General features: G+C 44.1%; 2 protein-coding genes and 1 long non-coding RNA gene across 3 annotated transcripts; 2 read left to right on the forward strand and 1 right to left on the reverse strand.

Moving 5' to 3' along the window:
* Window positions 1-30986: 30986 nt before the first annotated feature.
* On the forward strand, window positions 30987-41577 carry LOC142384577 (spexin prohormone 2-like). The gene is made up of 5 exons (XM_075470877.1): window positions 30987-31202; window positions 37662-37736; window positions 37818-37863; window positions 40307-40381; window positions 41293-41577. The coding sequence occupies exons 1-5, from the start codon at window positions 31200-31202 to the stop codon at window positions 41382-41384; spliced, it is 291 nt and encodes a 96-aa protein (XP_075326992.1). The 5' UTR covers window positions 30987-31199; the 3' UTR covers window positions 41385-41577.
* A 10734-nt stretch (window positions 41578-52311) lies between these two features.
* On the reverse strand, window positions 52312-101796 carry pard6a (par-6 family cell polarity regulator alpha). Its single transcript, XM_075469242.1, has 6 exons — window positions 101385-101796; window positions 82066-82288; window positions 58982-59271; window positions 57137-57262; window positions 53794-53993; window positions 52312-53012 (listed from the first exon to the last, which is right to left on the reverse strand). The coding sequence occupies exons 1-6, from the start codon at window positions 101451-101453 to the stop codon at window positions 52715-52717; spliced, it is 1206 nt and encodes a 401-aa protein (XP_075325357.1). The 5' UTR covers window positions 101454-101796; the 3' UTR covers window positions 52312-52714.
* A 21540-nt stretch (window positions 101797-123336) lies between these two features.
* Window positions 123337-124058, forward strand: LOC142384578 (uncharacterized). Its single transcript, XR_012770071.1, has 3 exons — window positions 123337-123428; window positions 123539-123657; window positions 123765-124058. It is a non-coding gene; the product is annotated as an uncharacterized LOC142384578 (long non-coding RNA).
* The last annotated feature ends 20121 nt before the right edge of the window (window positions 124059-144179 follow it).

Below are 144179 nucleotides of genomic sequence, written 5' to 3' on the forward strand. Positions count from 1 at the left end.
CTGTCTTCACCCATAAAAGTAGCATTTATAGAACATTTTGTCCACTGAAAACAAGTGAGTGTATCACCTGTTAGATAGATATATAGATACTTTGTTGATCCCAAGATGGGAAATTACAGGAAGCTGTAATCTGTAAATTAGAATCTGGCGCATATCCCTAGATTGTTGTGAGAGAGGCTAAGTACAAACTTCCACAGGTAAACTTCCTGCTGTGGAATCAACAAGATGGGAACATCTGCAACATGACTGACAGGTTTTTGAAAAGCCTCAGAACTACCCTTGGCTGGTGGAGGTAGGAAAACGAGATACTGATGTAGAACACATTAACCACTGCAACTTGTTTTGTGAAACTGCTGTCTTCTACTACATGTTTGTAACACTTGGAACAACCCCACTTATTGACTGTTTTAATAAAAATTCACCTAATAACCACGTATTAAGTCTTCAAATTTTTTTATTTGACTTGTGGATAACTTATTTGACCTAATTCCAGCGTGGATGCTGTAGAACAGCGGTCTTCAACGTTTTTCAGGCCAGGGACCCCCAAACTGATGGAGAGTTGGAGCAGGGACCCCCCTACTATTTATATGGCATACAATTGTGTTTTATATTTAACGGGGCCTAGTGCCGTGTATAAACATAGGTCCTCTGTTATTGTACATTCAATACTAAGCTATTCAAATAATACACAGGTTAATATATTCATGTTTTTATTTTAAACATGTGCAAGGTACAGGGTGGCCGTGCCACTGCCATTTATAAACATCTTGCATACAACACTGAGCTATTCAAATAATCCACAGATTTTAACTTTAAACATGCATGTAGATGGGACAATGAATCCTCAAACCATCTGTGGATGGCACATGTTTGCACACAATTTGTGAGAAAAAACTGAAAAAAAATTTTTTTTTTTAAATGTTAAAAATCGTGTAATGAACCAAAGATTTCGCGACCCCCCTGCAGTACCTCCGCGGACCCCCTGTTGAAGACCTCTGCTGTAGAATGTAGATGAAAACAGAATGCAATGATGTACAAATCTAGTAAACCATCATTGTAACGCTTCTTGCCACAGAGCAAAGAGCATGATAAAAATGGTATATGACAAGGCTCCATCCTGGAAGTCTGATTAATCAACCACAGTACAAGAACATTTGAACCTGATTCATGAAGAATATTATTCATTTGGGAAGTCCTCAAAGAATTCAAGCTGTCGGAAAAGGCAGATTAAATGACACAAAGTACTAACTGGGATGTTTTCCATAATTCTTTTCCTCTACTTGAGCTGAAAAAAAAGAATTACCAAAAATTACAGCCAGTTCACTTATTACTTTAAGTATCAAACCCAGAATGTTTGCTCCTGAATAAAATAGTTTGTGTCGTATCTGTGACTAAGTGAACGTCCTCCAAGTGGTGTTTCCGTTATTTTTTACAGCCCCAGTTCCAAAAAAGCTCCGAATAAAATTTAGAACGCGATCATCTACAAATCTCAAAAACATTTCTTTTCACAATAGAACATAACCTTGTAGCACCCAAGCATATGAATAATCACTGAAAAAAAATCATTTTGGCTCTTCTTGCATCTTTTTGGGTGGGAATAAACCAATATTTTTGGAATTTTTGGAATTGGGCTATTTTTGATCATTTTAGGCAATGTTGCATATTTGCAACTGTGGGCTTTCCTGATTAATTTTGTAATAATACAGTTTGGAGACCTGAGCTCCCATTACCGCTGTGAAAGGTGGACAAAGCAGACCACACCAAACGAGACCAGAACGAACTAGAACAGACCTCCGCAAAGCAGAGTGTAATTCACTGAGCCAAGAAAATGATGCTGTGACAACTGTCGGCACATAAAATGTAATGTAAAAAAATATTACACATGAATGTAAATAATGTATGTAAATTTAAAAAATCAAATTATGTAATGTAAATAAAAATATAATGTAAATAAATAAAAAGCTTGTTGCATATCTGCAACTGTGGGTGCTACAAGATTAAAGATATATTAAATGTTGGAAGTGAGACATTTTACTATTTCATGAAAAATATTAACTCATCTTGATGACAATGGCAGCAACAGGTCTGAAAAAAGTTGGATGTGAGCATGATGTGCACCTGCCACGGTCTTTTCTGGCTCCTTTAAAATGAACTGAGGCAAAGTGGAAAAATGTTCCTTTTGGAAACCATGAACACCACTCCTCCAAAGATGAAAGAGGAGAGGGACCATCCGGGCTAACATAAGCACTCAGTTTAATAGCCCGAATCTCTGAGGTGGTGTATTAGTGCCAATGGAACTGGAAACCTGCACATCTGGAAAGGCTCCATCAATGCTCCATCCAGACGTCTTCTTCAGGAAAGGCCTTGCATATGTCAGCAGGACACAGTGAAACCACACCCTGCATCTGTTCCAGCAGCACGGCTCAGAGTAGAAGAGTCCGGCTGCTGGACTGAGCTGCTGCAGTCCAGACCTTTCACCACCTGAAAACACTTAAGAAGAGCCAGGAATCCTCCATCAGACAGGAATGGGACAACATTCTTCTGCCAAGGTCCAGCAGCTGGTCTTCTCAGTTCCAGATGTTGTTAAAAGAAGAGGGGATGCTGCACAGAGGTAGCCTGGGAATTCCCATGCTGCTTTGCGCTCGATTTCATTCTCACTGCAAAGTCAGCCTAGAAACCACCGCTTATTTTTGCCAGAGTTTGGGAACCAATCACAGAATGGTGGGGGGGGGGGGCAGCAAGACGATGGCGACGTCTATGCGTGACACCGAAGCTTGTAGAGTGTTAATCCAACATGACAGCGGACACAACGTTACCGTTCAATGCAGCCTTAAAGGGCGGATTATAGTTCTGCGTCTATCGTCTTGACGTGTTGCTTTGCTCTGGTCGCGAACCACTTTTCATGTTATGGTTCTGCAACCTCGGTCTGGAATTTCTCGGGACGCACAGCAGTTTCCCCTCGCAAGAATTTCGGTGGGCGGTGACGAGAACTTCGGCGGCGGCGGCGGATGTATTTATCTGTCAAAAAAAAAAAAAGTGTATGCAAGATATGGATCTGGAGTTGCTCGACATCGAAGAAGAACAGCTTCTTTTATTGGAGTTGGCGAAAATGCAAAGGAGGAAGCCACACAGACAACCGGAAAGGCACACCGAGGACCAATCACAGCCGCTTTTGTCTGCGCACTTCCGTTGGTGGTCTGCGTGCGTCTGTCGCGTAGTCAGGATTTTTCTGAGGTGCACGACAACGCGCGCAGAGCCTCTGCGTGGGGGAGTGGTCAAGATTTTGACGCTCGCAGAGGCTCTGCGTCCGAGCGTCAGAGGCTTTGCGCCTGAAGCATAAATCAGCCTTAAAGCCCCGAAGTTCTCGTCACCGCCCACCGAAATTCTCGCGAGGGGAAACTGCTGTGCGTCCCGAGAAATTCCAGACCGAGGTTGCAGAACCATAACATGAAAAGTGGTTCGCGACCAGAGCAAAGCAACAGACAGGGCTGACTTAGTTTGTGGGTCGAGGAGGTTTTGGAGCAGATGCAGAGACACCTGGAAGTTAATCACTTTGCACAGACTGAGGGCAAAAGTTCTGAGGATCGATTCGCAGGAGGCGTGGAGAGAGCGAGAGGATCATTCTCGGATAACGAGAGCAGCTTGGCTCAGTGTGAGAATAACCAGAGGACGGTAAAATCGAAAGTACAGTGAATGTAAAGTGGACATGGCGGCAGACTCAGATGGGGGTTTAGGGTATGAAGATTTGGAGGATGAGGATTCAAGGATGTCTTGGGAAAAAGTTAGTCGCGTGAGGAAAGTCAGAGATAGCAGTGAAAATGACTCAGATGAGTCCGAATCTGCTGTTGCTAAAAAGATTAGGCCAAATAGAGAGCATCCTGGAAGATCCCAGGAAACAACTGAAGAAGTGTGGAAGGTAGTTATAGTGTTTGAACAAGAGGGAGGACCAGATCTACATCCAATGCACATCACAAAGGCAATTGAGAAGGAAATAGGGAAGATAAATCATGCTAGGTTCATGGGGAATGGTAGGCTTTTGATTTTTGCCAATTCAGAGGAACAAAGAAATAACATTTTGAAGAAAAAAAACACTTAACAAACTTAAGATAAAGTCACACATTCCAGGAGCAGCAGCTAGAGCAAGAGGGGTAATAACAGGGATTCCAACTTCAGTATCCATGGAAGAGATAAAAGAGAATCTGACAAAATGTGCAATAATTGATGCTAAACGTCTGATGAAAGGGAAGGAAAAAACTGAAAGCATGTCCATATTGCTATATTTCCAGAAAGACATGCCGATTAAAGTGCAAATGGGCTACATGTCCTACATTGTTCGAGAGTGCATTCCACCTCCTTTAAGATGCTTTAGATGCCAACGATTTGGGCATGTAGCAGGTCAATGCAGAGGAAAACTAAGGTGTGCTAAATGTGGTGGAGAACATGAATATGGCAAATGTGGGAAGGATGATGTTTTAAAATGTTGCAACTGTGGAGGTCAACATAGTGCTGCATATGGTGGTTGTGAGAAACAAAGGGAGGCTAAGGAAGTACAGAAAATCAAGGTCACACACAAGGTATCTTATGCTGATGCTATAAAGAAAATTGCGAAAGATAAGAAATATCTATCTGATCCCCTCCCTGCCACACCAGAACAAACTATATGGAGTCAATATGATAACATGCTGAGAACAAGAGTGGCGAAGCAGGTCCCTTTAAAGGAGAATCTTCAACATACCAACAGGTATAGTCCTACTCCAGTAGTCTGTGAATGCAAAGCAAAAATATCAAAGGAAACATTACTAGTGAAGAAAAGTGAATTCATTGCATTCATTTGCACAGTGATGAACAGAACTCTGCAATTTACTAAGAAAAGCGACAGGATTAAGTCAATAGTAGATATTGCCAATGAGTTTCTGGGATCTAGTATTAAAGCGGATGAGATTCATGAAATGATAAACCGGAAATATGAAAAGTCTCAAAATAATTGAACGATTTATGGTGCTTTTTATTCTCCAGTGGAATGCAAGAAGCTTAATAGCTAATGGCCAAGAATTTAAAAGGTATATTCAGAATATAAAAGAGAAACCTGAAATAATTTGTGTTCAAGAGACCTGGTTGAAACCACACTTAGATTTGATCATAAAAGGATACAATGGTGTCAGATTTGATAGAGGAAAGGATAGAGGAGGAGGATGTATGACATTCATTAAAGAAGGGATTCCATTCAGGCGAGTTGACATAGGTAATGAACATGAGTGCATAGTAACAGAAATATTTAATGGGACCAAGAAAGCATATAATATTATTAATTATTACAATCCATGTAAAGCCTTATCAATTGACATTCTAAAGGGTATTGTAAAGAAAACTCATAAAGAAATTTGGTGTGGAGACTTCAATGCTCACAATAGCCTATGGGGTAGCAAGCATACCGATTTGAATGGTACGGTGGTTGATGAAATGATCAATGATAGAGTGTTAGTTTGTTTAAATAATGGGTCTGGAACTAGAATCAATGTGCATAAGAATGAGACTTCTTGTATCGATCTAACTTTAGTTGATAGAAGATTAGCCAGTAGATGTGAGTGGGAAATTGACCAAAAGACAAACATTGGATGTGATCATTTCCCAATTTGGTGTAAAATTGATATGGTATTTAAGATTCAACCTTACTACATACATCATAAATGGGTTTTCAGAAAAGCTAAATGGGAGGAATTTCAGGAAACCTGTGAAAACATGATAAACCAGATGCCAGAACTAGACCAAAATATTAATGACATGAATAACACTGTAAGTTCTATTATCTATTCTGCAGCAAGACAAAGCATTCCAATTAGGGAGGGTAAAAAGAATCAAACAAATGTTCCTTGGTGGGATGATGAGTGTACTAAAGTGGTTAAGGATCGAAATAAAGCTTTCAAGAGACTGTGCAAAACATTAACTATGGATACCCTTTTAGATTATCAAAGGAAAAGGGCCATAGCTAGGAAAACTATTAAAGAGGCAAAAAGAGAATCTTGGAGACATTTTTGCACAACGATAGGAAGGGAAACCACACTGACTCAAGTATGGATGATGATTAAAAAGATGACAGGAAGATACAAGCCTTCACAAATCCCAGTTTTAATTGAAGGAGGAAGTCAATCCATATCAGACATAGATAAAGCCAATTTATTAGGTAAAACATTTGCAGACATTCATAAAGGTAGTCACTTAGAAGAGCGATTTAAGATAAGGAAAGAAGAAATCTTAGAAATTAATAAGGACATTCTGGAGGCTAGGGAAACAGATGCGTCTATACTGGACAATGATTTTAGTATATCAGAATTAAAAATGGCTTTAAATAACACTGCATATTCTGCCCCAGGAAATGATTATCTATGCTATGCTATGTTCAAGCATTTACCTGAGGAAGTTCTAGGAATCATTCTCAAACTGGTTAACAAAGTTTGGGACAAGGGCAAATTGCCAAACGCATGGAAGAGCTCAACAATCCTCCCATTTCCTAAACCTGGAAAAGATGCAAGTAACCCAAGTAGCTATAGACCTATAGCTCTTACCTCACATTTAGGGAAACTGATGGAAAAAATGATTGTCGCGTTTGAGTTATTATTTAGAATATAAATGCCCACTCCATAAGTATCAAACTGGTTTTAGGAAACAGAAATCAACAACTGATGCACTAGTTAAACTAACTAATGAAATTGAAAAAACTTTAGTTATGAAAGAGGTTATGGTAGCTGCATTTCTAGATATTGAGAAAGCTTATGATACTATGTGGAGGGAAGGTTTGCTAATCAAATTGAGAAAAATAGGTATCAAAGGAAGAATGTATAACTACATACTGGACTTTCTGTCCCAGCGTACCTTGAGGGTTAGAGTAGGAGAAGCAATATCAAAGGAATTCATAGTGGAAAATGGAATACCCCAAGGAAGTGTAATCAGCCCAATTTTATTTAACATAATGATTAATGATATCTTTGAAAAACTGGGAGAGATGAATGAAGGGTTACTATATGCGGATGATGCTGTCATTTGGAGAAGGGGGCGTAATATTTCATATATTACAGGTAAAATTCAGAAGGATATAAACACTCTAGAGCAATGGAGAGTGGATTGGGGTTTTAAATTCTCTGTTCAAAAATCACAAATTGTATATTTTACAAGAAAGAAAGTTTCAGGAAATCATAAAGTAATACTATACAAGCAACCACTTGAAAGAGGAGAGACATTTAAATACTTAGGGATATGGTTTCATAGTAAAATTACATGGAAACATCACATTGAGTATATAGAAACTAAATGCAAAAAGGTGTTAAATGTAATGAGGATGGTCTCTGGTCTTAGTTGGGGAGCAGATAGACAATCTATGTTGAATATTTACAAATCCCTGATAAGATCTACTATTGACTATGGCTGTATAGTATATAGTTCAGCTTGTAAAACATCCCTCCTAAAACTGGACAGAATACAATTTAAGGCCCTGAGAATGGCTTTTGGAGCTATGAAAACAACTCCTACAAGTGCGCTGCTGGTGGAAGCAGAGGAAACCCCACTCAGTTTAAGATTTAAAAAACTTTCCTTAACATATTGGGTTAGACTGCAGGGAAGTGTTAACAATCCAGCAACAACAGTGCTTCATGATTGCTGGGAGTATCTCAAGAAAACAAAGGGATTTGGATGGGACATTGATGATACTGCAGGTCAGTATGGACTAAAAGATCTAACGTTCAGCCCTGCATTAGCTATGAGCAGTGTTCCGCCATGGATTCTTCCTGCTCCTGAAACAAATATAAATCTACTTGAGGAAAAGAAAGATCATCCAGATCAGCAAAGCTTTGCAATAGTATGTAAAAACTATCTGAGTTCTTCATATCATGGGTACATACACATTTACACAGATGGATCAAAAGATATACAAAATGGACACTGTGGCATAGGAATATATATACAAGAATTCAACCAAACATATGGATACAGATTGAGTAATTTATTATCAATATACTCAGTTGAAATGACAGGAATAATAACTGCTTTGAGGTGGATTGAGGAAGTTAAACCCCTTAAGTCAGTCATATGCACTGATTCAATGGCAGTCTTACAAAGCCTTGTGTCAGGAAATTCAATAAGAGAAGACCTGGTTATAGAAATGAGACATCTGTTAGCACACCTTAGAAACCTTGGAATTGTAGTCCAGTTATGTTGGGTTCCAGCACATATTGGGATTAAAGGTAACGGAGTAGCTGACAAAATAGCCAAAAAATCTCTTAAACAAGATCACATAGCTATCCATATTCCATTGGGGAAAGGGGAAGCTAAAATAATAATTAAAGAGAAGACTACGGAAAGATGGCAGGAAGAATGGGATGCTGATACCAATGGAAGACAATATTTTAAAGTTCAGAGTCATGTTGGGGGGAAAAGGGTTACAGCAGTGGGTGTGAACAGAAGAGAAGAGGTAGTGTATACTAGACTGAGACTAGGGCACACAGGCCTTAATGCAACAATACAAATAATAGGGAAAAGTGATGGCCTTTGTGATGACTGTAAGGTTAAAGAAGATGTAGATCATGTTTTATTTCATTGTACAAAGTATAATGATTGCAGAAAGGAATGGTTTGAAAAAGAAGAAGAATCAGGAATCCATAACACACTGGAGGAACAAGGAATGCAGAGAAATAGAATTAAGGCTCTTATCCATTACCTAAAGATAACAGATTTAATTAAAATAATTTAATATACGTTTTGGTTTGTTTGTTTATTTGATTTGATTCTGTTTTTTTGCTTTAGTTATTTATTTTAGTTATTATTTATCTACACTTCATTATGAAAAAGTGATATAGTCTGGCCAGTTCCTTTACACACTCCTGTACAGTAAGTGGCGGTATACACACTAAATGCTGTAACCCGCCAATAAACAGAAGAAGAAGCAAAGCAACATGTCAAGACGATAGACGCAGAACTATAATCCGCCCTTTAGAAAGTGTTTCGGAGTAGATTCAACCTGGGGTCATTTGAACAGTGACATCCAGCAAGTAGCCCACCCGAAGTTTTTTCGATATTGGCTGAACATCAGCTGAGTTACTGAGTTATCCCGAATAGCTTAGTACAAGCGCTAACGGACCCTGGCAGTATCTCCAAAATTACCACACTAAAATCACATGCCATAACACCAAACTTCTACAGTAGTACAAATATGGTCTGTACTCACAAAACGATGCATTTGGAAGTTTGTACATAGTCCAGGAGTTTATTATTAACACAAGCCTGATAGCTTTTCTGCTGCTAAAGCTGCGTCGACGTCACTTCTGGGAGCTGGGAGCTTCAAAGTAAGATGAGGGTTGATCTACTACTGTAGACAACAAAGCAAGGCTGCTCAATTTCTCCATTATTGAAATAAATTTACAACATAAAAATTCATGTAGAATATAGCATATAGGCCTACTTTGTTGTAAATTTAAGTAGCTTAGAGCGCAAGTTTACTTTTATTTTACTTTTTTTTCTTCTTTCTCGTCGAATTTCTGTCGTCATCTGGTATAAGTGATACAATTGGCTATGAATCGCACGCAAAGCAACATGGGAAGAACCTGACGTCATTTGATAGACATTCGTAGCGCCCAGAGCTATAGAGTAATACTCTTTAATAATAATAATAATAGTAATGATCTTTTTACACCACTCTGGTAGCGCCCAATAAACGGCTCTAGGCATTCGTAAACCACGCCTCAAATACGAGAAAATGCACACCTAGTTCCCAGACCACCATCTCATCGAGATGTGGACGCGTCAGCCAGGCTAGCACAGAGGGAAACATGACCTCAGTCCAATCTTTTTGATGCCATCTATATCGAAATGAGTCAATATTTTTCATGAAATGGTCAAATGTTTGTATGTATTTTTTATGTTTTATTTTCAGTTAGTTTCAGTTTCAGAATATGGGTTTATGGGAGCTATCAATGATAAAATGCAGTTTTATTTTTATTTTATTTCTTTACATTTAGCAAAGCATCCTAACCTTTTTGAATTGGTTTTGTAAATCTGTTTGCAGCAGAGTAACCGGGCTGCCAGTCTGAGCCAATGGCTGCTCAGAGGGCCCTTCACTGACCACAGACAATCCATTCATTCCTACGCATGTTTCAATTCAGTTTATTTATATAGCACCCAATTACAGCAAAGGTCATCTCAAGGCACTTAAATGATAAAGTCCAATTCAAGCCAATTGGAGTTCAATTCATTGTAATTATAATTATTTATAAAATAATCCAATTCATTCATATAGAGCCAGTTCACAAACAATTTCCTAGCTAAGGAAACCAACAGATTGCACTGAAACTTGTCTTCAGTCCAATCTCCCGGCCTGAGCGTGCCTGAGGCGACTGTGGAGAGAAACGACTCCCTTTGAACAGGAAGAAACCTCTGGCAGAACCAGAACCAGGAAGGGTGGCCATCCGCCTCGACCAGCTGGGGTTTGAGAGGACAGAAAAGAGGGGACAACAAACACTGTAACACCATTCAAAGGATACCTGTTGGAACAGGGAAACACGAGTTAATGACCACAATAATGTCACATATACATAAAGAGAGTAAAGTGAGGAAAGGTGTGACAGATGAGGCCCCCCAGCAGTCTGGGCCTATAGCAGCTTAACTATGGGATGTTTCAGGCTCACCTGAGTTATCCCTAACTATAAGCTTTATCAGAAAGGAAAGTTTTAAGCCTGGTCTTAAAAGTGGAAAGGGTGTCTCAGGCACGGCGTTATGGGTGGGCCTGATGGGCCTAGGCCCGCCCACTTTTCAACTGGCCCACCCAAAACTTTTCTTCCAAAAAATAATTTTTTTTTAATGTTGTGAATAATTATTAAAAATCGACAAATAATGTAATAATTTGTGCGAAAATAGTCTAAATGTTTTTTTGTTTTGTTTTGTTTTAATATTAAAAAGCTGGTCACATTGATGTTTCTGCGCAAGTTCAGAAGACAGTTAGGCTAAGTTTGGGATCGTAGCTTGTTGGTTGGCTGTAATACTAGGCTAGCTCCAAGTGTGAGAATAATTTCCATTTTAGAACAATGTCGCAGCAGTCATTGTTTAGATACCTTAAACGTACACGGACTGTATCGGAGTCATCACTGCAACCAGGAGATGAGGGAGAGCTGAGATCCACAACACCTGCGAGCACATCTTCCTCTGTGCCACCCCAGGATGCTAATGTGGCTAGTGCGACCAGCGCTGGTGCTAGTGCCTCTGCTCCTGCTGCCTCCTCGCGAGTGGATGATGATAGCACTGTGGATCTGTCTTCTGTGGATGAGCCAGCAACTCAACCAGTGCTTAAGTATCCGGTCACAGTGATAGGTGACAAAGCAAGGAGTTTCTCCACAAACTGGTATAGCAGATACAATTTTCTCGAGTACAGCATTAGGAAGGATGCAGTCTTCTGTAAGATGTGCCGGCACTTTGGTGAGCGGGGCAGGGAGGAGAAGTTTAGCCAGACTGGATACCGCGACTGGAAGCACCTCAATCACGCTTGTTTCAAGCACCAAAATAGCAAATCGCACAAGTTTGCACTGGATAAGTTGAACAATTACAGGCTATCAATGTCTGAGCGTGGCTCTGTCATCCATCAACTCAACAACACAGATGGCAGACAGGGTGAAATCATAGAAAGGAATCGCCAGCACATCAAAGTCATCCTGGACGTTCTCATCACTTGTGCCAAACAAGAAGTACCCCTGCGTGGCAACCGGGAGAATGATGAGGTAAAGAACGCAGGTAATTTCCTGGAATTTTATAGACTTGTCTGCAGACATGACAAAGCAATTCAAGAGCGACTAGATGCGATCCCTAGCAATGCAAAGATGCTCAGTCACGAAATCCAGAATGACCTGTTGGATGCTTCGTGCACTCTCCTCTTGCGACGGATTAAACGTGAACTGCATGAGGGATCTTTCTATGCTATTTTAGCAGACGAGTGTAAGGATGTATCTAAAAAGCAGCTGGTGGCCGTTTGCTTACGGTATGTACACATGGGGACTGTGCGAGAACGCGCTGTTGGCCTGGTAGCCACAGACAACATGACTGCTGATGCGATAGCACAGAAAATATTGGAAGTTGTCGCACCTTTTGAACTAGATCCTAGCCTTTGCGTTGGTTTTGGGTTTGATGGTGCATCGGTAATGTCTGGGCATAAGGGGGGTGTCCAAGCCATCCTTAGGGGCACGTTTCAAAACGCCGTCTACGTGCACTGTCACTCCCATAGGTTAAACCTCGTCCTGTCATCTGTGGCCCGGACATCGCTGGATGCCTCAACCTTTTTCGACTCTCTCAACACCTTGCACACCTTCATGTGCGGCAGCGAACGTCATGCCCGCTTCCTCAACGCGCAAAGAGAGATGCGGCCCGATCAGAGGTCACTGGAATTGGAGCGAGGGTGTGACACTAGGTGGGATTCAAGATCTGCTGCAGTGACAAAAGTTTTCATTTTGTATGACGTTATCGTGGAGGTTCTGGCACAGTACGCAGAAGAGGGGGGGCAGAGTGAGATTGAGGCACAGTCACTCCTTCAGCAGATCAGAACAAAAAAGTTCATATTCCTCCTTGTATTTTTCAAACAGTTGTTCAGTAAATCAGACTTCACGTCTAAAAGCCTCCAGTCTATCTCCACATCAGTGACAGACACGGTTGATTTGATCGAGAACCTCAAACAAGAACTGACAGACATTCGCTCCGGTGACTGTGCGTTCTTACAGATGCTGGAAACAACAAATAAGATGATGGAGGATCATGGTGTCGAGAATTGGGATGTACCCAGTTTGCCGTCCCGCTCAAGAAAGCTCCCAGGCCGATTTGAGGGAAGTTTTGTCACATGCACGTTGGGGAAATCTACAAGGGTGAGGAGTGACAGTGACCTGCGCAACATTTCCAACGCGCTAATAGACTGCCAACTTAATGAACTGAACACTCGATTCCACAGTGACACTTATGGCCTCATGGCATCTGCGGCAATCCTGAGGTCCCCTGGCCTTGATACAAATGACACCACCTTGGCCACTATAGCGAACTCTCTCAATGATGCTGCGAAGCGCTTCCACATAACGATATCAGAGTCGGAGCTCGCAGTGTTTGTGCAACTCATAGAGAGGAAGAAAAAAAGGGGAGAACTTCTCAAAAGTCTTCTTGAAGTGATGGACATATGTAATGAGGACGTTTTTCCGAATATTCATGCTTTCTTAAAAGCTCTGATAACACTACCAATGACATCCTGTACAGTTGAACGCGTCTTTTCCAGTATCAACCGGATTAAAACGCCAAATAGGAGCACCATGCTTACTTCTCGCCTTATGTCCCTCTGTCTGTTGACATTTGAGAGAGAGCTTACGGTAACTCTCGACTTCGATGAAATCATTGACATTTTCAAGAGCAAGCCCCGTCGACTGCTCCTGTAGGCTAATTTCGGAGCCTAATTGAATGAATGGATAAGCCTATTCTGCGCTGTCTTCTTCCCATGACTATTTTCATGTTTGGCAATATTCTAATCTTGCCTGTTGGTGCAAAAATATGATTGTCATTTGAAGAGATCTTTTCCAAAACGCTATAAAGCCATTTTTGAAAACATAAAAAAAGTAATTTTATTTAGTTGTGTATTTCCGGTAATATCAATCTAAAAATATATATATTTATGAAAATGCAAGGGGGATATAGCGTTTTGGAAAAGAGCTTTTCATTTTGTCTACCCAGTTCGTTTTTAGCCTGATAAGTTAGCCATAGTGGCTTCTGAAATGCTTCTTGTTTTTGCAATGCAGCAAAGCAAACTTTTATAATGTTGTGCTTGATCCAATATGCGTTTTTGGCTGTTATCTTCCGATGAGCGTGAATTAGCGGTCGCTATTGTTGGCCTAGTTATTATTTCGTAGTAGCCTATAGATACATTTTAATGTATCTTCTCTCTGTAAGCCAAAATCAGAAATGAATGTTGTATAAAATCTTCTTTTGTTCTTTTGGAGCATGTTGTGACGGATGACGTTGGCCAAGTTCTCTGTGCCCGATGGTTTGAACTGTCGGGCAGTGTTGATATATAAGCCTTTTGTTAATTTAAAAGAATTAAACACAGTTGTGAAATATTCAGCCTCATGTTATACGAGCAGAACTTAAATATGTTTTAGGGAAATATTCCTGACCATTTTTACTATAGGCCTCAGGTCTGAGATGCGCTAAAGCCATGTTAGGTGTGTAATGGAGATTCCAAAGCGCTCTTTTTGCTCAGAACCAAGGAGAGCGATCGCGGATCCGCACCGACACTTTTCACAATGCATCAAAATATTTAAAGAGCAAGCTATTAAAATATCTCTTATTATCTATCAAAGATAATATGACAATATATTTGCCAGTCAATTTTTATTAGGTTAAACAGTGATTTGATTTTTTATTATTATTATTTAAGGCCCACCCACAATTGGTCTGGCCCATCTAAAACTGAAATCCTGGCGCCGTGCCTGGGGTGTCTGCTTCCCGGACATTTACTGGCAGCTTATTCCACAATAGAGGGGCCTGATAACTGAAGGCTCTGCCTCCCATTCTACTTTTAGAAACTCTGGGAACCTCAAGTAAACCTGCAGTTTGGGAACGAAGTGCTCTGTTAGGAAAATATCTTACAATGAGATCCTTAAGATATGATGGAGCTCGGTCATTAAGAGCTTTATATGTGAGGAGAAGAATCTTAAATTCTATTCTGAATTTAACAGGGAGCCAATGAAGAGAAGCTAAAACTGGAGAAATATGATCTCTGCTGTTAGTTCTCATCAGAACTCTGGCTGCAGCATTTTGGATCAGCTGAAGGCTTTTCAGAGAATATGTGGGACAGCCCAATAATAAAGAATTACAGTAGTCCAATCTTGAAGTAACAAATGCATGGAGCAGTTTTTCTGCATCACTCTGAGACAAGATGTTCCTGATTTTAACAATATTACGAAGATGAAAGAAGGCAGTCCTAGAAACCTGTTTTATATGTGAGTCAAATGATAAGTTCTGGTCAAAAGTAACTCCAAGGTTCCTCACTGTAGAACTAGAAGCCAAGAAAATACCATCTGTATTCCACGAAAGTAGCTAGGGAAAGCCAGGCTGTATCAGGAAAGCGTCGCTTGAACTAACACCACCTCCCAATTAAGCCTCAAGTCGTTCCACGAAGCCAGCTCAGCTGCATCTCAGTGAGGCTAATCCAGCGAGGCTTCCATAGCCTAGCTTAGTGCGAGTGCACGAGGAACGTAAGAAGCCCTGACGAGTGGATGGTGGAAAAACGGAGATCTCTGTGAAAATGAGAGCGAGACAAGACCTGTTATTTTTTCGGCAGCTGAACAAATAATGCTGATGGAGCTGTATGAGGATTTTAAAAGTGTCATCACCAGAAATGGTATTACAGCTGCGATCAATAAAGCGAAGAAACGGCATGACTAGCAACTGCTGACAGACTAAATGCGTAAGTTATGAAAGTTTCATACTATTGTCAATTGTTAGACATTTATTTTACTGTCCTCATGTATTTATGCTCTCCTCTTTGTGTTATAATGTGTTTACATAAAGCATGCTGCATTGTCTCTGTATGAGATGTACTGCACACATATACTGGCCCTGCTCAGTTTATTAATAACCCAATAATCGACACGCATCATCATACTTTGTGACTATATTGTCCTGTGTGTGACCCACATATTATTTTTCACTGTTACATCTCAACAGGATCAATCTTAACAGCCAAAAGCGTACCTGGCAGCAAGTGAAGGTAAAGTACAGGAAAATATTTCAGAGTGGTAAGTAGCCTTTGAAGAAATGTGTTTGTCCAATAAAGAGAGCAGCAAACTAGATATGGAATACAAGAAACTGAAAATAAAAAAAATCAAGCTAGAGATTATGAAATTGGAGATGGATGTTAGTATAAATTCAGATAAAGGAGAAGGTCATAGGTTGAACTGTATTTAATTCTGTTTTCTCTCCACAGCTTGAGAAACATGTAATAATAATTAAACAATTCAACACAACTTGAACTCAAACTTGTCATTATTGTACGGTTCATGCAACGTGTTAGAAATGTGTTTTTTACATTTATATTCACAGTGGGGTGCCATGACCTAAACGTGTGGAAAGTTATAAATCATCTCTGTCCATTTAGCCTTCTTACACTTGCTCTGACTTAAACTGCTACTGTGTCAATGCTAAATTATGAAAAGAAGTTCTAACTCAAAGGTCACAACAATAAGGATCAAAGGAAATATGTGTCCCTGTGTAGGTCCCTCTCCGCCCTTGTTCCTTGATCAGGATATGGCGTGAGGAGGTACGGCCAGCATGCATAGCCTCTGTCCCCAAGCAGGACACCATTGAACTCTCCTGCAGAATAAGAGAAATGTTGGATGGATATACATGTGTTAAGACTTTAGGCAATTTGATGCAATATGTGCCTTATATGGCTATTTATAATAAAGTATGACGAGCACTTTAAATTCCTTAAGATGACCTCTACACCTGACCTCTCATTAGATTACCAAAATTCTGCCTATGCTACACCTTACTTCAAAAGTACACTCCTTCAGGTCAGTAAAATTCTTGCGCCTTGTGCAAACCTCTGTGCCAGTGAGGATGCTCGGAACATCCTAGAATCATGAACTGATCCCGGCCATTTAGCCTCAATGTTGGAAATGAAATGAGCTCCATCACAGATCATCTGTATGCACGGAGGATAGGAGTCAATGATGAGCTTTCACAGGGCATAAATGTAACATTGCTCAGCATTACTCAAAGGGGTTGATGTGGTATTTTTCAAAATGAGAAATCCAGTTCAGAGTCTATGGACAATTATCCCCAAGTGTACCTGTACATTTAGGATATGGAAAAATGTTTGGTTTACATAGTGAGCCTCCACGGGTCCAGCAGGAGCCTGGATGCGTACATGGGTACAGTGTAGTGCACCGATAACATTAGGGAAGCCTGAGGGAGATGATGAACTTAATGCAAATACTTCAGCCAGTAGGTTGTTTTACATTATCGGCTACTGTAAATGTGGAGCAGCAGCCTGAAAGGACAGAGGTCAAAATTCTTCTGTACACATGCCATCCACAATCTTGTAACTCAAAACCCATCCGTTCAAGTGTGCTTACCTCCATTGATTGCTCCGTTCTGTGTATTTTTAATATGGTATTGTAGTGCTCTCAACACTGACGGCATAATTCACTTTCTTATATGTGTTCTGTTATCTGTTATGTTGTTGGTTCATCGTCTTTAATGTTATGATGCATTTAATAGTTGCGGTCTCTTTAAGAGATCCGGTGACGTTTCATGATAACAGCTGTTCTGTTGATGCGCGAGCTGTCAGTTGGAACTGTCAGTTTTTGTCAGTTGGAACTGTCAGTTTTTGTCAGTTAATAAACGCGACTCACAGAGTCTTAATGTGAGAAGTTTTCGGCTCATCTTTTCGCCTAAAGGCAACTTCCACAGTATGATGTTTTAATTCCTGTGTTTTATCTAATATCTTGTTTGTACAGTCCTTGACTGTTTCGAAAGGAGCTTTCAATAATTTGTATTATTAACATTATTACCTGTCCCCCATTTTTCTGAGTCTGGTCCTACGTGGGTGTAATCGGATGTTTGTTAGGAGTCTGTTCCAGCCGGTCGGCCGGGAGCAGGCTAGTTACCATGGTTACTCAGCGGGCATTCAAATAAGCCACGTTCGTGGAACGGAACTCTCTCTAAGTTTAGCCAGAAGTAGCGAGAAAAGCCAGGCTTTCCGCTAAACCAGCTTCGCGGAACACCCCCCTAATCTGGAGTAACTACGGTATATAGCTAGACGGTTTCTCCCTGAAGCGCTCAGGTCCAAATATAACGACTTCAGTTTGTCTGTCAGTCTGCAGGTGAATCGGCTTTTGTTTGTCCTCGGTCATATTTGACGCATCACTGTCAAATTTCAGTAACGGCGAGTGGTAAAGTCAAAGAACAACTCATTATTACGGCGATAATAATAAAAAAAAAAAAACAACAACACAATGCTGGGGACTTTTTTTGTTGATCAACTATTGTTTCCTCTAACGTATCTGGGGGATTTGATCTACCTATAATTTAAATACTGTTCAACTAAATATTAATACACAACATGAACTTGTGACATAAACACACTTAGTCACGGCGCTTCATTTCGTTTTTTTATTTGCGTTTTTTGTCTTTCCAAATGATCGATTTTAAAGCTCCGTCTCGGTAATCGTAATTTACGAGTACCTGCGAAGGCACCACAACCCTTAAACGCCATTACCGGTTCGGTCACAGAGAGGAGAAGAGTTTCTCTAACGGCTCAACATGGGCCAAGTGTTCCAGAAAGAATTGTGTAACAACTCCCTCAAGTTCGAAAAAGAACTGGAACGACTCCGTGACAAGGTTTGTTACCGTTGGCGCCAAGTCAAACTGTGTCAGCAGGTTAGCAGTTAGCTAACTTAGCTAACTGCTCAGATACCTGAAGGTTTTCCCACAATCCTCGGCATTGCAACGTCGGATATGGTTCGTTAATAACCTGATTCCTTCCTCATGCCCGTGCACTGGGACACTCACAGTGGTCAAATTAGTTGACCAAGTCGAGCTTTAACCGTGTTGACTGTTATCACAGTCAGTTGACTGAAGCTAAATTCAAGATGAATTTTTATATAAGAATTTTTAAAAACACAGACTGAGTTTAAAACATTTAGCAGAAAAGTGAAACACTGGCTGAAGGAAAACCAAGGCTGTAATCATGATGCTACACAATAGATACACATACACACACATGCACACTCAACACATATAGTTCACACACATTATATTGTTTTTCTTTTGACCAAGATTTCAATGATATAGTATGCATGTTTTAAGATAACATGTAATTGAATATTTCTATGTTGTATTTGATTTATATGATGTTTAATTAGAATAGGAAGCCTGATCAGGGACTGGGGTTGCAAATTAGCCATCTGGCTATAAACCTTTTTATGTATTCACATCTGCAAGTTTTGTCATGGCCTTTGCCATGTCATGTTTGTAATAATGTGCACTGCATTGTCCCTGCCAAATAAACTACAAATAAAAAAAAAATATATATATATATACAGTATATATAATGTGGCAGCCCGTGGCAGCCAAGCTAACTTGGTCCTGCCGATTTTAGGTCTGGGAGGATGAGATTTCTCCAACTTTCCAAGGAGGAAATCTGACTGGGGTTGATGTTTGCCGCTTGAAACTCATAAATTTTAACTTCTTAGTACAAATTAAATACACCATGTGTCAGTTTTCAAAAAGTGACAAATAGATATTACCTAATCTACAAACGGCGATTTTATTGTAATTATTCCGCAAACGGCGATACATGAAGTATTTATCTCTGTATAAGAGTTTGTTATTTTTCATGGAACTGAGGGGTGGATTGAATCATTTTGATTATTTTATTTGTTCCTCTTTATATTCTTTTATGTGTTTTAAATGCTTCTTCCACTCCTCGCTGTAATGCTTTTATTTTATGTAAAGCACTTTGAATTGTTTCGTACATGAAATGTGCTATACAAATAAACTTGACTGGATAGATTTTGCTAACTTTTGCAGTTGTTTTCAACAGTATTCCAAAGCACAGCACTATGATGGGTGGAAAGAGGTGGACATCAACAGCATACGACCGGACAGTAAGTCAGCTAGTTACATCGGTGAGAAAAAAGAAACATTAACAGTCATGCTCATGTATGTATATATAAATGTACAATTTGAATTTCACCCACGGGAGATGAATAAAGTATATTTCTAGGGATGCACCGATACCGATACTGGTATCGGGTATTGGGCCGATACTATTCTAACATACTCGTACTCAGACCCGGCGGCAGAGACAAGCTATTGGATGGGAATTTAAATGAGTAGGGGGGGCCCCCTAGGGGGGGGTCTGGGGGTCCTCCCCCAGAAAATTTGGTATTTCTTAGATGCAATTTCCTGCATTTTAACCGAATTGTGGGCCCCGTTTCAGCCCAATAAGGAACTGTCCTTTTGTTACTAAATACGTGACGATTCCATTATTTCAAGGGACGGTTGGCAACTCGTTTAGGCAGCCCAGGCAAACACATCACGCTTCCTTTAAAGTAGGCATTCGGAGACATCTCAAATAGCCTGCACAGTTTCATCCACTCTGTATAATCATCGGTGCATAAATTGAATGCAAGCCCAGATCACGTTTGCCCCTTTCTAGTCGCCATTAATACTAATACACACAACGAGCAAACAGGAGCGCAACAACAACAGCAACGCCCACGCACGGCCACAGTGAATTCAGACTGGCGTTGAGCCGACATCAGAACGAATTTGAACATGTAGTTCAGGGTCGGACTGGGAAAAAAAAAAATCGGCCCTGGCTATTTTCCCACGGGACCAGCCCCCCCTCAGTATTAATTAGTATCTCCAATCTAATTAAATAAAAATAAAAAACGAGCACAGACCGCTCAGTCAATGGCATGTACCCATAGAAAAAATACACACACATCACACAACCTGACTATCGACTGCTAACAACCATGATCAGTAACCTACACAAACCCAGACACATAATGGCTCGGCGGCCAGCAATAAACCAATGAAGTGAATCAATCCTGTGAAAGAATGAAAACAAGTGAATGAAACCTGCACTCACCCATTATGAAGTTAACTCTGCCAGCCCCATAATCTTGCCCCTGCTCAGCCAACTCGGCGGCTAGCATTAGCAACGAGGCTGCTAGGCTTGCTAAATCGGTAAGCATTAGGCTACTGAAGAAAGCTAGTCTTTTTAGCTACGTTATATTATCATCTTTCTTCTTGGCTATAACCTTTGTTTACGGCCACTGGCCCTAACCTGACGCGCTAGCTGTCAAATCACCGGAAGTTTTCACCGGAAGTACTGGCGCACACACAAAAGCTCTCTCCAGACATATCTTTCTTTCATTCCGCCCAGATGAAATTTAATGCCACTCTTCGAAAAACGGTGAAATTTAAGACATTTTAAGACCTTAAAAAATGTATTTTTTATTTAAGACTTTTAGATTGTGTCCCCTCATGCACTGCAGTGTTTGAGGCAATCTCCGGTCAAATGTCAAAGTAAACCCAGGGGGGGCACACCGGCGTGGATGGGGGGGCAATGCCCGCGAGTGCCCCCCCGTGGCGCCGGCGCTGCTCGTACTCGTACTCGTTAAAGTTAACCGATACCATGAAGACCGCCATCAGAGGATGTCCAAGTCCTGGTGTGCAATATACAACTACACAAAAATATTTTTATTTTATTTACTATATTAGTACTTTGTATGTACTCATTTCATAATACAGAGGAAAACTCTATTCCTAAAAAAATTATTTGAAAAAAAATTATCCTCAGAGAACCCCATATTTCGCTGTTAGCGCAGTTGCGCAGGTGGAAATTATGAGACTGTGACACATCAGAGGCTGAAGGACAACATTAAAACAGAGAAAGAGCGCTTTCTTGTGCGGAGCAAACCACCAACCACCAGTGCAGAGACTGCCGACAACCCACCACCGAAAGAAAAGAGAAAAAAAAAAACTGTCAGTAGACAGTATCATGAAAGTTACCCGTCTTATGGCTTCAGTTGGACCGGGGATAATAATAATAATAATATATTTCATTTATAAAGCACTTTACATCAATTTAAGAGTGCTACATTTTAAAACTAGGAAAAAAAAAGACAGTCGTGGACAAGTTTTTCGGAATCAGGGAGAGTGAGTATGGGGCAGAGTTTGGCAATGTTTCTGAGGTGGAAGAAGGAGGTTTCGCCAAGTTGTTTGATGTGAGCCTCAAAGGTCAGGTGAGGGTCCATCCTAACACCGAGATTAGTGACTGAGGGTGAAAAGTGTATGTCGTGGCTGGAGAAGGTGATGCTGGTGATAGTGGATGACCGGATCTGGTGCGGATTGCCAACAAGAATGGCTTCTGTTATTGAGCTATTTAGTTGCAGGAAGTTTGCCGTCATCCACGCCATGATCTCCTCCAGGCAGGTGGAAACTGTGGATAGGGCTGCAGAGGGGGTTGGGTTTGTTTTAATGTCGATTTGAGTGTCATCAGCGTAGCAGTGGAAAGATATTCCATGTCGGCTGATGACACGACCAAGGGGGAGCATGTACAGTGTGAAGAGGGTGGGGCCAAGGACAGAGCCTTGAGGGACACCATAGGTAACGGAGTGCATGTCTGAATTTGCACCTCCCAGGGATACATATTCTGTTCTGTCAGTGAGATATGATGTGAACCAAGCCAGGGTATTGTCAGAAAGTCCGATGGAGGAGTGGAGGCGGTGTAGAAGGATGTGGTGATCGATGGTGTCGAAAGCTGCGGTGAGGTCAAGAAGGATGAGAAGTGATGGAGAGCCAGCGTCAGCGGTCAGTAGCAGGTCATTGGTAACCCTGACCAGAGCGGTTTCTGTACTGTGGCCAGAGCGGAAACCAGACTGGAACTTCTCATATAAGCTGTTAGTGGTGAGGTGGTTGTGAAGTTGAGCAGAAACTACCTTTTCCAACACCTTTGATAGGAAAGGTAGGTTGGAGATGGGGCGGTAGTTGACATGTGTTTCTGGGTCCAGGCTGGGCTTTTTGAGTAGTGGCTTGATGACAGCAGTTTTCAGGGACATGGGAACATGGCTGGACCGGAGTGACTGATTGATGATTTTGGTGATCATGGGACTTATTGCAGAGGAGTAACTTTTAATAAGTACTGAGGGATGTAAACAATCCTCAGCCCGAGTGCGTCCTGTCGGGAGAAGTTAGCTAATGGTAACTTAACTGCTAGTTAGCTAATTATTCTGCATCGGACTACCCAAGCATCTCCCACCACGCGATTGAGCACCTTCTTCCTTTCCTCACTACCTGCCTGTGTGAGTTGGCATTCTCTGCTCTGGTTCACATGAAGAACAACAGGAGGTGCGAGTGGCCCTCTGCTCAGTGTCACCGAGGATTTAAAAAAACTGCGCGCCCCGACAGGCACATGTATCTCACTAATTTGTAAGTAGGCAAAATATTTACAATAGCACATGTTTCACTGATTGCTGAAATGTTACATTGATACATTGTAGTTTAGGACCATGGGCAGTGCAGCTTCCTTGCATTGACAGTTCTCTGTGCTGAATTTCTGCGTTCTGAGTTTCCTTTGCCTCGTTTTTAATTTTGTGCCCTGTCTGGTTTAAATGAATGTGTTGCTGCTTTGATGAAGCCTAATTTGATAAAGATTCAAATTAATTTTTTAAATATTTCGTTAACAAATATTTCATGAGTAATAGTTGTCTTGTCACATTGTATTTGGCATTAGTAAATAATAATGCACAATTACAGATATTTTACATGATATGAGTGATAACACGTGTTATAAGGGCTATTTGGCACAATAGGTGTGCCTTGAGATTTTTACTTGTCCTTTGGTGTGCCTTGGGCACAAAAAGTTTGGGAACCACTGGGCTAGTGAGACCGAAACCTGCCTTCCAATTCATTGCATTTTCTTGTGGTAGAAGTATCGGCATCGGTACTTGGTATCGGCAAGTACTCAGATCCAAGTATCGGTATCGTATCGGTTTGAAAAAAAAGTGGTATCGGTGCATCCCTAGTATTTTATATTCTATTCTATATTGGACAGAGACCTTGTTTCAGAGAATGCTGAATAAAAACAAGGAACAGCATTAGCTAAAACTTAAAGTTGCCATTCTTGTTCCTGTATTTATTTTCTCCGATGCTACCTACCGGTAAGTTAGCGTAACTGTCTGCCAACCAGCTGATATAACAAGGAATGTGTGTGTATACTTAGTCTATTCTTTGTCTGCTGTTATAGCTCAGAAATGTAATTAGACTCATCTGTAGGCCAATCAGTCACCACTGTTTTTGTTTTAGCTGAATGCCACTGACATGTTGACAGATTTGACTGAAAATAACTGTTGTCTTGTCTAATTTAGTGTCTTTTGTCTTTTTTGTCACGATGAAGCACTTGAACGCTACGTGAGACTGTCCAGAAAACAGCTGGAACAGATAGAGTCAGAGGTTTGTGTTTCTTTCCACATCATCTGTATGGAGGACTAAAATCCAGAAACAAACGCAAAATGTATAAATGGTTAGATTTCTGAATTGTATTTCCCAATAAATGCAACCACAATACAATGAGGGGGAAAAACTACAAAAGTTAATGTGTAGAGTGTGAAAAAATGAACATTTCAACTTTAATTTTCAACCGTATCAATTTAACTTAAAGGGGAAGTTTTTTTTTTTTTTAAACCTGGACCTTATTTCTGGCATAAAATACGTTCAACGGGAGAGAACAGGGCAGAGACAATACAGCCTCTAAATAAGACATTACCTGTCTTTATTTCACTAATACTTTAAGATGAATGAATGAAAGAACTAGGGGTGGGCGAAAAAATCCATTAATGTACATATCGCGATTTTTTTTTTTTTTTTATGGGATGATTTTAAAAATCGTTTTTTCTGCCCTGAATCGATTATATTACGTCATATCTGTGTCCAGAAAAACTTCATCAATTCATTACATTAAAGCAATACTATGTAACATTTCTACCTTAAAATAACAGCTTGAAAAAAATTGTGCAGCTAGAATGAGTTTTAATATTACGATTGGCCTGTCTCCTATGCCCTTCGGGGGTCTGAGTTGGAATAACTGCGCTACGTAACTTTGCTGGAGCGGCCCGGGAGCTAAGCGGAAGTACTTCGACTTGCTTTCTGGCACACCTACCGCAAAAACAAATAGACCCCTCTCACGCTCCCAGGTACATTTGATCACTCTTACCTTCTCGGTCGACATAGCTTGCACCTTCTGACTGCTCGGCGGTTCGTCAACAAACGTGAAAGCGAAAGGGTGTTGTATTTACGACAGTGTAACCGTACATTACCTCTAAGCCTGTAGGGGGAGCTCCATAATGGGCTTTTTGAGAAGTTACATTGTATTGCTTTAAGCTAGCCCACATTTGTGCTGTGTGGACATTTCAATTCATTTTGTAACTGTAAACTTTAAAAAAAACTCTTTTTGTCTAAGTTGAAATAAATGTCAGCTGCTGGACTGACTGACACAGACTGATGTGCGTTGTCTATGGGAACAACATTCATTCTAGAAGTGTACGATTCAACTTGTTTGTTTTTTAAGGAGGAAGAAAATTGCAATTACTGATTATATCAAATCGCAATACTTGTTGAAATCGCAATTATCAAGAATCGTGATACAAATCGAATCGGCACCTTAGAATCGTGACCAAAGCATATCGTCCCACCCCTAGAAAGAACGCGTAATATTGCACCGTTAGTTCAGAGCTGCTGTGTTGTTGTTATACGAGGCTACCGGGGGGCTTAAGGGAGCTTTCTACACGTGCGTCTAGTGGGACGACATCATCGATGCGCGCCGCTGCAGCACAGCTCATTCACTCCAGTAAGGACGTCCATCGTACATAAAGTAGTTGTCCACGTCCTCAAAGTCTGATAAATATCCTGCCATGTTGCACAAAATTAGCAGTGGCAAACTCTGTGTGAAGTTAGCCGACCGTCACAGAGCACGGAGTGAATGAGCTGTGCTGCATCGGCGTGTCGATGCCGTCATCCCACTAGACGCACGTGTAGAAAGCTTCCTTACCCTCCGATAGCCCCTGGATAACAACAACACGGCAGCTCTGAGCTAACAGTGCAATAGTACGCGTTCATTCATTAATTCGTCTTAAAGTATTGGTGAAATAAAGAAAGATAATGCCTTATTTAGAGGCTGTATTGTCTCTGCCCTGTACTCTCCCGTTGAACGATTTTATGCCAGAAATAAGGTTCAGGTTTAAAAAAACTTCCCCTTTTAATGATGATTCCTCTAATTCATTTTCCATTTAATTGTAATATTTAGGTTATTGCACACTGAAAGAGATTCATACAGGAAAGTAAAATTGAGATTTAGAAAGATACTTGGAAATGAATGGGCTCGGGAAGATAAATGGTGTTAGATAATGCGTTTTTTTCTGATTATGGCAGTTTCAGTCCTCTGCAGTCATATACACAAATTGAATTAAAGAGTAAATAGACATATATAGTGCTTTTGTAGTCTAGTTGATTGCTCAAAGCGCTTTTACACTATAAGCCACATTCGCAGTCATACAGCACTTCTTAGTTAGTGTGCGCAGTGCTTTCTCTCTGTCAGCTAAATGTACCTGTATTTATAAAACAAGTGTGTACTGAATATCTGGTAGTTTAAATGAAAGATGGTTCATTCTCAATAGTTGGACTTCACCTCTAAAGAAGGTGGAGCTGACGGGTCCTCTGGCCCCTCCAGCCAGTTTGCACTGGAAGGAAAAGGTGAGAGCACAGAGGCAGTGGATCATTTTGTTGAGTACCACATGGCAGGATGGGTTTTCGCCAATAAACTTTCCATTTATTTTCTTCATTTGCATCCTAAAGAGATGACTAAAAGTGATGTGACTCAGCTGACTGAGAGCTCATTGGTTCAGAGGGGGGGGGGCGTCTCTGACAGAGAGCTCCAGCCAGAGGACCAAGGTGAGGAAGAGCAAATGTCTCTGCACATCCACGACATGGTTGGTCAAACAGAGAGAGCTTTGCATCGCCGGTGCGTCTCTTCAGCTGACAGTTTAGTGCTGAGGGAGTACCGCAGAGGGCGACGGCAGTCCAAAAGAAGCAACCTAAACAACACCTTCGATATCAGACTGAGACACACCAAAAGCAACCCACAAGAGGTGACCAGTAAGGAGCTACTCAAGACCATCTTTGGAAACACCATAAAAAGGAAGCTCACGAGGCCTAAAAGCAGCTGTGGTTGGGCCGTGCAGACGGGGGCCGGTCTACACAACGGGCCGGCGCGGCACTCAGCACGGACCGCTTGCTGCTCCACAGATCCACCAAAAAGCCCTGCTGTCAAAAAGAAGCCTGATATCTTTGTGTCCCCTGGGAAGAAGACTCGTGTCAAAGCAAGAGTGACGACCAGCCTCAGATCACCTCGTGGACTCTCCAGAAGCTCCAAAGGTCATCCTGTAGACAGCGCTTCCAGGGAGCCAGTGAGACCTCAGTCACTGCCCCCGGCTCTGCCTCCGGCTCCACTGAGGCTTGCTGTGCGCCTCCGGAGGCTTTGCCCTGAAGACCATCAACCCTCCCCGCCGCTGAGGGCAGCAGACTGTCATCACAAGCTCATCACTCCAGGTTTGGGTTGCCCCATTCACAAAGCACAGTGTTCTACAGAACTCATGCAGCTCAGATCTGGCAGTGCACTGATCACTGCTGCTGAAATGATTCTGTTTTATTGAACAGGAGGTTCACTCCAGATTTAACCCATTTAGGCCAGGAAAGCATTGCCGCATTTCTACCTTTAAAGCCGGGAAAGCGTACACGTCTTTTTTCCTGTAAGGGTTGTTTTGCACCAATTTTCTTTTATACTTTATTTTCTTACATTTCTCCATACTTGGCCTACCTGGGGTTGAAAGTCTCGATAAATGCACAGCGTTTTAGCGGGCATATACCGGCTTTTGGCGAGTGTGACTCATATTTTGAGCGACAAAAAATATATATACATATATATATGTTAGATCGATTCTTTAATTGGAAGCTCAAGAACAAGCCGGAGTAATCTCAAGTTAAATGAAGTCTTTATTTCTGGCAACAAATGAAGTATCTCAGCGCTGGACTCGGTATGACAGAACTCTCGCAGGAAATCCATCAGACAGAAATATTTTAATATTTCAAGATCACAATAATCTTCCAATTTAGAACTACAATAAAAAAAAAAAGAAAGAAAAAAAAGAACACAAATAAAATACACTTCAATTGGATACTTTTTAAATTTATTTTCCCAAGCCACGTGGAGCTGCAGCATCAGGATGAAAGACTCCGAAGCTGCGGCCTGCCGACCCCTGATGTAGCAGAAAGGTGTGATTCTTACAAACTCAGTGTACCGAGTATATAACGTAAACTCACTTTGAAGTAGTGCAGCAGGTCTCTGCAGGTGAGTTTTACTCCTCCAATTTCTTTTTCCACCAGATTTTCAGGTGACAGAAGTGCTGGGATGAGCTTAACCAGCACCTTCTTGAACTCCACATCGATATCTTAGACAACGCACATCAGAAAATGTCACCGCTTAAACAAGGTTTTTAATGCTTCAACAAATGCTGCTGGAAGCCTGTTTGAAATCAGCATTAGGCTGCTATGCCAGGTTTCTTAGTGACAGCAGTCTGCAAGTGTTTTGGGCAGATTATGTGGAATAACAGCCATGTTTTCTACATACAGGAAAAAAGATGTGTATGCTTTCCCCTGTTTAAAGGTAGAAATGCGGCAATGCTTTCCCGGCCTAAATGGGTTAAATGGCCAGTGGCTGCTCCCCCAGGTATGTGAGATGAATTGCTGTGCATTGCCTTGTGTGCCTTTCATCTCTCCTGGCTGTTTGGGATGAGTACAACTGTATAAGTTTAAAAACTAAGCATTGTCTTTGAAAAGGAAGATTTTTTGGATCAAATTGTTTCTTTATGAGGACGCAGGGTCTCAGTAGGATGATCTTTACTTGCCAGGCAGCATATTGGTATTCTCTAAATCACCTGCTTTTCTTCTTCTTGAACAGAAGTTGGTGATGAACGGATCTCATCAGCCACGAGCCCACAACTTTTCAACATGTTCCAGTGAAGAAAAGCATTTTCAGTTAATGTCCCAGTTTTTTAGCATTATGCATCATTAAGAGAAGTGCCCTAAAATGTCTACAATGTGCACCAGAAGCATGTTCATTGGGTTCCTGCTTGTTGCTCCATGTGTGGTATCATCTTAGAGTTTGTGCTGTAATGCATCATTGTGAAAGTTAATGTAACATCCTGTTTATTTCTAAAAAAAAAAAAAGCTTTCTCTGAGAACTGCAGTTTCTTCCAAAGCATTGAGAGGATATGTTCTCACTGTATTCAGATTATTACAGTAGGTGTTCCTTCTTTAATTTCATGTTTAAAAGTGGAAATAAGCACATGCTCAGAGAAAACAGCGTGATGGTTACTTCACAGTAAATATGTCAAATAAAAGTTATTTCACTTTTTTTCCTGACATGGCAAATTCTATATCATGCTCCTGTTTCCAAATACTGGGACTGCATGTGATAGATCCGTTTATGTTGCAACACAACAGAATGCTGTCTGCGTGCTCAGAAAGGTGTTATCATCATCCAGAAGGAGCTGAAAGTAAAATCCTTTGACAAACTTTTCCAACGTTCAAGTATTGCACAGAGAGGTGTGGCTGAAATCTTTAGTGAGCAGTACAGATGGATCGGGTGGTGCTTTTGTAGCTTAGCAACAATTTAGCTGATGATGTCCGACGGTGTTGGCAGGTCACAAACGGAGCTCACAGCCAACTGCTCGATGTTTGCTGTCACCATTCCGACGGAAAGTTGGGTCGCATTGCCTTCTTAACATACTGCTGTGTCCTCGATTGGGATGCAAGGTTGTCCATTCTGCCAGTTATCTCACATTACCATGATGATCAAGTGAAGAAAAGTTTTAAACTCGCTCTTCTTACTCGCTCTTGTGCTTGTGCTCTGCATCCATCTCTTTTCCAACTCCTCTGGATTTGATTGGGCTCTGAAAAGCTCAGTGACTCATCACACTATTTTCCTGTTGCCGTGGTTATACATCATAACACTTGTTAAAAAAAGTGTCTGCAGAGAAATGTTTTTTTTTTTTTTTTAAACAGCATTTTTCTTAACAGAAAAAAAGCTCATTTGAAAATCCCAGGAAGACACAGTATGACCCAAGTCACCACAACAATGAATAACTATTCAGCTGTGTAAGTTGTTGCTGTTTGAATGGTAACCAGACTGTGCAAGCCACTGGCATGGAAATGATGCAGACCCCATGCTGCATAATGCCCCCACCCCCCAATTACGCTAATTTCAGAAAAAATAGATACAACAGCAGGGGTCTGTTAGCTCAATGTTTTTAATAAGAAAGAAATGAATGATGTTTTTCAAATCGTATGAAGTCAACACGAACAAGTTGTAATCTGTTTTAATTACTGAGATGCCTCTCACACAAATGTTCATCAGTGAGAGCCAGAGGCTTCGTCCAGTTGCCAGCAGGGATCCAGCAGGGATCCAGCAGGGATCCAGAGGGATCCAGCAGGATCCAGCAGGGATCCAGCAGGGATCCAGCAGATCCAGCAGTGATTCAGCAGGGATCCAGCAGATCCAGCAGTGATTCAGCAGGGATCCAGCAGGGATCCAGCAGGGATCCAGCAGGATTCAGCAGGGATTCAGCAGATCCAGCAGGGATCCAGCAGGGATCCAGCAGGGATTCAGCAGGGATTCAGCTGTGATCCAGCAGGGATCCAGCAGGGATTCAGCTGTGATCCAGCAGGGATCCAGCAGGGATTCAGCAGGGATTCAGCTGTGATCCAGCAGGGATCCAGCAGGGATCCAGCTGTGATCCAGCAGGGATCCAGCAGGGATTCAGCAGGGATTCAGCTGTGATCCAGCAGGGATCCAGCTGTGATCCAGCAGGGATCCAGCAGACCCACCAGGGATTCAGCAGGGATTCAGCTGTGATCCAGCAGGGATCCAGCAGGGATTCAGCAGGGATTCAGCAGGGATTCAGCTGTGATCCAGCAGGGATCCAGCTGTGATCCAGCAGGGATCCAGCTGTGATCCAGCAGGGATCCAGCAGGGATCCAGCAGTGATCCAGCAGGGATCCAGTTGTTCTACTTTGGAGGAGCACAACTTTCTACACTTTTGGTCGGACTAACCAGTTTCCAAAAGTCTGCTTTTGACAGGACCAGCACAATAATTAGTATATCTGTACTATTTTGCATTTGTACTGTGACTTTTGTGCATTTGACTCGATCTGAACAGACACTATATTGTGATACACAATTTAGAATTGGCTGCTTTTGCCCACATCACCATGAAATCTAGCATTGGCTTAGTGGGAGAACCTCCCACACACTTACACGCCACTCGTAGGTCTCAAACAACAGAGGCACACTATTGATGTGCAGATTATGGTGATGACGTGGGCCTGTTTTTGTGCTGTTTTTTAGCTTCTCAGGAGTAAACAGGAGTCTTGCCTGGCCTCATGGGGCGCAGGATCGAACTTGTTACTGCTTCCTCCGCTCCTTACAGGAGATATAAGCAGCCTGGAACATTGGCCTGCACCTCACACATGCTGTGACTGGACCACCTGTTCTTGCTGCAGCAGTTATGGTAAGAGGACTCACTACGTTTTCATATACAGTCTAATGTGTTACTTTTAAAGCGTATCATTGAAGATAGGTTCTTTTTTATAAAAGCAATGTCCATAAAGCTCTGTAAATATCGACATTTGAAATGCTTTTGGCTACATTTATTTGTAGGTCTTGTAAAAGTGATCAGTGCACTGCAAAGAAAGATTTGACTTGTCTTTTGTACTTCTTAGTAATTAACATTAAAACTGGTGTTACTTGTAATACACTGTATTTGACTTGTTTTGTGCTTGTACATTATTACTTTTTGCTACTGTCATTTTTCAAAGCATTTGATTATTAATCTACTATGTTTGCTATTGTTTTGCCATTTTGATCAATTATATTGAGGAAATGTTCTAAGGAACTGTCCAAAAAAACAGCCCAAAGTTATTTCCAGTGATGAAAAAAAGCAGTGGAATTAGAGAAGCTGTGACAGCCACCTCTTATTTCCACTTTATTAATGCTCGCTGAAATTCAGAGCATGATAGCACCGCACAAAATCCACTGGAAGATGAAACCAGTAAACAAATGTTTTATTTTGAAATGTATCTCATGTGAGGCAGGATGTTGAATAAAACATAGATAATGAATAATAGTTATGATAGAAGCAGTTTAATTAATCATCATCACCACCCTGAAAAGACAGTCCATGCTTATAATTTACTGTTGGACTAAGATGTTTTGACATACCTTACCTACAGTTACATACATGGAGTTGGACACAGTAAAATAAATAATGTTATCTGTCCAAACACTAGTTCTTGGTGTTCAAGCAGTAAATGTGTAGGAGCCCTTTTGCTTTTGTTCCTCATATTGGGATTAGTATTCCTTTTCTTTTCTAAAGTGCTTCCAAACACAAATCTAATGGCATGGTCTCGTTGTACCTCCACCTACTTGAACTCCTATAAATGTAACTGCGTCCATACTGTAGGTGATTCTACAATAATGCTGTTTACATGTTTGCAGTTCTGTCTGAAATGACTGGCCTGGACGCATCCCGTTAATCCCTGTGTTCATTTGCATTCATTCTCCATTGATCTTAAAAAAAAACCAAAAAAACAGTTTTAGTCAGCATTGAATTGAACTAAATTGAATAGATCTGAATAATAACCTAATATTTAATCGCAAAGCGACAATAAATAGCTGCAGTAAATGATTATTTAGGAAATAAAAAAGATAAGATCATTACAGAGTTATTAATTAGTTATTGCTGTGGCCAGTAATGACCTCCTTTACTAGACCTTGATGAAATTGAAGAAGCCTCTGACTGAACACACTGATTTTAGTCATGTTTTGTAGAGGATGTGCAGTTTGTCCATTGTGCAGCTTTGCAGCATTCTTCTTTTAACAATCAGCTCCAGGAGCTCCAGAGCAGCACAGAGCCAGCCTTCTGTATCAGATTGTTCACTTTCTTTGAGTCTCTGGCTCTGATGCTGCTGCCCCAACAGATGCTGCAAAGCAGACTGAACTCTCCATAACAACACTAGACTGGCAGCTGGGATAGGCTCCGGCCCCCCCACGACCCTGAATTGGATTAAGCAGGTATAGAAAATGGATGGATGGATTACGTACGTGCTGTAATTATGTTATGGGTAGGCTATCTACAGCACTAGATTTCTTTGAGAATGCAATTGGCAGTGCTGAGTTTGGGGTTGTTGAGATCTGCATCGTGATTCTTAAAGCCAGAATGTAAATACAGTTCTAAGTCAAAGCAGATCAATCATGATATAGGAAACACAATTTGACCCTCAAGTGTCTTTATGTCAACACAAGGAGGGGATTACTCCGCAATGCAGATTTGTGGGTTTGCATCCCCTGTTTAATGGGTCAAACGTGGGAAAGTCTCACTTACAAGTCAAAACGGCAAACTGATTGGATTTTTAAAAACGACCTGACAAGTTAAAAAGTACCCAAAACTTTTACGAGGTATTTGTAAAAAAAAATGCTATTATCACTGTTTGTCTTGTAACAATTTAAAAGATGGGAGTCATGGTACTAATTCTCTTTAAAACAGCAGGTCAATATGTAGAATACCTGTTTTTGATTTGGCAGTTCGAACATGTTCACAGCTGGACTTGTTACCTTGATATACAATTAAAAACACACAGCTGGGGGGAGCAGGTGAAATGTCTACCCCAGCTGCCCCTCACGCTAGCATTCCTTAGGCTTGAAGAATCCTCTACCATATGTCACACGTGCACAAACAAAACGTACGCAGTGATGATAAATACCTTTATTTCTGTTTATCATAAAACAGTTTATTTTCACAAAGACCACTAGGAAATATGTTAATAGTTTAGGAAAAGATAAACTTTGCTCTCTTTTAGAGGGAACAATATTATCACACACACCCCATCAAGCGCTGGATTTCCTGCACAGCAGTGGTGGGGCCACCTATCACAGGTCACAGGCAATCTGAACATTTTCAAAGCATTATATGCATTTCCTCCTTAGCCTTGTAGCACCCAAGCATATGAATAATCATTGAAAAAAATCATTTTGGCTCTTCTTGCATCTTTTTGGGTGGGAATAAACCAATATTTTTGGATTTTTTGGAATTGGGCTATTTTTGATCATTTTAGGCAATGTTGCATATTTGCAACTGTGGGCTTTCCTGATTAATTTAGTTCACAAAACCAAGTCATTCTCTGCAGATCGTTTGGCAAAAAAGGTATAGTGAAAGTTCACCAGTAACTGCTGCTACCACAATAAAATGTATATAATAGACCTTTATTGAACATTCTTAATACAAAGTGCGGAACGCAACCATCATAAATTTTCCATTCAACAACAAATCACACAGATCACAGATCTTTGTTGTGACAAAGTGAAGCACATATAAAATGCAAAAAAAATTAATGTAAATAAAAAATGTGCACATGAAGCTAGTAAAAAAATGCAAAAAAACAATCATAATAATACAATTTGGAGACCTGACCTCCCATTACCGCTGTGAAAGGTGGACAAAGCAGACCACACTAAACGAGACCAGAACGAACTAGAACAGACCACCGCAAAGCAGAGTGTACATAAAATGTAATGTAAAAAAATATTACACACGAATGTATGTAATGTATGTAAATTAAAAAAATTAAATAATGTAATGTAAATACAAATATAATGTAAATAAATAAAAATCTTGTTGCATATCTGCAACTGTGGGTGCTACAAGGATAAACACAGCAATGTCTTTTTTCACAGCTTTATTCAAAAAACAAACGGTCGACAGTGCTAAAAGCTGTTGTGCCGTGGAGAAGACATCCAGTGATATGGGATTTGTTGGGGTTTGTTCTTGTGCCCATAGAATGTACTCGTCGGTATGGCAGCAACTTTTGGAAAGACAGATCTTCTGTTTCATTGGACATATTACCCGCTTTTTACACATTTTACTGTCACCATATTGGCAAAGCATACAAAAGCCAATAAAGTGTATTTCTCTGTTTCTATATAAACAAACTCAGTCAGTGTATTCATACCAATTAGGAGTAAATACTGGCCTCCCCATGAGCTGTCACCTTACCGTGGTGGGGGGGTTTGCGTGCCCCAATGAGTCTGGGAGCTATGTTGTCTGGGGCTTTAAGCCCCTGGTAGGGTCACCCATGGCAAACAGATCCTAGATGAGGGACCAGACAAAGAACAGCTCATAAAAACCCCTATGATGATAAAGAAGATTGGACACCGTGTTCCTACGTCCGGACGCGGGTCACCGGGGCCTCCCCCTGGAGCCAGGCCCAGGGGTGGGGCCCGCCGGCGAGCGCCTGGTGGCCGGGTCTGTGCCCGTGGGGCTCGGTCGGGCACAGCCCGAAGAAACGACACGGGTCCCCCTTCCGACAGGCTCACCAACCGTGGGAAGGGCCATGGGGGTCGGGTGCAGTGTGAGCTGGGCGGCAGCCGAAGGCAGGGACCTTGGCGGTCTGATCCTCGGCTACTGAAGCTGGCTCTTGGGACGTGGAACTCAATTCAATTCAATTCATTTTTATTTATATAGCGCCAAATACAACAAATGTCATCTCAAGGCACTTAGATAGTAAGTCCAATTCAAGCCAATTGGAATTCAATTAATTAATAATAATCATAATTCATAAAATAATCCAATTCGTTCATATAGAGCCAATTCAAAAACAATTTCCTAGCTAAGAAAACCAACAGATTGCACTGAAAACTTTTTGTTTTTCGGTCCAATCTCCCGGCCTGAGCGTGCCTGAGGCGACTGTGGAGACAAACGACTCCCTTTTAACAGGAAGAAACCTCTGGCAGAACCAGACTCAGGAAGGGTGGCCATCCGCCTCGACCAGCTGGGGTTTGAGAAGACAGAAAGGGGGGGAGGGCCGCAGCGGCGGCGGCACTGTAACACCATTCAAAGGATATCTACACCATTCAAAGGATATAGGAAAGGAACATCACCTCTCTGCTGGGGAAGGAGCCTGAGCTGGTGTGCGAGGCTGAGCGGTTCCGGCTAGATATAGTCGGACTCACCTCGACGCATGGCTTGGGCTCCAGAACCAGCCTCCTCGAGAGGGGTTGGACTCTCTTCCACTCTGGAGTTGCCCGCGGTGAGAGACGTAGAGCAGGTGTGGGCATACTTATTGCCCCCCGGCTGTGCGCCTGTACATTGGGGTTCACCCCGGTAGACGAGAGGGTAGCCTCCCTCCGCCTTAGGGTGGGGGGACTGGTCCTGACTGTTGTTTGTGCTTATGCACCGAACGGCACTTCAGGGAATACTTCGAGGGCCTCCTCAATCCTACCGACACGCCTTCCGATGAGGAAGCAGAGTTGGGGAGCTCGGACGTGGGGCCTCCCATTTCTGGGGCTGAGGTTGCCGAGGTGGTTAAAAAACTCCTCGGTGGCAAGGCCCCGGGGGTGGATGAGGTCCGTCCTGAGTTCCTCAAGGCTCTGGATGTTGTAGGGCTGTCTTGGTTGACACGCCTCTGCAGCATCGCGTGGACATCGGGGGCAGTGCCTCTGGACTGGCAGACCGGGGTGGTGGTCCCCCTCTTTAAAAAGGGGGACCGGAGGGTGTGTTCCAACTATAGGGGGATCACACTCCTCAGTCTCCCTGGTAAGGTCTATTCGGGGGTACTGGAGAGGAGGATCCGCCGGATAGTCGAATCTTGGATTCAGGAGGTGCAGTGTGGTTTTCGTCCTGGCCGTGGAACAGTGGACCAGCTCTATACCCTCCGCAGGATCCTGGAGGGAGCATGGGAGTTCGCCCAACCGGTCTACATGTGTTTTGTGGACTTGGAGAAGGCGTTCGACCGTGTCCCTCGGGGACTCTTGTGGGGGGTGCTCCGGGAGTATGGAGTGCCGGACTCCTTGATATGGGCTGTTCGGTCTCTGTATGACCGGTGTCAGAGTTTGGTCCGCATTGCCGGCAGTAAGTCGGACATGTTTCCTGTGAGGGTTGGACTCCGTCAGGGCTGCCATTTGTCACCGATTCTGTTCATAATTTTTATGGACAGAATTTCTAGGCGCAGCTAGGGCGTTGAGGGGGTCCGTTTTGGCGACCTCAGAATCGGGTCTCTGCTTTTTGCGGACGATGTGGTTCTGTTGGCGTCGTCGGGCCGTGACCTTCAGCTCTCACTGGAGCGGTTCGCAGCCGAGTGTGAAGCGGCTGGGATGAGAATCAGTATCTCCAAATCTGAGACCATGGTCCTCGGCCGGAAAAGGGTGGAATGCTCTCTCCGGGTCGGGAACGAGATCCTTCCCCAAGTGGAGGAGTTCAAGTATCTCGGGGTCTTGTTCACGAGTGAGGGACGAATGGAGCAGGAGATTGACAGACGGATCGGTGCGGCGTCTGCAGTGATGCGGGCTCTTCACCGGCCCGTCGTGGTGAAGAAGGAGCTGAGCCAGAAGGCGAAGCTCTCGATTTACCGGTCAATCTATGTTCCTACCCTCACCTATGGTCACGAGCTGTGGGTAGTGACCGAAAGAACGAGATCGCGAATACAAGCGGCCGAAATGAGTTTCCTCCGCAGGGTGTCTGGGCTCTCCCTTAGAGATAGGGTGAGAAGCTCGGTCATCCGGGAGGGGCTCGGAGTAGAACCGCTGCTCCTCCGCATCGAGAGGAGTCAGATGAGGTGGCTCGGGCATCTGGTTAGGATGCCTCCTGGACGCCTCCCTGGTGAGGTGTTCCGGGCCCGTCCCACTGGGAGGAGACCCCGGGGAAGACCCAGGACACGTTGGAGAGACTATGTTTCTCGGCTGGCCTGGGAACGCCTCGGGGTCCCCCCAGAAGAGCTGGAGGAAGTGGCCGGGGACAGGGACGTCTGGGTCTCTCTGCTCAGGCTGCTGCCCCCGCGACCCGATCCCCGGACAAGCGGCAGATAATGGATGGATGGATGGATACTGGCAGGATATATTTTCAACAACTAATTGAATGCATCTTTGATAAGGTACGTGTGCTCAATAAGTGATCTTTCTTTCTTTTTTACCGTTTCAGAAGACAAAAGCTGCAGTTATCTGGACATGGAGTTTAGTCCTTTCCCTGTTTGCAGAGTCCTGCCATGCGCAGAAGGTACGACTCCAGCTCCCAACATGTTCCACTAGTTTTCTGCAGCTCTCACCAGCAAGCTGATGTTTGTCTGTTTTCCCTCAGAATGTCCACTGGGGCCCTCAGTCCATGATGTACTTAAAAGGAAAGTGTGAGTTTCAACACAAAGCAGACTCTTTGCTTTCACTATGAACCTATACAACCTGGCACACCCAGGCACAAGGTACATAGCTTACAGCTGACTGATACAGGTAAACTACTTTCTGAAGATCATTTTGAGTCCGTGAATAATAAACCAGTTTGTCAGAAACCTGAGATATTAGTCTTCACTGAAGCTGCTGTGATTCATTCAATCTTAACGTATTGCTTTTAGAGGGGCTCATCTTAGTGAGTAAGAATAAATCCCCTAAGTTCCCCCGGACTGAAGAACTTATTTTACTGTCCTGGTTAATATCCTAACTATAATCTGAGGAGCTCTAAAACTAGAGCCCACACTTTTTTGGGCAAACTTTTTCAAACTCCACCAGAGAGGAGCCAGCCTCAGTGTTTTCCCAAGGTACGTGTAGTTTGGGTCCGAGGTCTCTTACGATAGGATGCGAAACAGAGGCTCTTACATTTATCTAGTTTCCAGTTTAAAGGGACAGTTCGCCTCTTTTGACATGAAGCTGTATGACATCCCATATTAGCATGAACATGAACATTGACTTACCCCCTGCTGCGTCCTGTGAGCAGAGTTCCAGCCTCGTTTTGGCGTTGATGAAGGTAGTCCGGCTAGTTGGCTGGGGCTAAAAAAATAAAGCGTCTTGCTTCTCAAAACAATATGCGTTCAAAAGAGTAATACATTTGCATCACAAAATTGTTCTCTAGGAAAAAGTCAGACCTCACATCGCTTGGCACTATTTTTGCCTCCCTTGATATCAATGCGTCCAATGTAAACTGTGCAGACCGAAGTGCAGACCGAGCAGTAAACACCGTAACAGGTGCAGCTATCGGCAGGTGGCTGAACGCATTGATATGAAGGGAGGCAGAAATAGTGCCAAGCGATTTTGAGGTCTGACTTTTTCCTGCACAACGATTTTGTGATGCAAATGTATTACTCTTTTGAACGCATATTTTTTTGAGAAGCAAAACGCTTTATTTTTCTAGCCCCAGCCAACTAGCCGGACATCCTTCGTCAACACCAAAACGAGGCTGGAACTCTGCTCACAGGACGCAGCAGGGGCTAAGTCAAATTTAATAAATGATATTGCTAATATGGGATGTCATACAGCTTCATGTCAAAAGAGGCGAACTGTCCCTTTAACACCAAAATCATATGAGTCATAAATTAGAGCAAAAAGGCTTACTCATCGCAAATTTGAAGGCTCAGTCTTCTTAAACATCTGAAGTCAACAGTGACACAAGCGAACTGAAACCGCTCATGCCAACATGTCTGTAGTTGGATGATGGGAAGTCTCCGCTTTATTCAGCAGCTTCCTTGCCTTTAGACGTTTGTGCTTCCCATTTAGTCGTGGCTGCTCTGCACTGTTCCAGTGTAGGTGATCTGTCACATCGGTGCTGCATAGAAACATCTCCAATGTCTCTGTGACAAGTAGCATTTTGTTAAAAAGTAGGGCTGGGCGAGTTAACTCGTTATTATTTAACGTCGATAGATATTTTATCACGCATTAACACATGTTTTATTATTTATTTTATCTTGTAAAAGTCTGTTGCTCACAGGCTTTTATTTTGTAAAAGTCTGCTGCTGTCTGCTGTGGAACAGGAAAAGAAAGTAATCCACCAAACATGGAGAAGGGTACGAAACTTTTAATCGGCCATTTTCATTTTAAAGTTCTTCCAGACGGCGGAGTCGACAGAACCAAAGTCATCTGTAAACACTGCCAAGTTGAATTGTCTTCTCAGCGTAGTAGTTCCAGTCTAAAATATCACTTAAAGGCAAAACACACAACTGATAGCAGCAAGTCATTCAAGGAAACAGACAGTGGAGCGAGGCTTCTACATAAAAACTACAGAAAGATGCTGATGTTAAAAGTGTGTTTGCACAACAAATGTTATGGCACTTTCATTCATATGGCAGCACATTTAAAATAAAGCTAAATGCTAAAAGCTATACACTACTTTTGGATTCATTTTTGGATTTTGCATACAAATGAGATGAATCGTGATTAATCAGGGAAATCATGCGATTAATTAGATTAAACATTTGAATCGTTAGCCCTATTAAAAAGTGTAATCAATGATGATCACACACGTGGTATCAAAGATGAGTAGAACTGTTTGAAGAAGAATTACAGTTCTCTTGTCTGGTAGGATATTTCACAGCGGGAGGTATCCCGGCTGGTTCTTTCTGTGTGGAGTCTGCATGTTCTCCGGCTTCCTCCCACCGTCCAAAAACATGCACGTTAGGTTCATTGGTGTCTCCTTAGGAGTGAGTGTGAGCATGGCTGTTTGTCTCTGTGTGGCCCTGTGATGGACTGGCAACCCCCCAACCTTCTGGTTATTGGACGACCCACTCTAACCACTGAGCCACGGCCACATCAGCACACACATTAACCAGGAGGACTAAAGCCTGTTTTTCCTGTTCCCGTCTTCAGATGGGAAGAGGTTTGTGGAGGACGACCACAGCGTTCTGAGGCAGGCTCTGCAGAGCTTCTATGCGCTGCTCAGAGGTACAGTAACATTTCATTTGCTGTCACTTTATACAAGGCGAACATATTTATTTCATATCAGGATTGATCAAATCAGTGGCAAACCGAGCCACCTCTCTGCTCTGGTTTTCTCTGGTTGGCCTCTTTTAGCTGATTTGGCTTGGATAGCTCGTGTTCTTCAGTCTCTGCTGTCAGAAGCTGTGTCCGACTCCAGTGAAGATGTTTCTGTAACCTGAAAAAGACAGAGGCTAACAGATCCACTTACCACCTGTTGACCAGGCAAACACAAGTTGAGTCCCATGTGAATTATTGTGTGTCTGCTGCATGTTTAAACAGGCAAACGTAGTGTTTGCCCGACTGCTTTGAGCTCATTTTGGCCTGGAGGGATAGAAGACACAGTTTTAACAGCAGCTGATGTGCTGACACTTTACTCTGAGTACAACTTATGTGCTATGCTAACCGACATGCAGTAATAATGATTCTCCCTGCATATTTAATGCTCAACACAGAGACTTGCACCAGCTGGGACAACCATGGTGTCCCAAATGTTGATACCAGCTTGGCTCAATCAGTCAGTCGGTTTCCTTTCTTGTAAGAAGTGTCCAAAAGCTCCAGCATACGATCCTCTCTCAGAACACACATGCAGCAGAGAAGCTGCGGCTTCAGTTCATGTTGTTGCATGTTAGCGAGGAGACACGAGTTTTTCCAGCTTTTCCATGGAAACTCACGCTCACTTTCCTTTTGAGCCTCGATGTGTGTGAAGCTGTGGAACCTGTATCAGACTTCCACAGGTAAAGATCCCCCAAAGATGATTTTCTTCTCAGTTTCCACTTCTTTGGCTGATTGGTTAATAATATTCACATGATCAGATGAGTATCATGATGTCAGGTTTATGCTTTGCTCTTGACATTAGCCCTTGTGTGTGTTTGCAGGTGTTCAGAGGATGCAGCTGCTAGGCTTGAAAAAACCCAACAATATTGGGAGCTCGGAGAAGGTCGTCGTCCACTATCTCCAGCAGAGATGAGCCAACCTGTTCACTCGTAAGGACAGATCCAAAATAAGATATCCCAGCAGTGGGCCTGAGTGGTGCTGCCATAGCAACATAGCCTCTGCTTTACTCACTGAACTCATCTGTAATTATTGCTATTTTTCTCGCACGAGTTTCATTTTAGTTTGTACATAAAGCAAGAAAAAAGTTCTCTGAATAAATATTGGAAGACAGTCTGAACATCTTTTTTTTTTGTCTCGACTGTCCTGTATTCTGCAATCATTTTAACCATGAGATGGCAGCACAAGACAGTAGAAAACATGCTGGCTGGCCCACATGGTTGCTTAAACAAGGTGCTTAAATGTTCCCAATAAGACATTTTAAGTATGTTGAACTCATTATACAATATATAAGATACATTTTTAATAGGGCCGGCACGGTATATGTATTCGTACCGAACCGTCACGGTACGGGGGTCACGGTTCGGTACGCGCATTTCCACGCAGAATACACACGGTACGGAAGTTTTCTGAACGCGGAACTTTTATTTTGCAAGAGTTTCCTTCAGGACCCATTTAAACACTGCCACATGCAAGCTCTGATTGGTCCGTAGAGATATACGCTTTCGGACAGAGTAGTTACAAGAACGCAGTTATCAGAACTGTCCTACTTGAATTTCGTTCTGATAACTGTCCTTCCCCAGCGGAGCTGTTTCAGTCTGCATTGCACATGAGTTGGGACTGATGCGCCGCGCGCAGCCGTGCGCGTCAGTGACGTGTTAGCCGTTAGCCGTTTAGCGCCACATTCAACACCAAAAGGGAACAAAACAAAACCCGAGAGAAGAAAAAACACCACCAAGAAGCTAATATGGAGAGCTAGGAGGCCACCGTGTTCATGGTCTGCATGATGGTGATATTAATCATGGACAATCACATCAGGCGTCTAATATCGAGACTGGAAGAGCTCACAGAGAGAGTCAGGATCAAGCGCAGGCGATACTTCTTCGTTTCATGAAGGAATAAAGGAGAGCAGCGCGCCGCAGACAAAGGAGACAACGTGTAAGTTTAACTTATTAAACACGCGCCGGTTCTGTCTGTGTGGTATGATGAAACATTTCAGCCGTGATAGCATGACATGGGGCGTAGCTACCGACCACCACACACCTCCGTCAGATGCGTTCTATAGAACCATGAAAAGACCCGACCAATTACGTCTCCCAAATTTTATTACAACAACCCCTGGATACGAATACATGCAGAGCGAAAAAAATTACCGAAGCAATTGGAATTTACATCGCATCTGCTATGCGCCCATATTCCACTGTAGAAGAGGCAGGATTCAGATATCTATTACATGTGCTCGAACCTCGCTACACGCCTCCTTCGGCACTGTACCGAAAATGTACCGAACCGCAGGGTCCGTACCGAGGTACGTACCGAACCGTGAGTTTTTTGTACCGTTCCACCCCTAATTTTTAATGATAAAGCATGAGCTATCAACATGCAAAGAAGCCTTTTGGATATGACAGAGCATGTGTGACTCATTCAGTACGTGACAGAAGACTAAGCCCCTCCATGGGACATATATTATTGACAGAAAGAGGAAGTGGCTGGCAATAAGACAAAAAGCCCGACAAAAGGACAGCAGAACACCTGATCCATAGAGGCAGGGGTCTACCTCAGGAGACAGGACTCAAGTACAGTGAGAGGAACCTCACACATACAGTGAGATTACAAAAACACCATGGATCTTCTTAAAATACATTCTCACAACACTGGTATACCCATGTTTATGTAATAAGTTCTGACCCATCTGCAAAGGTCACACTGGGCAGTTGTGACAGATGTGCCAATCATGATTGACAATAACGAAAGAAAAATGATCATCGAGACCTTTCAGGGCTTTAGGAAGAACTGGAACAAAGCGGAAGGGGCAATCCAAAGACACCTCAGAGGTATTTGTGGAATCCGAGGCTGCAGCAAATCCCTGGTAAACATCCGAGGTCTGTTTAAGAGGAACGCCTGAGAACAGCTGAGATAGTGTGCAGGACTCCCAGGTCTCAGACATCATCCTGGGAAGTAGCACACCACAAAACCCTTCAAGGGTGGGGCCAGCACCCTGTTGACCAAAGAGAAGGCATTCCCCGTGATCATAGACACTAACCGCTTTGTCTCTGTCAGACACTCCCACACAACTGCAACTTTATGAGCCACTCAGACTGCAGAACCCAGACCCTAACCTCCATCCATCGCAATTCAATTCAATTCATTTTTATTTATATAGCGCCAAATACAACAAATGTCATCTCAAGGCACTTAGATAATAAAGTCCAATTCAAGCCAATTGGAATTCAATTAATTGTAATCATAATTATTCATAAAATAACCCAATTTGTTCATATAGAGCCAATTCAAAAACAATTTCCTAGCTAAGGAAACCAACAGATTGCACTGAAACTTTTTTTTTTTTTTTCGGTCCAATCTCCCGTCCTGAGCGTGCCTGAGGCGACTGTGGAGAGAAACGACTCCCTTTGAACAGGAAGAAACCTCTGGCAGAACCAGAACCAGGAAGGGTGGCCATCCGCCTCCACCAGCTGGGGTTTGAGAGGACAGAAAGGAATGTGACTTCCTGTTTCTTTTCTTCTACCCCCTTAGAATCCCTAACTTAAAGTTGTACTTCCTCCAGTTGTATAAACAGCAGCTATTAGCCCCAGTTAAGCAAACAGCAGCAGTGTTTGCTTTAGCGAGCCGTGTAATAGATCTCACTTTTGTTGACGTTGATCACATTTCTGTGAGGTTCCATCACACTGCTGCTGGAATCAGTTCAGATGTTTCCTCCACTTTTCATTGGCAGGAAGGCTGAGAGGACGAGGTGTGAACCTAACCCCACATTCACCTTTAAGGAGGTCGAACGTTGGCTAAGCGCTCAGATAACATCGGTGGCTCGGCTGGAGGAAAGGTCTGCTGCTGGTTAAAAGAGTCGGGCATGACGGAGGAACGGCAGCATCCATGAACATCTCTTTGGGCTGCTTTACCTCTGATGCACGTCTGACTGCAGTCAAACATGATCCAACTTTGCACTGGAATGGAAAAAGAGGCGAGTGCACTTCATCAGTCAAAGAGAAAAGGAATGAGACTTTCACATGGAAAAAAGCGTGTGTTAGGAAGTAAAAAGGAACAGAAGCAAAGGAGAAAGAGGCAGAGAGGAGGGAAGCCCTGTTATCAAAAAAACAAAAAGAAAGAACGTCATTAAATGTCACGGGCAAAGCAGGAATGGGAGGAGGTAGTGCCAGTAAAAGTGATATAATACGACACCGAAGGAAGGAAAAAGAAGAGTGTGAAAGAGTGAACAGTGATGAGGAAAAAGGTGAAATTGCTTTTCAACAATACTTTATTGGAATCACATTGTCATCATGTCTTATATAGGAGCTCAGCTTCCACATCACACCTGTCAAAGCCTTCGACATGCTGCAATGAGATGGTTCAGTGGTGCACTACACATTACAAGACAGGTAGTTAAAAAGGCACTTCCTTCATTTCCTGAAACAATGTAAAGTAAGGAGGTCATTGCATCAGTCCAAACATCTCCGAGGCGACCTGCCATGGCTGGACTCGCTGCAGAGGACCCACACCATGATGAAACATCCTGTTTACACTGAAAACAACTGACAGATGAACGAGCAACGAGCTGAACCGTGTCACCTGTGTGGAGGCTCCTGGTGTTTCCAGTGTGTGTGTGAGCATCCCACATCCCTCCACAAGTTAGAATGTTATCATTTCATTTAAAAGTCAGCCAGCAGAGTCTGGATCAAATCTGAAGATTTTCTGTCCATCAAATGTTAGAGCGCTTAAAGCACGGGGTCTGCAAGCTGGAGCTGATGCCACCTGCCACAGGAGCTGATGCCACAGGAGCTGATGCCACAGGAGCTGATGCCACAGGAGCTAATGCCGCATGCCACAGGAGCAGATGCCACAGGAGCTGATGCCACAGGAGCAGATGCCACAGGAGCTGATGCCACAGGAGCTGATGCCACAGGAGCTGATGCCACATGCCGCAGGAGCTGATGCCACAGGAGCTGAGGCCACATGAGCTGATGCCACATGCCGCAGGAGCTGATGCCACAGGAGCTGATGCCACAGGAGCTGAGGCCACATGAGCTGATGCCACATGAGCTGATGCCACATGCCGCAGGAGCTAATGCCACATGCCACATGAGCTGATGCCACATGCCACAGGAGCTGATGCCACAGGAGCTGAGGCCACATGAGCTGATGCCACATGAGCTGATGCCACATGCCGCAGGAGCTAATGCCACATGCCACATGAGCTGATGCCACATGCCACAGGAGCTGATGCCACAGGAGCTGATGCCACAGGAGCTGATGCCACAGGAGCTGATGCCACATGCCACAGAAGCTGATGCCACATGCCGGAGGAGCTGATGCCGCAGGAGCTGATGCCGCAGGAGCTGATGCCACATGCCACATGAGCTGATGCCACAGGAAATTATGCCACATGCCACAGAAGTTGATGCCACATGCCACAGGAGCTGATGCCGCAGGAGCTGATGCCACAGGAGCTGATGCCACAGGAGCTAATGCCGCATGCCACAGGAGCTGATGCCACAGGAGCTGATGCCACAGGAGCTGATGCCACATGCCACAGGAGCTGATGCCACATGCCGCAGGAGCTGATGCCACATGCCACATGAGCTGATGCCACATGCCACAGGAGCTGATCCCACATGCCACATGAGCTGATGCCACATGCCACATGATCTGATGCCACATGCCGCAGGAGCTGATGCCGCAGGAGCTGATGACACATGCCGCAGGACCTGATGCCACATGCCGCAGGAGCTGATGCCGCAGGAGCTGATGCCACATGAGCTGATGCCACATATCGCAGGAGCTGATGCCACAAGAGCTGATGCCACATGCCACAGGAGCTGATGCCACAGGAGCTGATGCCACAGGAGCTGATGCCACATGCCACAGAAGCTGATGCCACATGCCGGAGGAGCTGATGCCGCAGGAGCTGATGCCACATGCCACATGAGCTGATGCCACAGGAAATTATGCCACATGCCACATGAGCTGATGCCACAGGAGCTAATGCCACATGCCACAGGAGCTGATGCCGCAGGAGCTGATGCCACAGGAGCTGATGCCACAGGAGCTGATGCCACAGGAGCTAATGCCACATGCCACAGGAGCTGATGCCACAGGAGCTGATGCCACAGGAGCTAATGCCACATGCCACAGGAGCTGATGCCGCAGGAGCTGATGCCGCAGGAGCTGATGCCACAGGAGCTGATGCCACAGGAGCTGATGCCACAGGAGCTAATGCCACATGCCACAGGAGCTGATGCCACAGGAGCTGATGCCACAGGAGCTGATGCCACAGGAGCTAATGCCACATGCCACAGGAGCTGATGCCACAGGAGCTGATGCCACAGGAGCTGATGCCACAGGAGCTAATGCCACATGCCACAGGAGCTGATGCCACAGGAGCTGATGCCACATGCCACAGGAGCTGATGCCACATGCCGCAGGAGCTTATGCCGCAGGAGCTGATGCCACATGCCACATGAGCTGATGCCACATGCCACAGGAGCTGATCCCACATGCCACATGAGCTGATGCCGCAGGAGCTGATGCCAAAGGAGCTGATGCCACATGCCGCAGGAGCTTATGCCGCAGGAGCTGATGCCACATGCCACATGAGCTGATGCCACATGCCACAGGAGCTGATCCCACATGCCACATGAGCTGATGCCGCAGGAGCTGATGCCAAAGGAGCTGATGCCACATGCCGCAGGACCTGATGCCACAGGAGCTGATGCCGCAGGAGCTGATGCCGCAGGAGCTGATGCCACAGGAGCAGATGTCACATGAGCTGATGGCACAGGAGCTGATGCCACAGGAGCTGATGCCACAAGAGCTGATGCCACATGAGCTGATGCCACAGGAGCTGATGCCACATATCGCAGGAGCTGATGCCACAGGAGCTGATGTCACATATCGCAGGAGCTGATGCCACATGCCACAGGAGCTGATGCCACAGGAGCTGATGCCACATGCCACAGGAGCTGATACCACATGCCGGAGGAGCTGATGCCGCAGGAGCTGATGTCACAGGAGCTGATGCCACATGCCACAGGAGCTGATGCCGCAGGAGCTGATGCCACATGCCACAGGAGCTGATGCCACATGAGCTGATGCCACAAGAGCTGATTCCACATGAGCTGATGCCACAGGAGCTGATGCCACATATCGCAGGAGCTGATGCCACAGGAGCTGATGCCGCAGGAGCTGATGCCACATGCCACAGGAGCTGATGCCACATGCCACAGGAGCTGATGCCACATGCCACATGAGCTGATGCCACAGAAGCTAATGCCACATGCCACAGGAGCTAATGCCGCAGGAGCTGATGCCACAGGAGCTAATGCCACATGCCACAGGAGCTGATGCCACAGGAGCTAATGCCGCAGGAGCTGATGCCACATGCCACAGGAGCTGATGCCTTATGCCGCAGGAGCTGATGCCACAGGAGCTGATGCCACAGGAGCTGATGCCACATGCCACATGAGCTGATGCCACAGGAGCTAATGCCACATGCCACAGGAGTTGATGCCTTATGCCACAGGAGCTGATGCCACAGGAGCTGATGCCACATGCCACATGAGCTGATGCCACATGCCACATGAGCTGATGCCACAGGAGATGATGCCACATGCCACATGAGCTGATGCCACAGGAGCTAATGCCACATGCCAAAGGAGCTGATGCCGCAGGAGCTGATGCCACAGGAGCTGATGCCACATGCCACAGGAGCTGATGCCTTATGCCGCAGGAGCTGATGCCGCAGGAGCTGATGCCACAGGAGCTGATGCCACAGGAGCTGATGCCACATGCCATATGAGCTGATGCCGCAGGAGCTGATGCCACAGGAGCTGATGCCACATGCCATATGAGCTGATGCCACAGGAGATGATGCTACAGGAGCTAATGCCACATGCCACAGGAGCTGATGCCGCAGGAGCTGATGCCACAGGAGCTGATGCCACATGCCATATGAGCTGATGCCACAGGAGATGATGCCACAGGAGCTAATGCCACATGCCACAGGAGCTGATGCCGCAGGAGCTGATGCCACAGGAGCTGATGCCACATGCCACAGGAGCTGATGCCGCAGGAGCTGATGCCACAGGAGCTGATGCCGCAGGAGCTGATGCCACATGCCACAGGAGCTGATGCCTTATGCCACAGGAGCTGATGCCTTATGCCACAGGAGCTGATACCACAGGAGCTGATACCACAGGAGCTGATGCCTTATGCCGCAGGAGCTGATGCCGCAGGAGCTGATGCCGCAGGAGCTGATGCCACATGCCACAGGAGCTGATGCCACAGGAGCTGATGCCACATGCCACAGGAGCTGATACCACAGGAGCTGATGCCACATGCCGCAGGACCTGATGCCGCAGGACCTGATGCCGCAGGAGCTGATGCCACATGCCACAGGAGCTGATGCCACAGGAGCTGATGCCACATGCCGCAGGACCTGATGCCGCAGGACCTGATGCCGCAGGAGCTGATGCCTTATGCCGCAGGAGCTGATGCCGCAGGAGCTGATGCCGCAGGAGCTGATGCCACATGCCACAGGAGCTGATACCACAGGAGCTGATGCCTTATGCCGCAGGAGCTGATGCCGCAGGAGCTGATGCCGCAGGAGCTGATGCCACATGCCACAGGAGCTGATGCCACAGGAGCTGATGCCACATGCCACAGGAGCTGATACCACAGGAGCTGATGCCACATGCCGCAGGACCTGATGCCGCAGGACCTGATGCCGCAGGAGCTGATGCCACATGCCGCAGGAGCTGATGCCACATGCCGCAGGAGCTGATGCCACATGCCACAGGAGCTGATGCCACAGCCCTCAGAGCTCATGGTGCAAATCTGTCAACACTGCATCACAGTGAGATACACGCGTCCGCCTCTGAGCAAGACTTCCTTCAACCTCATTCTGCTACTAGAATCACATTCATTAAAGACAAAGTGAGCAACCTGCCTTTCACAAATGTAAAAAATAATCTCCATAATTTCATATAGTACAAAATAAAAACTTCTCCCAGATAATGTAAATCTTCATAGTTACATGATTTCACATTTATAATGTATTCATTTCGCATTACAATAAATTATTATTAAGAAAACTTTGTGTTGTGGGAGTTTGATTACCATCAAACTGTGAAAAGATTCCTTTAAGGTACCTTTCGCTGTAAACTAATTTCATGGTTTAGCTCCAACCTGATATCTCAGAATACATTAAATAAGCACAACCTCTATAATATCCCATTACAAGGTGGTCAGTGTGGAACATGTGCCCGCTGACACCTCAGAATCAGTCTTTTTTTTGGATGGTTGCTCTTTTTCACTGAAAGCCTAATGAGTGTTTAGCCTGTGTGTGTGTGTGTGTGTGTGTGTGTGTGTGTGTGTGTGTGTGTGTGTGTGGCTCTGTAAGAATGCTCACCTTTGCTTTGTAACTGACACCTTCCATGTCCGTTTAGTAGTAGGAAATGTTTACAACATTTACCTGGTAACTCCAGCATGTAATGCTGTGGTGAGAAGAAGCTCATATCACGTGCACTGAACTGTAAATCCATCAAACAGCTGACAACCATGAGACGCTTCGTCTAACATGGATGAGTTATCCTTCGAAGGACAGCGAGTTTCTTTTAAAGGTGTCCGCAGATTTCAACAGTAAAACCTATGAAATTAACTTCATCAAGATTTCTGATGGATGTAGAATACCTGTCACAAATTCAGACTGCCACAGAGGGGTTCACTTCTTTTTCCGATGCAATCTCCCACTTGTTGCACTGATGATCACACTCAATGTCACAACACACAAGCAAGACTTCTGCTGACATTTCCTCTGAGTTTGAACCCCGAACATTTTGTTCTGCACGGTTTGTGAATTCACACCAACCTTCAACCCTCCACAGAAACAACATGTCCCTTACTCTTTAAAGATTAATGAAAATCAGTTATTTCTGTAACGTTTGACTGTCTGTCCATCTAATTCCAGCGTGTCAATATTTCACAAGCAGCGTAAACATCCCAGCTGAGTGATAAATGCATTTCAGTCGATCCGAGGTTTTCTCATGCTGAAATGGAGAAGTCGTGCTTAAAACCAGCGAGCTGCAGGCACCAGTGAAGTTAAGTCCATAGAATGCTGAGTGCATGTCCAGTTTGTTCTCAGTAAGGACAGAGTATGTTTTAGGCCACGCACACATGGGTCTGTTCTTTCCTTCTCAGGCGCTTTGGATGCTTTTCCTCTCACACAATCTTGTGGTCTGTTGAAAGTTGTGAACATGGATCTATCCAAACTAAAGTGTGGAGAGGTCGGACAGACGTGGTCAAGCTTGACTTTTTCTCTTGTCCTGGATTTCTTAGTTCTTCTTTTGTGGAACAGTGAAAAACGCCCTGGTGTTATCCCGTTTTTGTGAAACAGTCTTCCGGATACACTCACGCCAAAGTCAACACTGAGCAACGACTGGGACAAACGGAGGCTTCTACGGACACGCAGACCATAGAACTCCTGCTCCTTGTAATAATCAACTGGGATACGTTAACCTTGCTTCTGAGTGGTGGATGTAAACATGACCGCTGTCTTTGAGGCACATTATGATCACCCAAGGCCAAGCTGTGGAGAGCCACTCTTTATATATTTCCAACTGTCCAGCTGTGTCAAACTGTCAATTATTGTGTGATAATTATCCAGTTTGCATTCGCACATGAGTCGGACCTGATAGGGACTGATGTGACGCAATCGTCTGCGACAGCGACGTGTTACTTTAGCGCCACATTCAACTACAAAACAGAACAAAACAAAACCCGGTAAAAGTAAGGAGAGAAGAAAAAAACACCACAAAGAAGCTAACATGGAGAGCGGGGAGGCCACCGTGTTCAAGGTCTGCATGATGGTGATATTAATCATGGACGATCACATCGGGCGTCTAACATGGAGGCTGGAAGAGCTCACAGAGAGTCAGGAGACGCAGGATGGAGCGCAGGCCATACTTCTTGGTTTCATGAAGGAAGGAGAGCAGAGCGCTGCAGACAAAGGAGACCACGTGGAGGTTTAACTTATTAAACATGCCAAGGTTGTGTCCGTGTCGTATGAGGAAACATTTCAGCCTGACAGCATGACAAGGGGCGGAGCTACCGACCAGCAAGGGGCGGAGCTACCAACCACCAAACACCTCCGTCAGATGTGTTCCTATGGAACCCAGAACAGACCCAGCTGAGGAGAAGGAGCTGAAATGGTTCCAGGAACTGAGGGCCATGGTCCCGAGTTCCTGTATGTGCGAATGCAGGAAAAAACGGCCCTGTGGATTAAAAGGTTATTAGAACTGCCAAAGGATCCTACAGTGGGAATGCGCCTAATAAAAGCATGGAATGTGGATATTTGTGGGGATAGTCTGAAAGCTGTGAAGCAGCTGTGCTCTGGAGCTGCAGGGCTATACTGAGCTGGGACAGATACTGTCGGAATAAAGTGAATTCACTCACACAGAAAGCAGTCGGATTTCCATTCCATTCACATTTATCCTTATCTTACACACTGGAGCTGTAAGCTAAGTAGCTGAGAGTTAAAGCATATTATCTAATATTACTTGGTTACTTTCATATGCTGTTGTTAAAATAATCAAAGTGGTGACAGAAGTAGTTGTGTGACTGTTTTCAGCTCAGAGTCTGACCATGTGCTCTGTGAAAACACCTTATGGACAGAGAGCAGCACCAACATGGCGTCTCTGTGTGGCCCTGTGATGGACAGGTGACCTGTCCAGCATGCACCTGCCCCTCTCATCCAATGACAGCTGGGATGGGATAGGACCCCCCCCCCCCAATTGGATTAAGCAGATATAAAAAAATGGATGAATAGATGGAATCTACTGATTGTTCACTGTCTAGCTTTATTTAGCATGTCATATGCAGTTAATAGTGACATCATTGACTGGTCCAGCACTTACAAGATTTGCTTAATCCTGTTACCCTCAATGAGGCCAAACTAACCAGCTCATTGGGGGGCTTAAATAATATCTATCGGTAACCAGAATAAAAACCACATAATTACTTTTTGCACATACACCTGATGATGAAGCTTTATACATTACCCCAGCCACATGTTGCTGTCATACAAAAAGCCAAACACCCACCAAGGCTGGCAAGAGATAAGAAACTACAGGAAGTAGCGTCATGGCGTCCGTGTGCTCCAGGAAGTCTGTTATCTGACAGGAGCGTTCAATAGTCCTCAGCGGTATCACGTAGGAGTCTTTGTTGCCATGGTTACGCGGGTCACAGTGTTATCGTGTTGCCATCCTCTCTCATGTTCTCTTGGCTGCTACTGGCTGCATGGGTGGGGTTCCCGTTGTGGGCGGACAGCGCGGAGCTGTGACCCAGAGACGCTCCCATGCTGCTGGGCATGGAGACGCTCTGTGGGAGGGGCCTCCCTCTGAAGGCCGCGTCTCTGTCCGCGTTGGCGTTGCCGCTGTGAGTCAGCGGATGGGAGCTGTAGAGCATCAGGGAGTCATTCTCCAGAATGAGGTCGCCGTCGTCCTCTTCGTCGTCGCTGTCGCCCTCGGCGATGCTGCTGCTGCGGTCACACAAACAGAGACACACACGTCACAATGCTGAGCAGCTTTCTCTTTCCCAGCTTTGTCCACCTGCTCTCAGTCCGGACTGTCAGCGTTAACCTGTGGCTGCGGTCTGCTCCCCACCACCTCCTCAGCGGCTGAATGCTCGCTGTGCTGTGCACGAGCCTTCTTACTGCCAGCAGAAGAAGCTCTGACACTTTAGCCCAACTGTGGAGCAGCGAAGCGCTCCTTTTCACGCCGTCATTTAACCCAAACAAACCAAGTCTTGAACTAAAGTTGCAGATATCCAAAGAATGCATCAGCGTGTTTGTTTGGCTTTGAGCTCATTTCCAGAATGCACAACTCTTTCTTTTTCTCCTCTGAAGACGTGCCAGGATACCTGAGCTTTTAGCCAGCAGTGAGGCTAATCCAGCAAAGACAGGGGAAGAAATAAAGCTGCCACAATGATTTCAGCTTAAAGAAACCATTCACCACCTTCCTCAACACTCATCTAAGCTCCTCCTCTTCCTGCTGTTGCTCTACTCTCATCATGATCCAGCATCAGAGGGTCCCAAGGCCGCCCGTCACAAACACCACGGAAAGCAGCTCTCCTTGCTTTCAGGGGCAGTTGTGTGGACCAGCTGTGCCCCAGTTCAGACATCAACGTGTGAAACAGAAGCAACACTGGTCCAGTGTGTGTGCCCAACGTACAGGACTGAACAACACTGTGTGCTGATGGCTGACGAGAAAAGACGAAGGAAAGCGCTTCAGAAATTGAGTCCGTTTCAGTCGGGGTCCTACCTGGCAGTGATGGGGTTGCTCTGGGAGGCCGGGCTTGGCGAGTCATGTGACAGAGCAGAACCGGTGGATCCAGCTGAGCCCACAGAACCAGAGTTGCCCATTGAGGTCTTGCTGCTGCGATGCACAACATTGTTGCGCTGGTTAGCCGGTTTCACTGTGACGATGAGGTTGTGACTGTTGGCCACCATCATGTCGGTCACCTGAAAGCACAGAAAGGAGAGAACACCTGAAGGGTTTACAGACTGAATCACAGCAATCTCTCCAGGATGCTCCGGAAGGTGGAAATAAGCCAGAATGCAATTTATTTCAACTGGAAATAAAAACAACAACACATTCTCCTTTTGACAGTTGATGCTGGACAGAGAGCAACAAAAGACGGTGATGCCCAAACAGCAGAAGGAACAGCATCACTGCGGCTCGGCTCAGTGACAGTGTCGGGTACTCAGAGTCTTTCACAGGCAGAAAGGACAGCAATGGTTTTTAAAGTAAAGTAAGACTGGCAGATCAGCTGCTATCCATCACATCATTAATGATGTGGGAAATATTTCTAAAATAGAATCCAGACTCATTACACAGGGATGAAAACCAGCCTTGGACCCTGAGGCGAGCGGCATTAAAACCAGACACGGCCCTGTGGTGATCAAGGCTGGCACTGAGGGCCATCTGACTTGTTCTCAGCATCTGTGGTGGTGTGGAGGTGCATCTGTGCACATGTTGTGGGTGGAAAGGCTCCATCAATTCTAAGAACGCAGTTCTAAGAACAGTCCTCCTCGAATTCCATTCTATGAACTGTCCTTCCCCAGGGGAACGGTTTCATTTTGCATTCGCACATGAGTCGGACCTGATAGGGACTGATGTGACACAACCGTCTGCGACAGCGACGTGTTACTTTAGCGCCACATTCAACAACAAAACAAAACAAAACCCGGTAAAAGTAAGGAGAGAAGAAAAAAACACCACAAAGAAGCTAAGATGGAGAGCGGGGAGGCCACCGTGTTCATGGTCTGCATGATGGTGATATTAATCATGGATGATCACATCGGGCGTCTAACATGGAGGCTGGAAGAGCTCACAGAGAGAGTCAGGAGACGCAGGATGGAGCGCAGGCCATACTTCTTGGTTTCATGAAGGAAGGAGAGCAGAGCGCCGCAGACAAAGGAGACCACGTGGAGGTTTAACTTATTAAACACGCCAAGGTTGTGTCCATGTCGTATGAGGAAACATTTCAGCCTGACAGCATGACAAGGGGCGGAGCTACCGACCACCAAGGGGCGGAGCTACCAACCACCAAACACCTCCGTCAGATGTGTTCCTATAGAACCCAGAACAGACCCAGCTGAGGAGAAGGAGCTGAAATGGTTCCAGGAACTGAGGGCCATGGTCCCGAGTTCCTGTATGTGCGAATGCAGGAAAAAACGGCCCTGTGGATTAAAAGGTTATTAGAACTGCCAAAGGTTCCTACAGTGGGAATGCGGCTACTGCTGAAAGGTATGTTCAGGCCTTAGAGCAACATCTGCTCCCTTCTTCAGGAAAGGCCTTGCATATGTCAGCAGGACACAGTGAAACCACACCCTGCATCTGTTCCAGCAGCACGGCTCAGAGTAGAAGAGTCCGGCTGCTGGACTGAGCTGCTGCAGTCCAGACCTTTCACCACCTGAAAACACTTAAGAAGAGCCAGGAATCCTCCATCAGACAGGAATGGGACAACATTCTTCTGCCAAGGTCCAGCAGCTGGTCTCCTCAGTTCCAGATGTTTCCAGATGTTGTTAAAAGAAGAGGGGATGCTACACAGAGGGAAACATGGAGCTGTTCCATCTTTAATGAGACGTGTTGCTGCCATCAGATTCAGGATGGGGGGTCCGGGCGTCCGCCGGACCGCCGCCTCCTGCCGCCGCGCTGACGGAAGTCTGGGTGCCAACCAGACCACCGCCTGCTGCCACGTCATCGGGAGTCTGGGCGTCCGCCAGACCACTGCCTCCTGCTGCCCGAAGCCGGTACCACATGCCCGTCTCTGGTCCCCCGCCTGACCGGCTTCGAGCCCCTCCCTCCCACCCTCGGACTGTTAAGGGTTGTCTGGGATCCACCCCTTGAGGGGGTGGGCTCTGTCACGCCCAGGGACTCATTTTTAGTTTCATGTTTTAGGTTATGCTTTTGTTTTCAGTCCATTTTCCCTGCACTCAGTTCATTCGTTTCACTCACCTCACCTGTGTTTTTTTCCCTCAGCTGCACTCACTCTCCAATCACTCTCACTCCCTATTTAGTTTCCTGCCTCCCCCGTCAGTTTGCCGGATCTTTGCTTTACACTGCCCTGTTTGCCATCCATGCTACGATACCTGTTTGTTCCATGTTCCTCGTCATTTCCCCAAGTTAAGTATTTATTTTATTTATTCATGCCAAGTCTTTTGTTTGCCTTTTCTAAGTTAAGTCTTTTGAATCCAGCGTTGCTGCGCTTTTTGTTGTTAATAAATCAACCTTTATTTTTGAAAGTCCGCATCCGTGTCCTCCCTAACACCACACCCTGACAGATATTTGTCATGAAATAGTAAAATGTCCCACTTTGACCAGTTGATATGTTTTCTATGTTATGTTGTTTATGAGATTTATGAACCATTTAATTCTGTTTATTTACAATTTGTACAGCGTCTTGACTTCTTTGGAAATGGCATTGCAAAATGATTTAAAAGCGACCTCAGACGAACAATAACACATGACATCATCAGGCCTTTATGGAGCTGCTCACACCGACTGCTGATCAGTTCATCAGAGCATTGATCAGCAGTCACCCTCTGAGTTCCTGTGGAAGCAGCGAGGGTTCACTTAGTTTGGTCCTTTTTGTTCAATAAATAATGACGCAGTGTAATATGTCCTCTGAGCTTGGAGTTACCTCATTTTAGGAGCTGGTAATGACCAGATAATGTTCTATTTTGTCATGATATGTAAAAGATGCAAATCAGTTTTCACATCGCAGTAATTCTGTCAAAATAAAAAAGTAAACGAGAAATAAATCAGCTTCTTCGCTTCAACTTTTGATGGGAAATGTTTTTGGACTAAATATTCCAGCAGCGTCACTGAGAGCCACAGGTTTGGCCTTGCTTCAATGATCTGATGTGATGAATTCTCCGGCTGCCCATCAACTGTTACATATTACTGTTCGCAGTAATTAACTGTGTGAATTGGACAAAAGTGTAAAAGAAAGAACAAATCCAAGAAAACATTCTAGTGTTGACAGGCAGAATATCTCTGCTCCGTCATTACGGTCACTTTATCGGGATGATGGTGACATCATCCGCGTGGCTTCGCATGTCTCTGTTATCACGTTGATTTGTGTCTTCGCTTTATTTACCTGATCCAAAGACTTCCCTGCAACATCGATGCCGTTGACCTCCAGGATTTCATCATTAACACCCAGAAGTCCTGTGCTCTCTGCCAGCCCACCACGTACCAGACGAGATATGAAGACTCCTGGAATCTGGAGACAGAGGAGGGCGCATGCATCCTGATACTTTCTGCTTTATCACAATGTCTCGGAGCATTTTTGGATCTCTATCTGGAGTCAATTTATAAAACATCTTGTGCTGTTTCAGTGCATCTACAATCTGCCTGTGTTCCACTGCTGGAAAACCGCAGAGTAACAGTAATGTTGTCTCATATGCATGGTTACTAATCATAAACAAACACATGACAGGCTTTCATATACAACCATCAGCCACAACATTAAAACCACCAAGTGAGTAACTCTGCTCATATTGTTCTAATCAAAGCATCCAGATGAATGTTCCTTTGATTTTTGTCAGCTACCTAAATATTTCTGCAGACCACATGGTAACAGCAGTCCCCTGCAGCCCCCCCCCCAGGAGGACAGCTGTGAGCAGGGCTGGTTTTTGCTATGGGCAATGTGGGCGACCGCCCAGGGCGCACTCTATGTGAGGGTGCACGAGCGCTGGGGCGCCTCATTGTCACGTCAACTTGCTGCTGAGAGTCATACAGGTTGTGTGTGTCAGAAGAGGCAAGGGGGGGTTGGGGGGGATAGACTGATCCCAGGCCACACAACACAAACTGCTTCCAATCCAAATAAACTGTATTTCATTCCTAAAATTAACATAAAAACCCATATACCTTCATGCAATTAGCTGGGTTATGTGTAAAATGTAAAAACATAAAAATGAAAAAAATAAAAATAAATCTGTGCAGTCATCTACGTAAATTTGTTTACGTCTCGTGACTCCGGTTGATTTTTGGGTGAACGGGCGGTGTTAATGGGAAAAGCAAAGGTAATAATGTGGATCAAGGATCATCATCATGGTGAAAGACCAAAGAAGCCATCAGGTGCCCAGTTTAGAAAGAGAAGGGAAGAAGAGGAGAAACGGGCAAAAGATAAAGGGATGCGGATTTCTATGACGTAGGCTATAGGCTATTTATTAGCCTCTTGCTAACATGTTGCTATTAGCCACGACTGTATTTGATTTTTAGTTTTCCTGAACTACAATTAAAATTGAGGCATCATGTCATGCAGCTAATTTCACCCAAAGGCAACCTGGTCGGGTTTGTGTTTGCAACACAACAAGAAGTCCTGACTGTGGATTATTTTATTATTATGAGCTATATGCTAAATTAAATAACTTAAATAACTTCTAATATACATTGACATGGCATTTTGTAAGCTAAATGTGGTATCTTGTTGTACCTTTTTGTATTTAAGATTATATATAATAAAATAATACAAATAATATGTTGTTGTGTTGGTGGCGGGGTAAGTCTTTTTTTGTGGAGGGATGGTTCGCCCAGGGCGTAAATCTAGCCATCTGAGCCCTACAAACTGCTCATGAAGGGCTCCAACAACACAGCGAGGAGTCTGAGGTGTGCGCTGGCTTCTGAACTCCACAGACACCAAAGTGATGGGATCAGTGGGCAGCAAGCCCAGTGCATGAAACCCAAAGTGCCCGTCGGACTTGTGGCTAAGGTGCTCCAAGACTCCCTCACACGTTCTTGGTCATCATCCTGACTGGGCACAGCTGTGTTGGAGGCACGGGGACACCCTGTTCAGTAGCAGGCAGCTGGTCGTAATGTTACGGCTGATTAGTCTTTCATTAAAGTCTATTTTAAAGATCACAGCTCAAAGTGAAAATATTCCAACACTTTGTTCCAAACTTTAACAGTTGTAGAACTCGTTCAGGTAAAGCGGTCTTACCTTCTCTACGCCCTGTGAGGTCACCTTCATGCTCACCCCGTCGCGGATGTAGAAACCCAGAGGTTTGTTGGTGCCATGCTTGTGCAGCCGGACACGTCGGTGTGTCTCGGGTAAGATGTCCACATCGATGATGGAGGAGATCTGCCTGAAGTTCAGCGGCTCGCTTATGATAATACCCGACTTGTTCTTTGAGTGGATGGAGCCTGAACCAGCGGGGCGCGGGGCCATTAAGCCCGCCCCCTTCCTGCGCCTCTGGAGCGAGTTGGTGGCAAAAACTACAGGTTCATCCTCTTTGATAAAAACAAACAGAAGAATGGGGAAAGCCATGATTCAATCAAAATTCATTCTTCAATTGTTTCATACAGCTTTTACAATAGTTTTCATTCAGTATCACATTTCAGTGGCCGACCTGATGACCAGAAAAGACTCTTCTTTCTAATCAATACGCTGGTCAACTACAACTGCACTATCCTCCTTAGCTGTCCTCTGTGATGCTCCATGCATCTGGAAGTGTTCAACTTGTTTTTTCAACTTTTTTCTTGGGATGAAAATCATTTGTTAACCTTGTGAACTATAACGTATCGAACATTCTAAAAGGAACATCAGAAGTGATTAAGGCAGATCAGGCTATGGAATGGAAAGATGCTCATCAACAGCGTGAGGCAGTTCATTCCCCTGTGAGCCTGTGGAAAGCTGACTGTGGTTTCTAAAGGGTTGACACAATATCTGTCGAAGCCATCAAATTACAGCTGAACCACTTCACTCCTATTTTGTCAACTTCATTACAAATCTGAACCAATCAGTGTTACGTGACCTTTATTAAACTGTTAAAATTGGCTTTGTTCTTAGACATTATGAATGAAATAGTCTCTGTACTTTTCCACGATGACCTAAAGTGATCCAGGAATGGGGAGACAAAACAATTAGCCTGAGAAAGCAGGTGCAAGATTCACACACACACATTGTTTGGCTGATCCAGAGAATATGACGAAGCATGTTGAACACTACTCATGTCCAATCATACTCGGTCGAGTGTGAGTCCAACCTATGAGGCTATAAATGCAAATGATACCCGGAAATTGAGGCTCAGTCTGACGGATTTCCTGCGGGAGCTCTGTTCCACTGAGCCCAGCGCTGATATGCTTGACATGTGACCACCAATAAACACTTTATTTAACTTGAGATTCCTCTGGCTTGTTCTTGAGCTTCCAATGAAAGAATTGATCTAACAGTATGTGACAGTATGACTGCTGTTATGCAGTTTGTGTTGCAGATTGGCTACAGAAACCAGATATCTGAGGGAAGGTGCGGTCAGCTTCATCCACACAGAGGGCTGGCTTCATACTTGCACAGCACCATCACTCCTTTATCTATACAATCTCATTGAGTGGAACAGTGTATCTGCACAGGAACCTGAATAAAATTCAGTTCAACTAGATTATGTACTGCGTTGTATTTCATAACTGGATCATTGTGGATTTAAAAACATTTACTGTACCCATCATACAGTAAACTTCACACTTCATCTCATAAGGATATTTCATTTTGCCAGATGTGCTGAAATGCAAAGAAAGTTTCCACACTGACAGATAAAAAGCTTTTCATGTTGAGCTCCAACAGTTGTTTCAGTTTAGTTCTGTGATGGCACGTGCACGTGCACGAGGTGGAAGTGGTAACATGTATCAGCGCTGGTGACCTGTGGGCACCTTTAACTCTGCCGTGAATGCTTCGTGTTTCAGGATTAGCAGAGAGGAGCTGAACAAACAAAGAAATGAAATGTGGATTTTACAACAGTAAATAGTAACTTTGAGCGTTTCATTTTCCATGAGAGCAAACACTCTTCCACCTATCAGTAATTACTCTGAAGGGAAGGGATACAAGCTTGTATTAATGAACAGAAGTGTTTAATGTGAGCCAATCAAGTTGAGTGCCTGGTGTCCATCTGACACTATGAGACAAAGATTCTATACAAAACATTAGAGAAGGAAGATCAGACAAAATCAAATGTTAATGACTGATTATATGATACGCAGGCCTCATTAACTTGCCTTGATTATACATAAAGATCAACAGCTTGTGTAGGATTCATCCGAGCATGCTTGGGCTGCCCTGGGCAGAAGACTGAGTCTCACTCTGTAATCTCTCTGCAAAGGATGATTCTCCTTTGTCTCCTTCTCGGTGTGAATGCATTTAAAAATCTGGGGGTGACAACCTGTTCTGAGGTCAGGGAACCTGTGTGGTGACCAGACAGACGTGCTGGCAGACTGGTATTCCATTCTAGATGAGGGCCACACCAGCTCCAATTTACAATCGATACATGAGCACAAAACAGAGCCTACAAGACACATACACAGCTCCCCAAAAGAAGAAATCCAACAGATCAACTGCCATTAAGAAATGCACAACATATATCTTTATCAGTCTGTTTCATTAGATTAGCGTTTACACCAGGGGTATTCAATTAAAAGTTACTAAGATTTCCTCCGAGTAAAAGGTCCGAACCCAAGTCCAGCTTGAGTCTTATGATTGTGTCCAGCCGACCCCTATGTTCACATTTTCACATGGTTTCAATAATATTTATTGTCAGTGCAGGAAACCTATAACAGAGTGCACAGTAAACAGCTCGCTCTTTTCCCATAAATAACAGTAGTCCCGGGCAAATAAATGTATGGCCTTTATTTCAGATGAAATAAAACCAAAACCTCAGAATAAAATAAATAAAACAGAGCCTAAGAACCATTTTTTCTCTTAAATTAAAGAGGTCCCAGCCTAAAGAATTGAAGTCAACATCTTCAGAAAGTAATAAATACAAAGGCCCAATCCCAATTCTATTTTCTACCCCTTCGCCTACCCCTCGCCCCTACCCCTCGCCCCTTCAAACGTAGGGGTAGGCGAAGGGCTAGGAATGTCACCCCTTCGAATTGGGACAGCACTTCACACTCACGAACGTAATAAGTCCGCGCCGTCAGTTGTTACGTAACCAAAAGCGACAGCTTTAGCCAGAAGTAAACAAACATGCCTGCTGCAGTGGTGTTCGCGCTGTCCTGGGCTATTCGGATATTTTTAGAAATATCTGCGTCGAATCGACGGAGTGCCATCAGGCGAAGGCGTCTTCGACATCTGGGAGCATTGCTGGATCTTGTTACGGTATGTAGAATAAGAAATTAATGCAAATAACGCTTGTGAGTGAGCGGCTGGTAGCTTCCAGAGCCGGCGTGTGAATATGATAATGTGTGTGTGTATATGAAAGTGCTTCTAACTGTACATTTGTGATATCGTGTAATATAGAAACAATTTGCTTGTCTCGTTGGATTTGCTGATTTATTGATTGGAGTAGTATCCTAACCTGGCTAACCTAGCTGAAAGCATGAGCTAACGTTTAGCCTTTGTTACTCGCCTCGTTCCGTTTGGGATAAACATGCAGCTCATGCGTTTTTGAAGCTGTTTTCTTTGTACCAGGTTCAGATTTGATGACTTAAATAAATGCACTGCCTTGTGTGTGCTATCAATGTGTTGGTTTGGGAGGATGAAAGCCTGATCTTTCCATGTTTTTCTTTCCAGCAGACGGGTCATCCTACAAATTATTGCCCACTGGACCACAACACGTACCCCAATTTTTTTGTTATCCCTTGTATAATAAATCTCTTCATAGCAATATCCGTTCCAGTCGTTCATATGATGTTGATGTGATAATCATGCTCACAAACCTTTTGTCCTTAATTTATTTTATTAGGCTCACATTACAGACTGGTAAGGCAGCTTATTTTCAGAAATAACAGCTTAAAGTGTCTGCTGTAAAGTGTGTGGTGCAAATATGGACAATAAACAGTATGAATATAAACGGGCAACAGTGAAATCATCGAGAACGAGATGACCGGAGCAGGAACAGCGGAGGTGCTTGGCGCATCGGAGGTGCTGCATGGGCTCAGTGATGTTCTGGGGGAACAAGACACGATATGACATTATAGCATGCACTTTCATCCATTGTAAAAAATTAAAAAAAGGTGTTTCAGAATGCGGTAGTGGTGGCTGTGTGTACAATAGGTGCATGGCGCATCAACTCACCGTAAAGTTTGTCTATCATGCGCTCAAACCGAGCTAAAAAGCGCTCCGTTTTCTGCTCGTGGCGCTTCTGCTCCTTCAGGCTCTCCTGTATCAGGTAATCCATTATGGGATTGGACTTCCTACTTCTTTTTGGGGAAATGACGCTCAAAAGGAACTTCTCTATGGTTAACCAACTACATTGCTTGTAAATACTCGTGTTACAATTTAAAAAACGACAACTCTTTCGCAGCACCTTCACATGCATTGACCGATTACTCCATGTAAAATAGCGACTTTTCCCATGTGCCTTTATAGCAGAAAACGACTACACATTGCCACCATGTTAAACTCACACAATACACCAGTTATCACAACCTAAAACGATTAAAACAGTTAAATTATGGCAAAAAAATAGAAGAACTTACATTTGTGTGGTGAATTTTTAAAAAGACTTGCGATCTCCCGTTAGTCGCGTTGTACTCTGGGAAATATATCATACCCCTTCAAACGGAGTCTGCCTGGCCGAAGCCCTCCGTTTCAAGGGCTACAACGGAGGGGTAGGGCTAAGGGGAACGGCTTTGGAAGAGTATTGGGACAACACTACCCCTTCACGTGAACGCGCAAAACGGAGGGGAAGGGGTAAGGGGTAGGGCCAAGGGGTGAATTGGGATTGGGCCAAAGTCTTCTTGTTTTCCCTAAAATGTCTCAGTAACAGCATTGAAGCACTCATTCACTGTCCCATCACTAGATGTTCTTTTATGTTGATACCTTCAGTGAGCATTGCTTTACACGTTGCTGGGCTGTAAATGTATGCGTGATGAGTCACACTGGCAGAGCTGTCACACTGGGCTTGGTGGTTATTTTGCGTGCCCTCAGCTCGGAATCAGGCAAGTACCCCTGACTGCAGCAAGTACCCCTGACTGCAGCAAGTACCCCTGACTGCAGACCGCAGATCGGGGCGGAGATCAACGTTGAGGGGGTGGAACGTAGCTGATTATCTGAGTCAAGACTGTCGTACTGTTGCCTGTTTGGGACGAAAACCTGCAGCTGGTGATGGAAATTGAATCATTTTGAACCATTGTCTCAAAGTGGTTCACTACCCGAAGCTTCATTCAATTCCCTTGGGTTACATCTACTGGCAGTAGCGATTGTTGCACCAAATAAAGCAAATATGATACATCTCTTCTGTATATAATAACACAATAATTTAAAAACAATGTGAAAATTTTTGGTTTGTCATTCATATTTTCTTTGGGAGTGTGCTTGGTGTAATAAAGAGGGTGCATGTGTTACGTCACGTGTTTTTATTCAAGAAAAGTAGTTTTTGCACAGTAGAAGGGCTCAAACGTTTTTTTTTTTTTTTAGACAATTTCTCCAGCGAGTTTGAAGCATGCTTCGAAGCTTCGGTGTTATTTATTTAAAAAAAAAACGAGTGTAGGGGCATAGTACTATAACTTGTTTTATGAGACACACATCTCTCTTTCTTTTTTTAAATAAAAAATTGACAGTTCTCGTTTATTTTTGAAAACCGGAAGTCACCACATGCTGTTGAAAGTTAGTGCTGAGTTTCTCAGTCGTCTCCGTGGTATAAGATAATAACTAAGCTAATAACTAAGAACACAGTGTATCGTCAAGGAGAGCATAGCATATTTTAAAATGAAAACATTTTTACTTTCTTCCTTGTCTGTCACAAATATTGCAAAATAGCACATTAAAAAACGAATCTACTTCTTCTCCTCCACACAGTCTTCTTCTGCGGTTCAATGTGTTGTTCTATGTTGAGCATCAACGTTGAGCACCGCCACCAGATGGCACCCGCAAAGGAGTCATTGAGCTCCGCCCCCTCAACGTTGATCTCCGCCCCAATCTGCGGTCTGCAGTCAGGGGCTACTCGAATCAGGGGGAAACTTTGTTCCAAACAGCTGGGCTTTGTTTCGTGGTGGGGCTTCACGTTGCCACTTTGAATTAATGCGACGTTTTCGGAGCATATGAGGCACGCTGCTTTTGAACTGCCTGTCGGAAGAATGAACATACATTTCTCCGTCCATTGATCTTTAAAACAACGGTTTTCCGCATCCACCTTCCTTCTTTTGGAGCGGGCCATGTTGTTCTCCCTTCTCTTCCCCTCTGCTCTGACGCGCTGGCCGCGCAGGTAAACAAAGCATCTGATTGGCTCAACTGAGTGAAGCGATTGTCGTATTACCTGGAGTAGCAGCGCCCGCCGTCTATAGCCGCGACCGTCAGAAAAAAGGCTCGGTGAAAATAATCTATTCTTATGAATTTATCAGAGATTGGTCACGGCTCGCGGGTCCGGACAGAACCATCACTCATCCGGATACAGGTCCGCCATTTGGTGATGCCTGGTTTACACGATGCAAACTGCAGGATAAAATTGTGTTGCGCCACGGGCGTAATTTTATATGGGGACGGTTGTGACTTGTCCCCACCAATATTCAAGGGTTATAAAAAAGTCCCCACCAATTTGGAGAGGCGTCTGGCTGCAGACAGACTCTCTTGCCAATTTTTGCCATATTATTTTAATGTAGCGAAAATCTACAGTGATTAGCTTTAATATTTCATTATACTACGCAGTGGTAGCATTAATAAAAAAAAAAAACATTTTAAATTAGCTGTTTTTGTTTATGATATGAGATATTCCGTGGTTTATTCGGAGATATGACGACCCGTGCCGCTATTGGCTGCAACAACGTGCTGGCCAGGTAGCCTCACGAGGAAGCAGTGGTCCATGAAGTGGTGGTGCTGAAGTGGACGCATCTGTCTCGTTATGGCATTAAAACGGCAGTCCTACGTGTTTCTATCTGAAGTTGACCATTATTATGAGCCTCAATGTCGCCTCCAAAGAAGAAAAAGACGACGTCTGACATAAGGAGTTATTTCGCTACCTCGGCAGTAAGTACAGTGGCCCCAGAAGTTAGATATTTATCTATCATCACGCAACGCAATTGTTGCATCGTTCAGTGTTTAGCTAGAACTAAGGTTATAATTATCTCCTCCTCCCCTTCCATGTCTTTTTCGAGTGCAAGTTTTAACTGTCTGTAGTAGCCAACAATAAAGCCCTGGGCTGGCAGATACAATAAACATGGGAATTACAAAAGTCATGGAAAGATGCTGATTGTTCCCGTTTTAATTAGTTAGTTACAGTAGCCTGGTGGCTAAAAAGCTTGCTAATAGTTGTTGCTTGTCACTAATAAATGAAAACTCTGCTTAAAAAAGAAGACATGCAAGCCTAGTGCAGGTTCAGTATCTGTGATTTTTTGTCACTATATAGTTTTCTTGTTGTCCTCCTGACTCCTGAAGTCAGTCATAATTAATTTTCGTCTGAGCTAAATACATCATGGCAAAATGTGGCCTCGTGTCCTCGTGTTTGTTTTAAAGTGGGTTCATGAATCTTTTTCATGAGCATTTTGTTTGATTACTTAGGACAAAAAGAAGTGTAGTGACAAGGAGGAGGGTCCGGCAGAGGAAGCAGGACCTACAGGTGGTCAGGTGAGTTGTAGGCATAAAAAACAGGCAACCTATAAGTAGGTTAGCAACGACACTGAATGTGCTGTATGCTGAATATGGCAGCCAAAAGTTAATTCATATTGGTCTGAAATAAATAGAGCTCTGAGACACAGATCCCAAGATATGTCTATTAATAATAGCCTATATTATTTTTCACCTAGGATGTTCAGACATCCAGTGAGGTGGCAGGACACATAGGAAGAGAGGTGGCTGGAGCTTCAGGGCTCCAGGTGAGGTTTTGGTTCTCTGATATGGCATGGAATATTAACAAATTATGTTGGTAAATGTGTTATTTTGCCAGTTACTTTGAACTTTGTGGTGCCCCCGTGCATTATACCTCACTGCTGCCCCATTTATTAACAATATTTGTTAAGTTTGTGTCTTGTGGTGCCCCCTCACTGGTCAAAAATGGTTGGTGCTCATAGGCACTGTGCCGCGGTTGGCCCTTATGGATAATCCGGCCCTGGGTGAGGGCTAGGTAATTTTTAAGGTCCCCCCAAAGCTTAGACCAAACCTACGCCCTTGGTTGCGCACACTTTGACAACATCCGTAACATCCCACTGACTCTTATGGCGTGTTCCCACTATGCAGTCCGGTACGGGTCGGGTCGGGTCGGAACGGTTCGCTTATTTCAGTGTTTCCATTACCATGAAAGCGTACCAGTCCGGTGTTCGAAACCGCCTACTACATACTACATACTACATACTACATACTACATACTTGCAAACAGCATACTCATCGATCAGACAGTATGCAGAGCGTTTACACACAGTGCATTTCGCTCCTGCCCGAGCCGAAATCAGCCGGCCTGAAGCTGATTTCGGCTCGGGCTATAAACTCTGTAAATATATAACTTTAGCAACATTTGAAACATTTTCAGGCGAGAAAGTAGTCGTTTAGATCCCCAACGTGTTGCAGTGAGTAACGCACTTCCGGTTATTTTCACAAAATAAAATACCTGTTGCCTTTTATCATAGGGAAAGCCATTACGATTGGTGTTTTTGTGAGGAAGTAAACCTACCCTCATTGTAGCTAGCTTGAAACTGCCGTTTTGACAGGAAATGACGATCGGCAACGTCAAGTTACGTTGCATCTTGGGTAGTTTGAGTATGAGTAGTAACCTCATGATGAATACTCAACATTTCGGTGAATCTAATTTGCATCTAGTATACATCCGGGAACTTAAAAAAGTTAAAGTTAGTATGAGTAGTAGGAGTAGTAGGAGAAGTATACGGTTTTGAACACAGCCCATGTCTGTAGCCCTTCTGCTTGGGGTACCCAGCACCCAGGACCGGTTCCAGGCTCTGCTCTCCGGTGTTGGTGAGGAGGCTGTGCAGCGGGAGCTCGATGGCGCTGTGCCAAACCAAAATGTTTTCAAGCTGATTGCCGCAGAAATGTCAGAGAGTGGTTTCAACCGGACCGCGAGCCGGTGTGGCATTAAGCTGAAGAAGCTTGGAGGTGGTTCCAAATTATGGATGCTATTTGTTATTTGCTGTTATTTGCTATTTACGCTTCGGCACGCACTCCGCCCACCCCTGAGGGTCCCCTTTGTACAGTGGGAACACAAGCTGACCCCAAAGCGAGCCGACCCGTACCATTCTGAACCGACCCGTACCTGCATAGTGGGAACAAGGCTTTATGTACTGGTGCAGACACCCTGTCAGAGGCAGCACCTATCCCAGCTGGTGGCACACACCAGGCCCACACTCTCCTGTTCTGTTATTAAAGTTATCAGTGATATTTGCTGTTTATGATCATTTAGTTATAAATGGGAAATGGACTATACTTTTAGAATACTTTTCTAGTCTATCTGACCACTAAAAGCACATTCACTCATTCAGTTCAATTCTATTCAGTTTATTTATAAAGCGCCAAATCACAACAAATGTCATCTCAAGGCACTTCAATGATAGAACAGAACCAACAGAGTCCAATATATTGTAATCATAATCGGCTCGAGTCGGCTCGGGGGGGGGGGGGGCGTGCCTATCCCAGCAGTCATTGGGCGAGAGGCGGGGTACACCCTGGACAGGCCGCCAGTCCATCACAGGGCCACAAAAAAAGCGCCTTTTCAACACTCAAGGACACTTTACAACACATTAAAAACACAATAAAGAGGGAGAATGCAGCTTGAAACAGATGGGTTTTGAGTTTTGATTTGAATAGGGGTACAGAGAGGTGGAGGGAGGAGGAAGACCTGAGGGAGCGAGATGGGATGACAATGGAGACGAGATGTCTTGTATGTTTTGGTATTATTTTACAATCCCCTACCAGTTCATTCATTAATTCCCCTGTTCCTGCTCTTTCCCAGAGGATCGAAAAATCTTCGCCAAACAAAAACCCACTTTACCACACAGTGGAACTGATTGTGGGTCCACTCCCCTCGCTTCTGCCCTTTGCCTGAGCTCCTGATATAGATTTCCTGCATAGCACCTGGAGGTTTTTTGGAAACAAACAGTTTCTGCTTCTTTACAGCCTGCCTGGAGCTCCTCTGAACTGAAACAAATGTTGCAGATACATCAACTGTTTTCTAACCTAAGCTTCAAAATCCTTGAAAGAATCCCAGAAGAACAAGTTAGCGATGTGGTAATTTAGCTGTTACATCCTCAGAACTACACATGCATTTAACACACACTTATGGACTGCACTTATCGCGCTTTTCTAGCTCAGTTGATCGCTCAAAGCACTTTTATGCTACAAGCCACATCCATCCATTTACACACACACTCATACAGCACGTCTTAGTCTATACAGTGTTACAGGCTACATGGTGCTTTGTTCTCTATTCACACACATTCAAACACCAATGGATGCATGTGAGGAAACATGGGCTTCAGTGTCTTAACGAGAACACTTCAGCATGTGGTCCTGGCAGCTGGAATCCAGCCACAGACCTTCCAATTGGCAGAGCACTGCAGCCGCCTCATGTCATTATCAAGGTTGGGTATTGTTTGAATTTTTCTTAGCAATCACTGCTTAAATTTGAGTTTTAACATAGTACCACAGCCCAAAGAGTGCGTGATCCAATGCTTTTTTCCCCTTTCTTTGGTAAATCTGTGCTCGAAATTAAACAAAATATTAAAATCTTAACAATTTTAAGATTCAGATGACAGTTTTCAACTTCAAATAATTTTACATCAAAAAAGCCTAAACCATTTATAATGCGCTCCGACTAACACAGTAGTTCCACTACACAACTGAATGCGTGTTTGCACCAGTGTTGTTTTTGACAACCATCTTAGATTTAGTCTTAGTCTTAGTCTTTTGGACTAAAATGCTTATTAGTTTTAGTCACATTTTAGTCACTTCTATATGTGATAGTTTTAGTCCAGTTTTAGTCGATGAAAACTCAAAAGGGTTTTAGTCTAGTTTTAGTCGACGAAAAGTCAAAAAGGTTTTAGTCTAGTTTTAGTAAAAAAAAAAAGAAAAAATAAGTATAGTCTACCGTGTTAAGAAAATAGTATGGTCTTAACTATCAAACAAGCAGAACAAAAATACATAGCTTATTAACTGACCCTATACTAAAGCTTTCTGATTTTTCATTCTGTACTGTGCGTGTGTCCCAACTTTACTGTAAGCGCACTAAACGCACAGGTCCTGGTTAGGGCTGCACAACGTCACTTGTGGCTTTTAGGCTAAAGCTAGCAGACTCTACGTATAACAGTAACTCGACCTGTTTAACATATCAAGTTACGTGCTGACAGAACGTACACATAAAGAGATAACCACACCGTCACTGAATGTAAACATGGCTAAACATGCTGCTAAAGTAACACACACATAATGAATTGACGTTAGCGTAACAAAAGCTAACTTTAGCCTGAAGTTAGCAGCCCATTTGCGCCAGGAGTATGTGGAAAACGTACTAATGTATTAGCTTACTATGAAATTTATCGATTATGTTAACAGCATTTGTAACTTACCTTCGAAAAAATATCCCTGTGGCGAGCCTTAAGGTGCCGCAGCAGATACTTTTTAGGTTTTAATTGACACACACAATAAGCAGAAATGTCATGCATTTTAAACGTCTGACAGATCACCCACTAACATTTTCGTCCATTCTCGTCTCGTCAACGAAAACTCACACACGTCTCGTCATGTTTTCGTCATCAGAGAGCTATGTTTATCTCGTCACCGTCTCGTTATCGTCATGAAAAAAAGTGGCGTCAACGAAATGATTTCGTCATCGTCATCGTTGACGAAAACAACACTGGTTTGCATGCTCAGGTCAAATATGACGCCTCTCCTACTGACTGCATGTCCTAATTATAAAGGAACCCTGACTCTGTTAGCACAGAGTCTACTGATAATACAGTCAAACATTAAAAACGCAGCCACGAGAATGGAAACCTCCCAGAGAAAACAAACAGTAGCACAAATTCAGCTCCACTTCATTCACGTGGATGTGATCTTAAACAAGGATTAGACAGATAAGGTGATTAGCTGAGGAGATTTTTTAGTTTGTGAACTCGTGCTCATTCTTACTAATGATGTGAGGCCGAGGTTCTGAAGCACAGACATGATTGAGAAAAAGTGGATTCTCTATTTGATCTTTTATCTTCCTTTTGTTTCTTTCTAACTTCTTCTTGCTCTCTTTGCTTCTCGACCACTCCGTAAATCTGATTAAAGTGCCACCTGTGTGTAATTATAAAAAATAGCTGCCTCCTAAGCAGCAGATTAACATCATTACATCATGAATTATGCAATATAAAGGAACATAGCAAGAAAAGGTCCTGGCACTGCATCGGACTGGAAAGTGGCCCTCACTTCCAGTCAAATACTGGAAGGGTCTGTGAATGGATGTGCAGTAACAGAACATTTGGGACCACATGAAAAATGTAATAAACAAATAAATTGCAGAATATCATCAAAGCATTGAAGGAATCTGGAGTAGTTTCAGTGTAAAGGATGAGGGAGCAAGCCTAAGCTGGACCCCCGTGACCTCTTTGTTGTTGGAAGAAATGGAGCAAAGAGCCGAAGGAGCATCCAGCCTGCTGTCAGCAAGCAGTCCCTGCAGCCAGACTCTGGGATGGGACGGGCTTGGATCATAGGTCAGCTTGTAGAATGGTTGTCCTCTAACTGGAGGGTTTGCAGTTGATAAACAGCATTTTCCACATATCTAGGTGCTCTTGGGATTCATACTGTCTGCATCAATTAAAAGTCAAACCTGATATAATAACTGCTGTTTTTATTGCCTTTTCCATTCACAATTCACAATTCAAATTCACAAACTTCTGATTTGAGGTTGTAATTACATCCAATTCATATTGGTCGATCTTTATACCCCTGTTAATCCTAAAAAGTCTTGAAAACATACAAAGGTGTTTGTTCCAGTTGACATTTTAACTACTGTCCAGTTTTAGGATTTTTCTCTAACGAGCAACATGTTGGAGGTAAAACATTATTTACCAGTCGTCTTGTGCTATAACGTCATCATTTGTATAGTCAAAAGCAAAAAGTGGTCCTTTTCTCTTCAAGAAGTAATTCTGCTGGAATTTCCTGTACATTATCATGTCCCACAGCATTGAAGCAGTACAGATGTTCAGAGGGCAATCAGTAACATCACGGAGCCCTCTTATCAGCCCAGAATTCCTCCCTTGGCAGCGCAGCTGAGCAAGGAGTTAACTTCACATACAGCAACTCCACAGTATCCTGATATCAGCATCAGTCCAGGATTGCATGAAATAAGGCCCGACTGATTATCGGCCCCACCAATATATCGGGCCGATATTTAGCATTTTGAGGATATCGGCATCGGCCATACTTTCCACCGATAAGTTTATATAATTTTCACAACCAATTTTGCAGCCGTTTGGTTCTGAACGCGTCTTCTGCTCTCGCCACTTTGAGTTCATGAGCATTGCCCTGCCCGTCACAGCATCTGATTTGTTTGGCACACGGAATACAACCAATCAACACGCAAGGCTGCGAACGGTTTCAAGGCGGCCGTGGCGCAAGTTGGGAGTGGGGTGGCTACTGAACGCTGTGAGCGGTTTCAAGGCAGCTGCGGTGCGGGTGCAAGTGGGGCCGCGGTGGTGGCAGTACGACTTGAAGCAGAGAGAACAAACTCCCTTCAAGGTAAGCATATATGAAGCCTTATCCCCTGCAATAAGTCACAAACACACCAATGTTGCAAAAGCACGGCACCACAACGTCTTTATTAGTGTATACAACTAGTGAAAATGGTCCATTTGATCTGTGTAACGACGCAAACCTTTAGCTCACGTAAGGATAACCAGAATGACGGCGAATACTACTCACTGAAACGGTTGTCCATAAAGCAGTCTCGGCATAGTGTACAGTCATTTTTAAACCCCCACATGGAAACGTGAACGTGTCTGTAGTTCTACACGAAAGGTGGACTGAAAGCCATGGTCAATGAAGACCAAATAAACGTGTTTGTGTTTGTTCCTGAGACTAACCATTTGTTAGTGCAAGCCTGCTAGCTACTTGGTAGCCTGCCGGTGTGAGAGCCTATCTCATTCCGTAACAACTGGTTACCCAGCACGTTAGAACCAACGGTGATTGATCGTAATGTCCCTCTTAATTAACTTTAATAAAATTAAGTTTTGGCCAGTCGATGCGTTTCAAACATCTGGAGTAACATCTTGTTACGGGTAGCCAGACAGGCTGTCACACCACCACCAAGTAGCTAGCAGGCTTGCGCTAACAACCATGGTGTTAGGTGAACAACTTCATGAAGCCGTACGCGACGCTACTCAGATGGTTCATTGTAAAGTTGTACAGGGATGTTTATGTTTATTTTACTGTTTAAAAATGCTATAAGCAGCTCCCTACACTTGATTTTTAGTTCTCAGTCAGTTCATTTTCTATTACTTCTTAATATAAAAATAGCATATATTCAAGTATTCTCATAGCAGGGAGTGATTTATTTTTTTATTGATAATTATGTATTTATATTATTATTTTATTTCCCGTTTTATTCTAAGTTATGTTTGGCTTTATTTTACAAATGCTGCTGGCAGCTCCCTGCACTTTTCATTTTTACAATTAAAAAGACTTAATGGATATGAAAGTTTGTGTCAGTGTGTGCTATTTTTAATTTATCGTGAATAAACACTTGTCTATGGTGGGCTTTAAGTTGTTATGTTCTGTGGACACAACATGGAAACTCCTGCAGTCTAAGTGAGGTGTCACTCAAAGGCTTAACAGACTGGCTAATCCCTGAATCAAGAATTGATTATGTGACAGCTGGACTTAGAAGAGGAACACTTGAAAGATGATGCACAGTTGCTGGCTGGTTGGAAATGATTTAACAACAATCTGTAGGACTATACTGAAGAGCTATTTTTCTGGCCTTTTTCTCTGCTTCTCTGCCCCTCTCTGCTTTCCCATGCTGTCAAACCTTCCACTTTAATCATGACATCACAGCCTTAGTCCAATGGTCCTCCTGCTTCCTTTCTCACCCAAACAATCAGTCTCTTTCCTGTCCTTTTAAATCTCACTCAGTGGGGTCACATGGCACTGAAAGGATCGGATAATTGGCTAAATTACAATAAGAACATGTTGAGCAAGGGTAATTCTCCTTGGATATATGGCGGTGAATGAATGGGATCAGAGGCACAAAGCGTGTCATACCCCGGTATGATAGGTGGCGCTGTACCCATTTCAACTATTGCTAATAGAGCCACTTCCTGTTGACCCCTTCAACAACAAACTCAGGCATTCGAGAAAATGGCGAACAAACAGCAAGATGAAGCTACGTCCCTCTACATTTGGTCTGTGATGACCTGCTTGTTGCACAAACTCGATGCCCAACGGAGCATTCTCCATCGCGTTGTTTGTTTCTTTCTGACAGCGACAACAACAGGAATATCGTCTCCTTTGACTTCCAGGTCCCGACCCCGGGAAAAAATCTCGAGCATGCGCAGAACGGAAATCACCACGTGCTTCAGCGTCTACCAGCAGGTTTAATTTGACTTTCAACCGAGTTATCTCGGGGTCTTAATCCGATCGCGAGTAACTCGATTTGACTCAATTTCTTGTCAGATTAAGGTGTCTATAGGCACTTAATAAGTTTTTCCTATCATCCATCATGTAAGTTTGTATTCCAATTCTTTGTACACCAAACTTTGATTCGGATTATTTGTACACCAAAATCATATTAAGATTAAGATTAAGATTATGATCTGATTTATTGGTCATGCATACATGCATACACACAAAATTTGTCCTCCGCTTTTAACCCATCCAGGTTGGCACCTGTTGACACACTCATGCACAGGGTCACACACTCAGAGACAGATGCCAACCTGGAGCAGTGGGCAGCCATGAAGCGCTCAGGGAGCATGGGGGGTATGGTGCCTTGCTCAAGGGCACCTCAGCCGTGACAAGGAGGTGGACTGCCACCCCTCCAGCTATCAGTTCCACCAATCTTTTTTGAGTGGCGAGAGTGGGAATGGAACCGCCAACCTTCCGGTTATTGGACGACCGACCCTAGCCACGGCCTGTCCTTGATCTGTCCTTGTTGAAATTTTGATGCCACAGCTTCTGTCGCTGAAATGTCAGTGTCCACATTTTTATTTATTTATTTTTTTAAATTTTTTTTTGGGCTTTATTATATATATAGGACAGTGAAGAGAGACAGGAAGCAAGGGGCAGAGAGAGGGGAATAACACGCAGCAAAGGGCCGTCCGATGCAGGATTTGAACCGGGGCCAGCTGCACGAGGACTATAGCCTCTGTACATGGGGCGTCTGCTGTACCCACTACGCCACAGACCGCCCCAGTGTCCACATTTTCAACAGTAGTGTTGCTGAGAGCAGAGGAATATGACATTACTGAATGGTGATGAGGTAGACATGCTTTCAGATTTATATTCTGAAACAACAGCTGTTTCCAGATGTCCATGGATGGACAGAAGACTGCAGTGAAAGGACTGTTGGGTAAGTCCAAAAGGACTTACCCAACAGTCCTTTTGGACTTACCCAACAGCACCTTTCTCTAGCAATGGGATTGCGCTTCAAATGCCCCGGAGTTCCCCTTTAATGACTCTTCCTCACTCACATGTGCTGTGCCATCCTGAACCATAAAAAACAATAATACTTTTCAATTGTCTATGTATTGAAGCTCAGATATGCTTTGGTTGAGAAATGTAGAAGTAGGGCTGGGCAAGTTAAATCGTTATTATCGCGTTAACTCGTTAATTATTTAACGTTGATAAATATTTTATCACGCATTAACGCATGTTTTATTATTTATTTTATCTTGTAAAAGTCTGTTGCTGTCTGCTGTTGAACCGGAAAAGAAAGTAATCGGCGGATCCACCAAACATGGAGAAGGGTACGGAACTTTTACTCGGCCATTTTCATTTTAAAGTTCTTCCAGACGGCGGAGTCGACAGAACCAAAGTCATCTGTAAACACTGCCAAGTTGAATTGTCTTCTCAGCGTAGTAGTTCCAGTCTAAAATATCACTTAAAGGCAAAACACACAACTGATAGCAGCAAGTCATTCAAGGAAACAGACAGTGGAGCGAGGCTTCTACATAAAAACTACAGAAAGATGCTGATGTTAGTGTGTTTGCACAACAAATGTTATGGAACTTTCATTCATATGGCAGCACATTTAAAATAAAACTAAATGCTAAAAGCTATACACTACTTTTGGATTCATTTTTGGATTTTGCATACAAATGAGATTAATCGTGATTAATCAGGGAAATCATGTGATTAATTAGATTAAACATTTGAATCGTTGCCCAGCCCCAGTAGTAAGAAAGCAAATTACTACCTTAGGGAAAAATGACATGGTGCAGAAGTCCATGGTTTAGCATTTTCTCAGCTGTCATGATTTTTTTAGGGTTTGAGTTGTTTTAGATAGAAAAAATGTGCGTTTCTGACGGTTGCACTCCTAGAAGCTAAGCTCCCCGAACAGGAATCCTCTCTGATGCTCCAAACAGAGCAGTCTGAACACTGTCCACTGACTGCTCATCAGTACCTCACATAACCCTACCTGTTGTCAACTGAAACATCTCTTTACGTGGTCTCAGAAAACGACATGCATGCATCATAAAGAGGAAGTTGACAGCCGACTGGCTCAGAACAGAAGCTATAGGTTAAAGCAAATGGGATATTCAAAGAGTGAAAAGAAAAAGATTAGAAAAAAGGATAAAATGAATAATTGAATAATTTATTAAAAATTTGTTTCTGTCATAAGCGATCAAACTGTATTTGTTTCATAGCAGTTATGTACAGCAGCACAAATAAAACTCTTCTGTCCAGCTTGAGTGTCAATGCAGCTTTTTGTGCAGCTTTTTGTGCTGTGGCATCACTTTTCTGTGTTTACGGACTGCGGCTCAACTCTGACTGTAACAGACACACTGAGCTCTGACAGAATGGAGAGAGCAGAGGCCTCGACCTTGCTCCTTTACACATCAGCAGACTAACTGTCCTCTCGTGAGTGTAATGAGCAGTGCAAATACAGACAGCCAGGGCTGACAGGAACTTTAGTTCCTTGAATATATGCTTCCTGAGACAAAACGCTCTGTGGAAAGTCCTGCCCCTCACCACATATCCAATCATCTGAGAGTGAGATCACACCAAAACGTGTTTCAAGAGGAACAGCCGATACAAACACCTAGCTGGCTGACACTCTGTAACTTCCTGATGCTGGATCCAGGGCTGTGCTATTCATGGTGCAGCCAAAAAGCTGAACGCATTTCAGGTGGCACTGAGATGACTCATCGGGGCAGGTATATCTGGCATATTCAGAAACCAGAAATAATCTCAAGGCACTTCACAAAGTAAGTAAAACACATTTAACACATCCAGGTCAGTCCAGTTCAATGGGACTGTATTCATATCATTAAAATTCATAAAAAGCTGCCTGAAAACGTAACCTATAAATCACATCAAGTGTTCAGTTGGATTCAACCCCATCCTGAGTGGCCGCTGACATTGGAGAGGGGAAAACCTTTTCAATAAGCATACTAATGGCGTGTTTCCACTATGCAGTCCGGTACGGGTGTTTTCAGTGTTTCCATTACCACGAAAGCATACCGATCCATACCGTACCGTTACCATGGAACCCGTTACCATTTTCGTAACCCTTCTGCTTGGGGTACCGAGCACACAGGACCGGTTCCAGGCTCTGCTCTCTGTTGTTGGTGAGGAGGCTGTGCAGCGGGAGCTCGATGGCGCTGTGCCAAACCAAAAAGTTTTCCAGCTGATTGCCGCAGAAATGTTAGAGAGTGGTTTCAACCGGACCGCGAGCCGGTGTGGCATTAAGCTGAAGAAGCTTGGAGGTGGTTCCAAATTATGGATGCTATTTGTTATTTGCTGTTATTTGCTATTTACGCTTCGGCACGCACTCCGCCCACCCCCGAGGGTCCCCTTTGTACAGTGGGAACACAAGCTGACCCCAAAGCGACCCGACCCGTACCGGACTGCATAGTGGGAATGAGGCTTAACATTGATCTGCTTGGACACCAACTCCTGTTCTATGAAAAACTAACTTGGATTTTGTTCTGTCTTCCTTCATTCTAAACGGCGCAGGGGCAGCGGGTCAGTGATGCAGATACTGTAGAGGTCTGTCATGGCGAAAAGCAAAGCTGATGATTTACCAGTCGCTGTTTCAGCCCTCACCTATGCTCACGAGTAGTGGGTAGTGACCTAAAGAATGAGATCCCAAATACAAGCGTCCTCCGAAGTCCGGCTGGGCTGACCATCAGGGATAGGGTGAGGAGCTCAGTCTTTAGGGGGGTGAGGAGCTCAGTCTTTAGGGTGAGGAGCTCGGTCTTTAGGGGGTGAGGAGCTCAGTCTTTAGGGGGTTGAGGAGCTCGGTCTTTAGGGGGGTGAAGAGCTCAGTCTTTAGGGTAAGGAGCTCGGTCTTTAGGGGGGTGAAGAGCTCAGTCTTTAGGGGGGTGAGGAGCTCAGTCTTTAGGGTAAGGAGCTCGGTCTTTAGGGGGGTGAAGAGCTCAGTCTTTAGGGGGTGAGGAGCTCAGTCTTTAGGGTAAGGAGCTCGGTCTTTAGGGGGGTGAAGAGCTCAGTCTTTAGGGGGGTGAGGAGCTCAGTCTTTAGGGGGGTGAGGAGCTCAGTCTTTAGGGTAAGGAGCTCGGTCTTTAGGGGGGTGAAGAGCTCAGTCTTTAGGGGGGTAAGGAGCTCGGTCTTTAGGGGCTCTCCTATAAAAAGGAACCGGTTTGTTGGGTTTGGCCATCATCCCCAGAGGAAACACGTCTGACCAAGTTCTTTCACTTTTTTATGTTAGGTCCAAAAAACACATAGTTGAGTTTTGACATTTAAAACAACCATGTGTGGCATTTGCAATCCTGTTCCAAAACAATAGACTACATCAAGTATTCCCACCTCGTGGTTTCTGAGCCGTTATTGTGATACTTCTATGTTTTTTTTGCCGTGGTCAAATGTAGCTCTTACACACTGTGTAAGACTGAGCTGTAAATACACGAAGAGAATGCACTGCGTCTGGATTAGTGGGAGGTCCAAAAGAGGGGGCAAATAGCTGACAAAGCAGCTGGGGAGGGGGAGGGGTGGTCTAAACTGAGATGTGTCAAGTGTCACTAGGGTTGACCCAAAAACTAAATCAATAGCTGGCTAACACAAAAACTACCCAGCTTCTTGAAAATAAACAAGAAAATTGGGTTAAAAGAAGAAGAAGTGCTGCAAAATCCTGAATCCCCCATCCTGAAAATGGAGTCCACTTCACTTCCTGTTTGGCATCTTCTACAGCTCTCTGACTATGATGGGTCAATTCTCTAAACAATAAAAAAAAATATTGTGAAATTTTGACCTAATTTGCGGGTTTTAAGAAAGTTTTCCATAGCAATGCAATATACTGTAGCAAAAAACGATGTTAAGAAATGGTCGAATGGAGCGTGAATGACACAAAAACTGAACATATATCATGTACTGACAGAAAAAGTTAGTTTAGGGTGTGTTTCCTGTTCTAACAACAGAAGAAGATGTTTATGCAAATGTAGAAAAGCCTTGCAGCTTGGCCCCCACTAAACCGAAGCTTAATGGCTCAAATTCCATTCTGGAGCACTCCATACTGCAAACTTTTGAAGGGATGGGTTCATAATGTAGAACAGTGTATGAAATGAAGAAACATTCTCTGAAACAGCCACAGCTTCATATCATAGTGGATTATCTCCTTTAAAGCTGCAGTCTGCAGGATTTGTTGTTGTCATACGTAAAGTCCTAATTTTTGGCATTTTAAGAGTTTACATGATCTATCAGAACACTTGAAGTTGAAAACGGTGACCTCCGTAGTCGCAAAATGCAAGAAATACTTATTTTTTAACCGAAAAATAAAAAGTTATTCAACTTCCTGTCCCGCCCCATCAAAACACATGAGAACTCGTGCACGTCTAGGTGCACGCCAGATGCGCGTACACGACTCCTCATTCATCAACTCACCTGTCATTTGCGATCATGGAAGACACAGTAAGTAGACTAGCCCGTAATGAAGTTCAATAGTCTAGATAAATAAGCGTGGGGACGAGCCTACCTTGTGTCGCGCGTGCACAATCGGTGATTGACAGGCAGCAGAGCCCAGCTCGTAACCTGATTGGTTACCTTTTACCGGTCCGGTCTGCAATTTTGTAAACAAACCTGCTGGCTTTGGAGGGACCTAGCGGGACATAGAGGGGACCTAGAGAACTCATTTTTTTTGTATTGGGGTATTTAAAGCGGCACAATGCAACTTTTTCATGGTCATAAAATTGCTTGGCAATCATCAGATTGCTTGGCTGACCCGTTCTGATGAAAACGGTGACATTTCCATCTCCATCTGGTGGCCCTAGACCGAAACAGCGCTTGCAACTTTGCCTGTGGCGCCGCGTGCTTTGTTTACCTCTGGAAGTCTCGCGACACACGAGAGCCGAGAACTACTGCTTCACGGCAGGTCGTAAAGGGCTCTGAGCCGAGCCAGGTAGCCTGATAAGACACACCCCCTCTCCATTAGCTGTTGACGGCTCTCCAACTCTCTGCCAGTGTCTTGAAAAATAAACCGTAAATTGCCTCTGGTGGGTTTACGACAGTCTGGCTAGACTGTCGCCATTTTCTACGGAGCTCCCCCTACAGCTTTGGGGTGTGTATTGCATGGTAAACAAACCCCGTATTACTGAAAGTTGCATAGCGCCGCTTTAATGTACTACTTTCAGAATCCCCGGACAGTTCCAGGCATTATGCTTGAAAAAGAGTTGCAGACTGCAGCTTTAAAGGCCGTGTATACTCTCGCAGCAGTGTGTCGCAGTGCGCTTGTCGCAGACATGACGCAGTTATTTTTGATTTATGCCCAATTTTGAAGCGCGGTCTGCGCTATGTTAATTCCATGCCACAACGCAAGAGGGACAATCACGAACAAGCTAGGATTGTGGGTGTGGTGGGTGGCGTGTTTCTCTTCCGGTTACGGAGGTCATTCAACAACAATGGCGACTGGACGAATGCGCACTTTGATTGAGATGCAGCTGATCGATCTAGAAATAGAAGAAATATTGCTACTACTGGAGCTGGCAGAGAGGCGAAAGAATCGTCACGGTTAGCACGGTTAGCGTCACCATTAGCTAGTTAGCAAACCGGAAATACGCATAGTGTAGAGCGGATTGGAGTTGACCAATCAGAGGCCTCCTTTCTCTCCTCCCTGCGACGATATCTGCGGCACTGTCTGCGGTGCGTTACAATTTTGGGGAGGTGCACCAGAGTGTCTGCGTAAGGGGGGGGGGGCATATCTGCGTTAACTGCGACACACGCAGACGACCTGGTTTCCGACCATAAACCGCCCTTTAAGCCTGATTTATACTCGGAAACCAGGTCGTCTGCGTGTGCGTCGCAGTTAACGCAGACATGCCCCCCCCCCACGCAGACACTACGCAGACACTCTGGTGCACCGCAGACAGTGCCGCAGACATCGCCGCAGGGAGGAGAGAAAGGAGGCCTCTGATTGGTCAACTCTACATCCGCTCTACACTATGCGTATTTCCGGTTTGCTGCTAACCGGCTGACGCTAACCGTGCTAACCGTGACGATTCTTTCCCTCTCTGCCAGCTCCAGTAGTAGCAATATTTCTTCTATTTCTAGATCGATCAGCTGCATCTCAATCAAAGTGTGCATTCGTCCAGTAGCCATTGTTGTTGAATGACCTCCGTAACCGTAACACCCACAATCCTAGCTTGTTCGTGATTGTCCCTCTTGCGTTGTGGCGTGGGATTAACATAGCGCAGACAGCACTTCAAGGCATAAATCAAAAATAACTGCGTCGTGTCTGCGACAAGCTCACTGCGACACACTGCTGCGAAGTATACACGAGCCTTTAGTCTGAAGAGCAAAGCCTTTCCATGAAGCTATTCAGCCCCTGGCTCACACTCACACACACACACACACACAAACAGACAGCTGACAGTGCTTGAAAGTGAGGATGGACAGGCATCAGGTAGAGCAGCTCAGCTCAGTCTACTCTTAGTCAACAGAGTTATGGAGGTTCTCCTACCGTTCAGTCTCCAACTTTTACTCTCAGTTCTCTCGCTTTTAGCACCTACCTTTCTTGGTTATAATAATGCGGAGCAGCGGATTGGCTGATGAGACAGCTTTTTGGAAGTTGTCATCATTGTTGATTGGAAGGAGGTCCCCGTGGATGTCCGCATATCCCAGGAGTACATCAACACCACGGATGCTGTGGATGGTTTGGAGGAGGTGGTAGAACTCCTGAAAGCCACCCGGGCCATTTCTTTTTAAAGCAAAGCGTCGATATTCTGCCTCGAACTGGAGAAGACAAGGAGCACACACGTCACATGGCATTTCCCCACAAGTATTTCTCAGAGAGCATCAACTTATCAATCCATTTAGTGCCGACATGTTCATCTTAGCTATTCTAAGTGGGTCTAACTGCTAAGACTACCATCCAATAATCAATTAATCTCCCAATACAACAGAAAACATATCTCACACGAATTCTTCAAGGTAAACACAAGAAACTTGTGCTAAAGAAAAAAAATAAAAGGACCAGACTCAGTGAGTAATTCCCTATACTCCCTATATAGACCAGTGAGCAGTGCTGACCAACATATCATTGGGGTCATCAGGTGGGGACCTCCTTTCATCAGTGTTTCGTCTAGTTGGGCCCACGACACCTCCAGGAGGCTAGACAATGACCACTGGCGTCCCAGAGTCACCCCCCTAATGCCAGCCATCACTGCTCCTCACACCACAACCACCATCTTTTACAGCCACAAGCTACCTCAGCCTCTCACCAACTGCACACCAGTCACAGCGGGGTGGGGATGCAAACCCTGGTTCGGGTAGGGGGAGAAATAAAAGAGGTAAGATAAGCGGGAATGGGATTCAAACCCTGGTTCGGGTAGGGGGTAATGAAAGTATAGAGGGTGCCAGAGGTGGAGGCAAGACAAGACACACTAGCAGATTCAACAGACAAACTCACCTAAACAGTCCTATAATCAGCAAAAATGCCAGCAAAAACTAAGCCATACAACTCACTCAAAGCCAACTCACCCAAAATGGCCGCCTGATTTCAAAAGGATCACTTTCGAATAACATTATGAAATGAATTATTTTGTACAATCAGATCTGCCACAAAGTTTAAGTAAAGATCCTCCCCCAGCCTCGCACCTCCAAGTCCATTCCAGAGGTCTGGTCCCACCATTACTTTGCTTTTCTCTCTAGGACTTGCATCAGCTTTTGGAAACATATTTATGATTTTACTTCTCTACAGTTTCAGCTATCCGTCCTCTTATTTTTTGCTTCATTGTAATACAATTAGGCTGAGTAGTGCTTCATAAAGTCTGAAAGCATCTTAAAAGTTCAAAAGTAGCAATTTGTCTGCACCCCCAAAAGATGACAGGTTAAAAACAGCTGGTGACAGCAACAAGCCAATTCATTTTGACCTTGACCAACTATGACTAGAGATGCTTAACTCGAATCTTTTGGGCAATCCGGGCTGATCGGATCATTTCAAGGAGGGGATTCGAGTTATACGGATCACTTGAATCACTTGAGTCACTTATTAAAAAAAAAAAAAAAAAACAAACAAAAAAAAAAACAACCTTTCTGCCGTTTAGTGGCTATGCGCCTCGCCTTTTTTTTTGTCCCATTTATCAATTCATTTTGATAAATCAAAGAGCAGCCTACGGCTACAAGTTCAATCATTTATTTTTGTCAAGTAATAATTCAATGCCATTTTATCTGAAAGCCAGACACAACAGCTAGTGTGTGCATTTACACAGCGACAAATGTGGTAGCATTAGGTGAGGCAATGCTGAGTTTAGACCTACAAGTAAACAACATGGAATGATCTTGCCCTCCCTATATCACTAAATGATTATTTTTCAACGACTGTACAAGATGCATGAAGCCACGCTAACCGAGCCTGTAGCGAGGTACAGAGGCTTCAGCAGTCAGATGGGTTGACGAGTCGACAATCCTTGCTGCCGGCAGAATCGAAACTTAAAAAGATCCGAGTTAGCATGGATTCGCTACTTGCCCGTCTGACCGCTGAATCGCTGGGTCTGGGTGACTCAGCGGTCAGAAGGGCAAGTAGCGAATCCATGCCAACTCGGATCTTTTTAAGTTTCGATTCTGCGGCGTGACTCGACTGGCCGTGAGTCACCCAGAGCCAGCATGATTCGCCAGACTCAGGCACCCGCTTCCTTGACACAGAAACAACTCAATATACGATCTGACCGAGCAAGGATCCGTCATGAAGTGGCGCTGGCTTAACTAGAGAAAAAAATGCAACGGTACGAAGTTGGAACATAAGTCGTGTTTTTATTGAATAATAATAGCCGAGCGCAGAGTGAGCCGTTCGAGCAAGCAGTTACGAGTCAGCGGGGATTCGTCCCGTCCGGACGGATCGCAAGTCAGGACGGATCAGTAGGGGGCATGGCTCACTTAACCAACAAACGGGCTCGTGACAAACGGGGCGGGAGTAAAGCCTGATTTATACTCGGAAACCAGGTCGTCTGCGTGTGTGTCGCAGTTAACGCAGACATGCCCCCCCCCCCCTACGCAGACACTACGCAGACACTCTGGTGCACCTCCTCAAAATTGTAACGGTAGTCGTCCACTATTCCGGCACGTCAACGTAACTCGCCGGATTGGATGCCTAGTCTCGCCGTGTTGCTACTACAGTGGGTGTGTACAGAGGGGCGTGTAGAATGGCTCCGGGGGAAAGTAAATAACTTGTGATTTTAACCAACCGAAGTTTCTCCCTCTAAAAATTTGAGTTTTGGAGGGAAATTAATGTGTATAAATCGTCAGCAATGGAACATTATTTCATATTGCACCATGGATCCGGATCTGCGAGCGAGGAGAGCTGCTATTGTGCTGCTGCTGCTGCGACACAGGAGATCACATGATCTACTTTCATTGGATAACACACTCCGTCTGCCGTGGCAAATTTGCATAAACTTCGAGCGAGCCCAACTTTTTGACGTGCCGCAGGTCCCCCGCTCGCCGTGCCGGAATCCCAGCATGCTTTGCGAGCACGGCGACAACGATCGGCCGGATTTCATTGAAAATGAATTGAATGCGTTGGATACGGCTTGACGTGCCGGAATACTGGACGACTACCGTAACTCACCGCAGACAGTGCCGCAGACATCGCCGCAGGGAGGAGAGAAAGGAGGCCTCTGATTGGTCAACTCTACATCCGCTCTACACTATGCGTATTTCCGGCTTGCTAACCGGCTGACGCTAACCGTGCTAACCGTGACGATTCTTTCCCTCTCTGCCAGCTCCAGTAGTAGCACTATTTCTTCTATTTCTAGATCGATCAGCTGCATCTCAATCAAAGTGCGCATTCGTCCAGTCACCATTGTTGTTGAATGACCTCCGTAACCGTAACACCCACAATCCTAGCTTGTTCGTGATTGTCCCTCTTGCGTTGTGGCGTGGGATTAACATAGCGCAGACAGCGCTTCAAGGCATAAATCAAAAATAACTGCGTCGTGTCTGCGACAAGCTCACTGCGACACACTGCTGCGAAGTATACACGAGCCTTTAGGTTTCGTTTCACTCAGTGTGTGTCTGTGACTGTGTGTTCATGACTGAACACCATGCTAGAGAATGACTGTAGCCTAGTAGGCAACTAAAGAGGGATATGTATTCCGGATTCATCATTTCTCTCACGACAAAGGTGCAAGAGCGCTTTAACTGCCATTTGTTGACATAATGAAATGCCGTCTGGCTCGACTTGGGCGGATCATTTTTTATTTTTTTTAAGGCGGATCAAATGCATGCCACCATCCGGTCTGCCCGGGTGACGTATTTATCCGGGTTGAAAACCGGATAACCCGGATTTTGTTACAGCTCTAACTATGACCATTGACAGGCAGGTCAAGTGAAAGAATATACATTCTTTTTAATCAGTAAAATAAAAGGCATCATACACACAGCAACCAGAGGGCACAGCCCACCTTTTCTTTTAATAGAGTATATTCTATCCACAGAAACGTCTTACATCGAGACTGAAACTGATAGCAACAACTGCTGGATAAAAGAGACATGACTGGTAGAATTTACTATTATGCAAGACAGCTGGCAGTGAGCTGAGCTCAGGCTGCAGGACACAAAATAATGTCATCCCTTAGTGTTGTAGGGGCTTACAGGCCCGGCCCCTGGGACGCACTGGCTCTTACTTAGGGTCTGTGGGTACAGGCGTTGCCCTCAGCTCACTGACAGTAAACTGGCAGCGAAAAAGCTCCATGTAAAAAGGGAATTTTACTGGTACCACTGATAACAAAAAGCCATCACAAGTAATCATGGAATTCCTGAAACCCTTTTTATCACCTGGTCCGCCTGTTTTCATTTGCATCAGTTCACAAACCACCTGTTTGAATAAACACGTGCTGTTACCTCGGGCAATTTGGAAGAAAACTGAAGTTGGTTCAACTCAATGTTTCATACTGTCTGTTTTTTTAAATCTGAATTGGCCAAAATCCTATTTGCCAGGTCAAACAGGGTCAAACAACCCAATCTGATTAGCGAAGGAAACAAAGTCAACTGGACTGTCAAAGCATGAGCCATTGGAGCAGCTCCGTAGATTCTATTTGGGTCTGTGATCACGGTACGAAGTCCTGACGCTGCTAAATATCAGAAAAACTCACGCTTCATGCCATTCTCTGACAGATAAGTTCAGGATTAGAACTGCATGAGATCTTAAATGATCAATGCTGTTGTCGCAGGTAACCAGGAATATGTATCTTTAAAATAATGGTGGTACAGGTGGTCCCAAGAAATATAACATATACTAATGGCTAAAAAGCTATAAACAAGTACACGAGACAATTTTAAACAATTCAAAAATCAACTGAATGGACACATCAGCCAACTTAACATGTAGCTCATGAAAAGCATTGCAACTACTGCAAGCCATGATAGCAAATAATGGCATCCTTACATGTGTTACATTACCCAACTACTGAGTTAAAGTGCAACATCCTCCACGTAAAAAGGGGTATTTAAAAGCAGCACTCAACTGGTACCGACTGATTGTATTCTGTTATTACATTACGTGCACTCACTTTATAAGAAGCACTGACTGAAAAGTAATGCAGTCCAATATACCCATCTTGCATTGAATCTGAGCTTCGAAAAGCTTGTTAAATTGTATTTGAATGAACTGAACAACACTTCATCAATCCCAAAATGGAACAAAGAAAATCAAAACAGTTATCAGTCGTTCGTCATTTTAGAGAAAAAAAAATTGTGCTGTGGGCAGGAATAATCTCCTGTAATGTTTTTTTGTTGCATTGGAGCTGAAGAGGCCTCTGACTGAACACACTTTTGGACGTTTTGCGACATTCTTCTTCTCCAGATTGTTCAGTTTGTTTGAGTCTCTGGCTCTGGATGCTGCTGCCCCAACAGATGCTGCACCACAGACTGAGAGAAAGTATGAGACATCGTGTTATTAGGGAGGTACCTCATTGTCCTTGTGGGGATGATAATCCCCACAGAGGTCACAGCTTAAAAAAAAAACAAAAAAAAAACTTTTTGATCGCAGCTTGCAGCTGAACGATGGGTGGAAAAGTGACCGTGAGGAGTAACAATTATGGAGGACTGGCAGAGGAGCTGTATGCATCACAGATGTCCTGGATTACTCCATCTATTGTTAAGAAGCTCTGTAATACTTTTTCTTTTGCTGCTCGTTATGATGTCTCTGTCTGCCGATAGCATATAGCTTATAGGAGCCTAAAGCAGCTGCCTTTAAGTGAGAGGTTGGGTGCCCCATGGATGGGTCGCCAGTTCACCATCAGGCCAACACAGAAACAAACAGAGAAGCCATACATGCACGGGGAGATCATGGAAACTCCAAACAGTAAGGCTGAAAATCAAATACTGAACTAAGCACCACACCACTGTGCAGCCATGTTTCTGTGAACCACATAGCACTGCATCTCACATTACCCATGAGGATCAACGGCAAAAGAGATGTTTGAAGCTTCTTCCTCCTGTTTCTGTGTTTTGGTCTAGTCCGACATTACCTCCAGGTTTTGGGGTCTTTTTTTGGGGCATTAGTGGGTTTTGAAAAGCTCTGTTAGCTGCTCCTGTCTGTAATGCCTTGTGTACACCAGGAGCGACCTACGCTAACTGAGTGCCGGAAATCATTATTTCTCTATGGAGTGTGAGCGAACTGGGCGACCAGAGCGAATTTCAGCAATTAAACTCAAGCTAATATTATGGTAATGAGCTATGACGCGGTTCGGCGAAAACCAATGACAATCCACAGATTGTAGGGGTCCGACAATCCGCGGGGTTCTCGGAAACAGACGTGTAATTTTTGGTTCCTAGTTGCTACGTCCTTTAAACATGGCTACTGAAAAATTAATCGCCTTGGTGTCCGCCCACCAGATATTGTACAACCCCACAACATTTGCATATCGGGATAATAACAAAAAACACGACGCATGGTTGAGAGTTAGTGAGGTGGTTGGAGAGTGGAGTGGTGAGTTTGTTTGTGCGCTATTTTTGTTTTTGATTAAACGATTTATTCATTTAGCGCCACGTAGTTTGCCGCCAGCTTGTAGTTTTACATCATTTGTAACGTGATGTATATCTTGTATAACAAATTGTAAATAACAACACGTTTATTCGTGTCCCTGCCCTCTCTTTCCTCCTTTGTTCTTTTTCGCGGGGGTGCTGCACAGCATTCTAAATGTGACGTCACGAGCGAACAAAGCTACCAAAGCGAATTCTCAGGCGAAGCTTCTCCAGCTACCTCCGCTACCAGGCAGTGTAGGTCGCCCTTGGTGTACACGCAGCATAAGTCTTCTGTTGGCATGGCAACTCATCATAACAGACATTAAAATGTGTAAGAAGTATTAGAAGAAATCCCTCAAGCAGCACAGCTTCTAAATCAGCACAGACAAATCTCTCAAAAAAATAAAAAAAATAAGTATTTTGGAAAAAAGTACAACACACGCACAATGTGATCGGAGCTACAGCAACTTGCTGCCACAGTGGTGCAGCACATTCTAGAACTTTTCATACCAATTAGTTTGTTAAAAGTTGGGGAGCTGTTGGCTGTGTGCAGTTTGCTGTTAGCAGTTCCTCCTGATGCAATAGTTGGATGGGTTTGGGCTGCCATACAAAAAAGAACACGATTATAGGCAGGTCCTGGTGAAAAGAGGAAGCACAGCATTCCAACTATGTTTCCGGTAACTGTTCTGGAAATATTATTCCTCCTCCTTCCATCTTCTCCTCCTCTCCCTGTCTCACGTACATGCACCAGGTTTCTGAACTGCTGCTACAGACTACAGAGTAAACTGCTTTAATATAGTACAAGTGCAGGGAGAAAAACAACATAACTGGAAAAGATGGAATTTAAAAGATGTCACGAAGGTGTAAGTATCTTGCAGCTGATTAGCAGATATTTTTGCAGGTTACATGGTACAAATCTTAAAAATGCATTATGGTTACGTAACACCATCAAAGGTGTATGTTAAAGTGATGGCATTCAGTGTTCACTCTGTTAGTCCCTTTTCCTTTAATGCCCACGCCTCACAACAGAGCCTGTGACAGAGATGACGAAATGGTGAAGTGTGATTGCCACTATTGCCATGATTGGACAGTACATCATATAAAGTATTTCACTTGAATCCTATAAGCCCCGTTCACAGATCAGTTGCACATCAGCTCTATTGCCAAAAAAGAGAATACTTGTTAAAGCTGCGGTCGGCAACTTTTTTTTAGTCATATTAGCTTGAACTGTCATGGGATTCTGGAAGTAGAATATTAAATAGGCTGTTTAGGAAAAATAACGAAATCTGTAGCTCCCTCTGAAGCCTGTAATCATGCTTGCAAAAACCGAGCGCTCCCGGCTGTTTTTAACCAATCAAGTTAGGGTGGAGGAATCCTACCTGTCAATCACAGCTTGTGCACACGCTGCTGAGCTTGAGTCTGCCCCAGCTTGTGTGCGCTCACACTGGTGTGAACTCACGTGCACAACCTCGTCCACAGAGGGGGAGGGGTTTGGGGGGCGATTCGGAGCTTGTTAGAGGTTGGGGGAGGGACCTGAAAGTTGTATCAGTTCGAATTTTCCGACTTTAGACTCGCAATTTTGAAAACCTGCCGACTGCAGCTTTAACTAGGGATGGGAATCGAAAACCGGTTCTTGTTGAGAACCTGTTCCCAGTGTTTCAATTCCTTGGAATCGTTTGGCGATTTTGCAAACAATTCCCTTATGGATTCCAGTGGGCACGAATGACGTCATCACGCAACGTTGCGTGGCGAGTCCAGTGCAGCCAGCAGCCAACAGTAAACATGGCGCCCAAGCGGTACAAACGCTCGAAAGTTTGGTTACACATCCCTAAAAAAGACGACAACAGGGCAACTTGCAAAGTGAATATTTCACCAAAGGGAGGAAATACTACCAACATGCAATAACTATGAATGAATGATTAACGTCGGTGAATCTGAACCCAGCAACGTTAGCAACGTTAGCATGTCCTCGGCTAACACTGCAGGTAACTAACTAACAAACACTGCCTATCATGTTAGCGCCATTTGCCTCATTGTAAAACCTGCTGTTAGTAACGGTTAAGGTTAAATGAATGCCTTCTCAGGCATTACATTTAGATGAAATCATGAGAGACAGAGCCTGACTGGCTCAGAGCCAGAGGCTGGTGGTACTACCCCCAGTTCACGTCTACCTCCAGCTTCTCCTTTCACCAGAGCAGGAAGAGTTAAATTACCCAGGCCATGATAGACCAATGTGGACCTCACCGTTGTTGGGTTTGGAAGGTCATGACTCGTGTTACTTCTAAACTAAACAAAGTTGATGCTAATCGACCGGTTTGTTGTCCTTTTTCTCCAAATGAGAATCGATAAGGGAACCGATAAAGAACCAAATCGTTAAGCAGAATCGAAAATGGAATTGGAATCGTAAAAATCTTATCAATTCCCATCCCTACCCACGCCTCATTACAGAGCCTGTGACAGAGATGACGAAATGGTGAAGTGTGATTGCCACCATTGCCATGATTGGACAGTACATCATATAAAGTATTTCACTTGAGTCATATAAGCCCCGTTCACAGATCAGTTGCACATCAGCTCTATTGCCAAAAAAGAGAATACTTGTTAACCCAGCGCTGCTCCTCTTTGGTAAGTCCCACACATCAAACAGAGGTGTTTCAGCGCCATATTGATGTGCATCTGCACACATGAAGCCAGTGTCCCGGAATCAGCTGAGTGACACCAGTACCGCTGGTTACAGAGATCTTCCTTGCACACATAGACCATTTAATCTCTTTTACTACCTTCCTTGTCAGCTTAGATGTGTATCAACTTCGAGCCCACATTCTATTTCTGTACTTTCATGCATGACACAGATGAACAACAAGGTACGTCAGTCCCAGCTGGAAAGTTGTGTGTGAAAAGGTTCTACAGGGTCATAGTTCTCTTTCAACAACATGTCAAATCACCATAACAATTCATGATAGTGTGCCAAACGTGTAGCGGCTGTGTAAAGCAGTGATGGCGGATGGAAGCAGCTTAAATATCCCTTTTATACAATAAAAATAAGTTGAAGCTATCAGTATTTTACTCAAGTACAACATAGAGGGTTTAGCTGCACCACAGTGAGAATTTAGTTGTTATCAACTCGATATGCACACTGTGGAAAGACACCTGACTTCCAGCTGAACTGTGATCAAGTTGGATGTGTTCTCAGAGAATCTGTCAGACATCTTTAACCAGCCAACGCTCAGAGAAGGACATATGCTAGTTTGTTCTATGAGGTGAGGACATTTTCATTATTCAATGCAACAGCACATTTAAAAAGCATTAAGGAGGGTGTTTTTGGTCATTCTAACCATTCAAATCAATTTCACATTACATTTATATACAACTAGCAAGTGAAATATATATTTCAATATTAAGACTATTTTTTATCAACATCTGCGACATCTAAACATAAAAACTCAGAAAGGGGGGGGGTTGTAGCTTAAAGGGAAGAGCAGTCAACTGCTTTTCGATTCCTGGCCGATCACAGTGTCCTTGGGCGAGACAATGAACCCCAAGCTGCCTCTGATGCGTCCATCGGTGGATGACTGTGAGTGATAAGAGAAAAAAAAGCACTGTATCGACTGTACTGACTAACGCCAGGAATATACTTGCTTTTGAATCACACGTTTACATAAGGAACTTGCTCCGTCATGGCCGTAATCGCTCACATACTTGATAGTGTACTCCTGTTACCGGAGAATTCCACTAGGGGGCACACCTGATGACTCAGGACAGAAAAAACACGCCATCTGCACTGTCCCCACACTGTTTCTCCCACATTTTTCTACGTGCACAGACATTTCCAAAATTATATAAATCTCTCGCCAGCAATCTCATGCGTATATGTCACTGTATAAATATTACTGTAAGGTCAGACAGAAGGAAGAAGCTACAGCTCAAACAGCTCACTTATTCAGCGAACATCTGAATAGCTCAGATGCTGTCCACAAAATGACTCAGTGCTGCAGCTGTTATCTTAGAGAGAACAGCTGTAATTTATTTATTCAATGCCACAATCTGTCAGAATCCTCTGAACATCCGATTTGAGGCCAAAATCAACCTATCGCCACTGTGTCAGTCTGTTGATGGGACTGGAGCGGTTCACACTTGTTCCATTTTCAGATTGATATGTAAATGTTACTGGGCCTGACCAAGTCAGACTGCCATCACAAAATATGAACAAAAAGCCCCACGGTGCTCAAAAAGGCATCTGAGAAGAAGACGTGACACCTACGCAGACCAACAGAAAGCAGTTCATGGCAGAGAGAAGCTGGAGACATGGGACAACCTGCTGAGTTAGCTATGTGTTTGGGACAGCTCTGGACCCCCAGGACTGCTTGTGGAAGGAAGAACGTTCCACGAGCTGCTTAACCTTAACCAGTCTGAACTTGCTCCATAGTTTTTATCCATCTTCAGAGAGGGAGATTCTAATGGATGACACTCTTTAATAACAGTTTTTGTGTTTTGTATTTGAACATATTCACAATGTTGTCCATGGAGTAAAAAGCAAGACACGGGTCAGAAAAAAGGAATTGCTTGCTGTGAATGCTCAGGGGACTACCTGCTACATTCTCTCATCGGGCCTCATGCACCAACCGTTCGTACGCACAGATTTGTTCTTAAGTCGTCCGTACGAGTGATTTAAGAGAATTTGCGCATTCACCAATCTTTTCGCATTTTACGTTTTCTTTCAGGTACGAACATAATTTACAGTGATCCAGACCTGTCGTAGGAGTTTCGTAAAATAGTCCGCTGTTATTCCAATCAAGTTTGCTTGACTAATGGATTGTATATTTAATTACTTTGAAGCAAACATAAATAAATATATACATTATACCCCATAATGATGCTGACATTATTCTGTTTGACTTAAATGATGCACTCATTGAAGGTTAATTTGACTCTGTATATAACAAGGTCAATGGGAAGCGATTTAGATTCCCAAGGACTGTGCTGCTACAAATATGCAGCTTGCTAGAGCCACAACTCCAGAGAGAAACACGCCGATCAAACCCAATTCCACCACACGTCCAGGTCCTCACCACCCTTGGATTTTTGGCCACTGGAACCTTTCAGAGGGAGATTGGAGACAGATCGGGGGTGTCCCAGTCCTCTGTGAGTCGTGCGCTCCCCTTGGTCATCAAAGGTCTCATCAGTTTATCACCCATGGTACATCAGATTCCCATACACCGCTGTCCAACAAGTACAGATTAAGAGGGACTTTCATGCCTTGGCTGGACTGCCAAACATAATGGGAGAAATAGACTGCACACATATACGCATCAAAGCCCCTCTGCTGTTGTGGAGCGCACTGAGCTGAAGGCCAGGTGGGTGTGTCTCGATACCTCGTTCATGGTGCAATATTGCCATGAACGAGGGTCTCCACCTGAACCAGCCCAGGCAGACCAGAAAGTGTGGTGCCAGAAGACCCCCCTCATGGACCACCCCATCAAAGTGCCATCATGATGGGGCAACAACTGATTGCACAGCTTTAGTTGCAGTCATGGATCGCCTGCCCATGGCGAGACATTTTTTTTTTTTTTTAAGCCATTTCATATCAAACCGTTTCTTCTTCATTTCGGTGACATTACGAACTACAGGTGACAATAAACAGCACTCGTAATAACTTCCCATTTCTTGGCTTTAGCAGGTCCTGTAATTCCACTGCTGACACTGCTAAAAATGACAGATTTTCCTTTCTGGATCTCTGAAAGCAGAACTTCAGTCTCAGAGCCCCTAAAGTTGTTCTTTTTGCACCTTGATGCCATTCTCATGACTCAACACTTCCTGGCACAGCAGACAGGAAGCACAGCCTTATATGGTATCATTTTGGGCGTGGAGTATGCAGATCTACTATCCTCGTGCACGTGCACTTAAATACGCACGGGTGGCATTCATCATTTACGCAGGTCGTTTACACACTTTTTCCGAAGTTAAGAGCGCTTGTTGAATCTGACGTGGCGTGTTCGTACGAGACCTTCGTATGAAAAAAGTGAGAGAAATTTAGAATAAAAATACGAAAATGTTCTTGCATGAGGCCCAATGTCTCTCGGTGAATTCTAGAGATCTTACAAAAGAGCAAGCTGGAAAGTCTCTGCAAGAAGTCAGAAGCGCCTTCAGTTTAACTGAAACAAGGTCCTTTATGCATACTGCGATAGCCTTATACAATGATTCTGTGCGTCAGGAGAGGGGTTCCTCTGTTAAATGGCTTCCAAACACAATACAATTTCTATCATTAACATACGGTAGTTAACACTGACTCTCCTTTGCTGTACACTCACACCTGACATTGCACATGTACCATCTGTCATTAATTTTATTTAGCCTTTTTTTTTTTTTTTTTTAAATACTACAATTAGTGCTGGGCGGTATACCGGTTCACACCGAATACCGGTTTATAATTTCGTTATGATATGAATATTTAATATACCGCCATACTTGTGTATTTGATTACACAACGGGGGGAACGCTGCGTCGCGCAACATTGTTTGAGACGGGACCCTTTTCAGTGTTGCGCTTCTAAACACGCATGTTTACTGTCTATGGGTGCGAGGTGGTAATAAGCACTTGCGTTACGCGAAGGTGAAGGTGGATAGGATAGACATGGAAAGTTCCGAAATCGAAGCTGCAGAACTAGTAGAACATGCTGACACAGAAGAACTTGTGCCAAAAAAAGGAGCCGTGTCTGTAGTTTGGAAGTTTTTTGGTTTAAAAAAATCCGACGTCGACCAAACAACCATTTTATGTAAGTGTTGTCAGGCTACAGTTGTCGCTGGAGGTGGGAACACGAGCAATTTGCTCCATCACCTTAGCCGTAAGCATGTCTTAGAATATCAAGAATGCATGAAGTTAAGGTCAGCACCCGCCACATCAGCAGGTAACACGGGGAAAGCAAAAGAAAAGTCGAGCCAAATGTCACTTCAAGATGCGTTTCAATTCAATTCAAATTCAAATTCAATTCAAAAATACTTTATTTATCCCAGAGGGAAATTAAATGTTGATGTAACTCAATTAAATCAAGGAGTTATTATAGATGCTGATGGCTGTGGGCAGGAAAGATTTCCTGTAGCGGTCCGTTTTGCATCCAAACTGAAGAAGCCTTTGACTGAAGAGACTCTGTTTCCCGATAACAGTCTCATGGAGAGGATGTTCAGGGTTGTCCATAATTCTCTTGATTTTATGCAAAATCCTTCTTTGCATTATTGTCTCCAGAGGTTCCACAGTCGTCCCCAGAACAGAACCAGCCTTCTTTATCAGGTTGTTGAGTCTTTTTAGGTCCCTGGTTCTGATGCTGCTGCCCCAACAGATGACGCAAGAGGAAATGACGCTCTCAACAACAGACTTGTAGAATATCTGCAACATCTTGTTGCAAACCTTGAAGGACCTTAGCTTCCTAAAAAAGTACAGTCTGCTCTGTCCTTTCTTGTAGATTGCTTCACTGTTGTGTCTCCAGTCCAGTCTGTTGTCCACATGAACACCAAGGTATTTATATTCCTCAACCACCTCCACTTCTTCTCCCATGATGGAAACAGGGTTTGATCTGACCCTGTTTCTCCTGAAATCTACTATCATCTCCTTTGTTTTGTTAACATTCAAGATGAGATGATTGTTCCCACACCATGCCACAAGAGGGACTGCCTACGACCTCATATTGATAACAAAAATATAATTATTGCAAGTTGCACTACTTTTTTGTATTGATTTTCATAAAAGATGTTTGAAATTTGCACAGTAAAAGTTCTGTATTTTGACTGCAATTGTGTTTGCATTCCAATTCCTCACTTCATTAGAATCATGAGTAGCACTTCTTTGTAAACAGCATCATTTTGTGGGGCGTTATTCTATGTCGGTAAAATAGACCATCCTAAATTAATCTACTGCAGTAATTCTGTTCTAAATCTGTAGAAAATGCTGTGAACACCCAATTATGCATGAAAAAAAAAATACCGTGATATACCGTGAAACCGTGAAAAAATACCGTGATATGTATTTTTGGTCATACCGCCCAGCACTAACTACAATGCACAAAGAACCCTTAAAGCTGCAGTCTGCAGGATTTGTTGTTGTCATACGTAAAGTCCTAATTTTTGGCATTTTAAGAGTTTACATGATCTATCAGAACGCTTGAAGTTGAAAACGGTGACCTCCGTAGTCGCAAAATGCAAGAAATGCTTATTTTTTAACCGAAAAATAAAAAGTTATTCAACTTCCTGTCCCGCCCCATCAAAACACATGAGAACTCGTGCACGTCTAGTGCACGCCAGATGCGCGTACACGACTCCTCATTCATCAACTCACCTGTCATTTGCGATCATGGAAGACACAGTAAGTAGACTAGCCCGTAATGAAGTTCAATAGTCTAGATAAATAAGCGTGGGGACGAGCCTACCTTGTATCGCGCGTGCACAATCGGTGATTGACAGGCAGCAGAGCCCAGCTCGTAACCTGATTGGTTACCTTTTACCGGTCCGGTCTGTAATTTTGTAAACAAACCTGCTGGCTTTGGAGGGACCTAGCGGGACATATAGGGGACCTAGAGAACTCATTTTTTTTGTATTGGGGTATTTAATGTACTACTTTCAGAATCCCCGGACAGTTCCAGGCATTATGCTTGAAAAAGAGTTGCAGACTGCAGCTTTAAGTACTAATTTCAAATAGCAATAATAGCAATATAAAAACTTTTATGTACCTGTTGTGTAGTGAGTATGTGTTTGTTATTTATATGATTTTTTTGCAACTTTGTCATTTTCACTTTTAGCATAAGTAAAGTACTCTACGCATCTATCTACCATTCATTTGCATTTTATACGGAAGATAATCCCCGTTTTTGCCATGCTTTAGTTATGTTAGCAGGTGTTCTGTTCAAGGTTTGTTTTTGCATGATCGATATAGTGCACAAGGACACACACACAAACGTGCCGCTCTTTGATAAAAAGCTGAGACAGACTTAGGCTACTTAACAGACGAGGAAGAACAAGTGACACAAACAATTAAGAAGTGATATGATACAGTGTTAATTTCGTCAACCAGGACGATGACGAAAATATTTCGTTAACGCCCCTTTTTCCCGTGACGATGACGCACAAAATTGCTTCCAGAAAATAAAAATATGACGAGAATAAAAAATTATTTTCGTTAACGAGACTATAAGACAAGACGAAATTTACAAGCCATGGACGAATGGACATTAAAAAATTGAATTGTTTATAATTAATTTGTAATTGTTAATATTAGTGTTTCTTGATGTAGAAAAGGCTCCAAAGTTGAGATTTGTTACGTTTATAGATGTATTGTGTTGGTCAGTTCAGAGCGGAGCGGCTCCCTGCTGGTCATGTAGCGTAACTGTCGGTGCTCGGTTAGAACAGGTGTGTGCTCTGATGAGTCAACACAGGGAAGATCGAGCTGTTGATTAATGTCCCGGCAAGTGGTGTGTGCGTAAATGAAACGTGAGTATGGCTGTATATATTGTTTATGTAATGTATTGAGGTTGCTGCAGCCGTAGCTTCTGTTGCTTTGATGTGTAACTCGCCATGTGTATGCTAGTTGTAGCATTTAGCTCACCTGCCTGATTGAGTGTACGTCACATCACGTGTTATGTCTGTTGTTACCGCTCCGACTCATTAGTGTGATGTTTACAGTGAGTGTTACGTAATGTTACCATGTGATGTTGTTTATGTGTTTAATAATAATAAGTCAGGTGAAGTGTGTTTAGGACTGTGATAGTGGGAATTAGAAGCGAATGAAGATGTAGTAATTTCAGTACTCCTTTATTAGAGAGAAAGAGCTTATTCTTTATTCATTTGGGTATTTGTTATTGTTCTTTTGATAGGAAACCACACACGACCTTATTGCCTGCAATAAAAGGGAAATAAATCACCTGAACCATCATTAACCTGCCTCTTCCTTTGGACCCTCTGGAAGTCTGATTGGCCTTAAGTTGGTGTTCTGGCTGGCACCCCAGTGTGAACTTTGTGTTAACCCCTGAACTAACGCCTGATATAATTTAGCCCAGTGTCTTCACTACACTTGAACTTCATAGAAGATTACGCGCTGTTGCCCTGTTTGTCCCTGCACGGCGCCTGTCCCACAGTGCCTTGCGCGGCTCAATCAGTAGTAGTTCAGTGAGTCGAATTCAGTTGAGTTTAGGCCCTTCCCATGTCAAGTAACGTAGCCGGTAGCTAGCTTTAACTTAACCGTAGCTAGTTCAACTTTGCAGTCCAGTTATGGCGTCGGGCTCGGATACCGGTATACGGTTTGTTGGAGCTGGGTGAAAACAACGCCTGGATGTATGGAGCCATTTCGTTCACAACACGAAGGACAACAAAACAACCTGCATGATAATGATTGATCATGCCGCCGTGTGTGGAGAAGTTCTATTATGTACAGTGTTGACTAAAATGACTAAAATGACTAAAATTTGACTAAGACTAAAATTGATTTTCGACATTGTGACTAAGACTAAATTAAAAAAAGCTGACGGAATTAACACTGATATGATACAGGGATGGAGATAGACAGACACCATTCACATGCTAAAATCCCTGCGCTCTGATGTAAATATGTCAAATTAACCAGGACAGCAGAGCATCGAGGTGTACGGCAGGGAAGATGGAGTAAATGCTCCTTTAATCCAAAATTAACTTCAGTCTCATCGCATCCAATATTAGTGTTCTCTGTCAAAACTATGGTAAATCATGTCCTGCTTGTTCGGTTTTGTGGAATTAGATGAGGGGCATCCTTCATCTTATGTAGGAATACTAATTGTGGTTCAAATTCCCTCAGTACCTCTAAATGTAATATATATCCCACATATCTTAAAGCACAGTGGCACAGTCTGCTTAGTTTGGGTTAGGGTTCTTGCCATATTTGCAGACCAGCTATGCCTGCAGTTGGCAATATGTTCATTTTTCAGTCTGTTTCAACTTAACACTTTCTATAGATTCTGCATTTCTATTGATCAGTGGAAAAGTTACAAAAATGTTTGACTCAAAAGTTCCAACAGGAATGCTCATTTGGAAGAAGCCTGTCCACAAGTCTTCGTTATCAAAGCATTCCTCAAAATTAGATCTGTTTTAGTGTCCTTTCTGCCAATACTTAGGTCTCAATCTGGGAGAGCAGATGTGGAGAGGAGAAAGGATCAAACGACTGTTTCATTAGATTGGGACTCTGTAACAACTATGCTTTATTAAAAAGGAGCTTTAGAAAGAGTAGATAACTACGGAGCCCCTAAAGGGATATGGAGGGATTTATTTTTTTGCGAGATCTCGCAAAAGTATTGCGGGATCTCGCAAAAGTTTTTTTCCCACGTCAGTGAACCGGAAGTAAAACAGACACAGCGATGTCATAGCCATGTCTACGTGCAAGAACGGATTAGATGTCTTTATATGTTAGGCCAATACTACAATAGAAATCAATAAACTTCTCCCACGAATGATGGGTAGGCTCCTCCATCGCTATGTCTGTTTTACTTCCGGTTCACTGAGTGGGAAAAAAACTTTTTTGCGAGATCCCGCAATACTTTTTGCGAGATCTCGCAAAAAAAAAAAAAAAAAAAAACTCCAGGTCCCTTTAGGGGCTCCGTAGGTAACAGAGAAAGTTGCCAATAATCAAACTGGTATTATTTGGCACTATATCGACTTGAGACGATCGTTGGCAGTGTAACTCCTTACAGCATTCTAGTAAATATCCTGACCGAACACCGACCGGTCAGCACCGACACCGTCAGCACCAGGACGAAAACTCGTATCCGACCAAGCGAACCTGTGACAGCCAGAAGCCGAAGCGACGGCTTATGCTGCGTGTACACCAAGAGCGACCTACGCTACCTGAGCGCCGGAAATCATTATTTCTCTATGGAGGGTGAGCTACCTGGGCTACCAGAGCAGATTCTCCAGTGGCGAAGAGAACTGAGCGACCAGAGCGGATTCAAGCGATTAAACTCAAGCTAACTTTATGGTAATGAGCTATGACGCGTTTCGGCGAAAACCAATGACAACCCACAGATTGTAGGGGTCTGACAATCCGCTGAGTTCGCAGAAACAGACGTGTAAACTTTGGTTCCTATCCAAACAATATTCGTTTAATCCTGAGACTGTTGCAATTGCCGTGTCGAGTGCTTCAATACAATAGTGTAGTAACCCCACGCATACCTTTCTCACTGCAATTAAGTTTTATTTCGGATTTTATTTCGAATTTAGTTTCTTTTTCACAGCTGCCTCTGCTATTCCTGCTCTTCTCAGGTGTACCTAATGTAGTTTTACATCATTTGTAACGTGATGTATATCTTGTATAACAAATTGTAAATAACAACATCATGTTATTCGTGTCCCTGCCCTCTCTTTCCTCATGTTCTTTTTCGCGGGGGTGCTGCACAGCCGCGGGGACTTTAAGAATTGAACATTCTAAATGTGACGTCACGAGCTACCAAAGCTACCAAAGCAAATTCTCAAGCGAAGCTTCTCCAGCGACCTCCGCTACCAGGTAGCGGAGGTCGCTCTTGGTGTACACGCAGCATTAGGGTTAGAAAGCCGGCGGTGCTGTTGGTGTGTAGTTGGGGGAACAGGGCTGTTTAAACGGAGCCGCAGCCACCACAGGCTCTGGTGGTGCCCGCGGAGCTGCAGCGGAACCGCCATCGGCTCCGCTCACAGCACCTCTCCCGTAACGTAGGTCGCTACGTTGGCCAAGAATTTACCGTCGAGCGACGCTATAATTCATCTAAGCAGACACCACGAATCTTAGCTGAACCACACCAGAAGCTTATTACACAGACAGAAACCACACCCCGGCTCCTTTTATCACCACAGAAATAACGAAACGTGACCGCTAACACTCCACTCACTTTGCTCTTGACCTCCACCAGGTTATCGATGAGTCTTATCGGCGTGCGGTGCTGCTGCTGCCGGGACATGGTGCTGCCCGCTTCCCTGGATGTGTGAGGCGCTGCGGGTTGAAGCAGCCCGGCTCAGTGAGGGCTGCTCTCCGCCTCTGTGAGGCTGATACCTGGGAGCAGAGAGAACAAAAGTGTCCCGGTCACCTGTGAGTAATGTCCCTGCTACTCCCGCCGCTCACACACCCGCTGGCTCGAGCTTGCTGGGTTTCATGGCGTCCTGTGTGGCGCACTGCTGTTATTCCATAACACAATGCACACGAGCGCACACACACGCGCACACACAGAAATACAGCACAGCGATCGTGACAGGTGTAGTCCGGTAAATCCGGTATGGGATGTGAGATGCGAGTGTTACTCCATCCCTTCACACCCCCCCCCCACCACCACACAAACACACACACACACACACACACACACACACACACCGGCCCCCACCCCGCCGAGAGGACAGCAGAGGGGGCGGGACCTGGCAGCAGCAGCCGTATTAAGGCCTCCTGTCCGTTTCCTGAAAAGCTCCGCTGCTGCCGAGCTGCTGGACATATTGTGCCACGATCAATGGCCATGACCCCCGACACCCCCAAACCAAATGTACGTCAGTGTGAAACTTGCAGACTTGTTATCTGGACTGGAGCAGCCCTGTCAGGTTTCAGGTATGACAGGAATGGAGACCATCTGTCGTCAGCTTTCAAACAAACCTGAAGAACTGGATTATCAGTACCGGCTCAAAGCATCACGTCAGTGGGAAAAACTCACCAGGCCTATCCCACAAACAACAGTTCAACACTCTACCAGCCTACTGCACACTTAATGTTCCATTCTTTTAATCTTTTATATTTATTTCATTTCCTTCTAAGTTTTGCTTCTGCTCAGTAAAGCACTTTGGGTTGCATTTCTGCTTGAACTGGCAGGGAATAAAGTCACATATAATATACTCCTCACCTCAGATGTAGGTCCTTATTCTGTTTTGATTCATGATTTTGATTTATCTTAGTTCAGTCATTGATACAGCTTACCTTACAATTCAAATCAAATCAAATTTATTTGTATGGCACATTTCATGTACAAAACAATTCAAAGTGCTTTACATAAAATAAAAGCATTGCAGCAGGGAGTGGAAGAAGCATTAAAATACAGAAAAGAATATAAAGAGAAACAAATAAAATCATTTAAATGAATTTAAAAACAAGCAACAGTCCAGATAAGTTCAAAGATATCGTGCAGATTTCATGCATAGACACATGAGAACAGAAATGTTTTTAACCTGGATTTAAAAATGTCTCCATTTGGTGAAAGTTTAATCTCCACTGGCAGTTTGTTCCACTTGTTTGCAGCATAACAGCTAAATGCTGCTTCTCCATGTTTAGTCTGGACTCTGGACTGGACCAGCTGACCTGAGTCCTTGGATCTAAGAGCTCTGCTGGGTTTATATTCTCTGAACAGATCCAATGCCGGTTTGGCAATGGTATTATCCGGGACCCATCCCGGCCCAAACCATCGACCTAGGCTGCTTGGCCCATGGGGAAAATAGTTGTAACTAATTTTTGTCACTTATCTTATTCTTGCATTAATATCAATTCAACTGTAGTCTGCATAAATTCACCATTGCAGCGCAGCCGCCTGCTGCATCACAGCAGATTAAATAGGTTCTACCATGTAAGGGAATTCTCTCCTCCCAAATGTTTCAGATGGTTTGGCCCATGGCTCGTCTTTTAAATAACAATGGCGCGACACAGAGCGCGTCAGTGATGGAGGGTAGAAAGAGGCCAGGTGGAACAGAGAGGGCTAAGCTCAAAAAAAGACAGGAGGTGGCAGCCAAATGTGCCAAATTGACAGATATCTTCTCAAGACAAGCTGGTAGGTTACTGAGAGATATGGATAATAGGCCTGGTTGTGAATTTGATCAAATAGGCTATAACGTGGCAAACGTTTTTCAATGTCAACTCAACTGTCATGTCATCTGACAGCTTTTGTTGTTAAATATGTAAAATCTCACAATTTATATGATTTAGAAGTGTATTCCTATATTCAAAGAAGAACCGAACACTTTCTTTACATTCCAGTTCTGATGAACAATTGCTTAACGCTTTATCACGCTTTATCTCCTCATCAACTGTAGCCTGCATTCCCACAGGCGCGCATGGCACATGGTTACTAACGCAATATTAAATAGGGGCGATCACATTTGTTGTTTGATATTTGTTATTAAATGCATCTCAAACATGCAATTAAAATAAATATAATTATTTAGAAGGGCTGTATGCAAATATTGTACATGGTTCGCGTGCGCAGGGACAGGGGCAGTATGGCAGGGCAGGGCTAAGCGCGAGCACGTTGGGGTGTTTAGTTGCCTTTTTTAATTACTGGAGAGTCTGCACGCGCGTTCTATCCGCAGGAATCAGCATCATGTTTCATGTTCAAGCCTTCCCCTCCTATTTATTATAATGTGAGCTGAGCCCGCTCACGCCCGTGCAAGGAATAGACTGTTCTATTTTCAAGTTGCAATGAGCACTTATCCGGACACCGCGCGGGCACGACGCTTTGATGTGAAAGGAAGAATCTGTTTTCTTGTTGATTTCTATCCATTTCGGACTGAACACGAATGTTTTTTGTTTGTTTTATCTTTTTTCATGGACTCAAATTCCTCCTCCATATCAGAGTGGCCTGAATTTGAATTAAATTCCCGGACTGAGAAAATGGCCCACCCCGGCCCTGAACAGATCACAGATGTATTGTGGGCCTAAACCGTTCTGGGATTTGTAAACCATCAGCAGGCTTTTATAATCTATTCTGTGACTGACTGGAAGCCAGAGTAAAGATTTTAAAGCTGCTGTGATGTGTTCAGATCTCTTAGTCCAGGTTAAAACTCCAGCAGCAGCGTTCTGGATGAGCTGCAGATGTTTAATGCTCTTTGTGGGAAGTCCAGATAAAAGAGCATTACAGTAATGGAGTCTACTGGAGATGAATGCATGGATGATCATCTGTCTGGAATCTTATACTGGTGTCAGTACATTGAATGGGTTTGTTTTACACCAAATGAAGATTCATCGTCAGTCATATTTTCCAATGTTTTCTGTGTTGAGTCAACACAAGATACCCTACATTCCAAATGACAAAAACACTCATTGTCTTGATCACACAGAACAAACATTTAATCACTCCCTGGATCTCAGTTCATGACACATAATACCTTCATTAGACTTCTATTTTTGCACTTACACTTTTAGAATTTCATGTGAAGAGGGATCATAGTACTTTTTGGAAATGGTTCAAGATTGCATTACTTCACTTGTGTGTGTTCATTTGAGCCTAAACCTCTATTTTCTTCCCCTTGCTCAGTTTTCCTCCTAGATTTAAACCCTGTGCTATTTAGTCTTAATCATTTTCAATACCCGTCACGGCTAGGTTGCAAGCCGCCTCAGAATAACTCAGACCCAAGAGCAGACACTGGAAACAGGGAGGATAAAAGTTAAGACCTTATTGAACAGAGGAGGTGGTTATAGACCATAGGGAGAATCTAGGTAAGGCGGTACTCTGAGGGAGGAGAGAGATGATTAGGAAGGTTCTGAATAATGATAATTCCAGAGGTAATGGCTGGTGCTCTGAGTCGGCGGCGGGGCGAGCAGGCGGGTAAGTGAAGCAGATAGATGTCAAGAATCCAACTGCGGGTCTCAATCCAGGCATGAGAAACCAGAGCACGTAGAGTGGACAACGGGAGCACTACTGCAAGAGACAAAAAGGCAAGGTACGCGTAAAAGTAATAACTCGCTCTGGAACATAAGAGTCGGCTGTATTATCACTTGGGAAGTGAAACAATCTGACGAAGACTGGTTGTTCCTGCAGCTTCTAAAATGGTGTCCTGATGAGGGAAGATGAAGAGAAGTGTGATGGCAGGAGCAATCCAGAATCCACCCCGGGGTCCCAGGAAATCTGCCCAGCCCCACCCAAGACTCAGAAACCTCAGCAACAACAACACAGCCAAGCATGATTGGGACAGTACCAGCTGTTACTGGGGCTTGTGTGTCATGGAAGGAGCCCGATGCTTATGCAAGAGGCCAGTTTATAACAATATTTACACCTTTCAGATAAGGTCCTATCCCTGCTTCTCATCCTCCATCGTTGTTAGGGATGGAATGTCTTAATGTCAGGAGAATAGAAAAAAACTAAAAAGTAAAAAACCGTGAAAAACTGAAAAGTTATCATTGATCAAGACAGAAGGTGCAAAACATATTTGAGAATGGAAAAAAAAAAATAGTCTGCAGTAGGGACCTTCCTCCCCATCTCAAGTAAAAACTGCTCCTGCTCTATCCAGGTTGGATAGATTGTCACCTTACCACAGATTCTCAGTTGGACTGAGGTCTTGACATTGAATAGGTCATAATATTAAATGTTTTAAAAGCTACAAAAAAAGGCTAGCACATCTTTACCGTCTTCCGGAATATTTGTTGGATTTTGGGTTTAGCACTCCATGGAAGACTTCATAGTTGAAGCGCAATTTCTTCCTTTTGACTCAATGATAAAGGTTTCCCCTTAAACCTTTTGAGGGTTGCTTTAGCAGTATGCTTATGGTCTTTGTCATTCTGAGCCTTCATCCAATCATCATTATTACAAGGCACCCTATCAACCAGTTAAGCTACATGGTGCCCCATCATTTCTTACCAATTTTAAAGGGGTTGGTGATCTCAGGGCACTGGGTTTCTGCTACTTTTGGTTTTTAACTCTTGATGACCACAAAGTTCAGTTTTAATCTTCTCTGACCATTACACCTTCTTCCAAATGTCTGAGGAGTCTCCGCTGCCTTTTGTAGAGGCGCAGACATTGTTTTGTATTGTTTGTTTTAGCAATGGCCACGTTTCAACAAAGACCATCTCTGTATATTGTAGGGCTTAAAATGGTCCCATGGACAGACACTCCAATCTCTGATAGTGGAGCTTTGCAGCTCCTTCGGGGTTACTTTTTGTCACGATGGGTGGGTGCGAGGCGTAGAAGGACACGGATGCGGACTTCAGAAGTAAAAGCAAACTGATTTATTTTCAAAAACAAGATTAACATAAAGCGCGGCTGAGCCGGAAGACAAAACTAGACTGTGGTGAAGAAAACATGGCTAAGAAAAACCAAAACAAAGAACATGACTGGGTAATACATGAAAGAACTTAACTTAGCTTGGCGTTGTGAAGGTGCAAGGTGCCTCTGTTTTTCTCTCTCATTAATAACATCCTGCCTGTTAGGAGGAAATTGATGGACTGGCATTTCTTTGGAGGTTTGTTTTGGAGTAGTGTTTTTTCCTTTCTTTAATAATTCTAAATTCTATTCTGAATTTAACAGGGAGCCAATGAAGCTAAAACTGGAGAAATATGATATCTGGGAACCACAAGTTTTCTTTATTTATTACCTGCTGTAAAGCACTTTGGTACATCATAAGGATTGCCTCTAAAGGGCTGTATAAATAAAGTACATTTACATTTACATTTACAAGTAAACCTGCCGTTTGGGAGCGAAGTGCTCTGTAAGGAAAATATCTAACAATGAGATCTTTAAGATATGATATAAATTCAACCTGCCAAGGACAATGATGGTGCACTTCTGCTCCTCCATCATTGAGTCCGTCCTCACCTCTTCCATCACCATCAGGCCGCTGCTGCCACCGCCAAGGTGCAATCTTCCATCTCTCTAGGACCTGTACGCCTCCAGGACTCTGAGGCGTGCAGGGAAGATTGTGGCTGATCCCTCCCATCCCGGTCACAAACTCTTGAGTTGTCATGTTTTTGGGTGACTAATAAATTCGTCCATATTTCTAGAAATGAGAGCAGCTCCTTCCAAAGTGGGATGGATGCCGTCTCTCCTCATCAGACCAGGTTTTCTCCAGAAAGATTGCCAGTTATCTATGTAGCCCACGTTGTTTGCTGGACACCATCTAGACAACCAGCGATTGTAGGACGACATTTGGCTAAACATGTCATCACTGGTCAGATTTGGCAGGGGTCCAGAGAAAGCTACGGAGTACCACATTGTTTTGGCAAAATTACACACCGACGCAACATTAATTTTAGTGACCTCCGATTGGCGTAACCGGGTGTCATTACCGCTGACTTTAACAACTATTTTACCGTATTAACGCTTATCCTTATGCTGCGTGTACACCAAGGGCGACCTACGCTACCTGGTAGCGGAGGTAGCTGGAGAAGCTTCGCTTGAGAATTCGCTTTGGTAGCTTTGGTAGCTCGTGACGTCACATTTAGAATGTTCAATTTTTAAAGGCTGTGCAGCACCTCCGCGAAAAAGAACAAAGCAGGAAAGAGAGGGCAGGGACACGAATAAACGTGTTGTTATTTACAATTTGTTATACAAGATATACATCACGTTACAAATTATGTAAAACTACATTAGGTACACCTGAGAAGAGCAGGAATAGCAGAGGCAGCTGTGAAAAATAAAATAAATTCGAAATAAAATCCGAAATAAATCTGAAATAAAACTTAACTGCAGTGAGAAAGGTATGCGTGGGGTTACTACACTGTTGTATTGAAGCACTCGACACGGCAATTGCAACAGTCTCAGGATTAAACGACTTGTTTGGATAGGAACCAAACAAGGACACAAGGAAACAACTAGGAACCAAAGTTTACACGTCTGTTTCCGCGAACCCCGCGGATTGTCGGACCTCTACAATCTGTGGATTGTCATTGGTTTTCGCCGAACCGCGTCATAGCTCATTACCATAAAGTTAGCTTGAGTTTAATCGCTGGAATTCGCTCTGGTCGCTCAGTTCGCTCACACTCCATAGAGAAATAATGATTTCTGGCACTCAGTTAGCGTAGGTCGCTCTTGGTGTACACGAGGCATAAGCCAGCAGTTTTAAATAGGATTCTACGTCGCCCGCTCTGGCCCCTGGAATGCATTTGACTATGGCCGCTAGTGTCTCTAATGCCACGTTTCTGACTATAGAGCCAGTTACCAGGGTTTTGTCCTCAGCGGGTGTGTCGCTGAGTGGGGAAAATCTGTTTGAAACGTGGACAGGTCGATGGTGAACAACGGGCTTTAGGACTATTACTGTTACTACAGTGGAAACCGCTTATAGTGGTCACGGATATAGTAATCAACCGCTTATATAGATCAAAAGGCTTGGGACAGAATCATTTCTATACAAATGATGTTTAAATAATTTGTTTATAGTAATCAAGAAATCCGCTTATAATGTTCATTTTTGGCCATTTTATGAATGTAAACGTGCAAAAATAATTTTAAAACTATGTGTAGCTATTTTATTTTTTACTCCCTTGATTCCTTTCTGGACGTCTGCTTCTGCCCTATGCTTCTGCCTCGCTAGCTAACGTAACGAGTTGACACCGGGCAGCAAGCAATCATGGCTGGCTGGAAAAAGGAAGTCATTTTCTCTGAATGAAAAACGTAGTCTCCTCGAGGCATATGACAAATTACCAAAAACGAGCCAACGAGATTCTGCGGCGAAGCTTGGCATTCCTCAGGCTACCTTGTGTAGTCTAATTAAGCAACGAGAGACAGTCATGAATGCTAACGACGGAGAAAGAAAACGACGGCGCCCAGTACTGTGCTGTGATTAGGCATTTGTTTCAAACTTTATTTTCAGACTTGTAAAAAAATAAATGCACCGGCGGCACAGCAGAGAATAAGTTACGTACTGCGCAGTACTGTAATTAAACTTGCATAATAATAAAATTCACTAAATGCTGAAGCTATCCGTTTCATTTCATTTTTCTCATTGAAAAACGATACAAATGGCATTTAGATGATATTCTGCATAAAAAAATAAGTCAAATACCTGTAATACAAATTCGGTTTTAGTAATCAACCGCTTATAGTGTTCAAATTGGCTCTGGACCAACGTGATCACTATAAGCGGTTTCCACTGTATTGGACTACTACTAATGGGGTTAGCAATGCTAAGTGGCTCCGCACTGGCTAAGGGGACCTGGCGGGCTTTCGGGTGATTTTCAACATGAAGAGCCAAGCTTCCAATTAAAAAAACCTTGCCTCAAAAACTACAAAAAGACTACATTTGTTACATGTAAGTGTAACTGATAAGTATTACCAGTTTATGATCCAATTTGCATCCATCTATAATGTCTCTAACCTTTGCATAGAAAAGTTCTCTCATATTGTTTCTTGACTTCACTGACTCTGTCACTAAGACTTTTCTTGACAGTTCAACCACACTTATTGATTGTGCTCAGGACTGTCACCCTGATTGAATGTTGGCAATGTGGTTCATGATGTGATGCTATACAAACAGAGAATCTGGAATGAGGAAAAAGAGCACTGAAGCTGAGATGAATTCCATTTCAGATCATTTCCAAAAGTAGTATTAAAGGAAGAAAGAAAGAATATCTATTTAGATTGGACTATTCACATTATTTATTTTCTCTTCTTCATATATTTTTTTCATATTATTGTTCCCTTCAGTCTGCCCTACTGTTATTCCCTCAACATATTTTCTTTATCTCACTGAAACACACTTTACAGTCTGTATTGAAAATGGAAACCACAGTTCCATCTGAGGAAATGATTTATTGTTGTATGAGTCATGTCTCTTTCTGTAAGGTGTGGTAAGTCAAGTCCAGCTTTTTTACGTCTATTATGTGCGGTATGTCCCAGACTCTGGACAGGTTAGATTTCTGTGTATGTGGGCGTGGCAGTGATGAAAGGACTGGTTTTTATCTTTGTCATGTGGCTTTGTTCGTTTGTGGCTGGCCTCCAGTGTCACAACACAGGCTGCATTTCACACATTCACCCAAACATCCTGACATACAGCATGATAACACAATAGAAAATGATATTTAGTTCAAATATAAATATTTTGAAAAATAAGAAAATGATTGCCAGTGAGAAGAATTACTAACACAAAGTTTATTTAGGAACACCTTTACCATACAACATGATCACTTGTTGTTATTTTTCACAAGATGCGATGACATATTCCATGACAAAAAAAACCCCCTGACACATAGTCCCAGACAGCTGAGGCCACAGATCGAATGAAGATTTTCACAATAAGTTTTTATGTGAACCGTGGGCTTTTTGATCTTATCTCTTACACTAAAATAGTTTAAGGAAGTCCAAGAAAACAACTACAGAAACCAAAAACCAGCCTCGATACACTCGGACATTTGACTGCTGTGAACGTAACCCTAAGAAAGGTTTGACAAATTCATATATATTGCCTGTATCAAACGTCACATTCATTCGCGTTTCTTCTTTCAGACTGAAACCAACTCAATGCCATTCACATCAGTTTTCCTGTTCCAGAAGGCAGGATAATCTGTTGTGTTTGCTGAATTAAGCAAACTGCCTGATCCAGAGCCAGTGTTTGGTGCCTTTACTGGCCACTGTAGAAACATGGTGACAAAGCAAGGCACTTATGATGCACTTGGACTTGTTTATTTACATTATATATATTTAATATATATATATTTAATATATTTAATAATATTTCTATGCTATTGAAAATTATTCATTTTAAAAACATATTGCTAAATATTATGCTGTATTTTCATGTATAGATTAACCTAAATGTTACACATTGGAGTATATTTTAATAGATTTGATATCTTGACACAATGGACCCCAGTGTTGGTCAACTTACTTGGAAATAGTAATTAGTTACTGATTACTTCTCCAAGAAAGTAATCCAGTTACTTTACTGATTACTTCTTTTTTTAAAGTAATCCAGTTACTTTAATAATTACTTTACTTAGTTACTTTTCAAAAACATGATGCACAACCTGAGTACGCTATAAAGCAATAGACCTTTCAGCCTAATTCTATTCTTTCTGCATATTCCATCATTTAGAATTTAATCAAATGAAACAGTCTCTTTTTCAAAACACCTGTCGCTCTTCAGTCAGTTTTCACCTGTTTAGCAGCAGAGGGCCGTCGGAGGTTTGCCCGGTGGAGTTGGATGTGGTGGCCGCAGCGCTCATGTCAATGGGGGGATCCGGGGGGTTGCCGGCTTGCTAGGTGCTCGCTCAGATTTGAGGTGGAATTTTTCGCTGTAGATACATTTTTCTTCCCATGCAGAGTGTACAGCAGATGTTAATGTTTTTGTCACTTTTTACCGAGTCAAACTCAAAATAATGTCGGTACTTCCAAACATTAAACGCTGCATGGTCCTGCTCTCCCGTCGCACCGCTCAAACGTGATTGTCAAGAAACACTCTCACAAAGAAAATCACGCTTTAGTAACGTAGCCTGCTTGCCGGTAAGTAACCGTAATCTAATTACTGTTTTTGCAATTGTAATCCCTTACTTTACTCGTTACTTGAAAAAAGTAATCGGATTACAGTAACACGTTACTTCTAACGCTGATGGACCCATAAAAAGATCCATTGTCATACACCGTAAAACAAAACGCTCACTTTTTAATGCACATTTCTAAAGGAATCTGCACTGGAACACAATCCCCTCTTTGACTCAGTACATATTGATAATACCTAGCATTCAATAAATGCACAAATGTTTTCTGTTCACCATTTTTGGTTGTAAATATGTCATCTTTACCTTGAATGAAACATACATTTTTTTAATTGACATGTGAAATCTGAATTTTAAGATTAAGATCAGATTTCTGGACTCTAGAATTTAAGATTCTTCTCCTCACATATAAAGCTCTTAAAGACTGAGCTCCATCATATCTTAAAGATCTCATTGTAAGATATTTGTAGAATGGGAGGCAGAGCCTTCAGTTATCAGGCCCCTCTCTTGTGGAATAAGCTGCCAGTAAATGTCCGGGAAGCAGACACCCTCTCTACCTTTCAGACCAGGCTTAAAACTTTCCTTTCTGATAAAGCTTATAGTTAGGGATGGCTCAGGTGATCCTGAAACATCCCATAGTTAAGCTGCTATAGGCCCAGACTGCTGGGGGGCCTCATCTGTCACACCTTTCCTCACTTTCCTCTCTTTATGTATATGTGACATTATTGTGGTCATTAACTCGTGTTTCCCTGTTTCACCAGATATCCTTTGAATGGTGTTACAGTGCCCTCCCCCCCTTTCTGTCTTCTCAAACCCCAGCTGGTCGAGGTGGATGGCCACCCTTCCTGGGTCTGGTTCTGCCAGAGGTTTCTTCCTGTTAAAAGTCGTTTCTCTCCACAGGCACGCTCAGGCCGGGAGATTGGATCGAAAAAGAAAAAAGTTTCAGTGCAATCTGTTGGTTTCCTTAGCTAGGAAACTGTTTTTGAATTGGCTCTATATGAACGAATTGGATTATTTTATGAATAATTATGATTACAATGAATTGAATTCCAATTGGCTTGAATTGGACTTTATTATCTAAGTGCCTTGAGATGACATTTGTTGTATTTGGCGCTATATAAATAAAAATTAATTGAAATTATTTGTCATGCATGCACATGAAATTTGTCTTCTGCTTTTAACCCATCCAGTTTGGCACCTGTTGACACACACACATACATACACAGGGTCACACACTCAGAGAGACAGATGCCAACCTGGAGCAGTGGCCATTCACAGTACCTGGGGAGCATGGGGGTACGGTGCCTTGCTCAAGGGCACCTCAGCCGTGACAAGGAGGTGGATTGACACCCCTCCAGCTGTCAGTTTCACCAATGTTTTTGAGTGGTGAGAGTGGGAATCAAACCTGCCAACCTTCTGGTTATTGGACGACCGACTCTAACCACTGAGCCACGGCTTATATCAAACAATCCTGTTAAAGTCATCGCACAGCTTCTAAAAGTCAAGTGTAATATATAAGTTTGCATTTAAATTCTGAGCCCATGTGATACGGATACATTCCATGCTGTCAAAACATGGAGGTCTGGAATGTTGAGCAGCTCGTTTGACTTTCAAGTATTCCAATGCCTTAGACTGCCCTGCACAGAGTCACAAAAACTGTAAAGAACACAGACATGCAAATATCAAATACGGGAAAAGGCATTTAGAAAGTATTACATTGTTAATGGAGTGCATTCTAAAAGTCAGTAATGTACAGTTGATCAGAAACAGCGTCTGTTCACTTGAGGAATTCAACATGTAGCTTACAGCTTCTCAAAAACTGACTGTATTAGGACCTTGTGAGGCCCTGGAAATTCAAAAGGAAATTAATAACATTGTCTTTGAAAAAGATCTCTTCAATAACAAATTGGGCTATAAAGTGCTATCCATACAGCTGGATGTAAAACCAAAAAGACTGCAGGAAGATACATTTGAATTATTTCAAACAGATAACTGCAATGTCACAAAGATTTCAAATATATAAACACAACATCTGTTTTCTGGAACATACTTTAAAAAGGAGCACTTCATAGGGCAAAATGCTGTGGCTGGCAACAGTTTGTGTCACAACTGAAAAATTTTGAGCTTTTTAGATTCCATAATATGTGTTTTTCAGACAATTGGAAGGAAAAAATACCACACACATATTACAGTGTTGTTTTATGAAAAATTGTCTACATGATATTTATACTTAATTATTCTTAATGTGACTCAGCAGCTGGTTAAGACTCATTGGAATTTCTTTCTAAACTTTGGTTTAGTCTTAGCCAGAATTCTTTGGAGGCATTTATACACACCAAAATGTCCAGTTTTATTCTTACCTATGGTATATTTTGTAGGTTTATGAAGTGATATGAATACATCTGTAAACAAAATCCCACGATTTTTTTTCAACACGTTTTGGCAATGTTTACAGTTTGATGGGTGTTTGCTGATATAAAAAAACAACCTGTAATGCAATAAATAAGTGTCTTTAATGTAAACTGAGAACGTTTCATGATGATTTTTGATTACATAAAGGTTCTACCCTTTTCCAGCTGTCTCCCAGTAAGAAAAAAATAAATGTGAACGCATCAGACTGCATCATCACTCCAGGTTGGAGGAGCTGTGACCCCAAAGGCATGGTCTCCTCTGATTTTTAGCCTTAATTAACACACTTCAAGGAGATGAAGAGCTTCACTGCAGTACCTCATACAGGATTTGAGTTTGTACTTGGTTGGCATGCTTGCAAAGTAATAGGAGGGTTTCACTTGACGTCACTTCCGTATTTTCTAAGCGCGCGAACCTAAGTGGTGGGCAACTGGAGCTGGCTCCCATTGAAAACACTGTGTTTTGTCTGCCACTTTTTTGCCCAAAATGCCTCAGTTTTGTGCCATTTTTGGATGTTGCAATCGGTCTAACCGAGAGAAGGGAAAGGGTTACTATAGAGTACCTAAGGTAATCGCCCATAGAGGTGAGAAATGGAAAAAACTCACAGAACAACGCCGCAAAAAGTGGATAGCTAACCTACGTTTACAGACTGGAGGGGCTGAATCTGCAAGGGACTAACCTCTTACCTAAATCCATAGGTGGGGTCCTGAGCTGCAGATTGCAAATGATGTGGGCCAAGACTCTGGTGATATCATTACTGAGTGCAAAGGTTCCTCCTTTTCATCCTCATGCTTAATAAACATCTTGCTTTTTTTAAAGGTTTCTTTTTTAGCGCTAGAGGTCTTTATGTGACAGAATGTGGACAGGAAAGGGGATAGAAAGACTGGAAGAAGACATACAGCAGAGGGTCTGAGTCTGGGACTTGAACCAGCTGTGTTGAGGAACTACAGCCTCTGTAAATTAAACTATTTTCTGTCTTTCTGTTGTTGTTAAATTCATACATGCATTTATATAAATGAGGATGGTTGAAAATCATTAGTTTTCCCCATACAAGTTGGCACAAATGATAGGCAAAATATATTGTAGAATGATCTCTAAATGAAAAAAAAAAGACTGGATAATGGCACATAATGGGAGGATTGTTCACGCGAGTAGCTGCAAAGAATGTTCATAATGAAAACAGCAGTTCTTAAGTCTGATTAAAAAAGATAGATTTAAAATAACACCAGTGTAATGTTTAAAAGGGCATCATATACCAATTCAGTCCTATATCCACTGTGTGAATTGTATGATGCAGTATTGCACTGTAAACTGGTGTGGAATTTCTTTGCCAATTCTTAAGTGTTCCAACACTTAAATTACTGCTTTTATCATTTTTCATGATTTTCAATATTTCCACAGAGAACTTTAAACTGACCCAAATTTTTAAAATTTCCCAGAGAAGAAATTTTATGTCACTGACGACATGGTCTCAAAGAAACCTTGGGGATGAATGCTTGAAATACTGTTTTCTGGTGACATCTGCTGGTCACCACAGTAAATGTATAGCATCATTGCAGAGAGACATGTTTTTTGATAGATATTTCCCCGTTAAGATCTTCATTTAGCCAAAGTAAAGCTGATGTACAGAGGGTCTGATAGGGTTAGGAGGGGTTGGTCTGTCATACTGCAGGTGGTAGCCGTGATCGACGCATCCCATGAATGCCAGGAGGCAAGATTTCCCAACAATACAAAAGTATAGCACACCAAAAATTGTAGTGCGGCGCTGAACACTGAGAACAAAGCATAAGAAAAACTATACAAAAACTCTGGCTCCATATGTATGGGGGAAATGTGGCAGAATCACTGGTAGACAGTGGAACTCTTCCAGGTAGAAAAATGCCAGTAAGGGCCTGGATATGGTTCTGCATCTGCTCTGCCATGGTGGTTGCAAAGCCTCTGCAAATACATGTTCACTTGCTCTATTGTTTTACATACACAACATTACATCAGCAGCATGTTCATCATGTAAAAATGTTTGGTCAGTTTTAGCAAAGTTCACACCAAAATCTTGGAAGTTTGCCACCTTTCAAAATGATCTCTGCTCTCTTCAATACATGACACTAATACATACAATGCATGTTATGTTGCATGTGAATTGATTTCACATGTAAGCCACATTCAAATTCTTCAAAAAGGTCAATCAGAAAAAACAAAGTCAGATAAACTAGAACATTTTTGTTCATCACATATCACAGAATGTGAGAACATGCAGTCTATTCCAGTTAGGCCCTCTAATATTACCTCATCTCGTCTCTCAACATATTTTGTTGCTTCTGGAAGTGTATATATTATATATATTATGTCTATGATGAATCCACTCGAAGAGAGACTTGCCGAAGAGGTCCTGGCGGTGAATTTCCTTTCATTGTAGTAGGCTTGTCATTGAAAAAACCCGCTGCTCCACCTACTGTCCTGGCGGTGAATCGCCACGCAGCACACGCAAGCGCCGGCAAAGCTAAATGAAGCATAAACGTCTCGAGCCATTAACACAAGCGCAAGCGCAAGGGCAGTTAAAAGAAGTATAACTCAGCCTTAAGGCTTTATGCTTTGGAAAACATCTTGATTAAGAATTAAAATACAGACACCAAAATTATCGAAAGCTCTATTGATTATTTAGAATCTTTACTAGTACAAAGAAAACTTTTAATTTGTCAATTGAAACAGCCGTATTATTTGCTGTCACATATAATCTACAGTTGAAAACAGAGCCAAACATATTGGAGTACTCTGAGCAAAGCAGACTTTTGACGATAACGTGACTCAGACATGTAAATCTCAGAGTTAGATGCAACATTGCAGTATGGAGTCTGCTCCCTAAAATGTGCACAAGTGGTGTTCTGTCCTCTAGGATTCATCAGAGCACCTGCATATGAAGGGTAAAAAATGGCGTGGTAAAAACATGTGGTCACATCTTTAGTCCTAACACTGCATGTAGTTTTGCGTACTGTACACATGAACACGGGTATTTTGATAACTGCAGAATTTTCTATTTGTTTGCACCTATTGTTTACCTGCAAATGCAGTTTTGGGCACGAAACCCAAACTTTTTAGAAAATATCTTTCAGGATTGAGATTTTCACAAACTCCGACTGTAATGTTTCTTTAACGTGTTACTCCTTGGTCTGATGTCAGAATATGTGCCAATTTCCTCTTTGTTGGCATGGCAGTGGGAGATGCCAGTGAGATATTGCTAGTGCTAAACATATTAATTTTTTGTTTTTCATGAAAATACAGTTACTCCTTGACTATGTTGAAATCAGAGGAGTCAGAATGTGCAAAGGAATTCACCGCTACAAAGAACCAGCCACCCCAACGACCCTTTTGATGACACTCAATCTGACCTGTAGCTGGTGGGACAAAATTGTGAATAAAGCAGCATTATTAGATTTTTAATAATGGAGCTGCCTGAACATTTAAGTGAGGCAGCTATGATAACTCTAGAATGATGCTACGCTACACTGCATGAAAAGTGGGATTTTCGTCAGTATGCGGCACTGTAGATTGTCGTGAAATTTCAGGTTTACGGCTCTTTACGGCAATTTGCAGGCAATTGCCGGAAATTGACGTGGGCCTGGCTTGGCAGTCATCCCCCTATGACCCCCCTGCTCCTAATTCTAGGGGAGGCTATACAAATGCAAATCAGGGTTGCAGGTGGAGTTTTATCCCAGGTGAGATTTTTCTAAAAGGTAAAATCTCTGGTACAAATAGATCAGGCTAAGATATACCCTAATTATAGACTCTTACATTTTAGCTTAAATTCCATTCCATCCATCCATCCATTATCTTCCGCTTTTCCGGGAATCGGGTCGCGGGGGCAGCAGCCTAAGCAGAGAAGCCCAGACGTCCCTGTCCCCGGCCACTTCCTCCAGCTCTTCTGGGGGGACCCCGAGGCGTTCCCAGGCCAGCCAAGAAACATAGTCTGTCCTGGGTCTTCCCCGGGGCCTCCTCCTAGTGGGACGGGCCCGGAACACCTCACCAGGGAGGCGTCCAGGAGGCTTTCTCACCAGATGCCCGAGCCACCTCATCTGACTCCTCTGGATGCGGAGGAGCAGCGGTTCTACTCTGAGCCCCTCCCGGATGACCGAGCTTCTCACCCTATCTCTAAGGGAGAGCCCAGACACCCTGCGGAGGAAACTCATTTCGGCCGCTTGTATTCGCCATCTCGTTCTCTCGGTCACTACCCACAGCTCGTGACCATAGGTGAGGGTAGGAACATAGATTGACCGGTAAATCGAGAGCTTGGCCTTCTGGCTCAGCTCCTTCTTCACCACGACGGGCCGGTGCAGAGCCCGCATCACCGCAGACGCCGCACCGATCCGCCTGTCAATCTCCTGCTCCATTCGTCCCTCACTCGTGAACAAGACCCCGAGATACTTGAACTCCTCCACTTGGGGAAGGATCTCATTCCCGACCCGGAGAGAGCATTCCACCCTTTTCCGGCCGAGGACCATGGTCTCAGATTTGGAGGTACTGATTCTCATCCCAGCCGCTTCACACTCGGCTGCGAACCGCTCCAGTGAGAGCTGAAGGTCACGGCCCGACGACGCCAACAGAACCGCATCGTCCGCAAAAAGCAGAGACCCGATTCTGAGGTCGCCAAAACGGACCCCCTCAACGCCCTGGCTGTGCCTAGAAATTCTGTCCATAAAAATCGATAAATCCATAAAACAAAATCGGTGACAAATGGCAGCCCTGACGGAGTCCAACCCTCACAGGAAACATGTCCGACTTACTGCCGGCAATGCGGACCAAACTCTGACACCGGTCTTACAGAGACCGAACAGCCCATATCAAGGAGTCCGGCACTCCATACTCCCGGAGCACCCCCCACAAGAGTCCCCGAGGGACACGGTCGAACGCCTTCTCCAAGTCCACAAAACACATGTAGACCGGTTGGGCGAACTCCCATGCACCCTCCAGGATCCTGCTGAGGGTATAGAGCTGGTCCAGTGTTCCACGGCCAGGACGAAAACCACACTGCACCTCCCGAATCCGAGATTCGACTATCCGGCCGTTCCCTCCTCTCCAGTACCCCCGAATAGACCTTACCAGGGAGGCTGAGGAGTGTGATCCCCCTATAGTTGGAACACACCCTCCGGTCCCCCTTTTTAAAGAGGGGGACCACCACCCCGATCTGCCAGTCCAGAGGCACTGCCCCCGATGTCCACGCGATGCTGCAGAGGCGTGTCAACCAAGACAGCCCTACAACATCCAGAGCCTTGAGGAACTCAGGACGGACCTCATCCACCCCCGGGGCCTTGCCACCGAGGAGTTTTTTAACCACCTCGGCAACCTCAGCCCCAGAAATGGGAGGCCCCACGTCTGAGCTCCCCAACTCTGCTTCCTCATCGGAAGGCGTGTCGGTAGGATTGAGGAGGCCCTCGAAGTATTCCCCGCACCGACTCACGACATCCCTAGTTGAGGTCAGCAGAGCCCCGCCCTCACCATACACGGTGTTGACGGTGCACCACTTTCCCCCCCTGAGCCGCCGGATGGTGGACCAGAATCTCTTCGAGGCCGTCCGGAAGTCGTTCTCCATGGCCTCCCCGAACTCCTCCCAAGCCCGAGTTTTTGCCTCAGCAACCGCCGAGGCCGCGTTCCGCTTGGCCTGTCGGTACCCTTCAGTTTGACGGCTTCCCTCACCACTGGGGTCCACCAGCGGGTTCGGGGGTTGCCGCCACGACAGGCACCGACCACCTTACGGCCACAGCTCCGGTCGGCTGCCTCGACAATGGAGGCACGGAACATGGCCCATTTGGGCTCAATGTCCCCCACCTCCCCCGGGACATGGCTGAAGCTCTGCCGGAGGTGGGAGTTGAAACTCCTCCTTACAGGGGATTCCGCCAGCCGTTCCCAACAGACCCTCACAATACGTTTGGGCCTGCCAGGTCTGACCGGCTTCCTCCCCCACCAGCGGAGACAACTCACCACCAGGTGGTGATCAGTTGACAGCTCCGCCCCTCTCTTCACCCGAGTGTCCAGGACATACGGCCGCAAGTCCGACGATACAACCACAAAGTCGATCATCGAGCTGCGGCCTAGGGTGTCCTGGTGCCAAGTGCACATATGGACACCCTTATGCCTGAACATGGTGTTCGTTATGGACAGTTTGTGACGAGCACAGAAGTCCAACAACAAAATACCACTCTGATTCAGATCGGGGGGGCCGTTCCTCCCAATCACGCCCCTCCAGGTCTTACTGTCATTGCCCATGTGAGCATTGAAGTCCCCCAGCAGGACGAGGGAGTCTCCCGGAGGAGTCCTCCTCCAGGGACTCCAAAAAGGGTGGGTACTCTGAACTGCTGTTCGGTGCATAAGCACAAACAACAGTCAGGACCAGTCCCCCCACCCTAAAGCGAAGGGAGGCTACCCGGGGTGAACCCCAATGTACAGGCGCACAGCCGGGGGGCAATAAGTATGCCCACACCTGCTCTACGCCTCTCACCGCGGGCAACTCCTGAGTGGAAGAGAGTCCAACCCCTCTCGAGGAGGCTGGTTCTGGAGCCCAAGCCATGCGTCGAGGTGAGTCCGACTATATCTAGCCGGAACCGCTCAGCCTCGCGCACCAGCTCAGGCTCCTTCCCCAGCAGAGAGGTGACATTCCACGTCCCAAGAGCCAGCTTCAGTAGCCGAGGATCAGACCGTCAAGGTCCCTGCCTTCGGCTGCCGCCCAGCTCACACTGCACCCGACCCCCATGGCCCCTCCCACGGGTGGTGAGCCCGTCAGAAGGGGGACCCATGTAATTTCTTCGGGCTGTGCCCGACCGAGCCCCATGGGCACAGACCCGGCCACCAGGCGCTCGCCGGCAGGCCCCACCCCTGGGCCTGGCTCCAGGGGGAGGCCCCGGTAACCCACGTCCGGGCGAAGGTACACGTTCTCCAAAAATCTTCTTCATCATGGGGGTTTTATGAGCTGTTCTTTGTCTGGTCCCTCATCTAGGATCTGTTTGCCATGGGTGACCCTGCCAGGGGCTTAAACATAGCTCCCAGACTCATTGGGGTACGCAAACCCCCCCACCACGGTAAGGTGACAGCTCATGGGGGGGTTATCGTATATATCTAGTAGTGATGAGTAAAATTATAAACCAACAGGTGTCCTTAGCTTGAATTGATTTATTTAATGAAAGTATGCTAGATTAACTACTGTGTATGTCATTAGCAATGGCAAATGTTATGTAAAAAAAAATACACAAAATCAGAATCAGAATTAGCTTTATTGGCCAGGTTGGCGTAAACAAACAAGGAATTTGACTGGTTAATCTTTGCTCTCAAAGTACAACACTCAACAATAACATAAAAAAGAATAAAAAATACAGAACAGTAAGAATAGAATTAAGGCTACACATAAGAATAAGACGCTATGGGTGGGAATGCAATTGCCTGGAGGGGGAGTGCAGCTGGGAATGTCTGCTTTCTTGTTGTCCCTGTCATCCTAGAGCTCAACCACTGTGCATAGTGGCATGACTACAGTGACCTTTTCTTTGGTCTTACTTAAATGCACAGTGGATGTATTAACCACACATCTTCTGCAATGCGCTCAACAGGCAGAAATGATACTGGGTATGCCGTGTCTGTTCCCTGCAAGCTCCAAACTTCTATTGGCTTTCCATAAAAATGTCTGTCCGGATGGGGATGAAGCCAGGAAACTTGCACAATAACATGTTTGAATGCAGTACCCTTTGACACAACATTAACAACTATAAACTGCTTTATAATGGCTGGTTGTTGTTCTGCTAGAGGGTCAAGGATGGGTTGTCCATTGCACTGCACTCCCAACATGCATCTACATCTTCATTTGAAAGAGTGCATGTTGGATTACGGACCAGTTTATTCTTTTTGGTGTTTTTCATTTGAGCGTTTTAATGGAATACTGGGAAAGTTTAATCATAACAATAGGACAATTGATGTCCAGATTATGAGGCAATTTCAGCAGAGCCAACAGCTTCATATGCCATGGACATGTGAATATGGTGCAGAATTTTCCAGTATTTTAGGAAGACAAGTGGTTGGGACTTTGTCATGCACTGACACAGCTGATATGCTTCTTGTGAAGCACAGTGTTTTGGTGTCAGCAGAAAGACTTTTCTTAGAAAACTGTACAGTGGTGCCTCTGTCTCCATTCCACCAGACAATCTTGGATGAGCTTGACAGACATGCAATGTCTGGATGCAACTGGATATCAGCAGACTCTGTACGTTATCTGACCTAGCCTTTTTGGATTTTCTCTCCCAAACTCCATTTTTGAAATAGCGCCTTCTGTGGTCATAATACTGTGAATGAGAGAGTTCATAGTTGCAATGTTCACAGAAGCGCCGAGGTCTTTCCTTCAGTCTTGGGACTTCCATCTTTCAACAAACAAGAGTTTCACAGGCACACCTTTTTTATATCATAGACGCGAGCCAGGGCGAGCTTGTCTCGCGAGTCCTTCCGTATAACAATAACCTCGCATGTGATTGGAGGAGCCCGACGAGCTCTCTACTCCTCGTCCAATCACGTGAGAGGTCATGGCCACGGCTACTTGCACGACTAGAATATAAACAAACATTATCGTACCTAGCTAGTTCTCAGACCTTCATCTCCAGTTCCTGTGGTTTTGCTGCCTTGTCTACACGCTAGTAAGGATTTTTGCTACAATGGCTGGACGGCGTCTAGCATTTAGCTCTCTCGCCTCAACTCCTCTGGTTGAACGCGACCAACTTTCAGCCAGTCCAACAAGAAACTGTTGGTTGCCATCAGCGGACTGTCTCGTCAGTTGAGTCTGATTGGTACTGGCATGAACGAGCACTTCAGTGCCGTTAACTCCAGGTTGCTGTCCATTGAGGATCGGTTGGTTTCTCTGGAGTCTAAAAACTGTGCGGGAGAGGCTAACTCCAAGAAAAGAAGACGGGTGCACAATCCTAAAATTGCGGTAAGAATATGTTTGATGACTGCTAGCTAAGCTAAACGTACTATAAAACCACGCCTTTGTTGGTAGCCCAAGCTAAAAGTAGCCTAGTAGCCTTGCAAAAGAACAACAGAAGCAGTGTAAGTTTCTTTATTAAAGTGTATTTTTTGTCTTGTAATTTACAGGAAGCCGTACGCCGCCTTCACAACTCGGAGACCAATACTAGGCGCTACGATCCGGAGCAAGGGTAAGATTTAAATAATATGCTTTCATTCTTCTGTATAAGGAAATGGACACGTTAATAGATACCGATCTTAACTGTATGATTTGTGTTCACAGGCAAAACTCTCCTCACAACGAGGCCGTCACCTCTTTTTTGCTAGGAGCTATGTCTGCAAGTCCAGATTTACACGATGCTGATAATGACGAAATTGTGTGCGAGTAACTTTTTTTTTTTTTTTTTACTGGTTCTCCTTCCTTGCTTGATGTTACTGTGACTTACGTTTGATTTTTATTAATTCCACTCTCATTTAATTGTTTTCCAGCGGCCTGTAAGACGTACTTTAAAAGCATACGCCGGAATTTCCGATATAACCAGCCAGGACTTGCAGAGCAGGCGGAAGCTGCGAAGATTTCAGCTTGGAGTAGGTCGAGAAGAAAGAGGGTAAGACTTTTTTGTTGACTATTTTTCAGATGCATTGATAGATGTGTTGTGTCCATACGCAGTGCATAGCACAGTGCTGATTGCCTTTATTGATTTGTTTTTTACAGCTGTTGGAAGCGAGACAGAGTGTGCTAGTAGCGGCCGAGGAGGAACTCTGGAAGTCCGCTACAGTCGACCTGATGTCCGACGAGGAAGACTGTACTGTTGGCGGGGTGTCTGGATGGATAGTTCGTTCTCCCTCCTTCCGTAGCCAGGACCTCTCCGAACTCTGTACTACGTTGCAGTCGCGATTGGAGGGGACTCCGAAGTACAGAGCGACCCACCACACGGCCAGCCCTCGCACAGAACGCCGCCAGTCACCTACTGCTCCGAGGCTGCAGAGCCGCAGTTCACACAGTTGTAGCCAGGATTTTGGGCTCTTTGTCAGCTACCCATACATGTTGTGTGGGTAGATCTCCTGTGTGTGTGTTTTTAAAAAAAAAATAAAGCTCTTTCTTTGCATAAACGTGTTTCTGGTAAAAGTTCCTTGCCTCAATAAATTCAATCATGTTGTATAGTAGCCTACATAAGAGAACAATGATATACAGCATAATAGCATAGCATATAAATTAAATAATAAATATATGATTATAATAATAAATATAATTTATTATTGGGGTTTACATTTATGAGCCTGCCTACTGGTAGCTCTGCCAACCAATTACGAGTGATTTTACTTGTTTGAAAAGTAGTGGCCAGGCGCGCAGTTTCTGCATTCATATGCTAATTAGAGCCGCGAGCATGGTACGTTTCCGACAATTTGTGGCACAGACAAACGCCACGTTCGCAGGCTGTAAATTGTCGTTAACTGCCGAAAATTAGGGAGATTTTCGGGCGTTTACGGGGACGAAAATCCTACTTTTCATGCAGTGCTAGATGCAGGCAGGCTTCTGCAGTAGTTCTGGACATACTGTGTCTGTCTTTTTATCTTTTCTTTCAAGTGAGCTTAAAAAAACAACAACTCTGATTTCTAAACGGTTTTAACTATTTAGGAATATTGGTCACATGCTCTTTTAATGCACTTTTGAAACTTTGGCCAGCTACTGGACAGATGTAAGGAAGATTTGATGAGGTGGTCCGTTCTCCCCTTATCTCTGGCAGGCAGGATCAATTTAATCAAGATGACTGTACTTCCCCGTTTTCTCTATTTACTTTTGAACATTCACATATTTATTAAGAAATTATTTTTCAATAGCCTGGACAAATAATTCTATCTTTTGTGTGGGGTAATAAGGGTCATCGCATCAGAAAAGCCTTCCTACAGAGACTGAAAAAATTAGGAGGACTGGCCCTCCCTAACTTCCTTCACTATTGCTGTCACAGCTTGAGCTCAAACCATCAGGAATTAGAAACTCCAATGCAGACCGGAAGGAATACAAGGTAAGAAACAGAGGGATACAGGTCGTTTAGGCCGCAGTCGTTTAGGCCCCCCTGCAGTCGTTTAGGCCAGGCTACCTGAGCAGCTGAAATCTTTATTATTGTACATTCGTTATTATAAGATATAAGTCAGCTCTACTGGTCTGTCTGGGTAGGCTACATATCTATGGTAAATTATTTAATAACCAACTTTAGTGTGGAAACGTTTTTTTTATTTAATAAATGGTGATTTACAAATTCATAAAATTGTGGAAATAATCATCCGCATTGCCACATTTGTTGGACAATAATGCTGTAATTATTTAGAAGCCCGTTAGATTTGCGCGGTTTGTGAGAATTAAAATAGTGATTTATAAGATAAGCATGCATTGTCATCGAAAGGGTGACTGATCTGAAACACCACATTCGTTGGACAATAATTATTAATACCTAATAATTTGTTATTCAGAAGCCAGTTTGATTCGTGGTTTGTGAGAATATTTTTGGAATCCTGATCACATCATTTCCGCAGTAGCTGGGGCGTGTACAATTGCTTCCCTGGTTTATCTATTTTTAGAGAGAGCGCGCGAAAATGTACAGATGGCTGGTTGGCATGTGTGTCATTGATCTGCGCGGATAGTAATTGCTCTGCATACAGAGCTGCAAGTGGCTTTGATGGGTTAACATTCCATACCCTCGCCTTGTTCACAGCTGGCACATTTAAATGGTCTACGCCAGCACTAATCGCCCGGCATACCAACACCTACCTCTAGTCAGGTGAGAGTGGTTTCGATGGCTTGGATGGCTAGACTATATATGAACACATGTTCACTAAATATTGGCCATGTTTATTTTGCAGTTATTCATAGGATATAAACATTAAACATTAAAACACACACAAGCGCACGAAAGACGCTTAAGAGAACTGCGAGTTGCTTGGAAATTGGAAGAGATGCAAAACTGCCAACAAAATAAACCACATGCACACATTTGTTGGACAATAATGCTGTAGCCTAATCATTTAGAAGCCCGTTTGGCGGTTTGTGAGAATTAAAATTGTGATTTAGGCTATAAGATAAGCATCCGCATTGCCATCAAAAGGGTGACTGATCTGAAACCACCACATTCGTTGGACAATAGGCCTAATTATTAATAATAATTCGTTATTTAGAAGCCCGTTTGCGACATGGGACGTGGTTGATACACGTGAACACAAATTCACTAAATATGTGTTTATTTTACAGTTATTTGTAGGCCTATATATTCTGCTTAAATTGTATTTTATTTGAAATATTACTGTCATACAATTATGTTTGGACGAATAGTAAATTGTTGTTTAGGTTGACTGTACAAGGGCAATTGCCCTAAGATGGGACGTGGCCTTTGGTTTTTTTTATGCCCCTACCTGCTCTGCATCCAACAGGCTAATTCGATAAAGTGAATATAAAAGGAATATGAAAGGAAAACAGCACCATATCAATCAAAATCAACACTTTATTTATCCCAAGTAAGGAAAGAAAAGGCACAAAGTGTAGGGAGCCATAGGCTGTACAGGCAATAAAATAGTGTGTCATCAGCAAAGGTAAAAAGTGGTTGTAGGCTATTCCAGCAAGAGTGCAAAAGTACAAATTGTTTACATCGCCTTTAAGTTAAGAAATGTTTCCAGTGCAAAATACAGACCAAATAGGTCTATCAAAGTGGCTGAGTCAAAGTAAAAAAAATGACCTTATTTACAACATATCTACATGACACAGTTAATATAGATATTTTTTTTCCCTTTTTCCCTTTTTCCCTTTTTTTTTTTTACTGTGCATGTGATTTATTTACACAAACATTTGTTGGCAGTTTTGCATCTCCTCTTCCAATTTCCAAGCAACTCGCAGAAAGTCCTCTTTCGTGTCTAAGCGATCTGTGTGGGTCAGTTGCTTGGCAGTGGCGGTGCGGGCTCTGGGGCGAAGCCGTTACAGGAACGCAGAACTCCGTCAGCACTCAGTTCCCCCTTTTCAAACCTCGTCCACGCATCGAACAACCTCTCTTGCAAAAGTCTGTTGCCCAAGCGCTGGGTGCGGGAGAGTTTCTTTTCCTTGACCAGCTTGATGTTCAGGTGCACAAGCAATGCCTCCTTCTGCAGGAGAGGCACCAGGACGTAAAACGGAAGGTTGCTCTTGCCAGAAGCCCTCCTGTTCAAGGCGGCGTGCCATCCCTCCACGTCATTGTTGGTGCGCACCGTCTTCTTAAAGACACTCCAGGTGGTGGGTGGGTGGATGGTGGAGTTCAACCACGTGTTGTCCATGTACCTGGTGAAGCTCTGCAGAGCGGGTGTGCTGGCCCTGGGCTTCAGTCTGTCCCAGACGGCGGGAATGTGTTCCGCAGGCAGGAACGGCAGGGACATGACATCCCGCAGGAACTCGTGGGCCCCGGCTCTCTAGCATGTAAGTGGTTTGCAGGCCAAGTCTCGCAAACGGGCTTCTAAATAACGAATTATTATTAATAATTAGGCCTATTGTCCAACGAATGTGGTGGTTTCAGATCAGTCACCCTTTTGATGGCAATGCAGATGCTTATCTTATAGCCTAAATCACTATTTTAATTCTCACAAACCGCCAAACGGGCTTCTAAATGATTAGGCTACAGCATTATTGTCCAACAAATGTGTGCATGTGGTTTATTTTCACACAACGTTTGTTGGCAGTTTTGCATCTCCTCTTCCAATTTCCGAGCAACTCGCAGTTCTCTTAAGCGTCTTTCGTGCGCTTGTGTGTGTTTTAATGTTTAATGTTTATATCCTATGAATAACTGCAAAATAAACATGGCCAACATTTAGTGAACATGTGTTCATATATAGTTTAGCCATCCAAGCCATCGAAACCACTCTCACCTGACTAGAGGTAGGTGTTGGTATGCCGGGCGATTAGTGCTGGCGTAGACCAATTAAATGTGCCAGCTGTGAACAAGGCGAGGGTATGGAATGTTAACCCATCAAAGCCACTTGCAGCTCTGTATGCAGAGCGATTACTATCCGCGCAGATCAATGACACACATGCCAACCAGCCATCTGTACATTTTCGCGCGCTCTCTCTAAAAATAGATAAACCAGGGAAGCAATTGTACACGCCCCAGCTACTGCGGAAATGATGTGATCAGGATTCCAAAAATATTCTCACAAACCACGAATCAAACTGGCTTCTGAATAACAAATTATTAGGTATTAATAATTATTGTCCAACGAATGTGGTGTTTCAGATCAGTCACCCTTTCGATGACAATGCATGCTTATCTTATAAATCACTATTTTAATTCTCACAAACCGCGCAAATCTAACGGGCTTCTAAATAATTACAGCATTATTGTCCAACGAATGTGGCAATGCGGATGATTATTTCCACAATTTTATGAATTTGTAAATCACCATTTATTAAATAAAAAAAACGTTTCCACACTAAAGTTGGTTATTAAATAATTTACCATAGATATGTAGGCTACCCAGACAGACCAGTAGAGCTGACTTATATCTTATAATAACGAATGTACAATAATAAAGATTTCAGCTGCTCAGGTAGCCTGGCCTAAACGACTGCGGCCTAAACGCCAATGGCCTAAACGACCTGCTCCCAAACAGAGTAATGCTTAGTGGTGGAGATTTCCAAGCACGGGAGGATTCTGTAGATGGGAGGAGATGGTTAGAACAGTCCTCCGTGATGTGAGACAAATAACCCAAGAGAGGAGTAAATAGTCCTCACTTTTACGAGAGCAGGTGTCCGTGGTGGAGGAGAGGGTATTGGCTATGTCGGTTAGGAATCCGGGCTGGAGGCTAGGAGGGCAGGCGGGTGTGGATTTGTGGATGTCGGGGATGTCCAGACTCATGTACAGGTTGGTACCAGAGAACCAGCGTGTAGGAAAAACTTTTCGAGGCAGGCAGAAGCTGAATAAGTCAAAACCACTAGGAGATAACTATGACAGAAAATAGAGTGAGCCGATTTACCACTAAGTTAGTGAGACAATCTGGCGAAGACTGTTTACTCCTGCAGCTGTTATAAGGCCGTCTTAACGAGGAACGATGAGTAGCAGGTGTGGTGGCAGGAGCAAACCAGGCTCCGCCCAAGGCTTTCAGGAACACCTGCTCAGCCCACCTAAGACTCGGACCCAAAACACAACACAGCCATGCATGATTATGACAATTACTGGGCAAACAATATACAAAAGGGAGTTTGCATATTCTCCCCGTGTATGCGTGGGTTCTCTCCGGGTACTCCGGCTTCCTCCCACTGTCCAAAAATCATGCATGTTAGGTTGTTTGGCATCTCTAAATTGTCCTTAGGAGTGAGTGTGAGCGTGCATGGTTGTTTGTCTCGTTTGTCTCTATGTGGCCCTGCGATGGACTGGCGGCCTGTCCAGGGTGTACCCCGCCTCTCGCCCATTGACTGCTGGGATAGGCTCCAGCCCGCCCGCGACCCGATCGACGGATTCAGCGGTATAGATAATGGATGGACAATATACAAAAGATACTTTTTCTGGGCTGACCATTCGGAAGCCAATCAGCCTCTCATTTTGGTGCCGGAAGAAGAATCTCTCTCAGCTCCATAGCTTGCTCATCTCTCCCCATATGCGTGAAAGCCACCTCAGTCTCAATTCAGGAAGGATTTCTGCCCACAAGAAGCGTCGATCCTATCTCCGGTTACCTCTAACATTACCTTCACCCCGTCTAACACTGACACAGCATTTCTACTATGGCACAAAAATTGAATCAGATGCATTAAGGACGTGTTCTCTGACAACAGTTAGTTTTTTTAGTCCTTGAGTGAGATCTATGGTCTTTCCATTGATCCAAACCCACTCATGGCCTTATTTGGCACAAGACTCTACGAGCAAGGTGGCTAATCTATGTATTGCTACACATTAAACTAGAAAAGATAAAATTCACTCTGAGAGGCTCTTTGAAAAGCTTTCACAAAATATGGCCCCCCTTCTTGGCTTATTATGATAGACTGCATGTGTCAAATTGGGGTGAGTGATGGGCTGAGCTGAGCTGAAGGCTATCCCCTTTCTCTCTATCTTCTTCCCTTTTTTTCTTCCCTCTCTTCCCCCTCCACTTTCAGTCTCTCTCATCCCCCCTATTTTATATTTATTCATTTATCTTATTTATTTAAAATTTATTATTTTATTTTTTTACCAAAATATCTGTCACTGCCTTGATTTGTGTGAACAGAGGGGTATTCCACAAAGCTGGATTAGCAGAAAGCCAGGCTTTTCTCCATAGTTCTGGCTAATCTAAGGCTACGTGCCCACGACAACGCTCTGAAGCATAAACGCAGATGTCCGTTTTTTTCCTCCACAATTTATCTGCGTTCTCACGAGCGCTTGGGGGTGGATATCTGTCTATCCATGGGAACAGGGAAAACGTATAAAACTCATAAAACTCGCAGTTTGCCGATGTAGTATGCACGCCCCGGACGTAGGTGGCAGTAGCAACAATACCTTTGGTATTGTTATATGAGTTATATTGTTACATATTAATAAATATGAGAAATGCCTGTTTTGTGGCTACTTCCTCCGCGTCAGTTGGAAGAAAATGGCGAAGCGCGGCGGCAACAACAGTACGCCTTCAAACTTTGTTTGGACAGATGATGAGGTCCAGTTGCTCCTGAACACGATACTGAACTACAAAGCCAGGAAGGCAGTAGATAATGTGGATTGGGAGAGTGTCCAAAATAAATATAGTGAGATATGGGAGTCGTTCATGGAGAACTACCCACTTAACGTGTGCAAAAAACGCACTTCTTCGTTTTGAACTGTTCCTACGGCGACGAGAGGTTGGATCGTTTTCAAGATCTCCACTCTGGAGGGCGTTTGCGTTTTCTTCGTTTTGAACTCCTAAAAACGCCGTCGCCGTGTGCAAGATAGGCACATCTGTCGAAATGTTCTGCGTTTATCTGTCGTTACCGTTGTCGTGGGCACGTAGCTTAAGAGAGAGTTCCGTTCCACCAAAAGGGCTTATTTGAATGCCCGCTGAGTAACCATGGTAACTTATGCCGCTGAACTAGCCTGCTCCTGGGCAGGCTAACATTCAAGCTTAGCTCAGATGCGTCTCAAAGAATGTCCGACAGGCTGAAACAGACTCCCGAAACAAATTTCCACCCGGTAGAATTCCGCGCTGCACTCATGCCTTGTATAAAAAACAAAACAATAATAAATTGCGGTTATCATGTCACCACACCTCTCGGAAAATCAAAATCATCAGTCAGTGCCAGTGCAACTAAAGAAACGCAACTATACAAGTACTGAACATGAAATTAAATTAGAAAGAACAAGGAATTCATTAAAACTAATTGATACCTTATCACATCTCCGTCCCACATTTCACAAACACCCGACCTACACCCAGCCAGGACCAGACTCAGAAAAATGGAGGACAGGTCCTTTCAGGCTGCTGCTCCACATTTACAGTAGCCGATAATGTAAAACAACCTACTGGCTGAAGTATTTGCATTAAGTTCGTCATCTCCCTCAGGCTTCCCCATGTTATCGGTGCACTACACTGTACCCATGTACGCATCCAGGCTCCTGCTGGACCCGTGGAGGCTGACTATGTAAACCGAACATTTTTCCATATCCTAAATGTACAGGTACACTTGGGAATAATTGTCCATAGACTCTGAACTGGATTTCTCATTTTGAAAAATACCACATCAACCCCTTTGAGTAATGCTGAGTAATGTTACATTTATGCCCTGTGAAACCTCATCATTGACTCCTATCCTCCGTGCATACAGATGATCTGTGATGGAGGTCATTTCATTTCCAACATTGAGGCTAAATGGCCGGGATCAGTTCATGATTCTAGGATCTTCCGAGCATCCTCACTGGCACAGAGGTTTGCACAAGGCGCAAGAATTTTACTGACCTGAGGGAGTGTACTTTTGAAGTAAGGTGTAGCATAGGCAGAATTTTGGTAATCTAATGAGAGGTCAGGTGTAGAGGTCATCTTAAGGAATTTAAAGTGCTCATCATACTTTATTATAGATAGCCATATAAGGCACATATTGCATCAAATTGCCAAGTCTTAACACATGTATATCCATCCAACATTTCTCTTATTCTGCAGGAGAGTTCAATGGTGTCCTGCTTGGGGACAGAGGCTATGCATGCTGGCCGTACCTCCTCACGCCATATCCTGATCCAGGAACAAGGGCATGCACATGCACATGCACATGCTACAACAAGGGCACGGATAGAAATGACCTTAGGCCAAATTAAATACAGGTTCATTGCTTAAAGTTCTCAGGCACCATGGCTGACTTCTGACAGAGCTATCTTAAATTAATAGTATACTTCATATTTTATACATTTTGTCTTGTGGACAACTTTTCAGGCTGAAGTCTTTTCTTCCTTGAGTCCCTGGAGGTTCCAGTGCCTGAAAGGACTCAGTTTCTCCTGACACAGTGAGGGACCTATACAGACACATATTTCCATTGATCCTTATTGTTGTGACCTTTGAGTTAGAACTTCTTTTCATAATTTAGCATTGACACAGTAGCAGTTTAAGTCAGAGCAAGTGTAAGAAGGCTAAATGGACAGAGATGATTTATAACTTTCCACACGTTAGGTCATGGCATCCCACTGTGAATTTAAATGTAAAAAACACATTTCTAACACTTTGCATGAATCGTACAATAATGACAAGTTTGAGTTCAAGTTGTGTTGAAAAGGCTACTTACCACTCTGAAATATGTTCCTGTACTTTACCTTCACCTGCTGCCAGGTACGCTTTTGGCTGTTAAGATTGATCCTGTTGAGATGTAACAGTGAAAAAATAATATCTGGGTCACACACACAGGATAATATAGTCACAAAGTATGATGATGTGTGTTGATTATTGGGTTATTAATAAACTGAGAAGGGCCAGCATGCTTTATGTAAACACAAAGTGGAGACCATAAATACATGAGGACAGTAAAATAAATGTCTAACAATTGACAATTGTATGAAACTTTCATAACTTACGCATTTAGTCTGTCTGCAGTTGTTAGCCATGCCGTTTCTTCGCTTTATTGATCGCAGCTGTATTACCATTTCTGGTGATGACACTTTTAAGCTCTTGTCTTGCTCTCCTTTTCTGCCATCTCCGTTTTTCCACCATCCACTCGTCAGGGCTTCTTACGTTCCTCGTGCACTCGCACATAGCCAGGCTATGTAAGCCTCGCTTGGATTAGCCTTACTGAGATGCAGCTAAAATATCTTCGTGGAACGACTTGAGGCTTAATTGGGAGATGGTGTTAGTTCAAGCGACGCTTTCCTGATTCAGCCTGGCTTTCTTTAGCTACTGCAGAACAGATTTGCTCCACTATGAGATGAGGCTGCTCACAGGGAGGAGGTCCTGAAGCTGGCAGAGTGGTGCTCAGAGAACAACCTTTCTCTGAACACCAAGAAAACCAGAGAGGTCATCATCGACTTCAGGAGGCACAGCACTGATACAGCCCCCCTTTACATCAATGGCGAGCGCGTGGAACAGGTCCAGACGTTCAAATACCTCGGCATCCTCATCTCTGACAACATTTCCTGGTCAGAGAACATCACAGCCATCATCAAGAGGGCTCGGCAGCGGCTACACTTCCTGAGAGTTCTCAGGAAGCACAACCTCAACTCCAACCTGCTGCTGACCTTCTACCGCTCATCCATCGAGAGCCTGCTGACATACTGCATCACAGTATGGTTCGGCAGCTCCACCGCCGCTGACAGGGAGAGGCTGCAGAGAGTCGTCAAGGCAGCACAGAAAATCATCGGCTGCCCTCTCCCCTCCCTGATGGACATTTACACCTCCCGCTGCCTCAGCAGAGCCAAGGCAATCTCCAAAGACAGCTCCCACCCTGGCTCTGCCCTGTTTGACCTGTTGCCCTCAGGGCAGCGCTACAGGTGCATCAGGACAAGGACAAGCAGACTTAAAAACAGCTTTTTCCCCAAAGCCATAATCAGTCTCAACTCTGACACTCACTGATCATCCCTTTGGACAATTCCCTACTCTTGTGCAATATCCAAAATTATGGCCAAAAACTGTTGTGTGCAATATATCTATTTACTTGAATTTACTTACACCTTATTTATCTATCACCACTAACACCATATTTTATTCTATTTATTTTATTTACCGTAACAAAAACTGTTGCATCTTACACCCTTCCCTTATTGTACATATTTATGTATATTTAAAAAAAAAAAAATTTATTTTCTCTTTGCACTGTTTTGGTGGCTTTAAATTTTGCTGTACCATGTACAATGACAATAAAGGTATTCTGATTCTGATTCTGATATTGAAGGACTCTGGATCTCTATTGGATGACCATCCATCCCAAAGCAGCAAGGCAAGGACTGAAAACCTGTCAGAAAGTAAAAGGCCAAAGGGAAAGCTAAAGGCTGGGCCTGAAACTCTGATTGTGGGTGACTCTGCCGTAAATGATGTACAAAGGATGTGCGGTAAGAACACTAAAGTCCTCTGCTTTCCAAAGGGATATGGTCAACGATATGAAGGAGAGAATTCCTGAAATTGCAGATGAATATCCATCTGTGACAAACATCGTTCTACATACAGGGTCAAACGATGTGTCCAAGCAACAATCTGAGGTTCTGAAACGGGACTTTATTGGATTATTTAACACAGTGAGCTCGCTGAATGCAGCTGTATTCATCAGCGGACCTGTACCACCCGTCAGAGGAGGAGAGGAAAGATTCAGCAGCTTGTTGGCACTGAATAAATGGCTTTTATCAGCATGTGCTGACCACTCAGTGCATTTTATTAATAATTTTAACGTTTTTTGGGAACGCATGTATCTTTTTAAGGCAAATGGATTTAATTTGAACAAATCTGGGGTGAAACTGTTCACCTACAACTTATTTTACTTCCTATGCATCCTCTCTATGCTCGGTGAGATCTTTAAGGACTTATCAGGCCCCTCTCTGTGGAACCAGCTGCCAGTTTGGGAGGCAGAGCCTTCAGTTATCAGGCCCCTCTCTGTGGAACCAGCTGCCAGTTTGGGAGGCAGAGCCTTCAGTTATCAGGCCCCTCTCTGTGGAACCAGCTGCCAGTTTGGGAGGCAGAGCCTTCAGTTATCAGGCCCCTCTCTGATGGAACCAGCTGCCAGTTTGGGAGGCAGAGCCTTCAGTTATCAGGCCCCTCTCTGTGGAACCAGCTGCCAGTTTGGGAGGCAGAGCCTTCAGTTATCAGGCCCCTCTCTGTGGAACCAGCTGCCAGTTTGGGAGGCAGAGCCTTCAGTTATCAGGCCCCTCTCTGTGGAACCAGCTGCCAGTTTGGGAGGCAGAGCCTTCAGTTATCAGGCCCCTCTCTGTGGAACCAGCTGCCAGTTTGGGAGGCAGAGCCTTCAGTTATCAGGCCCCTCTCTGTGGAACCAGCTGCCAGTTTGGGAGGCAGAGCCTTCAGTTATCAGGCTCCTCTCTGTGGAACCAGCTGCCAGTTTGGGAGGCAGAGCCTCCAGTTATCAGGCCCCTCTCTGTGGAACCAGCTGCCCGTTTGGGAGGCAGAGCCTTCAGTTATCAGGCCCCTCTCTGTGGAACCAGCTGCCAGTTTGGCTTCAGGAAGCAGACACCCTCTCTACCTTTAAGACCAGGCTTAAAACTTTCCTTTTTGATAAAGCTTATAGTTAGGGATGGCTCAGGTGATCCTGAAACATCCCATAGTTAAGCTGCTATAGGCCCAGACTGCTGGGGGGCCTCATCTGTCACACCTTTCCTCACTTTACTCTCTTTTTCCCCTGTTAAATTTCTCAAATGATATTATGTACATGTGACATTATTGTGGTCATTAACTCGTGTTTCCCTGTTCCAACAGGTATCCTTTGAATGGTGTTACAGTGTTTTTTCCCCTCTTTTCTGTCTTCTCAAACCCCAGCTGGTGGAGGCGGATGGCCACCCTGCCTGGTTCTGGTTCTGCCAGAGGTTTCTTCCTGTTCAAAGGGAGTCGTTTCTCTCCACAGTCGCCTCAGGCACGCTCAGGACGGGAGATTGGACTGAAGACAAGTTTCAGTGCAATCTGCTGGTTTCCTTTGTTTTTGAATTGACTCTGTCTGTCAGGGAGTAGGATTTATGGCTGGGTTTTTAGTTTTCCTTCCTCCAGAGGGCATGTTTGGACGGGCTGCTTAGGCTGGTCATCTGCTGCAGGTGCTCTGCTTCCACACCTGCAGATCGTCAGCCTCATCACCGGAGAATATATAAGGAGCCGGAGGCCAGCTACACGCCGCCGGATTGTTACTCTAACACGGTAACTCTCAAGCCCTCCTCTGACTTTTTGATCACCCTAATGCTAATAACTTGTGAATGCTTTTCCCAGGAAGTTCTGCCCGTGACCTTTTCGAGCCAGAAGTCATTCCCCCGAGAAAGGACCTTCTGGAAGACACAGCTGGAACCGCTCCTATTGCACAAACCTGCCTGCCCTGGAGCAGCCGTCCTCTACTATTCACTACCACCTGGAAGGAACCTACAAGCCCACTCCCTAACAGCCATCCCTGAATCCCGTCCACCTCTCCCTGGCGGAGGAAGCTCGCCCCGAAGTAAGTCGGCTGACTGCTACGTTAAACTTCCTCCTCACACCTGCTTTCCTAACCCTGTGTCCTGTGTTACAGAGGATCAAGCCAAGATCTGCCTCACCGTTCCGGACAAGCCCTTTACGCTTCCAATAAACTTACTTTACCGAATCCTGTATCTTCTGAGTGCTTTCTCTGTATGTGGGTCAGAAGTCTGAACAAAACCATGACAGAACAATCCGGCCAACAAACTGACCCCACAGAGATTCTCAGAAGACACATTACTGAACTAACCACTCAAACTCAGTCTCACGAAGCAGTTCTTCGTTCCCTCTCTGACCAGCAGGCAGCGAATTCCCTGGCAAACGAACAGCTAATGGCTATGGTACAGCAATTGCTATCCAGAGACCGAACCGACGACGTTCCGCCACAAGAGGGAGCCACACCTCAATTTCCCACTCCTCCACAGGATCCTATCAGTCGGGCTGCACCTGTTCCAGCCCCAGAGAAATATGCAGGTGATGGGGGTACTTGCAGGGGCTTTCTCCTTCAGTGCAGTTTAGTTTTTAATAGTTCTCCTAACTCCTTTTCTCAAGATGACAATAAGATAGCTTATGTTATAAGTTTACTCACCGGCAGAGCATTAAGGTGGGCCGAGGCCCGTTTTCAAGATTACCCAAGGTTTGGTGTCTCTTTCCAAGTATTCGTAGATGAATTCAGGATTTTTTGCCAAGACTCTGATTCCACCTCCTTATCCCGAGGTTTGTGGAGGCTCAAGCAGGGACAGAGATCAGTTGCAGACTTTTCTATTGAGTTCCGCACGCATGCGGCAGCTCTAGGATGGGATTCGGGTGCCTTAAAGAGTGCCTTTTTTCAGGCACTTAATAGTTCTGTGAGAGATGAACTAGTTTTAGTGGATGAACCCAAGACTCTGGATGAACTCATAACTCTGGCAATTCGTATTGATGGCCGTCTGAGGGGGAGATCCAGAGAAAGTTTTTCCTATAAACCATTTTTGACTTCCTCTTCTCTCACAAGCAGATCACCTGTTCCCGCTAACCCAGAACCTGAGCCAATGCAGATTGGACGAACCCGCTTAACACCTGAGGAAAGACAGAAGAGAATGGATTCACGTCTGTGCCTTTACTGCGGTGACCCTGGACACTTCATTTCTGCATGTCCCCTTAGAACAAGGGAGAAGGTCCCCGGAAGGGTCCGCCAGTAGACTCGGGGAGACTGACGGACCAGATTCCCTCCAAGAACAATCCCCGACTTCTCCTTCCAGTCACCCTTTGCTTTGGTAATGACTCTATAAGACTCAGTGCCCTTGTTGATTCTGGTTGTGAGCGTTCTTTAATTGCTCAGTCCCTAGTGGAACAATGTAACCTGAACATTTTGCCATTAAACAGATCTGTTCATGTCACTGCTTTGGATGGTAAGCCTCTCCCTAGTATCACTCATCAAACCAAACCTTTAAGACTCATAGTCTCAGGAAACCATCATGAAGAAATATCCTTTTTTGTTTTTTCCTCATCTCAACCGATTTTGGTTCTAGGTTTTGACTGGCTCAGGGTCCACAATCCCCACATCAACTGTATGAGTGGGGAGATTGAAACCTGGTCTTCGGTCTGCCTCTCCTCCTGCCTCAGAGCAGCTGTTCCTGTCCATTCTAGTCCTAAGAATGAGCTCTTCATCGACTCCCAAGACCTCAGCAACATCCCTGAGGAGTACATGGACCTTAAACAGGTTTTTAACAAGAGTAAGGCTTCTTCACTTCCACCTCATTGTCCGTACGATTGTGCCATCAACCTCCTTCCCGGAGCGCCACTACCCACCAGTAGACTTTATAACATCTCAAACCGAGAACGGGAGTCAATGGAGAGTTATATTAATGAGTCACTAGCTGCAGGTATAATCTGCCCGTCTTCTTCCCCCTTGGGTGCAGGGTTTTTCTTTCCTTCCAAGAAGGATGCTTCCCTTCGACCCTGCATTGATTACCGTGGACTCAATCAGATCACTATCAAGAACCAGTACCCATTACCACTCCTTTCCGCTGCCTTCGAACCCTTGCATGAAGCCCAGATTTTCACTAAGTTGGACCTCCGCAACGCTTGCCACCTCGTGCGCATTCGCCAAGGAGACGAATGGAAGACAGCCTTCAAGACTCCACTCGGACACTTCGAGTATCTGGTAATGCCTTTTGGCCTGTGTAACGCTCACTCTGTTTTTCAGGCCCTTATTAATGATGTTATGCGAGATTTTTTGAATACTTTTGTTTTTGTCTACTTAGATGACATTCTGATCTTTTCCAAGACCCTCTCCGAACATAAGCAGCATGTTCGCCTCGTTCTCCAACGCCTCCTCCAGAACCGCCTCTACATCAAGGTGGAGAAGTGTGAGTTTCATAAAGCATCTGTTTCCTTTTTGGGATACATTTTCGAGGGCGGGCAGGTTTGTGCAGACCCAGCTAAGATCAAGGCAGTTACGGAGTGGACGACCCCAGAGACCCGCAGACAACTCCAACGCTTTCTTGGTTTTGCCAATTTTTATCGCAGATTTATCCGAGATTACAGTCGAATCGCTGCACCCCTCACAGCTCTCACTTCTACTAAGATTCCTTTTACCGGGACCTCGCAGGCTGAGGAGGCTTTTCTCAGGCTCAAGACATTGTTTTCCCAAGCACCTGTTCTGGTGCAGCCCGACCCCAAGCGGCAGTTTATTTTAGAGGTTGATGCATCTGACTTGGGGGTCGGTGCTGTACTTTCCCAGCGAGTGGGATCAGACAATAAGACTCATCCCTGTGCCTTTTTTTTTTCTAGAAGATTATCACCCCCTGAACGGAACTATGATGTTGGAGACAGAACTACTGGCTATCAAGCTTGCCCTGGAGGAGTGGAGGCATTGGCTGGAGGGTGCAGAATATCCGGTGCTGGTTTGGACGGATCACAAAAACCTTTCGTATCTTCAGTCTGCTAAACGTCTCAACCCTAGACAGTCTCGCTGGTCCCTATTCTTCTCTAGATTCAATCTATCCATTTCCTACCGTCCTGGGTCCAAGAATGTCAAACCAGATGCCCTGTCCCGCCAGTTCTCTTCCGATGACACTCCACCAGAACCCACAACCATCTTGCCGTCCAGCTGCATCGTTGCCTCTGTTACCTGGGAGATTGAGGAAAGAGTTAATCAAGCTTTAACACAAGAACCCGACCCCAGCCTCAGACCACCAGCTATGTCCCGTCGACTGTCCGTTCCCAAGTCATCCACTGGTTCCATACTTCCAAGTTTTCCTGTCATCCCGGTTCCAGTCGAACCACCGCTCTCATTACCCGCAAGTTTTGGTGGCCCAGTATCCATAAAGATGTCAGAGAATATGTTCAAGCCTGCCCCACCTGCGCACGTAACAAGTCCAATTATCGACCTTCCTCAGGGCTTCTCCACCCCCTGGAGATTCCGAAACGCCCTTGGTCCCACATAGCCATTGATTTCGTCACTGGACTCCCCACTTCGCAAGGTATGACCACCATATTCACAATCATTGACCATTTTTCCAAGTCTTGCCATTTGATTTCCCTCAGGAAACTTCCTTCAGCCTTCCAGACCGCCCGCCTACTGATTAAACATGTCTTCCGACTCCATGGAATCCCCGTCAACATCCTCTCAGACCGTGGTCCACAATTCATCTCCCAAGTGTGGAAACAGTTCTGCTCAGCTCTCGGGGCTAAGGTCAGTCTGTCTTCTGGTTACCACCCACAATCAAACGGTCAAACGGAACGCATGAACCAAGAACTTGAAGCCACTTTACGCTGTGTAACCTCCTCTAGCCCGTCCGACTGGAACCAGTATTTACCCTGGGTAGAATATGCCCATAACTCCCATATCTCCTCAGCTACTGGTTTGTCCCCTTTCAAAGTCTCCCTAGGTTATCAACCACCCATCTTTCCATCTGAGAGAGCCATCTCGGCAACCTCAGTCCACCATCACATCCGCCGCTGTCAGAGGATCTGGACCGACACCATTGCTGCCCTTCACCGCACTGCCGCTCAGAACAAGATTTGCAGACAGAAGACGCATTCCTGCACCACAGTACTCACCCGGTCAGAAGGTTTGGCTTTCCTCCCGTGACATTCCCTTGAAATCTGTCTCCAGGAAACTTGCACCCCGCTATATTGGTCCATATGAAGTTGAGTCCATCATTAGTCCCACATCGGTCCGTCTTCACCTACCTTCTAATCTCAGGATACATCCCACGTTTCATGTCTCCCAGATTAAGCCGGTTCAGACAAGTGCTTTGTGCCCTCCTCCCGAGCCCCCTCCTCCCACCCGAGACATTGACGGGCACCCCGCCTACACTGTCCGTAGGATTGTGGCCTCCCGCCCACGGGGTCGGGGTCACCAGTATCTCGTTGCCTGGGAGGGCTACGGCCCCGAGGGGAGGTCCTGGGTGCCCGCTCTTTTATTTTGGACTCTCGACTAATTTCTGATTTTGAATGCCAGACCATCCACCTCTTCCTGGCCGCCAGGTGGCGACCGTGGAGGGGGAGGTGGTGTCAGGGAGTAGGATTTATGGCTGGGTTTTTAGTTTTCCTTCCTCCAGAGGGCATGTTTGGACAGGCTGCTTAGGCTGGTCATCTGCTGCAGGTGCTCTGCTTCCACACCTGCAGATCGTCAGCCTCATCACCGGAGAATATATAAGGAGCCGGAGGCCAGCTACACGCCGCCGGATTGTTACTCTAACACGGTAACTCTCCATCCCTCCTCTGACTTTTTGATCACCCTAATGCTAATAACTTGTGAATGCTTTTCCCAGGAAGTTCTGCCCGTGACCTTTTCGAGCCAGAAGTCATTCCCCCGAGAAAGGACCTTCTGGAAGACACAGCTGGAACCGCTCCTATTGCACAAACCTGCCTGCCCTGGAGCAGCCGTCCTCTACTATTCACTACCACCTGGAAGGAACCTACAAGCCCACTCCCTAACAGCCATCCCTGAATCCCGTCCACCTCTCCCTGGCGGAGGAAGCTCGCCCCGAAGTAAGTCGGCTGACTGCTACGTTAAACTTCCTCCTCACACCTGGTTTCCTAACCCTGTGTCCTGTGTTACAGAGGATCAAGCCAAGATCCGCCTCACCGTTCCGGACAAGCTCTTTACGCTTCCAATAAACTTACTTTACCGAATCCTGTATCTTCTGAGTGCTTTCTCTGTATGTGGGTCAGAAGTCTGAACAAAACCATGACACTGTCTGAATGAATTGGATTATTTTATAAATAATTATGATTACAATGAATTAAATTCCAATTGGCTTGAATTGGACTTTATCATTTAAGTGCCTTGAGATGACCTTTTGTTGTATTTGGCGCTATATAAATAAAAATGAATTGACTTTAATTGAAAAAGGGTTAAACAAATTCTTTCCTTGAACAACATGCGAGGTGTGGGATCACTGGCAGATGGAATGGAAAAGCTTGGAACACGGGACACAGCTGTCTTCCCTGCTTACGCTGTTTATGACATCCATCATGTGCTAAAAAGCTACAAAACCACCCCAACCCACTGATGGTGACTTCTGATGATTTCTACCACTTCCCCTCTGCCACACTTCTACCTATAGAAGTATATAAGCTATAACTTTCTACATGTTTGTCAGTTGATCTTTATTTTATTTTGTTATCCATATATAACAATAGCTTATATCTAATAATTATCAATATTGCAAAAATATAATCTCCCTTTGGAGATTGATAAAGTATTAGTGAATTGAATAAGACCTGAGACATCACCTGTTAGTCTTTAAAAGAGGTTTACACAATGAGTATTACCTCTTTTATCCTGTTTAAATGCAGTTGTGCTGTCACCGTGGAACTTGTGTTATTAAGCTTGTCTTTTTGTTTCGTACGAACAGAACATTTTTTGTAAATGACGCTATGTGGACATATTACACTTTTTTTTTTTTTTTTTTTTTAACAACAGACTTCTCTTAATTAATAGCACTGCACCGCTCCACTTTTCCTTTGAGGACAGATGAAGTGCTCTGTATGTAAAACCAATAGATAATCTCTAGATGTCACTGTTGGCACACTCTGCTTGTCGAGCAACTTTCTAAATAAAACTCCCTTCATCTGTCCATAAACATTTATTTTTTTCAGTTTCGCCTACATATTTTCCTACATATCTTACCATGTTGTTCCAAATTACAAGTCAACCAAGAGTCCTCAGGATTTTTATAAATACAAATTTTCTACACTGTAATTTGCTATATGTAGGAATTGAATTGCTCTAAAAAGACTACAAAAGACTTTACATTGTGTTTTCCCATTAATTGTTATTACTCATACAGAGCTTCTCTTTACAAATGCCCACTGTATAGTATGGCTGTTCAGGAGGCTGAATCCACACAAGGCTGCGGGCCCTGACTCTGTGTCTCCCTCCACCTTGAGACACTGTGCTGAGGAGCTGACCCCGGTCTTCACAGGGATCTTCAACTCTTCCCTGGAGTCATGCCACGTCCCAACCTGCTTCAAGTCCTCCATCATCGTCCCTGTCCCCAAGAAACCACGTGTCACAGGACTCAATGACTACAGGCCTGTGGCTCTTACGTCTGTAGTCATGAAGACTTTTGAACGTCTGGTTTTATCCCATCTCAAATCCATCATCAACCCTCTCCTGGACCCTCTGCAGTTTGCCTACAGAGCCAACAGGTCTGTAGACGACGCCATAAACCTGGCCCTGCACTTCATCCTGCAGCATCTGGACTCCCCAGGAACCTACGCCAGGATCCTGTTTGTGGATTTCAGCTCTGCATTTAATATGATTCTTCCCTCTCTGCTCCAGGACAAGCTCTCTGTGCTCTCCGTGCCCGACTCCACCTGCAGGTGGATCACAGACTTCCTAACGGACCGGAGTCAGCGCGTGCGGCTGGGGAAGAGTGTCTCTGCAAATCGGACATTAAGCACAGGATCTCCACAGGGCTGTGTACTTTCACCTCTACTGTTCTCCCTGTACACTAACTGTTGCACCTCCAGCCATGACTCCGTTAAGCTTCTTAAGTTTGCGGACGACACCACCCTCATCGGACTCATCTCGGGCGGCGATGAGACTGCCTACAGGAGGGAGGTGGACCGGCTGGTGACCTGGTGCAGCAGCAACAACCTGGAGCTCAATGCCCAGAAGACAGTGGAGATGGTTGTAGACTTCAGGAAATCCACAGCCCCCCTGCCCCCCCTCACCCTCACTGACACCCCCATCACCACTGCGGACTGTCACCGGTTCCTCAGCACCACCATCACCCGGGACCTCAAGTGGGAGCCGACCATCAGCTCCCTCACCAGGAAGGCCCAGCAGAGGATGTACTTCCTGCGACAGCTGAGGAAGGCCAAGCTGCCGGCCCAGCTGATGGTGCAGTTCTACACGGCCATCATCGAGTCCATCCTCTGCTCCTCCATCACGGTGTGGTATCCCGGGGCCTCTGCCAGGGACAGACACAGACTGCAGCGAGTTGTGCGCTCCGCTGAGAAGGTGATCGGCTGCAGCCTCCCATCGATCCATGACCTGCACGTCTCCAGGACTATGGGGCGAGCAGGTCGGATCACAGCTGACCCTTCTCAC

Source organism: Odontesthes bonariensis, chromosome 7 (assembly GCF_027942865.1).
Source record: "Odontesthes bonariensis isolate fOdoBon6 chromosome 7, fOdoBon6.hap1, whole genome shotgun sequence".
Classification (NCBI taxonomy): Eukaryota; Metazoa; Chordata; class Actinopteri; order Atheriniformes; family Atherinopsidae; genus Odontesthes; species Odontesthes bonariensis.

Excerpts from the sequence above, each read along its gene's own strand:
- LOC142384577 (XM_075470877.1), top strand. Across the intron at positions 37,864-40,306 it reads GATGTACTTAAAAGGAAAGT|ATGGGAAGAGGTTTGTGGAG; the intron begins GTGAGTTTCAAC and ends TCCCGTCTTCAG. Across the intron at positions 40,382-41,292 it reads CTTCTATGCGCTGCTCAGAG|GTGTTCAGAGGATGCAGCTG; the intron begins GTACAGTAACAT and ends GTGTGTTTGCAG.
- pard6a (XM_075469242.1), bottom strand. The coding sequence starts at position 101,453 with ATGTCCCGGCAGCAGCAGCACCGCACGCCGATAAGACTCATCGATAAC. Across the intron at positions 59,272-82,065 it reads CATTATTATAACCAAGAAAG|AGGATGAACCTGTAGTTTTT; the intron begins GTAGGTGCTAAA and ends TTTTTATCAAAG. Across the intron at positions 57,263-58,981 it reads CCTCACAGGGCGTAGAGAAG|ATTCCAGGAGTCTTCATATC; the intron begins GTAAGACCGCTT and ends CTCTGTCTCCAG.